The 144,179-nt window shown below is 39.6% G+C and overlaps 1 protein-coding gene across 2 annotated transcripts; it reads right to left on the minus strand.

The window, feature by feature from the left end:
• Positions 1 to 39,677: 39,677 nt before the first annotated feature.
• Positions 39,678 to 94,100, minus strand: LOC122799185. 2 transcript variants are annotated; one of them, XM_044068089.1, is made up of 2 exons: positions 93,993 to 94,100; positions 39,678 to 42,781 (listed from the first exon to the last, which is right to left on the minus strand). In XM_044068089.1, the coding sequence occupies exon 2, from the start codon at positions 42,752 to 42,754 to the stop codon at positions 42,005 to 42,007; it is 750 nt and encodes a 249-aa protein (XP_043924024.1). In that variant the 5' UTR covers positions 42,755 to 42,781; positions 93,993 to 94,100; the 3' UTR covers positions 39,678 to 42,004. The 2 variants fall into 2 exon arrangements, with proteins under 2 accessions (XP_043924024.1, XP_043924023.1); XM_044068088.1 differs by lacking the exon at positions 93,993 to 94,100 and adding an exon at positions 86,638 to 86,737.
• Between the last annotated feature and the right edge of the window lie 50,079 nt (positions 94,101 to 144,179).

The following is a 144,179-nucleotide window of genomic DNA, read 5'->3' on the forward strand; positions in this document are numbered from 1 at the left end:
TGCAAAGTCTTAAAGTCCTGCTGTGTTTATAGAAGTCTCCCAAACGAGAGTGTTTGTTTTATTTAAGGATGATTTTTTTTTTTTAAAGGAAGCTACACCCCAGCCAGCAAGGGCCCTATGCAGCTGCCTAGGTTGCCTAGTGCTGGATATGGCTCTGCAGATACAGGTAACTCTGATCATGTGGGTGTTGAATGAAAACTTAATTTGAGCTTACAGCAAGTCCCACAACAGAGCAACATGCGATTGAGGAAGTTTGCTCAGGCTAACAATAACCCACTAGGAGGTGAGATCATAAACCAAAAGTGGAAAGAGACAGTGAGTGGGAAAACATCTCTGATAAATGGAATATCTTGTATGATTTTATAGGTCCCTTAACAATAATAGCAAAAAGTATCCTTCTTCCCCATGATAACCTTATTCCCTCCATAGATGCTATAATAGTAAAATGACCTTTGGAGAATTGCCAAGAAGTTTCTCTCCCTGGGATACAAATAAAAACTTAAAAAGCAGCTCAGATTCTTAAAAAAAAATCTATCAGTAAACAGAAGGCATGTTAAGAAAAAAGATTAGCCTATCGTCCAAGAAACAACAACAAATTATTTTAAGCATGTGCATGAGTTTAAAGGAGGATATTCGGGAAATATTGAATTATATGAGAATAACATTATGGTGGTGGAACATCTTAGTATAGGTAACTCCCCTTTGTAAGTACATCGTTGACTGCTCTACAACCCATAGTAACAGTTTAGTTAAACATATGGTTGATAGCTCTATCTGCTGCCCTAGGATTCTAGTGAAAGCAGTTCGGCATTTATTTCTCAGATGTTAAAGCAAACATGGGAGGGCTGTGGCTGACAAAGTTCGCAGATGACTGCAAACTAGGCGCTATAGTCGATACACCAGCAGACACACACATCCTACAAAAAGGCCTCACTGAAACGGACAACTGGTGCCGTAGTCACGGCCTTAAACTAAATGCCAAAAAATGTATAGTCATCCCTTTTGGAAAAAACAAAGTACCCACAAATTATCACATAGACAGCAACCCACTGAGTATGGAAAAAGTAATCAGAGACCTAGGGACCCAAGTAGACAGCGACCTCTCATTTGACACCCACGTTGCCAAAGTGGTTAGAAAAACATTCTACCTCACACCTCATCATGAAGGGATTCACATCCAGATCCAAGGATGTCATTGTACCCCTATATTCCTCCCTCATCAGACCCATGATTGAGTACAATGCCCCATTTGGTATGTACCTCACCCGGCATTTGCAACAGCTGGAGAGACCACAAAAGTACCTCACCAAAAGGATCAAGGGTCTCCAACATATGTCTTATTCTGCCAGACTAAAGAAACTTCAGCTCTATTCAGTAGCATACCGCCTGCTCAGAGGTGATCTCTGCCTGACGTACAAGGCCATGTCCAATCAGGATCTGATGGACATGCTCCACCTCAAAAAATCCCAATCCATCAGGACCACGAGAGCTAAAGTCTTAAAACTCGGCACAAGTATGAATAGGACATGCTGGAGGGATAGATTCATAACCCAGAGGCTTCCCATGCTTTGGAACAGGATCCCAGTTCATATTAGGCAGAGCCCCTCACTGACTCTCTTCAAGAGAAATCTTGATGAGTGGATGGGAGATCGTAAGTTTACCCCAGGGGTCACATCTGTGTCATTGCTAGACAGGGGCACAGTAAACTAATTCTATTATATAAGGGGACCTTCATTGTGTCACTACTAGACAGAGGCACAGTATTCTAGATTTATTCTGTACATTTTTGTACCATTTCATGGGGTGGCAAAAGCCACATCACTATGGCTAGGCTTACAAATGCCCCAGGGCAGATAGCCTAGTACTATACTATGAAACTATGAAACTATGAGATGGTAGTGAAAGACATAAAATATATTTCTGCAACAAGTCCAGGTGGATATAATAGGTACTTTATCAAGGTGTTTAACTTATGTTTTTCAAGACACAGTGGGCAGTGGCTATGTACCTAACATCTGGAATAAAGCAATAATTGTACAAGTTCCCAAAGATGTGAAAAATAATGCTGCAAGCTATCACTCACACAGTCTTACAAACATTGTCAGCAAGGTGTATGAGCGAATTAGTGAAAACCAGTTCTGGCTAAAACAATAAGAACCAAAATAAAAAGCCAGAATACAATTTCACACAAAGACAGTGTTTAATGAAACATATAATAAGTGCTTACGTCCCAAACGTAAGGACTTCTTCCGAAACCCTTATTAAATATGTTATGACCCTGACCCTGAAGACATCATTTTATCACTGCTCCTAAAACATCGTAACTTGACCCATAATCAGCTTTAATATCAGAATATACCTCTCTCCTTTTGTAAGCAATTTTGTCCTATTGAACTTCTTATTTTTCTTAAAAGAGTAATACCACTCTTCTTATCTACCTTGTCAAAGATTTCAAAAAATTATGTGGAAAATTGATCAAATAATAAGTCTATACATATCTTATTATGGAATCGATTAAGATCAGCTTCCAATTTAGCTAAAAGTCAAACATTATTTTTTTACAGTGAGACTAACAAACTCTAACCCAGTATGATCAAAAAAATTCAATACTTCATGATGAAAAATGGATCTCAATCTTACACCATTGGGGTACTAAAATGGTGGTATCGTCCAAGCAGTGTCCATGGATATCTGATTAATATAAGTATTATTTATATGGAGTTTATTATATACATGAGTTTTTTGTGATTTTTTTTAGTATTTTGTGATATAGTATGGACATAATTTATATTTATTGATTTTATTTTATTTTTTTACATTCAGTTATATTACTTAGTAGTGTTCATTAGGGTAATATACTGATTGATCATGTTTTAACATGTGACTATTAATTATGATTTTATAAGGCTGCATTTACTTGGATATTTTATCTGAAGAAGTACTTACTTTTGGATAAAAATGCTTATTTATTATATGTTTCATTAAACACTGTCTGTGTGTGACATCATATTCTGGCAAGATGTGTGACAGAACTGTGCTGTCCCTAATTCCTATTAACAAAAGATAGTTGTTTGTTATTATGCAACATGGATTTTTTGTAGGAAAATTGTAATAAATACTCTTACTGAGTTCTCTTCCAATGTGGTAGACATCTTCGAGAATAGTTTCTCAGCAGATGTAATTTATTTAGATGTTTCTAAGGTCTTTGATTTTATGCCACGTTGTAGTATTATCAAGGTGATGGAAAGACTGAAAATGAACAACTTTATTACCATCTGGATTAATTAACGGCTGCATGATATAAGCTATAGGGTCAGGATAAGAGACAGACAATAAGGCCACCATAAAACCATCCCTAATTAATCCTAATCTACATCCACAGTTCAAATGACTTCTACCTTGTTTAATATTCCCGTCTCTTACAGTTGTTCATTTTCTCCTATCTACACACTATGATTGGTAATGCAGCTTAATTCTGCTATTTCTTCTGTAAGTACTGCCTTGTATTTTGCAATGCCAAGACTTAATAATATACTTGTACTGTACTGAATTTACATATGTGTGATTATATATGTACTTGATTACCAATTTTGAAGTTTTATAAATCTTTTAGAGCTTGTATATTACGTTTATCAATCTTGTTAAGCTTTTATATTTTATATTTTTTCGCCGTATTAATTGTGGAGCATTTCTCCTCGGGCCTCCACTGAAAATGGATTTCTGACCCAGTGGACTTTCCCAATCAACAAATATCAATAAATAAATAATAAATATTCAGATTAAGCAACTGTGACTGTTGAAGTGCCTCAAGGTTCCATTTTGGGTCCTTTTCTATGACATTTTTTTATGTCCACAATTTCTTTAGCTAAAGATGTTCAGATTTGTAAATACAAAGATGATATTAAGATCAGGTAAGTGGTTAGTAATATCAACGAACACTTCACTCTCCAAAAGTACATAGATAGTATATATAAATGGACAGTATACAATGCATTAGTATTTAATTCCAAGAAATGCTGGTTGATATAGGTTCATAGGTTCATAGGTAAGTACTAGGCTATCTACCCAAGGGCATTTATAAGCCTAGCCAGAATGTGTTGGCTTTCGCCACCCCCTTAGATTAGTTCCCTGTGCCCCAGTCCAGCAGAGCCATTAGTTCCCTGTGCCACTGTCTAGCAGAGCCACTGCAGTGATCCCCGGGGTAAATTTTCTGTTTCCCATCCACCATCAAGGTTTCTCTTGAAGAATGTTAGTGAGGGGCTCTGCCTGATATATATTGGAATCCTGTTACAAAGCATGGGGAGTCTGTGGGACAGGAATCTATCCCTCCAGCATGTCCTATTTATCATTGTGGTGAGGTTTATATCTCTAGAGCGTGTGGCTCTCCAGGATTTTTTTTTTTTTAGGTGGAGCATGTCCATCAATTCTGGGTTGGACATGGCCTTGTATGTCAGCAGAGATCACCTCTGAGTAAGTGGTATGCAACCGAGTACAGCTGGGGTTTCATGAGTTGGGCTGCATAGGGCAACTGTTTGAGGCCAGTAATCCTCTTGGTGAGGTACTTTTGTGGTCTTTCCAGCTGTTGCAGGTGTCTTGTAAGGTACATCATAAATGGGGCATTGTATTCTATGATGGGTCTAATGAGTGATGAGCAGAGAGGCACAATAACCTCTTTTGTTCTAGATGCGAACCCTTTTGTGATTAGGTGGGCCACATAGAAGGATTTTCTTACCACCTTGGTAATATGATTATCAAAGGAGAGATTACTATCTACTTGGGTCCCCAGATCCCTTATCACATTTTCTGTATTTAGGAGACTATCACCTATGTGGTAGTTCGTGGGTACTTTGTTTTTTCCAAAGGGGATGACTATGCACTTTTTGGCATTTAGTTTGAGGCCATGATTTTAACACCAGGTATCTGTCTCAGTGAGACCCTTCTGGAGGGTGTCTGTATCAGCCGGGGAATCAGTTATGGCCCCTAGTTTGCAGTTGTCTGCGAACTTGGTCAGCCATAGTCCTCCTATGCTTGCCTGTACCTCTGAGAAGTATATACCGAACAGGAGGGGTCCTAGGACTGGGCCCTGGGGGATGCCACTTGTAACCAGTTTAGAGTCGGACATAGAGCCTGCAACTCTCACCATGTGGGTTCTATCCATGAGCCAGTTGGCAACCCATCTCATGACATAGGGGTTTATGTTCAAGCTGGTGAGCTTGTCTATAATACTAGAATGGGGAATGGTGTTGAAAGACTTTGTGAGGTCTAGGTAGGCTGTGTGGACCTCCTTTCCTTCGTCTAATGCCTTGGTAACTGTCTCAAAGAAGTTCACCAGGTTTAGGAGGCATGATCTGCCCTTAACAAAGCCAAACTGGGTAGAGTCCAAGGTTTGGAGGTTCCCAAAGTCTCTGTTAATGACTTCCATGATGATGCGCTCCATAGCCTTGCAGACCAAGCTAGTCAGGCTTATAGGGCGATAGTTCCCAGGGTCCGTTGTGGCTCCACCTTTGTGGAGTGGGATAACTGTTGCTGTGCGCCATTCTGTGGGTACGTAGGCTGTAGAGAGGCTGAGTTTGAACAGTGTGTTTAGGTGAGGGGTTAGTTCATTTTGGAGCTCTTGTAAGACACAGCCTGGGACACTGTCCGGTCCCATTGAAGCTGTGTTTTTGGCATTGGATAGGGCTGTTTTAACCTGAGTGTCGGTGATTGATGGGGCCCTACATTCTTCTGGTATCGTTATCGGCCCTTTAGGGGGTGAGAGGGGGGTGAAGTTTGCACTAAACCTGTCTGCCAGAATGTTGGCAATATCAGTCAGTTCAGTGTATTTTGTGCCATTCTGCACTAACTCAGAGCAGATCTGAGAGTTTCCACTTCTTGATTCTTGACATAGCTAAAGAATGCCTTGTGGTTATCTTTGGAGTCCTTGGCAATTTTTCTTTCAAAGCTCGCCTTGGATGATTTAATGAGGGATCGTAGTTTCTTGCTGATACTGATCAGGGATGTCTTCCCTTCTTGGGATTTTACTCTTTTCTGTACTAGTTTCCTCCTTCTGTTGTATAGCTTGTTTATGGCAGGGGTCCACCAAACTGGTTTTCTTTTCTTGGAGGAGTGAGTCTTGGTTTTACTTGGGGTAGCACGATCCATGCATTCCTGCAGATGCTCATAGAGTGCCTTTGTAAAGGTTTCAGCAGCTTGGACAGCATTGTCCTTTAGCATGGGGGCTGTGAACCTTTCCACCTCGGTCTTAAGTAACGTGAAGTTTGCTTTTGAAATGTTTTTCATGGTGGTTTCCTTGATTGGGGGTGGGGGCAGAATGTGGACATCCAGAGTGATTAGTCTATGGTCTGATCTAACCACCAAGGGGTTGACCTCCAGTGTGGAACACCGGTCGCCCATGTTGGTGATGACCAGGTCCAGTATGTTGTTCCCTCTGGTGGGGGTGTTGACTAGTTGATCTAGAGCATTCAAGTTTATAAATTCTAGGAAGCATTGGACAAGGGAGTTAGTGCTTGAGTAGTTCTCCCAGTTTATGTTTTGGTAATTTAAATCAACCAGTATTAGGGTGTTTGGTAGGACCTTCATATTTCCCAGTGTCTCCAGAAATGCGGAATGGGGGTCCTGGGTCATGATGGGTGATCTGTAGCAAGCTACAATTTGGATTGCCATTTTGCCCATTGTTAGTTGCACATGGATGATCTCTGATGCATTGTGCTGCGCCACTAACCTGGAGGTGTGGGTATCCTTGATGAATATGGATACACCCCCGCCTTTTGTGTTTCAGTCCTGGTTTTGTGGCCGAAAGGTATGGTATGAGTTATAGCCTAGTAGTGCTGGGGTGCTCTCTGGAGCCTTAAACCAGGTTTTATTTTGGAGAAATTAACAATGGTTTCCATACACAATAAATCAGGATATTATTCTAGCTTTATCATTAGTCAAGGATGTAGGTGTGACTGTTAATGGAAAATTAAATTTTAGTAATCATGCTACTGGTGTTGTGCATAGATGTTATAGTAATATGAAGTATATCTTAAGAAAAAATTGTAACTGTCATTATTTACAGTCTACCATTCAAGATTCTGATTGCCTATTATGATAATTTCCTGTGGAATGTTTGAGGAAGCCCAGGAGAAGAATTCTTCTTCAGTATTTGTACTGTTACCTGAAGAAATGTAAATTCCTTTTATGCATAAATACTTGTGTTTATTTAGCTTTAAAAGGGACATCCAGTAGAGCCATGTATTTGTGCCATGTTAGGCCTGAAATCGTGTTATAAATTCTAGATAAAGTTGTAGTCTGATGCCAAAGTAGTTATGATTAAATATATATTTTCTATAATCCTTAATAAAGATGATAAAATACCTATGTAAAATAATTTTTTAATGAAGGTGAGATCCTCCTTTGTGTGGACGTGCAATAATTACCTTTATTCAGATATGAAAAACAAAGCCATCTTTCATAGATTGGTTAACTGACACTGACATGGAGTGAACAATAGCACTTGCTGAGAGTATTACGAAGATATGGCATAGGTTGTCAGCTGAAATGGATCCAAGTATAAGCCTACTGGGGAATGATACAATAGGTCTGATGAGATTGTTTTCAGGGTGAAGGTAGAACAGTCACACTATGGGTAATTAACAGTCACTCCTTTGGCTAGTATCCAGGGTCTTTTGTACTATCTGATTAAAACTTATCCAGAGTACCTGTCTCAATGTCTCTCAGCTGATGGAAAGCAGAAGTAGTAGACTTTTTTTCTAGGATTACGAATCATTTCTATACTATACCAGAATGTGTATAGATTGTTAAATTGCATTTATTGACATTCACAGTAGGTCCTTTTACTAGTGAAAATTAATATTTCCACTTGATTGCAGGCTTTATGAAATTTGAGAAAGTCAGGTTTTAGCTTGCAAAGCCTACAGATGGGTCACAGATGATTTCTAGGACCCATTTTAGTATTTATTTAGAGCATAGTTCAGGACAGGTTTTGAAGTCAAATATGCATTTTGTGCAAGAGTGTCATGTTGTTTAAAAATTAAAAAAAAAACAAAAACAAATTGAAGGTGAGATTTCATGATAATGTTGTGAAGACAAGCTAGTTCCCCTGATTACTCCTGAAGTGTATCAGTACAAATTAGTTGAAAAGGGATGTTAATCCTCTTAAAAATTACCCAAATGGTTATTAAGTGGTAGCTTATTTAACAGTCATCATGAAAAGTTCAAGAATCATAAACTAAGCAAATGGTGAGACTGAAAGCTGCTGATATGCTGGGACTGTTACTTGACCACATGGTAGATGGGGAGAAGGCAGCTGCTGCCATCAGTGGAAGTGCGGGAGTAAATGAAGCCAACAATTATACAAATGTTTCTTACAAGAAATCCTAGCCAAAACTCAAAAGATAAATACTGAGCTGGACAATGCCATAGAATATGTATACAAAAGGGACTTTGACTTTGATGAGATCTTGGCCCTATAGCAGCAGAATAAAAATAATGGTGGGGGGCATAAGTCATGGGGATAAAGATTTGGCATAATGGGTAGTGTTTCCCTTACAGCCTCACTGTGCAAGGTTTGATTCTCGGATGGGGTAATTGGTTAAGCTTAAAATGACCCACAAGAGTAGTTAACCTAGTATTAATCTATGAACCTAAAGGACAAATTTCATCTTCCCATCTGATATTCCAACCTAATAAGTACACTGTTTGCAACTCAGTTTGCACTGTGCTGTATTTATATATTTGCTGTATTGTTTCTGTCCTTTGTTGTTGTCTGCACTGTTTGTTTCTCAAGGTAGCTCAGAAGCTAGTTTCAGGTGGGGGGGTTGTTGAGCCAGCCCATCTTAGTTGTTAGTCATTGCCTGAGGTGTATTTTCTGTGTTGCACTTCTAGTACAAACCGCATTTCTGTGAATTTGTGCAGAGCTGATATAGCAGAGAGCTAAATTCTCCTGGCTTTGAGCAGAGTTAGAATCTTTTTCCATCTGATATTCCAAACTGATAAGTACACTTTTTACAACTCAGTTTGCATTGTGCTGTATATATTTGCTTTATTATTTATATATTTGCTGTATTGTTTCTGTCCTTTGTTGTTGTCTGCACTGTTTTTTTCCCCCACCCTTCCTCCCAAGTGTTCTTGTAGTCTTAAACTTGGTGGCTTTGGATTTGCCCGCACCTACTGTAAATCTGATTTTGGTCACTGCTCCCAGTCCAATCTCATCTGATCAATCAACACAGTGCAGTGAGATTATTTGGGAAGGACTACCCCCTTAGTTCCCTCGTCTTGAACTATCTTCTGTTTCCTCACTCTCCACTTAAAAAAAATGTAGACTTTATTCAGCTGCTTTTACTGTAATTGTGTTCTTCATACTTATTTTTGCTGTGTGCTTTTAAGTGTTCAAGTGCTTTTATTCTGCTGCATTTATTACTGATGGTTAGTAGCCTAATTAAATGTATCTGTTATTCTAAGTATTTTAAGCTTTGGTCTTAGCACTTGTGCTTCAGGTCATTTACTTTACATTTAAGAAGGTTCTTGTGGTCTACATTCTTGTGGACAAACCCTTAATAAAACCTTCTCTCCATAAGTCTGCCGAAGCATTCGGAACACTAATGTCTGGATTATTCCCATCACTTTCTCCTGCCAGCATGGTCGACATGGGCATACTGACACAGTGTAGCAACTGCCTCTGCCTCATGTTTACTGACAGCCTTCTCCTAGCATATAATTCTTCTACCTGCGAAAAATGCATGTTCATCAGTAACCTGGAGTCTAAGCTGTCTCGCACCACATTCAGTAATTCTGACAGAGGAGATTGCCAGCACAAATACCACACAACTCACATCACATAGCCAAGCACAACACACACACACACACACACACACACACACACACACACACACACACACACACACACACACACACACACACACACACACACACACACACACACCTATGCAAAGGTCCTCAATAAAAACTTACCTAAACAGCAGGGACCTCCAAAACACACTCACAAACATTCCACACACAACACCAAACACATCACACACAGCAGACAACACACCAGTGTCTCACAAACACAGCCCATAAGGCAAAACAATAAACCATCACAGCCCACAAGATATAACAATAAACCAAACACACTAGTCATTGGTGACTCAATTGTGAGACACACCGATGTCCCCCTACCAGACTCGACAAGGAGAAGGTCACTGGTGCCAGAATCCTCCACATCACGCATGCACTTATGACTCTGCACAACAAGTACAAGTACGACTCTGTCATTGTACATGTTGGTGTGAATGAATTAATTTGTGCCTCTCTGGACTATATGAAGAGAGACATGATTGAACTCTCAGAGCATGTGTTACAGGCAGGTTTGACCCCTAGCCCTAAGCAGCATCCTACCTTCCCCAAGAATGATACTACAATACCAACAAAAAATAATTGACTTCAACAATTGGCTTAGTTTCTGGTGTCATTCCAAAGGGATCCAGTATCTGTCTGCCTGGGATGACATGGTCGCTAGGCCTCGATGCTTTGCCAGAGATGGTCTTCACCTGTCACCACTGGGTTTACGGATCCTGGCCAAGGCTCTCTCCTCCCCCATTGTGACTTTTTTAGGCAATGTCCCAGAGACAAATCTTCCAACATAAAAGCTCTGTCAAAAAGCAAATTAAAGGTCATGCTGCTTAATGCTAGGAGCCTAAACCTGAAAATGGACTCACTGGAAGCCCTCCATGCACTGGAAGATGCTGATATCTGTGCGGTCATGGAAACTTGGTTCAGGGCTGTGGAGAGCAGCCCTGCTTTACCAGGCTATACCTCATTCCACACATTCGCACCCCAAAATGAGATCAGGAAGACTAAGGGTGGTGGAGTCTCTATCTTCATCAAGGACAGGCACACCTCCAGACTGGTTTGCCAGCATGACACACTGGAACTACTCCAGGTATATCTGACAGTTGGCAAGACACCCATCCAAGTTATAGCTAGCTATAGACCCCCCCCATGACTCAGAATACCCACTCCTCTTACTTGGATCTACTAGACTCCATCAAGGTACCCCCTAACACCCTGATCCTTGGTGACTTCAATTACCCCACCATAGACTGGGTGAACTATTCTTGCACTAATGCACTGTCTCAATGATTCCTCAACTTCATCAGTTATAATGCACTAGACCAGCTCGTCTCATCCCCCACAAGGGGAGATAACATTATGGACTTAGTTCTCATCAACATGGGTGACCACTGCATCACTCCCATAGTATGTCCTTCCCTGGTTAGATCAGATCATTGGACTATCTCATTCGAAGTTTATATCCCACCCCCCCAGTCAAAATCAAGCAAAAAAATTCTCAAAAGCTGACTACAACCTCCTAAGGGAGGGTATCTGTAGCTTCACACCACTGCCCCCCAGAGAATGCAGACAACTATGCTGAACAGTACACCAATGCAGTTTACAAGCACCTGTACAATTGCATGGACTCAGCCATACCCAGCAGAACAAAAACCTGCTCCTGAAGGAAACACAAAACTGGTGGACATCCCCTATCAACAGCCTTTACAACAAAAGGAAGAAACTGTTGTCCAAGGGTAAAAGGGAACAAATTCCAAATTGGAAAAACTCCCTCCTTAGCCTCAACAAGCAAATTAGATCACTAGTGAAAACCTCCAAGGTCAATTATGAATCGAAACTAGCCACCATAACAAAGGGAAACCATAAAGTCTTTTTCAGTTATGTCAAGAACCTCTGTAGCAAAGCCCAGGTTTGTTCCAAATTAGTACTTAGTATCACATACACTGTCCTGTTGACTTAGCCAACCTGCCGTCAGATAACAAAGTCCTAATGTTACATTGCAGTCATGCAGATGACAAAAATCAGGAAGGAAGGCTGGACCATTGAATAGTGGCACTATCTGATAGTTTGCAGTCGGCATTTTATTGTAGATGGGGTGAAACAGGTATGGACTGAAGAGATTAACAGAATAAATGGTCTGAAGTGAATAGAAGGAGGGTATGGAAAGGTTGCTTGTTATCCTATAAATTTAATTTCTGTAAATGATTGTATAGTTGCAGCTTCATATTACTTTGATGAATGTTTCTATGTTTGCTAGCTTTTAATGCTCTAATACAATTTCTGCATCTTGTAGTTTGAGTCTTGCCTGTTAATATCTATCAGCTATGTACATTTCTTAGTGAGGGTTGTATGATTGCCAGCTTGTTTAAAAGCTCTGATATGATTTTTCTGTCTGCAAACTGAGTTCTTCTTTTCAATTTCTTAGTTTATTTTGTGGGTGATCTTCATGGAGATTCTTGACTTGGCTATGAAATTTTGGGACATTTAGGGAAACTGTTGATTTGCTGATTAGGTTCATAGGTTCATAGGTAGGTACTAGGCTATCTGCCTGAAGGCATTTATAAGCCTAGCAGGAATGGGTTGGCTTTTGCCACCCCCTTAGATTAGTTCCCTGTGCCGCTGTCCAGCAGAGCCATTGAAGTGATCCCCGGGGTAAACTTTCTGTTTCCCATCCACTTGTCAAGGTTTCTCTTAAAGAGGGATAGCAAGGAGCTCTGCCTAATGTAGATTGGAATCTTGTTCCAGAGAGTGGGAAGTCTCTGGGACAGGAATCTATCCCTCCAGCACGTCCTATATATTGTATGTCAGGCATAGATCACCTCTGAGTAGGCGGTATGCAACCGAATACAACTGGAGTTTTTTCAGTTGAGCTGCATAGGGCATTTGTTTGAGGCCAGTGATCCTCTTTGTGAGGTACTTCTGTGGTCTTTCCAGCTGTTGCAGGTGTCTTGTAAGGTACATCCCAAGTGGGGCATTGTACTCTATGATGGGTCTAATGAGTGATGAGTAGAGAGGCACAATAACCTCTTTTGTTCTAGATGCGAACCCTTTTGTGATTAGGTGGGCCACATAGAAGGATTTTCTAACCACTTTGACAATGTGATTATCAAAGGAGAGGTTACTATCTACTTGAGTCCCCAGATCCCTTATTACGTATTCCTTATTTAGGGGGCTACCACCTATGTGGTAGTTTGTGGATACTTTGTTTTTTCCAAAGAAAATGACTATACACTTTTTGGCATTTAGCTTGAGGCCATGGTTTTGACACCAGGTATCTGTCTCAGTGAGACCCTTTTGGAGGATGTCTGTGTCAGCTAGAGAGTCAGTTATAGCCCCTAGTTTACAGTTGTCAGTGAACTTGGTCAGCCATAGTCCTCCGGTGCTTGCCTGTACCTCTGAGAAGTATATGTCGAACAGGTGGGGTCCTACGACTGGGCCCTGGAGAATGCCACTTGTAACTGGTTTAGAGTCAGACCTAGCTCCTGCTACTCTTACCATGGGGTTCTGTCCGTGGGCCAGTTGGCAATCCATCTCATGATGTAGGGGTTTATGTTCAGGCTGGTGAGCTTGCCTATAATACCTGAATGAGAAATGGTATTGAAGGCCTTTGCAAGGTCTAGATAGGCTATGTGGACCACCTTTCCCTCATCTATAGCCTTGGTAACTGTCTCAAAGAAGTCCAACAGGTTTAGGAGGTATGATCTGCCCTTAACAAAGCCAAACTGGGTAGGGTCCAGTGTTTGGAGGTTCCCAATGTCTCTGTTAATGAGATCCATGATGATGTGCTCCATAGCCTTGCAGACCAAGCTAGTCAGGCTTATAGGGCAATAGTTCCCGGGGTTTGTTGTGGCTCCACCTTTGTGGAGCGGAATAACCCTTGCTGTGCACCACTCTATGGGCACGTAGTTGTGGAGAGGCTGAGTTTGAACAGTGTGTTCAGGTGAGGGGTTAGTTCATCTTGGAGCTTGTGTAGGACACAACCTGGGACACTGTCCGGTCCCATTGATGCTGTGTTTTTGGCTTTGGAGAGGGCTGTTTTAACCTGAGTGTCTGTGATTTCAGGGGCACTACATTCTTCTGGTATGAATCTGAAAATCATACACGAGTGAAACCACCACGAAAAAATACTGCTGTATGAAAGTCCAACTGATTTATTAAAACAAATACAAATAAAAATAAAAAACAGATGAACGCTTTCGCGTACCAGCCAGTACACTTCTTCAGATCTTAACATCTAGAATTTTTAAAAACACTTTTATACAAAAGCTCATACTCAAGAATAATCAATTAATCAATCAATTTAACAATTATACAATTAAAAGATCAGTGCAATGCAATGGAAGTATACTAGCCTAGTATCTCTGTAAGCTCTGCAAGCAGAAAACACAAAGAAAGTAAAAACACAAAGAAAATAAAACATACCTAAAAATCCTATCACTCCAGGTAACTGCACGTTCCACAGAATAGTGGGATTAAATAAAATAAAATAAATAATGCAAAATAAATGATGAAATAATGTTTTAAAGCCACCAAATATTCATCACTTCTAACACATATTTTCCAAAAAATATATGATATAACACATATACATATAAGGAAAAATAAAAAATAAATATATGTATCTGTATATGTATAACATGAAGAAAAATATATAAAGAATAAAAATACCTTATATACTATATTAATTCATATACAAAATTTTCATTATTAAATACTTTATCATGAAATAATGTCTATTATACTATAAATACAAAATGACTGTAAACATATGAAATATATAAAAAAATATATATGTAAAAATGAATAAATAAATGAATAAATATGTGACAAAATGCCCATATTCAATGAAACCCTACGTTGTACTTGTTGGTAAAACAAATACTAATGCTATTGTGATTACAAATAAATATATTTATGTGAAGTATAAAAACTTTCATTTATTACTGCGTGGTTCAAGTATGGGCTTTATATTTATAGACTGATTAAGGCCAGATGATAAATGTGCTCTCAGTTTAAAAATCCATTGTAGCTCTAAAGTCTCCAAATAATTCATGTTACTACCCCCTCTTCTTCTAGGGGTTACTAGTTGTAACACTCTAAATCTGAAATCATGTCCCTCATTTAACATAGCATGTCTAGCTAAAGCATTCTGTTGGTTAGACTTTTTAATTTCATAAGAATGATTATACATCCTATCCTTAAGCCTTCTCTTTGTTAAACCAACATAGAATGCTTCACATTGTACGCATGTAGCTAAGTATATGAGATTGGTGCTATTACAAGAAGCAAAAAATCTGGGTTCAAAAACATAATCAATATCCGGATGCATAAATACTTGTGTATCAGTAATCAAACCACACATATTACACTTCTTACAAGGATATGTACCCATTCTCATCTTATCTGAACATTGTTTTTCTGAATTCTGTTCATGTTCAATACAAAGTAGCCGCTTCAGGTTTTTACTATTTCTATAAGTAAAACGAGGTGTTGTACCTACAATATCCACAATAGATGAATCTATTGTTAAAATATGCCAATTTTTTCTTATGATCCTTGTTATTTCTTTATTGTCGTTAGTGAATCTAGTAGTGAAAGTTAATCTCTTATCATTCATCTCCTTAGTAGCTAATGTAAGACTCTTAGAGCCAATGTATCCTTTTTATCTTTGTTAGTGTTATTATTATTATTAATATTTTTATGTTTATTTAATATCAAATTCCTAATATCTTTCACCATGTCTCTATCATAGCCTCTCTCAACAAAGAGGCATTCCATTATATCAGCCTGTTTCTCTAATTCGTGGCTCACTTTACATAGCCTGGTGAGTCTCATAAACTGACTCCTGACTATGTTGGGGAATATATGGCGGGGATGCATGCTGCTAAACTGAAGCAGGGTGTTTTTCCAACATGGTTTCCTGTATAAAGAAGTTAGAACCTTACCATGTCTATCTATACTTATGTTGATATCTAGAAAACTAATGACTTCACTAGAACAATCCATCGTGAATCTCAGAAAACTGGTAGTGGACTCTAAATAGGAGATGAAATCCTTTAGTTCATCTATAGTTCCATTCCAAAAAATAAGGATATCGTCCACAAACCTTCTATAAAGCAGGACTTTATCATAATATTCACTATTAAAAAGGTGGTTCTTTTCCCAGTAGTAGTATGGTATGGTATGGGCCCTTTTGAGGGTGAGAGGGAGGTCAAGTTTGCACTGAACCTGTCTGCCAGGATGTTGGCAATGTCGGTCGGTTCAATGTATTTTGTGTCATTCTGCACTAACTCCGAGCAGATCTGAGAATTGCCACTTAGATTCTTGACATAGCTAAAGAATGCCTTGTGGTTATCTTTGGAGTCCTTGGCAATTTTTCTTTCGAAGCTAGCCTTGGACGATTTTATGAGGGATCGTAGTTTCTTGCTGATTCTGACCAGGGATGTCTTCCCTTCTTGGGATTTTGCTCTTTTCTGTACTAGTTTCCTCCTTCTATTGTATAGCTTGTTTATGACAGGGGTCCACCAGACTGGTTTCCTTTTCTTGGAGGAGTGAGTCTTGGTTTTGCTTGGGATAGCACAATCCATGCATTCTTGTAGGTGCCCGTAGAGTGCATTAGTAAAGGATTTTGCAGCTTGGACAGCGTTCTCCTTTAGCATGGAGGCTTTGAAACTTCCCCCCTCAGTCTTAAGTAACATAAAGTTTGATTTTGAAAAGTTTTTCACGATGGTTTCTTTGATCAGGGGTGGGGGTGGAATGTGGATATCCAGAGTGATTAGTTTATGGTCATATCTAACCAGCGAGGGGTTGATCTCCAGTGTGGAACACCGGTCACCCATGTTGGTGATGACCAGGTCCAATATGTTGTCACCTCTGGTAGGGGTGTTAACCAGTTGATCCAGGGCATTTGAGTTTATAAATTCTAGGAAATGTTGGGCAAGGGAGTTTGTACTTGGTAGTTCTCCCAGTTAATGTTTGGGTAATTGAAATCACCCAATATCAGGGTGTTTGGTAGGACCTTTATTCTTCCCAGTGTTTCCAGAAATGTGGAATGAGGATCCTGGGACATGGTGGGTGATCTGGAGGGGTCTATGTTATAACATTGAAGTCTTAAAACTTCGAATGTTATAATATCGAACCCATTCGATCGAACCACCAGAAAACCTAACAGTCAAAATAGCAAATTTTTTCCCAGGGAAAAAAGTTGCTGTTTTCACAAATATACACACAACACAGACACCAAAATAAATAATCCTCACACATACACTTCACAAAACCCTACACTAAACCAGACATACACCACTAGCTATCCAGTTACCTTAACCCAACCCTAACCCTAAGGTCCCTAACTATCGCACACTCACCTTACCCACTCCCTAACCCTAAAGACCCTATCGCACACTCACCCTACCCGCTCCCTAACCCTAAAGTCCCTATCGCACACTTACCTTACGCGCTCCCTAACCCTAAAGTCCCTATCGCACACTCACCTTCCCCGCTCCCTAACGCTAAGGTCCCTATCGCACACTCACCTTCGTTCGCACACTTACCTTAATCTGGTCCATAACCTTCACTCCACAGTTGAGGAAATAGCAAAGCTGCAGAAACAGCCCACTGAATACTTTTCCTAGGAAAGTATTCGGTGTTTTGCAGCTTCGCTATTTCAAGCATTCGCTGAATAGGGTTCGATATTATAGCATTCAAAGTTTTAAGACTTCGATGTTATAATATTGACCCACTCTGTAGCAAGCTACAATTTGCATTGCAGTTTTTCCCATTGTTAGTTGCACGTGGATGATCTCTGAAGCATCGTGCTGTGCCACTAACCTGGAGGTGTGGGTACCATTGATAAATATGGATACGCCCCCGCCTTTTGTATTTCGGTCCGGGTTTTGTGGCCGAAATGTATGGTGTGAGTTGTAGTCTGGTAGTGCTGGGGTGCTTTCTGGAGCCTTAAACCAGGTTTCTGTTACTGCACATATATCGATTTTCTCCATACCGAGGAGAGCCTCTAGTGCATGCATTTTGACATTTAAACTACTGGCATTGAGTTGCATTACCCTCAGTTTTTTGTTACTTGTGCTATTTATGGCAGTGGGTTTGTCTTTTGAGCCTTGTCTAAAAAAGGTACTATGGGGGTGGTAAGAGCCTTGGTCAGTATTAGAAAGTCTAGGGGTGACAGGTGCAACCCATCTCTAGCGAAGCAGCGTGGCTTGTTGAGCATGTCATCCCAGGCTGACAGACACTGGATCCCCTTTGAATGACACCAGAAGCTTAGCCAATTGATGAAATTGATAATTTTTTCTTTATACCATGGTATCATTCTTGGTGAAGGCAGGATGCTACTCAGGGTCAGGGTCATACCAACCTGGGCTATGTGATCAGAGAGCTCCTCCATGTCTCTTTTCATGTAGTCCAGGGAGGTACAGCTCAGGTCATTCACACCAACATAGACAATGATAACATCATATTTGTACTTGTTCTGGAGTGACCTGAGTGCTTGTGTTATGTGGCAGATCTTGGCACCCGACAGGCAGCTAACAGTAACCTTCTCCTTGTTCAGCCTAGTGAGTGGGATGTCAGTATGCCTGACTATAGAGTCACCTATTACTAGTGTGTTGGGTATGTTATTTTGCTTAAGGGCTGTGATTGCGTGGCACACTGGCTTTGTGAAGTATGTGTTTTGTTGTTTGTGTTGGGGGCATGGAGGTTGCTTAGATGTGTGCTTTGGAGGTCTCTGTTGCTTTTGCAGATTTTTATTTAGAGCCTCCGAGTATGTATTTGTGTATTTATGTGTGTTTTTTGCTGGTGCTGATTTCATAGATCTATTTGAGACTGGTGGTGTAATGCAAGTAATTCCCTTCTCCTCTTGACTGTCTGGTCCAGTCTTGGGTTGAGAGAGCTTAGCTTCCAGTTTGGCTGTATAATTGCATCTCTCACATGTATTAGTGTTTGGTGGTAGGAGGAGAAGGTTGTCTGTGTACATGAGGCAGTTGTAACATTGCCTCAAAATGCCCAGATTCACCAGTTGGACCAGAGAGTACACCTGAAACTGCCCTTTGGACATGCCTGGATAGGTACAGTGAACTGTTTTATTGATTGGCTGGTAAGGTCGAATAGACAGCCTTGTCCTTCTCTACAGCATAGGGGGGGTCTAGTGCTAAGGTTTATTAGTGCTTGCTATGATTTTTGAGCAAGTGGGGGCTGAGAACTGAATGGTTTGAGTGCTTAAGTTGAAAGTTTTTCTAGTTCCAAGGGAAAAAGTGAAGAGTAGACTTTGTGGAGCCGGGAATAGTTATACCCTAGCTAACTGGCACTGCCTGGCACGCAAAACTGTGCAAATGTGGGTTTTATAGCAGGGGAAATGAAAGAGATAGAAATTAGCCCAAAATGGCCAATAAACTACTTATTTTTGGGCTGAAACCACTCTTCCAGGGACAGATAGGCTGCACAAAGCTCCCTCTCACAGGTGAACAGAGAAACTTTCTTCTATCCAAGTAAGGTATGGACAAACACAGAAATTTGTAACACAGCCCTGAATTCAGCATTAACCTGAAAACTGGACTATACTAGCTTAGAAAGGCAGGAAAGAAAGTATATATTTTTTTATTTTTTTCAGAAAATAAAGCAGATACAATCAAAAAATAATTTGAATGCACAGAAATGACTATCACACTTGAGTGTGTAGCCTACAACAGTTAAACAAGTAATTTAAACACAAAAACGACTTTGTTAAAGTGCAGGTAGTAAAATAAGTACAATATGTAGCTGAAACAAGCTTTTTAAATCATAGAAACTGTAAAAAATTGGCGTTTAGGTGAAATTAGCTAAAGGCAGCAAGAAAATGCAGAAAAATGATAATCACTCCAAAGTCTCTCTTTTTGTATCTCTGCTGCTGTAGAACTCTGCAGGGCACCAGGCAGGAGCTTGCTGAGCTGTATACAAGGGCAAAAACCTCGCAAGTGCAGGATTTATAGCAGGGAAATGAAAGAGATAGAAATTAATCTAAAATGGCCAATAAACTACTTATTTCTGGGCTGAAACCACTCCTCCAGGGCAGATAGGCTGCTCAAAGCTCCCCTCTCTCACAGGTGAACAGAGAAACTTCCTTCTATCCAAGTAAGGTATGGGCAAACACAGAAACTTATAACACAGCCCTGAATTCAGCACTAACCTGAAAACTGGACTATACTAGCTTAGAAAGGCAGGAAAACAAGTATATTTGTTTTTGTTTTTTTTTCCAGAAAATAAAGCAGATACAATCAAAAAAACACTTTAAATGCACAGAAATTACTATCACACTTGAATGTGTAGCCTACAACAGTTAAACAAGTAATCTAAACACAAAAATGACTTTGTTAAACTGCAGGCAGTAAAATAAGTGCAATATGTAGCTGAAACAAGCCTTTTAAATCACAGAAACTCTAAAAAATTGGCGTTTTAGGCGGAATTAGCTAAAGGCAGCAAGAAAATGCAGAAAAATGATAATCACTCCAAAGTCTCTCTTTTTTCTCACTGCTGCTGTAGAACTCTGCAGGGCACCAGGCAGGTGCTTGCTGAGCTGTATATGTCAGATGTTTGGACTTACACTGAGTATAATAACAGCAGTTTTTCTGTGCATGAGTAGTAAGTTAGTAACACATATTTTAATTGATTGTAACATTGTAACTGTTTTATTCAGTATTAAATTGTTATTTTACTAGTCACAGTTTAAGAATTATGTTGTTATTTGCAATGTAATTGCTAGTTTAAAGAAGAATTGTTTTAGAAAATCATATCATCTAACACAGTATATTTGGACCATATTTCTCATGTTACATTGTTTGTGTAATGGTTTGATGTAAATATGTAAAGTGCTTAGGAAATAAGCACTATAGTAAACATGAACCTGGAAATTGTATGGTTGGATTTAAAACACAGAATGCAATCATTACATCTTATACTGTCTTTAATGCTTTACATACAATTACCATTTTCTAGGGAATACCTTCGGCCATTTCTTAAAGTGAGTGAAATTATAATAAACTTTATTTGAGAGGACTGAAAATTGAGTGTGTCCTGGAAAGTTCTGAACCTATGTCTGTATCATGCTGCAGAACCCGTGATGCTTAAAGGAAATACTTGGGGGGAGACAGGTAAGGATATATTTGAAATGGTGTGCTTCTGGTTATATTAGGGTTGGGAGGGTGGCCTAATGGTTAAGGTGTTTGTCTTACAAACACAAGGTGCAGGGTTTGAGTCTCATAAGGGATAATTGGCTAGGCTTAAAATGGCTCGCAAGGGCAGTTAGCCTAGTACTAATCTATGTCTATGTCTATGTCTATTATGGAGAAAAGGAAAAGCCCTGGCATGTTTTGAAACTGGAACTGGGGAGATTGAAACAAATAATTTGTGCTAAGGAGATGTGGCCATGCACAAATTTGCTTATACCTGTGGGATATAATCATACACATATCCTGGGTGAAGGGGGCTAAAACTATGGAAGAAAAGACAGTAAATTAAGCTACTGGGAGCAGATACAGAGTGGACATGTATGGTCAAATTAAACATATATTTGACTTGAATACTTGCTTGAGGCTGGAAGTTGAGGTAATGGTTAACACTGCATGAGGATTAATCTTAATGCACCATTGTGAAGAGTTACACCTGGATTAATTTCATCATTAATGGAGACTGCATGTGGCTCACCAATGACTAAAAAGGTGGTAAGAAGGACATTTAGAATGCTGAGATGTAAGGTTGTGGTAAAAGGAGGTCGGTGTTGCATCAAAGAAATAGAGGTGGCAATAGATAATAAACACTGGGGATTTATATGTCAGCTGCCATAGTATGACTATATGTAGGGCATTTAGAATGCATGCCTAGAATTGCTAAGTTAGTCATTTGGTATAAAGGTTAAGGTCTTCACCTCTCATGCACAAGGCACAAGGTTCAATCCTGACATCTAGCCGATGCCTCATGGAGTTTGCATGTTCTCCCTGGATCTGTGTGGGGTTCATCCCACTTGTCAAAAGTATGCTGAGCGTTTCTGTCTCAAACTCACCCAAGAATGGAGCTGAGGGCAGCAGCATAAATTTTAGATGGTACCCTACAGGGGGAAGAATTGTATAGGCCAACCGCTTTGGGCATCATCTGTGGTGAACAGCATCCTCAAGATAGGAGAACACAGATCAGAGACTGCATGCTGTGTTGGAGATACTCAACAGTGTAAAATTGGTTCTAAGTGATTCGGACATGTTGACTAATGTCATCAAATGGCCATATCTATTTGTCAGTGTGGGTTGAGCACCCAGCATACTCCAACCTACATCAGGGACCCATGCTAATGGTGGGAGGGGGTGTATGTGTCCTTATTGCCTGCCATAAAACCCAGCAGCCCTGGGTCAATAAGCTACCATCTGGCTGGTGTCCAGTTGCTCAGCTTGGGCTACACGGGATAGCTCTGTTGTGGGAAAGCTGGACATAAAAGCAGTCAACCTGCCAAACATGTAATAAGAATTGCTACACTCTCTGTGGGTTCGCTGACAACATGCAGCTTGGAAGTGGATAACATGATGGTGAGGAATAGGTTGGACATGCTGTGTATCCAGAATCCAAGGTGGAAGGACAGTGCAGCAGAGCCAAGCCACTTGGATTGAGGTCCAAAGTCTACAAAACAGGAAGAGGACAAACTAAAAATAAAGCGAAGAAAAGAGTACATTCAGACATTAGCTGCAAGACCTACTAGATAAAGCAGAACAACATGAGTTGGTGTTGAGAATGGGTGACCTGAATGTATATATTAGAACAGACAGAACAGGATATGAGGACTTTCTGGGTCCACATGCATGAGGCAACAGGAATAAAGAAGGAGAGACCATTCTAGACTTCTCTATGGCAAATGGCTCGATGGTAGCCAATACATATTTCAGCAAGAGAGACAATCACACAATCACATGCAGGAGTGGCTAACATGCCCCTCAGGTAGACTTTCTCCTAATAATGAAAGGGCACTGGGGAGAAATCAATGATTGCAAAGTCATCCCTGTCCCCATTTTAACAGTTGGTCCACAACATAAACCACTGGTTTCCACAATCGTCTACAAGCAATGGTTAGAGAAGGCTCTATGGTCAATAGAGACTAGGTTGAAGAACTGGAAGTTGACTGGAGACAGGGCAGAGGAGTTCAAGGAATTACTCAGGGCACTAGCAACTCAACAAGAAGAGGAAATAGGTGGAACTGAATAAGAATGTCAGCTCCTCAAAACAGTATGTGTGAGGACTACAGAACAGATATGTGGCTGAGCCAGGTGTGGAAATAAGGTACATAAGGAAAGCTGGTTGTGGTGGAATATAGGCATCCAGGAAGTCATTAAAAGAAAGAAGTGCAGAAAAAGTGGGAGGCAGAAAAGACTGACCCGGCTAAGGAGTATTGGATGGCTAACAAACAGGAGTTGCAATAGCAAAGAACAAGGCATTAGAGGCACTCTAGCAGTTTCTGGAAAGTGACATGCTAAATGGCACAAAAAACTCTATCAGTTTGCAAGTCAGAGACAGAAATATAATGAAGATAGACACTATTTGCAAGGGATGTCAGCAACAACTTGCATAACAGCCCTCAGGAAATCAAAGACAGAAAAAGGAGTAGTTTCAGCAGGTTCTGAATGAAGAAACACCCATAGAAGCTATGATGCCCCAGAAGCAGCCTACGATGAGAGAACAAGAGGAGCCCACACTAGAAGTAAGAGCAACACTAAGGAAAATGAAGTCAGGAAAAGCAGCAGGTTAGATAAGATCACAGCAGAGATGATCAAGATGTTGGGTGAGATAGGGGAGAAATGACTCCTGAGGTTACTCACAGCAGTATGGAGAGTAAGGCATACCCCAGATAACTGGAGGATAAGCATACTAGTGCCAGTGTACAGCAGTATCAAACTCCTGTGACACTGCATGTAATTTCTGGAGAGGGTTGTAGATCATTGAGTGTATTGTTCCGTAACAACCACTGTAGCTTCATGGCACCGTGCATATATATAATTCTTAGCACATGCAAGAACAGTGCCATTTTGTATTGTCAGCTGGAGTGAAGGCAGCTATGAATAGAGATGCACATGCAAGTGTATTTGAAGTAACGAGTCAGTCAGATAGCTTAAATGCATGTTCCAGTTGCCAATCCTGATGTGTTTACAATAAATATCTTGAACTCATTCACTGCTTCATCGTCTCTTCTTGAACACGAGACAAGTGACATGGTCAGAAGTGGGATCTGAAGTTGAAGCAGCTTACAAACCATGAGGCACAAAGTTAGAAGTGGAGAAATATACAGCAGTGAACTCGCAAACAGCTTAGCAGTTAGTCAAAGATACTTAAATTTGTTTCAATGATTTTTCAGTTGCCGAATGCGTGGTGAAGCATTCAAAATGTTCAAAATAAATACCAAGTGAAACAAAATGCTCGAAATAGCAATATTATGATAAAAGTATTCAAAATAATTGCATAAATGTTCAAAATAATTTCTAGAGTGTTTAAAATGTACAGAAAACCTAAACGATCAAATTTCTTCGCAATGTACTTCTTCACATTAACTAAAGCTATTCGAGGTATAAGTGTCCAGAGTGTTTGCAGTGTTAAAGTAAAGCCTTTTCAGAGAGATTGTTCTGCATTTGCACATAATTATGATCACCTGGTCTATGCTTATATTTAAATGTATTTTATTATTATGGCAGAGGGATTTCACAGACCTGTACCTCTGGTGTTTGATAAAAATATTGCAGAGAATTGGCAAGTGTTTGAGTAAGAATATGATATTTTCATACAGGCGCCAATTTTTTATAAAGATGTATGTACCAAAGCCTTCATATTTCTTAATTTAGCAGGCTCAGAAGCCATTGAGAGGGCTCTTTCATTTGTGTATGCACCTGCTGTGTATGCAGGGGAGGGGGAAACCGCCATATTGTGTAACAGGCTGAAACGTGGGAAGACCCTGAGTGCTTCAAACATAAATTTAGAGAAATGTGTAACCCTCAAATGAATATTATAATGGAAATGCACATCTTTTACACAAGAAATCAAAAACCTGGTGAAGCTATAGCAACATATATTACTGACTTAAGAAATAATGCAGAAACGTGCAAATTTGGTGATTTACGAGATGAGTTGATAAAAGACAGGCATGTGCGTGGTGTTAACAATGATGTAGTGAAAAAGAGTTTGCTTCAAGACTTGTCAAATATATGAGCTTACAGAAAAGCACACAAATATGGTCACGAATGAGAAAAGCATGCATACAGTATCTGACAGTGCCAATGTTGATAGTGTACAACAGAAAGTTAAGATAAAAAAAAAGATATAAGCCCAAGGGAGTGGCAGTGTCTGATTTTAACCATAAACCAAATGGGACTGCTGCAAACAATCTTATTGTTAGTTGTTGCAGTTGTGGAGGCAGTCATGAGCCCAAACAAGAAAAATGCTTAGCTTTTGGTCAGCAATGTGATACATGTAAAAAGTGGAATCATTTCAAAAGGCTTTGCAAGTCTAAAGTGGCACATACTTTTATTAAAAGAGAGCTTCTGAAGAAGCAAGTAGATCGAATAGAGAGCTGTGAGCAAACTTTCTATGTTGATGGTGTCTCTGTGATCGATGAAACAGTTAATTCAGAAGACAATCAGTTAGCAGCAAAGAGTGAACTATTTTGTACTGTTCGGATTAATGGGAAACCTGTAGAGCTTAAAGTAGACACTGGGTCAAAGTGTAATGTTATATAGCACGAATGTTTATCTAAGTACAAGCTGGTGAAACACTTGATTCAACAAAGTGTGCAAAACCAATTGTTTAGGGTGGTGAAGAGATTCAAACTGATGGCACAGTACTTCTCACATGTCATTCTGTTGGGAACAGCTATGACTTGCAGTTTTACATAGTCAAAAGACATGTGCAGTCACTGTTAGGCCTCAAAGACAGTTTGAGAATGGGACTGATTTCACTTGACAAAGAAATTCATCATTTAAGTCTGACCAACCACAACAGTTTTACACAGAATATTTGTTGTAAATATGCTGATGTTTTCACAAACAAGCTTGGCAAACTCTCAGTCACATATTCCATGAAATTAAATCATGAAGTAAGCCCAGTGTTCAGACCAGCAAGGAAAGTTCTGGTAGCAATGCAGAGCAAAGTAAAAGCAGAACTTGACAAAATGGTGACTTTAGGGGTAATTACTTCAGTAAAAGAACCAACTGAATAGGTCTCCTCCATGGTTGTAGCGCATAAGAAAGGCTCACATGATATTCGAATATGTATTGATCTGAGAGCTTTAAAGAAAGCTCTTAAACGTCCTCATCATCCGATGTGCACAGTTGAAAAAGTAGCCGCTCTTATGCCAAATGCCACTATTTTTTCAATCTTAGATGCAAGAAGTTTAGTTTGGCAAATTTTGCTGGATAACAAGTCTTCCTTGTTAACCACCTTCAGTACACTATTTGGTAGATACAGATTCTTGAGAATGCAATTTGGGATAAATTCTACCAATGAAATCTTTCAGTGTGAAATGGAACACATTTTTTCAGGTTATCCAAGTGCTATCATAGTACACAACATTATTATAGGGGGCAATGGTGAAGTTGAACATGACAGAAACCTAACAAGGACCTCTGAAGCTGAAATGCAAAGAAACACCAATCACAGCCAAAGTGTCACAGAGCTCACAACACCAGTGTGCCACCCAACAACAGCTCCTAAAGCAAGACAGCATACCTAACACTTTAGTCATAGGTGAATCTATAGTCAGGCACACTGATGTCCCACTCACCAGGCTGAACAAGGAGAAAATTACAGTCAGCTACCTGTCGGGTGCCAGGATCCACCACATAATGCATGCATTCAAGTCACTCCACAACAAATAAAAATTTGACTTTGTCATTGTTCATGTTGGAGTGAATGACTTGAGAAGTACCCCCCTGGACTACATGAAAAGAAATATGGAAGAGCTCTCGGATCATGTGGCCCAGGCAGGTATGACCCTAGCCCTAAGTAGCATCCTGCCTTCGTCCAGAATGATACCACAGTATAAGGACAAAATGATTGACTTCAACAATTGGCTAAGCTTCTGGTGTCATTCAAAGGGGATTCAGTATTTGTCTGCCTGGGACAACATGATCGACAGACCACAATGTTTTGCCAGAGATGGTCTGCATCTGTCACCCCTGGGATTCAGGTTACCGGCTAAGGCTCTTGCCACCCCTATAGTGCCTTTTTTAGGCATAGTTCAAAGGACAAAACCACCACCGTAATAGGTACAAGCATGCAAAATCTGAAGGTAATGCTACTCAATGCTAGAAGTCTAAACCTCAAAATGCACTCTCTCAAGGCACTACTAAAAATGGAGAACATTGATATCTGTGCAGTAACTGAGACCTGGTTCAAGGCTCGAGAGAGCACCCCTGCAATACAAGGCTACAACTCTTACCATATATTTTGGCCACCAAACCAGGACCAAAACACTAAAGGTGGAGTGTCCATATTCACCAAGGATATTCACACCACCAGGTTAGTTGCCCAATACAACGCATCTGAAATCCTCCAGGTGCAACTAACACTAGGTAAGACTGCAATCAAAACTGTAGCTTGCTACAGATCCCCCACCATGCCTCAAGATTCTCACTACACCTTTCTAAACATGTTGAAAATATTAAGATACAACCAAACACCCTAATACTGGGTGATTTCAACTACCCTGCTATTAACTGGGAAAACTACTCATATACCAACACCTTTGTCGAACAGTTCTTAGAACTCATAAATTCCAATGACCTGGATAAACTAATCCATAGTCCCATCAGGGGCTCCAATATCCTAGACATGGTCATTATCAACATGGGAAATTGATGCTCCACACCTGTGGTTACCCCTTGTTGGTCAGGTCTGATGATAAGCTAATCACCCTTGACATCCACATCCCTCCCCACCCCCCAGTAAGGAAATTGCCGTAAAAAAATTATCCAAAGCCAACTTCATGCTACTTAAGTCAAAAGTGACAAACTTCATGACACCAAGTTTGACTGCTGAAACCTACACTAAGGCACTGTACAAGCAAATCCACTTGTGCATGAATCGTGCCATCCCAAATAGAACCAAGACGCTCTCCTCCAAAAAAGGAAGCTAATCTGGTGGTTCCTTGCCATAAACAAACTTTACAACAAAAGAAAGAAACTGTTGCAGAAAAGAGGAAAATCCCAGGATGCAAAAAACTCCCTTACCAGCTTCAGTAAGAAGCTGAGATCCCTCATAAAATACTCTAAAGCTAGTTACGAAAATAAAATTGCCAAAGATTCCAAAGACAACCACAAGGCATTCTATAGCTATGTCAAGAATCAAAATGGCAATGCTCAGATCTGTTCTGAGCGGCAACAGAATGGCATTAAATATACTGATACCAAGGATATTGCCAATATTCTGGCAGATCGATTCAGTGCCAACTTAACCCCTCCCTCACCCCCTAAAGAGCCCATCTCAATACCGAAAGGTTGCCAAATTCTGGTAATAATGGCCAAAGGTAAAAAACGCATTTTCCAAAGCTAAGAATACAGCATCCATGGGACCAGATGACATCCCGGGCTGTGTACTACATGAACTACAAAATTAACTGGCACCTCACCTAAGTGTCAGGTTTAATCATAGCCTCACCTTAGGCTTCGTGCCCACTGAATGGTGCACAGCTACAGTTATCGCACTCCACAAGGGGTGATCCACCTTGGATCCTGAGAACTACTGCCCCATCAATCTGATGAGCCTGACTTACAAGGCCATGGAACGTATTATCATGGAACTTATAAACAAAGACATCGGCAACCTTCATACACTGGACCCCACCCAGTTTGGGTTTGTGAAGGGCCAATCTTGTCTCCTGAACCTGGTTGACTTCTTCAAATCAGTCTCCAGAGCTGTGGATGAAGATAAGGCGGTCCACACAGCCTATCTGGACCTCGCCAAGGCCTTCAACACCATCCCCCACTCTGGAATCATAGATAAACTTACTAACCTAGCATTAATCCCTATATCACTCGATGGGTTGCCAATTGGCTTACTGACAGAACCCACACTGTAAAAGTAGCCGACTCCAAATCCAGCTCCAGACAAGTGACAAGAGGAGTACCTCAAGGTTCAGTCCTGGGACCGCTCTTGTTTGGCATCTACTTCTCTGAAGTACAGGCCAACATTAAGGGACTCTGGCTAACAAAGTTCACAGATGACTGCAAACTGGGAGCCATTATTGAATCCCCAAATGATGTGGATGTTCTACAAAAGGGCCTTACAGAAACAGATGCTTGTTGCCAGAGCCATGGGCTCAAGCTCAGTGCCAAAAATGTATAGTTATCCCCTTTGGGAAAAAACATGTACCCATGAATTACCACATAGGTGGCAGTACACTAAACACTGAAAGTCTGATAAGAGACTTAGGGACACAGATGGACAGTGGTCTCACCTTCGATAACCACATCGCCACAACAGTCAGGAAATCCTTCTATGTGGCACACCCATCACTAAGGGCTTTTCATCCAGAAAAAAGGAGGTCATTGTCCCACTTTACTCATCCCTCATTAGACCCATTATAGAATACAACACCCCATTTGGTATGTACCTCTCAAGACATCTGCAACTACTGGAAAGGCTGCAGAAATACCTCACTAAAAGAATCACAGGCCTAAAGCAGATGCCCTATGCTGGCTATCTAAAAAAACTCCAGCTATACTCTGTTGCATATCGTCTACTCAGAGGCGATCTCTGCTTAATATACGAGGCCATGTCAAACCCAGAGCTGTTGGACAAGCTACACTTAAAGAAATCCCAATCCCTCAGAGCCACATACTCCAGGGATCTAAACCTTGTCATGACAATGAGCAAAACATGCTGGAGGGATAGGGTCCTGACCCAGAGACTCCCCAGACTCTGGAATAGACTGCCCATACATGTCAAGCAGAGCACCTCTTTGGCCCTCTTCAAAAGGAACCTTGATGATTGGATGGGAGATAGGAAATTCACCCCATGGATCATGTCAGTTGCTCTGCTAGACAGGGATCCAGGGAAGTAAATAATGTGGGAAGAAATAGCCAGAGAATTGTTATGGCTAGGCTTGTATAGGCCTTAGGGCCAATAGCCTAGTACTAACCTATGAACCTATAAGAAAGTTCTAGACAATGCTTGTGAAGTCAATCTTAAACTGAATCCTCAGAAATATAAATTCAAGCAGAGAGTAATTACTTATGTGGGTCATTTGTTTACCAGTTCTGGCTTACAACCAGATCCGTCTAAACAAGTAGCATTTCTTGAGATGCCAGTTCCAGAAAATGGCACATCTTTACAACGTTTTCTTGGTATGGTCAACTATTTAGGAAAGTTCATCCCAGACCTAAGTGAGCTTTCAGCACCCTTACATGAGTTGACACAGAAAAATGTAAACTGGTCATGACTGGAACAACATCAAAGAGCATTTGATATTCTGAAACAGAAAATTGCCAGTCCAGCCCACAATGAGATATTATGATGCTCACAAAGCAGTAACTCTTTCATGTGATGCTTCTAAGTATGGTCTTGGTACAGCATGTCTTCAAGAAGCTATTCCAGTAGCCTGTGCATCCCGAACTTTAACCCAAACTGAAATGAGGTATGCTCAAATTGAAAAAGAGCTCTTGGCAGTTGTGTTCACATGTTTGAAGTTCAATGATTATATTTATGGCAAACCTTTTCAAATAGAGACTGATCACCAACCTCTAGTGACAATTCTGAAAAAGCCAATACATACCACTCCAGCATGCCTGCAATGCATGATTTTAAAATTGCAAAAGTACAATTTCAGTATAGTCTATACAAAAGGCAAATATCTATACCTTGCTGATGCTTTGTCATGAGCTCCCAGACAAACCACAGAATAGCATGAAAACGAGAAAGCAGATTTTGAAGCCATGGGAGTCAGAAATTTTTCCTCAACACATCTTGATGAATGCAGAAATCACAACACTTCAGACCTAATTCTCCAGAAGCTGAAAAATGTTATCAGTCAAGGATGGCCAGCATGACAAACCAGTTTACCGCTTAACATACAGCAGTATTTTTCTTACAGAGACAAACTTATGATGGAAGATGGAATCATCATGAAAGGTCCTAAAGTGTTAATTACTAAAGTATTAAAACAAGAATTTATCAAAATTTTGCATCGTGGTCACCCATGAACAGATTCAGCAAAAAGAAGGGCAAGAGGCATAGTATTCTGGCCTTCTGTGTCAAAAGATATAGAGAAGGAAGCACTAGCATGTTCTATTTGTAATGGTACCAAACTGCATTAACAAAAAGAACCACTTCAGTTAAACCAGATTCCTGAATTACCACAGTCGACAGATGCTACTGATATTTTCAAATGGAATGGTCAGAATTACTTAGTGTTAGTAGACTCATTTGAATTGGCTTGAAACTGACCTTCTTCCTAACTTAACGTCCAGTGCTGTCATTACGAAATTGAAGAGACATTTTTCTGTCCGTGGTAGACCGCACAAAGTTATTTCTGACAATGCACAGTTTACAGTTCAGAAGCTCAAGGAATTTGCTTAGTCTTGGGACTTTGTCCATGTTGCTAGTAGTCCTGATTATCCACAGTCCAATGAGTTAGCTGAACGTGCAGTACAAAGTGCGAAACAGTTGTTGGAGAAATCCAAGAGAGATGGTACCGATGTTTTTCTTAACCTACTCAATCTCAGAAACATTCCATAAGATAATTTGCTTGGTTCACCTGCTCAGAGATTAATGTCCAGACAGAGTAGAACAACTTTACTGATCTGTAAAAAGTTGTTAGTACCAAGTGTAAAGAACAACAAAGTAGTCAAAACTCAACTTTTGAAAAAGCGCCAGTCACAAAAGTTGTACTACAATAAATCCAGCAAACTCTTAGACCATTGAAACGAGGAGAAACTGTGAGAATGCAAACAACTAAAGGATATGACCAAGTGGGTATTATCAGAAATCTTTGTCAAGAACCGAGATCTTACATTGTACAATCTGATGGAATGGATTTCAGACGTAATCAAAGACTTATTCTTCCAGTCTCCGAACCAGTGACGCAGGACATTGCCTGTGCCAGGGACTCTAGTTCTCAGAGCAAATCAAACACATGTCCCAGTTCCAGCAGACAATGTACTTCCTTTAAACAATGCCATTGTACTCCCTGAAGTTCAAGTTGAAGAAGATTCCCCAGAGACTATCCCTATTGCTAAACCCAGTTCAAACTTCTATATTACTAGGTGAGGTTGAGTACTAAGACTGAATCGAAAATATACAGCGACTTGAATGTTACTTGTCAATATGTTCTGCCTATTGTTCTCTATTGCATGTCGAACAAATTAAAATGGAGGATGTAGATCACTGAGTTCCTTAACAGCCACTGTAGCTTGATGGCACGTGCATATATAAATTTGAGCACATGCAAGGACAGTGCCATTTTGTTTAGTCAGTCGCAGTGAAAGCAGCTATGAATGGAGGTGCGCATGCGAGGGTGTTTAAAGTAATGAGTCAGTTAGCTTAAATGCATGCTCCAGTTGCCAATCTTGATGTGTTTATGTACAATAAATATCTTGAACCCATACATCACTTCATCTTCTCTTCTTGAATACATGAGACAAGCAACAAGGGTGACTGAAATCTGCAGATTAGTAGAAAGCAAGATAGGAGATGAGCAGTTCAGATTCAGATCAGTATGAAGCACAACTAATCCAATGTTTGTAGTAAGGTATATAGTTGAGAAGAAGCTGGAGATGAAGAAAGAGTCCAACTGGGAATTTCTAGACATAGAGAGAGCATATGACAAAGTCCCAAGAAAGCTGATTTGGGCAGTCCTGCAGTGGTTTGAAGTCCCAAAACATTAGTAGAATTCCTGCAGGCTATGTACAAGGACTGGGTTCCCATCAGAAGAGTGAATGCTTAAAATAGTGAACACTCTTTTGTCAAACTGAAAACCATGAAAGCTGACAACATCAAAGACACAGAACAGTAATTTATTTCCCAGGGAAAAAAATCTCTGGCCATTCTCGGGACTTTGCTGTTTTCTCCACTGTGGTGTGATCTCGGAGTTGGTATATTTAAGTTGGGCATGTGTGGGGGGCACAGCTCCTCACATTGGGGGTGTGGGGGTGAAGCCCCCCACTTTATTTTGTTTGTACATTTTTTTTTTGGATCAGTGAATTTTTTCCCTGGGAAAAATTTGCTGATCCTTGGCTTTGACATTGTTAGCTTTCGTGTTTTTCAGTTTGACAGAAGAGTGTTCACTATTTTAAGCATTTCATCTTCTGATATAGACCAACAAGGGTCCAATGACTTAAGAAGGAACAGTGCTCAGTCTCACAGAGGGGTTTCCAGGGGAGTGGGTGTGCACCAAGGTTCAGCTCTGAGGCCACTGCTATTCATATTGGTGATGGACTACATCAGCAAACAAGCTGGAAGGGAAAGATCAACAACGATGCTGCATGTAGACAACGTGACATTTTAGGCAGAATCTTAGCAAGAACTTCAGCAAAGTACCAGGGAATGAAATTCAAAATTGAAGGTGCATGGAATGCAACTGAGTACAGATAAGACAGTTGTAATGGCAACAAAAGGGAAAATCAGAAGAAGCTGAGAATTGAGATAAAAGGGAATATAATGGAACCGGTTAACATCTTCAAATATCCAGGAAGGATGGTTAAGGAGAACTGAAGTCTGAGGAGGTCAAAGCTAGAATCAAAGGGGCTGCAACCAGCTGGCACAGAGTGTCAGGGGTCATATATGACAGAAGAATGCCAAAGAAGCTGAAAAATAAGGTGTACAAAACAGTGATGTGACAAGTACTACAGTATGGTACAGAAACCTGGGCAGTAAAGGCAGAGCAGTAGAGGTGATTGGATTGCCTGAAGAGCAAAAGAGGTCATAACATCCCTGTACTTGACCCTCATCAGGCCAATAATCGAGTACAATGCTCCCTTTGTTATGTACTTTACCAGGCACCTGCAGCAAATTGATTGACCTCAGAGATTTCTAACCAAGAAAATACAGGGTCTCCAGCACATGACATACATGGACGGAATGAAGTCACTGTCACTGTACTTAGTAGAGTACAGACTACTTAGAGGAGACGTGTGCCTGACCTACTGAGCTCTTGGATCCAAACCTAATGAAAATGCTGCACATCCACAAGTCAAATGGGACAAGGGTCATCCAGTCCAGGGACCCTAAGCTGGACTGTGACATAAATAGGATCTGCTGGAGAGACAGATATGTCTCTCAGATGTTGCCACTCCTCTGGAATAGGCTACCAACTCATATCAAACAATGCCCCTCTATGACCCTGTTTAAGTGTAACCTGGATGACTGGATAGGATGCTGTAATGTCCTGCCGGGGATTTCACCTGTGACCCTCCTAGATATAGGCAGTTGTTGCTAACTAAGATCTCGAGTTTCGGCAAGATCCTTTATATTGGGTTTCTCTAGTATTATATTGAGTACACATGGCTAGGCATATAAAGAACTTCAGGTCAGTAGCCCAGTAACCACCTATGAAGCTATGAACCTGCTTGAGATGGGTGGTAGGGTGCACATTGTGGAACAGACAAGGAAATGAGGACAGAAGAACAGAAGCTGAAGTAGCTCCAATTGCAGAAAAGGTAAAAGAGAATAGATTACAGTGGTTTATGTACATGTGCAGAAAAGCAGAAGACAATCTGGTGAAAAAGATTTGGGATAGACAGGAAGAAGACAAGAAGAAACAAGAGCATCCAGGAAAGTGATGGATGGATTGTGTGAGAGAAGACCTGCAACAGTCAGGCAGGACTGTCAAAGAAGGTAGGAGAGTGGCACTGAATCAAGAGAGATGATGACAGTAGTGTTGTTGTTGTTATTGTTGTTGTAAGACCTTATTTAAATTTAATAGCTCTAATAGCAATGCTCAGCCAGATAGTATACAATCAAACCATGCAAGTTTAAGATATATTACAACTTATAATTTGAGAATTAATAAAGTGACAGATATAATTAGAAGTAATTCGACTATTTTGAGTGCTCATCCTGAAATAAAAGATATTGTTGGTAGCATTCCAAATTTTTACTACAAGAAAAGGAGAAACCTACAACAACAATTATGTTATAATGAAGTCAATAATACTGTTTTGTCAGTGTTCCTAAGAAAGGAACGTATCCATGTTTAAATTGTGTAAATTGTAAATGTATTATGAAGGACAATATTTTTATACATCCAACTACTGGCAAGAAATTTACACTCAATTGTTTTACAACATGTACCACTGAGAATGTGGTTTATCTTGCTACCTACTTAGCTTATAACAGTTTTTTATGTAGGGTAATGCACTAGAAGGCTGAAAGAGAGAATAACTGAACATATTTCTGAGATTAGGAGAAATGTGTTAACAAATGCTCTAGAAAAACATATTATGGAAAATACTACTGAGCATAGATTTGCTTTTAGAGTGTTAAAAGTTATTTGTTTAAATAACAGGGGAGGTGACAAAAATAATAAACTGGAACTTGCTGAGTATAAATGGATTCTTAAGTTAAATGCATATCAAAAAATCCAGGTTTTAATGCTGCTGTCAGCATAAAACCTGTTTTAAAAGAGAAGCAAATGAAATTGTGAATTTTGTTCATTGGTTTTAAGGGTGTTTGAGTATGTGCCTTTAAATGTTTTTTTTTTCACTTTTTATTGGCTTAATGAATGTTTAGGATTGGTGTCTTTGAGTTTGTATATTATATGCTTCAATGTATCTGTTTTCTCACACTGAAGAAGAGTTTTTAACCTGAAAGCTCTGTGGAATTAAAATTTTCTTCCTGATGTTAGTGGTCTGTTTTTTTTTTTTTTTTTTTTTGCTTTGATAGACTGTTTTGCATCTTTGACCAGTTTTTGTATGGTGTACTTACTTGGTTTGTGTTTTCTCCCATAATAACTGTGCAACATCATAACTATATTTATTTTACCACACATTTTTCCTTAAAATATTTTTCATGCAAGCTGCATACCACTTTTATTCTACTATATGCTAACACAAAATGTTGTGCTGTAAAGTTTCCTCAACCTTGCATATATTACACATTCAGTCTTTCACTTGTTTATATTTCATTGCTGCCTTAATAGGTAGCCTTTCTAACATCAACCTTCACAAACATGTCTTTCAGTTCTAAAATATTTTTAAACCCTTCTAGCTTTTCTTTTATAGATTTTTTAATGTCCCTTCTTTCATTCCCCTGTGGTTTAATATAATAATACATTTCTATACTTTATTTATTGATTGATTAACATTTGATTACTGGGAAAGTCTGACTGGGTAGAAGCCCATTTTCAGAAGAGGCCCAGGGAAAAAGCTCCAACATAATACAAAACATTTTAAGAAAAATAATTATATAATCTTCAAAAATAAAACAAAAACATCTACAGTTTAAATAATTATAACAAATTAGACATAACATAAAAACATTGGTTAAGAATTGATACAAGGTATATGACAATCATTTAATATTTAGAGAAATTTTTAGATAATTTATAGACAAATTATAGGTAAGTTAGTTCAATAAAAACAGGAATTAAAATATGAAGTGAGAGAAAAACAGGCTTATGGTATATTTAGAGCAGTCAGGGCAGAGAATTAGCAGTAAGGAAGTAAGTGAAGAAGGGAGAGTAAGGGGTTATAAGGAATGAAAAAGGTACTTGTTCACATTTAGGCATATAGTTTATCCTGCTTTTGAGCAAGAACAGAGCCAGGCATATAGTTTATCCTGGTTTTGAGCAACAACAGAGCTGGATTTTAGCTAGGAAGTCTTACAGAGTGGTTTTGAAAGATGGCAGGGAGGGTATAGACCTGATGTATATAGGTAAGGAGTTCTATGCCTTAACAATCTTGTGGGAGTACAGACAATGCCCAGCAGATTTGCTGGGTCTGTAGACAGACAGTAGTTGTTGGTCACTAGATCATAGTGATGACTGGAAACCTAGTTGTGTAATACTCTTACACCATTCTTTTCTTTCAGTTTTTGCTATCATCTCTTCATATTATAACAATTCTGCATATTTCTGGTTTTTCATTATCTAAATTTTTTACCTAATCTTATATAAACCTACATACATTTCTTTTTAATACAATCCAGCTGTCTGGCATTTTATAGATATCTATCAGATAAAGGTTATTTGCGCAAATCTTCCATCTCAGACTTAAACCATCCTTTCTAAACCACCTCCCCATTAATCTGTTATTTCCTCTCTTCTCTTTTATAATTTCCTCACACTTACACAATTCAGGTGATATAGCACAATGATCAGAAAATATAACGTCACATGTTTTTAATCCAATTTCTGTAATCCCTCTGAAAAAAGTGGATTCTCAATTTCGGTCCTAATTTTACTTCTCCTGTAAGTATAATTCCTTTCCCTCGACAGTTAACATCCCATCCTTCATCATTTATCTACAACTGAAAATATCCTTATTTATTTTCCCTATTGCCTTTCTTAAATTACAAGTAAAGGCACCTATAACCATATGTCTTTGTTAATCATTATACATTTCCTACTCTCTTCAAATAATGCTTCCCTCATTTTCTTGTGTGTAGAAGTACATAATGCAATCACCATCCAAATATTATTACTGCTTGTAAGATAATATGCTACACATCAGCCTGATTGAATAACAAAAAAAAAAAAAAACAAACAAAACCAAAAAAAAAAAAACTAGCACCTTTTTATCATCACAGCAGTGCCTGAACACGTCTTCACCAAAACTGAAAAAAAAAACTTTCTTCCCCATGTAGCTTCTACTTGAACTTTGTTTCTTATTTAATAATTTAATATCTAACAAATTATAACATCACAAAATTCCTTATTCACCCATGAAATAGTACCCAATCTAGGATTCCCATTAAAAATATTAGTAATATTTAATGATATAATATTTCATTGAATCCTTACCTTTATTTGCAGCTTTTTTTCTACAATATTTTATTTTACCTTTTCTAAACTTTTTCTGTACTACCCTTTTCTATGTCAACATCCTGTTCCACCTCCCCTTCTTCATGACAAACTGATTTACTACTTACATTATCCTCATCATCCATTTTACCCATAATCACTGTCTTCATTTCATCATTAGTCCTCAACTCACTTCCTTCCGTCTCACTTAAGGAAAGTATGTCAGCATCTGTTTCACATAATTCTTCTGTTCTTTATTGTACTTTCCTACTTCAAGCCCAAAATGGCCCCCCTCATATTTACATTTCATCCCTCATTCTCTTATTTCATGCCCTACCTACTCACACTGATAATATCTATGTTTTGGACATTCAATAATTAAATAATCTCCCCAAACCACACTGAAAACCTGCCTTGGGTTGTTCCCAGTTTTATATCATTTCCTTCTTTCCTTTGATAATTTCAAACCTTTGTAAATGCATCACCTTTCCTTCCTTATAGTCCAAACATACCATGGTTTCCCATTCTCCATTCCATAATTTATGATCAACATGAAGTTTCTTATTTTCATGTACAGCTTTACATTTTTCTGAAACAAATCTTATTTCATTATCATTAACATCAGTAGTCCAAAATTGCAAATGTAATTTTCTTTTAAACATTCTATCAGTCCTAACAACATAATTGTTCCATGGAAAACAAAATGATTTGCTATAAAATAAGACCACAAACATTTCTGCACTTTCAAAATTCTCAAAAGCTATTTCACAAGAAAGTCTCAGTTTTGGTGTGAACAAAAGAAAGAAATTACTACAAGACTGATCATCACATATATGTCAGTACCTTGCAATGATGAGCTGTATGATTTACTCATGACAATAGTATAATAAGAAATAACCCCCTCCCTTCGGTACTCGTCCCTATGAGAAACTAGTTGAAGAAAAGAGATTGGCAAGTTTCTATAGAGCAGTATCTATTCAGAGTGTTCAGATTAAGCAGAGATGGGCAGCATAAAATTGGCTGTTCCATACATCTAGCAATCCATCTGTATATATAAATACTAATACTAAAGTATAGCATACTGCTCAGTGAAGCAAATGCGAATCTTTTCTGGCCAACACTTATACTGAAATTATTCAGTCAAAACTGATATTTGAAAAAAAAATTGGAAGGGAGTTCTCCATCCCTGCAAAACCCTATAACCCTGCTCTGTAAATGGGAGTAATTCTGTATCTCTGGGAAAGGAGATGTTCCCATGAAACTCTGATCTCAAGCTTTAAATGCAAAACACTGGGATCACATATTAGTGATTCCACACTGGATTGTTAATCCCCAATATGCCACATTTAAGCCTGGCATCCAAATGATACATCATTGTGTACATGCACCCGTTTTTATCTTCATACTGTAACTCCCTTGTTCTTTCTCTGAAACATGCTCTGCAACCATATTCTGTTGTATTTCTTTTCCTCTGCCTCTTCATCTGGGATGTATCTGTAAAGTGGCTGGACTGATATTTCACTTTTCTGCTACTTTATATTTATTTTGTAACATCAGTACACGCATCACCTGTGCAAACAGACAGGTCTTTCTATACATACATTATATTGTCATATATGTACCAGCAGAAATTCAAATTTCAAATACAACTTCTGCTCACCTGGGGTTATGATATAAACTAAGCCAAAAGATCTCAAATTACAAATCAAATACCAATGACTTGTATGACTCAGCCTGAAATTAAAGTGTGACATTTTTCTCATTGTTAAGTGAGATGAGCTCAGTTTGGAAAAAACATCCTATTTACATACTATGAAGCTGTTACTGGTCAATGGTGACACACTGTTTATGAAAGTACACTCAGACATTAAGAGAACATTTTATTTATGACAGAAGGTTTGGCAGATGAAGGCATTTTTATTACACAGTAAGAAGCATATATCTGCCTGCAGGTGGCTGTGGCATTTCAGTACTTGTACAGACCTTAGAAACATCTAAACAGAATAAAACGAACCAGAAACAGCTGATGAACTCCATAACATGAATTGTCTTTATGCTCATGCTAAATGGTACAAACTGCCTTAAATGCTGTGGTTATTAGTAGGCAAAGATCTGTATCATTTGTCATAATTCAAGATGGATGATTCCACCACTTTCCCTTTCTGGGCTACCACTGCAGACTGAGATAGCAGCTCATTTGTTTCATCTATCAAAGCATCTAGGGTTGTGTTGGTCAATTTTCTTTCTGCATAACTGCTTTGTCTAAATCAGCTCTTGTTTTAAAACTTCTGATAGGTCTTTTTGGTCTTGTTACCACTTCTTTGCAGTCAAAACTGTCGGTTTGACAAAAGACTCTCTTTGCCCCCATGTATGCAAATTTATTTGTGGGAATGCATGAATATTTATTTATAACAATTTTTTAATCAATTTGTTGTTAAATTTTTTAGGTTTATAGATTATTTAGTTTTTATTTGTGAAGGTGACATGGTAGCTTAGGGGAATGTAATCAAAGTTTGTATAGGAATAAATTTGGTATTTGTTTTGATGGTGTACAGGTGGGGATGAAAGTTAAGCTTTAGATATTACAATGGACGGTATAATTGATGGTTATGTAAATACTAAAATTTATAGGAAATTTGAACAGTGTAATTATATTTTGCATGGTCAAAGTTGTCACCTCCCACATACCCTGAAATATATACCCTATGGGGAGTTTTTAAGAATAAAAAGGTTATGTAGTGATGAAGGGGATTGCAAACAAGAATTGCAGAAAGCTATGCAAATGTTTTATAAGAAAGAATATGAAAAAGAAGTAATATGGGATTGTTTTGAAAGATAAGCAGCACAATATACAAAAGGAGTATATAAGGGAAGGAACAAAAAGGATAGATAAAAGGAAAGGCGTACAGGAACAAATATTTTGTTACAAAATATACCCTATTCTCTGAGAGATTAATTAGCTTGGTAAAATATTTTTGGGGTGTCTTAGAGAAATGTAAAAATTTAGATTTTATCAGTAAAGGTCAACCTTGGATTTCTTACATGAGAGGTAGAATTATTAAAGATATTTTTGTACATGGTAGATTTAGTATGCCCTTGGTAGGGAGAAATGAAGAGATTGTGTTAAAAGGAGCACTTCCTTTTGGGAAGTGAGCGTGTTGTGGTTTTATAGTCAATAGTTTTTTGAAAATGAATGGAAAAAGATTTCAGGTTAAAGGCAGTTATGAGTGCAGTAGTGAGGGGGTGATATATGGTTTGAGATGTCCATGTTATAAATTTTATATTGGAGAAAGCAAAATAAGCTTTTCTGCTAGATTAAAGGAACACATTAGGGACATTAGAAAGGGTAGGGTGGAAAGGCCTACAGTCCTGCATTTTCAAAAGTTTCAGAATGGTAATCCACAGGGCTTGCAAGCAACAATTTTAGAACAGATTAATAGAGAATGTATGAATGTATCTGATATAAAAAGAAAACTTTTAAAAAAAGAGTCAATTTTTATTTTGAAATTCAATACTTTATCCCCCAGAGGTCTTAATATGGAATGTAATTGGAAATGTCTGTAATAATTTAATTACAATTATTTTAATTATTTAATTAAGTAATTGGAAGTTGGGCTGTTTATTAATGAAAATATACTCTGAAAAGGCTTGAGAGCTGAGGCGCTAGACAATAAATTTTATTTCTGTGTGTTATTTGTATTTTGAGTGTTTGGAGGTTACTGGTCATCTGTTTTTGTGTTTTTTGGTGTTTCCTGCATTTGCTAGTTGTGTATAATCCCTGAGTACTGCTGACTTGGATAATTCTCTTGAAATTATGTGGAACAACATATTTTTATTTTTACTGGAGTGACCTCGGGGAAGTCATGCTAGGTACTCAGGAGTACCGTTTTATTTAATTTTCCTAATTCCTTTTTAAAGTCCAGATTCTGCTAAATAGTTTGTTTAGAAATCACTTTATCACTTGCCTTTATTTACTTTCCTCAATATATACAGTGACTGTTTCATTCTCCATTAGTCAGGGTATTATCTTATAAGTAAATTGTTTTATAATTAAAAGCAACATGCCATCCATATTACTTTATCTCAACTTGAGATAAATACTTCAACACTGCAGTTTCACAATTTATACTTTATACAGTTTTCATCGCAGGAAGATGCCCTGGCTGTCTGTTGTCTCCTGAATTATTGTAATGCTCACATTTTGCTTGTGTCAATAGGTATCAGATGGTGCAAAGGTGAGGAAACATTTTGATTTTCAGATGTTTCATTGCTGGAATGGCAACTTACATGTTTCTTCTTCTTCTTCTTCCTGTGACGTTTTTTCATTTGAGTGGTTTGACCATCATTTGCCAGTGGGACTGATGCTTCTCTGTGTATTTCCCATCCGTTGTAGGAAGGGCTGAAGATTTCTCTTTCTAGTATCATAAGTTTGCATTTCATCTGTGTAACTTCATCTTCCAGTGTTCTGTTCCTGTCCTTGTGTAAGCTCAATGATTTTTGTAGCTCTGTTTTTTCTTTTTGCAGCCAGCTATTCTCCTGCAGAAGCTTGTCGAGTCTGCTTTCCATTTTGGCAGTTTGTAGGAAATTTGTAGATTCTGTAGCCATGTTTTCCTTTTTCAGGTCATCTATAGTATTTTGCAAATTACTCCTTTGCTTTTTAAATGATGCTTTGCTTTTCTGTGCTTTATAAAAGAAGATAAAATGGCTGAAGGCAATGTAAACACCAATAGCACCTAGCACCATGGGTAAAGTCACATCCTTCAAATTCCTGTACTGATCTTTTGCTTCGGACAGTCTTTCAACACATCTTTCATTTTCTTTTCTTAGATATTTATTTTCATTCACTATTGAATGTATACTGTCTTGCAGTACTTCTAGCTGCCGATTTTCAAAGGAACATGATCCTCCAAATAAGTTGCGAACAGCATCGATAATCCAGGCCATATGTGTGCTATTTCTATCTTGCAGAACCTGAAAGTAAACATTTGTATGTTATTATTTTTTGACAGCTGGTTGTATAGTAGTACAGTATTGACTGCAAATTTTTTCTGCAGTCAGTACTGTGTATGAATTAAATGAGTCAGTAAGAATTGTTTATAATAAATTATTTTCATTTATACTTATCCCCTTATTCTCATTAGTATCACTTACCTACATTTTCTGTATGGTTAGATGTCCCATTGAAGGCTAGTTTCTTGCCTAGTTCACCTTGCCATTTCCTCATCCTACCAGGGATCATTCTCTGTGACAGGGAACAAGGGCGAGGCTTCTTTACACATTTTCCAATTTTCTACTTAATTTTATACTCTCAAATCCAGTGACCCAGTGGGAGTACACATCACCTTCCAGGAACTTGGCACCTCAGATGTACAGACAGCATAATTTTAAGATGGCACAGTGATGTAAACCTTGACTTTAGATGACTGTCACTGTTGAACTGATACACCTACACGTACAAAAATGGGAAAAGGGGTGATGGATGGATGGATGGATATAATGATGTACATGCATGCCTGTATATAAACCTGCCAAGTGTTCTGACACAGTCAGCAAGATGGAAGGTTAGAGGAGAACTGAACTCCCACTTAATATGTGGGAATGGCAGCTTGATGGTGTCCATCTTTGTGTTGCATTCTGGTGGGAAGATTCCCATAGGATGTTTAATCCTTCTTATCCTGTCTCACTCATAGTTGCTTTAGTTCTTTTGTCAGATTTTTGGATTCTGGCTTTGTGGATAAATACCACATGTTAGTATCATCAGGGCATGAAATTCTGCCCTTTAAGGCAAAGCAGATCAACTTTTCATTTTTTAAAAAGATATATAATACCAATATTTTAACTTGATTTCAGATTTTGAAAGGTATTCTCAGCATCCTTGGTAGCACAGTTCTGAGAATTATAATGACATTACAGATATCTGCAGTTTTCTGTTCCCTGCTGTGTTTGCAGTAAATTTATAACATATTTGCTTCCAGCAAGCAGTAAAAAGACAAGACATGGAGACATTATTGTCTGTTTTAAGTTGTGGCTCCAATCTACACTGCTGTGTCATATAATTTCACTGTCTCATTTTGTAACTGGGAAAAATCCTTAATGGAGGCAGAAAGTGATACAAATGTAACCTGTTATATTATAGCAATAACCCACGCCTGGGTGTGGGTAATGCTGGATTTACCCATGGTTGGCGTGGTTTGGTCCCGAGGGTGAAGCCCGAGGGACCAAACAAAGCCAACCGTGAATACATTACCCACACCCAGAAGTGGGTTATTGCTATTATACCATGACATTATTTAAGAAAAGAAACTATTACTTTTCTTAAATAATGGCATAGTATAATGCCTGTTTACTGCCCTTCCGCAGATGTCTGGCATCCGGCAGTTCTGATGTACTGCGGCGCCTGCGCGGTACATCAGAGCGTAAAGCAAATGAGCAAGATCTCGAAAGCAAGATCTCCGTTGCTTTTTACTGTTTCGCTATGTTAAATGGGTTTAACATAGCGAGACACTTTAAAATAAGCAGCGGAGATGTCCGTTGCTTATTTTAAAACTGTCTCACTATGTTAAACCCATTTAACATAGCGAAACAGTAAAAAGCAATGGAAATCTTGCGATCTCCGTTGCTTTTTTTAAAACTGTCTCGCTATGTTAAATCGGTTTAGCATGGCGAGACAGCTAAAATAAGCAGCGGAGATCTCCGTTGCTTATTTTAAAGCTGTCTCGCTATGTTAAACCCATTTAACATAGCGAGACAGTGTTAAAAAAATGAGTTATACTAATGGAAAAAGTCCGGGTGACCGGACCTTTTTCCATTAGTATAACTCGATTTACAATGTGCACGCTGGCCAATCAGCGTGCACGTTTTGGGGGGGTCATGGTATAATCAGCTGTAGTCTACAGGGTGGGTGGGTCAGGAAAGGAGTGAACCAATCCTGGGCTGGCATTGCAGGAATCAGTTGGCATTAGCAAAAGTAATCAAGGAAATATAGTGCTCTGCTGGTAACTAAGGCACAGCACCTGATGACTTCAGATGTTGTAAGATGTCAGTATTCCATGATATAAGGAACAAGCCATGCAGGTCCAGTGCTGTATACAGGTTAGGTCTTCAGCAGGAAGGAAAAAGACCAGAACAAAAATAACTATAAACATTATGCCTGGGATGTAGGAAGAGTAAAAGATCTGAAAAACACGATGAAACATCTGCAAACATCATGCATGGGAGGTTTAAAAAAATGAAACGTCTCTGCATACGTATGGCATATAGGAAGATTAAAACATTGTAAACATCATGTCCAGAGTCATTGATTTACTGTTCTTAAAAACAAAATCACATTTCTGTGTGACAAATTTCAAGAATTACATGTGATTTTTAAGTTTAGTTTCCAGTTAAAATGTTTTATAATTTGTGTATGTGTGTGTGTGTGTCTGTGTATGTGGAACTGAAACAGATTCTAAGTGCTGATCATTCAGCAATCAGACTATCAGACTGATGGTATTATTAGCAAATGATGTAAAAAGAAATGCATATTATGGTCAATAAGTGGTCTGCCTAAAATACAAATTTCATAAAAATCTGTTTGCAATACTTGCACAGTCCATATTCATGAGTTATCACTATTTATCTAAAGAAATAATATAAAATAAATGTTTGTGATAATATCTGGAATGCACAAAGGATAAAACAACCACAAATCTCATGTCTGAAACCAATTAGTGACATGGATGCAGGGAGGTGACTGAACTGGGAAAATGGAAATGAGCATCTATTGTAGGATTGCCCATCCTTTGGGGTGGGGGGGGGATTAGGAAAGCGACTCTGGCTTGCTGCTTGAGTGTCACCTACTGGAAGCACTAGGCATTCCAAGAGTAATCATGTGTACCAGATGCATGCTTTCTGAGTGAACTGATGGGAGCCAGAAATGGGGTCTCATTTCATGTGGTTGTTTTTGTGAGTTGTTTCACTGCAACTGAAAGATGAGCCATTTCTTACCACCTGGCTCTTATCAGAGGGAAAAAGAATGAGATAATAGGGCTTTGTGGGCAGGAATGAATGGAACCATAAGATTCTCACTCCCAGAAAGTGAGATTGTCACTGTCAGGGATGCCTTGACTCATGGGATTGTCACGCCCAGGGTGCCTGTACCTATGGGATTGTCACTGTCAGGGATGCCTGACCCCATGGGATTGCCACTCCCAGGGATGTCTGGTGTCTGGGACTCACATTTGTGGCAGATCTGTGTACTGTGAGATTTTGAGCCTTAGTCATTTATTATTGCATTTTTCCAGATAGTTACTGGTAGATTTCTGCTTAGTCTGATGCCATTGACTGTAGTGTAAGGTCAATAGTAAGAAAACTGATTCTGCTACAGTTTGTGCTTCAGTGCTTTCATATTCTGCTTATCTGTTACCTGCTTAAAGTTGCATTGTGTGTCTGCCCCATCCCCCACTAACACATTTAGCTAAAGTTTCTGAAAGAGCTACAGTAATGCCTTTACTACTGAGTGCTTACCTGATTGGGCTGTGGGCATACTTAGTTTAAAACTTGCTTTTTCTGTTTGTATATAAGCCTCATGTTTCAGTGACAACACCAGAGAGTTTGAGATTTTGCTTGCATCTTATGCCATTCATGCGACAAAAAATGAAATTAAGTATTTTTTGCATTTGTATTTCTTGTTTTCATTACATTCTCAAAGATTTCTGTGCTAATTATTGTTTTTTGCTTAGAGTTTAAAGTTGCATTTCTCCACTGTGTAAGGGCTGCTGTTTGCATTTGTAGTACCGTATATAATATGTACTGTTTTCCGTGCTTTTAAGCATCTATTTTTGTGGTTCCCTAACACGAACTCCAAGCCAGTAATTTTCCATTTAGAAGATCAAAGTCTTCACTCTTGTGGCAGGAGAGGACTGATCACACCTATCTGAGCTAGGAATTGCTGGTGGAAAGCTTATTGCATGCTTACTTAATTGGCCCACGTGCTTATCTAGTTAAATTTTTTTTTCTGCTTCTATATAAGGCTTGCATTTGCTTCACACAGTGGTAGTTAGTGGTGCCCTGTATATACGCAATCACTCGAAGTTATATTTTTCCTATAAAAACTACCCCTGAGATTTTCCACATTCCTGAGCTACTCAAGTAGCAATTAGTGTGTGCCACATTTGATGCTCAAAGAACAACTGGTTTGCATGCTGAGCAGCATCACTGGATAGGTCAGCTGTAGATTACACTAAGTAAGCACCCATCTCTCATCTGGTTGCAAACACCCCCCCCCCCATTCTTTCCCTTGTAAAGCACATATTAAGGATCTGCAACCATGGATATAGGGACGCACAGGCAAGTCTGAGCCTAGCATTGAACAGTATTCTTCCATCTCTAAGGATGATGCCACAATACCAACAGATAATGATTGACTTTAATAATTTGCTTAGCTACTGGTGTCATTCCAAAGGGGTCCAATATTTGTCAACCTGGGAGAACATGATTGACAGGCCATGCTGCTTTGCCAGGGATGGTCTTCACCTGTCAACACTGGGCTTTAGGATATTGGCCAAAACACTGTCCACCCCTATAGTACTTTTTTAGGCATTGCCAAACAGACAAACCTTCCAACATAGCAAAATCTAATCAGGATAAGCTAAAGGTACTACTGCTCAATGGTAAAAGTCTCAAAAAGGAACTGCACTCCCTGGAAGCTCTCCTCACCCTAGAGAATGCTGACATCTATGCAGTTACTTAAACTTGGTTCAAAGCTACTGAAAGCACCCTGACAGTGCATGGCTATAATGCCTTTCACATGTTTCAATCACCCACTGCATATGAAAGGGCAAAGGGTGGAGGTGTATTCATTTGTATAAAAGATAAGCACACCTCAAGACTGGTAAAGCAATATGACAAGCTCGAGCTACGAGTCCAAATAACCATAGCAAAAATCCATTACCATATCTTGCCAGCTATAGGTCCCCCACCATGAACCATCATACCTGAATTTACTCGAATAATTTGCCATTCAGCCCAATAACATACTTTTGGGTGATTTCAACTACCTCTCCATTAATTGGGTAGCATACACTACCACTAACATGCAGGCTGAAAGATTTCTAGACTTTGTCAATGCAAATGCCCTGGACCAGCTAGAATGCACTCCCACTAGTGGTACACATATCCTAGACCTGGTATTCACAAAAATGGGAGAGTGTTGCACCCCCCCCCCCCGAGTGTGATGTCCACACTGGTTAGATAAAATCACAAAGCAGTATCCCTTGTAATAAATATAAAACTAGAACCCCCACCTAACCCCAAAACCTTTAAGAACTTTTCTAAGGGAAACTACCTGCTATTAAGGCATGTCATAGCTAGTTTACAACCTCACCAACCCAGAAAACACAGAAGCCTATGCAGAGATGTACACAAAAGCCCTGTATGACCATATAAACAACTGCATAGAAATGGCAGTACCAGACTGAAATAAGCCTAGGAAAAAAGCAAAAGCAAAAAAAAAAACACCCTAGTGGACCCCTTGTATAAATGTGTTGCCCAACAAAAAAAAGAAAATCCTGTCAAATAGTAAGAGACATTGTGCACAACAGAGCAATAACTCCCTAGTTAGTCTAAACAAGCAAATCAATGACTAGTCAAGTCTTCAAAAGCAAATTTTGAGGCAAAATAGCCTCTCAAGCTAAGGATAACCATAAGGCATGTTTCAGTTACGTTCACAATTTTAAGGGCAACACCCAACAATGTGCGGAATTAGTTGTAGATGGCATCATGTATACTCAGCCAGATGATATAGCAAATCTACTGGGCAATTAATTCAGTTCCAATTTCACCTCCAGTTACTCCCAAGAAATACCCTCCACCATTCCTCTACCAGTTATCACTAAACAGGTCACCACTGCACTTTAAAGCTAAAAACATATCTTTGATGGGACCTGACAATATTTCAGGATGCCTCTTAAATTGCTTGAAACATGACCTATCAGGCCTACTAGGATCTATATTTAACCACAGCCTCCAGACTGGCTTTGTCCTGGTGTAGTGCAGGACAACAACAGTCATCCCTCTGCATAAAGGTGGGCCATCAATATACTCAGGAAATTACAGGCCCATAAGTTTGACTGGTCTTACATGCAAGGTTATGGAAAGAATAATCATGGACCTGATAAACAACAACATAGGAAACCTCCAAACACTGGACCCAACCCAGTTCAGCTTTATAAAGGGCAGGTCATACCTGCTCAATCTGGTGGACTTCTTTGAGAAAGTCACTAGGACCATGGATGAAGGTAAAACAATGCACACTGCCTACCTTGACCTGGCTAAGGCATGTGACACAATTCCCCACTTGGGCATTATAGATAAACTCACAAAACTGGGCATAAATCACTACATCACCAGATGGATAGCCAAATGGCTCACATACAGGACACATGTTATTAGAGAGGGCAAATCCAGATCCAGCAAGAAGCCAGTTACTAGTGGGGTGCCACAGGGCTCAGTGCTGGGACATCTCCTGTTCAGAATATACTTCTCTGAAGTCAAGGCTAGTGTATATGGCCTTTGGCTAACTACGTTTGCTGATGACTGCAAGTTGAAGGCAATCAGTGAATCTCTCAATGATGTAGATATCCCTCAGAAGGGTCTGACTCAGACATATAATGTTGTCAGAGACAACACATAAAACTAAATGCAAAAATGCATAATCACACTCATTAGGAAGTCAAATACTCTTGCAAATTACAACATTAATAGCACACCCATAACAATGGACTCAGAGGTAAGAAATTTAGGTACACAGATAGATAGGAACCTGAACTTTGACCATGTGTCCACAGTGGTGAGGAAGTTCTTCTATTTGGCACAGCTTATAAATAAAGGCATGGCATCCAGATACAAGAAAATTATAGTCCCACTGTACTTAGTTGATGAACAACTGAGTACAATGCACCTTTTGATGTGTACTTGAACAGACACACGCAACAGCTGGAGTGACATTATAGGTTCCTTATAATAAAAATACAGGGTGTAAACAGTATGTCCTATGTAGATAGACTAAAAGCCCTATCCCTGTACTCTGTCTCCTATCAACTTTTAAGGGGTGGTCTATGCCTTACCTATAAGGCACTCTCAAAGCCAGCCCTGATGGAACTGCAACACATTCACAAGACAAACTGCCTGAGGGCCACCTGATCTAGGGATCTAAACCTGATGTGTGATGTGAACAAAACATGCTGGAAAGAGAGATATGCATCTCAGATACTACAATATTACACCTTCTCCGGAACATGCTTCCTATTCACATAAAGCAGAGTCCTTCACTGACCTTCTGCAAATGCAGTTTAGATTTATGGATGAGGAATCATAAATTCACATCTGGGGTTGTGCCCATGTCCCTTATAGACATGGGCAGTCTGTAAAATACTCAAAGGGATAGGCACAAATCTAAGCCATCCTCTAGCCAGCCATTAGGGATCAAAAATCAGGTAACATATGGGTAATAATGGCTAGGCTTCTAAGGGATGTTATACTGTTAGCTTAGTAATCTTCTATGAACATATGAACTTATGAGGTTGGCAGAGACCTGTATGTTGATGGACATCCAGAGAGTAATCTTTAGGTAATGATTCTTCTTGCCTAAGAGCTACACATTTTAACAGCAGCACCAAAGAGGGTAAGGTATGCTGAGTGTTTGTGGACTTTGTATTTTTAAAAATGTTGGATCACAAAGTATGTTCTTGAACAGCTGTTGCTACAAAAAAATTACTGTGTTCTCTAAGTGGAAAGAATTGTTACAAGAAAGTGTATATTATATCTATATCTATCTATACACAGACACAGACACACACATAGTGGTATAATTATATATACATGATTCCATCACTCCACAACCCTTTTGCACATGAGGTTGGGATGTCACATCAACAGTGACAATCCAGAGCCAATGTTTTATATATAATATCTCAATGTCTTACTTACAAATTTCAACCTTACAAAATAATTTGAAAAAAAGCTTTCTTTTTATTACAAGCAGGCAATTCCCCCTCCCTTTACTTATACATGTCAACTCCCATACCACACGACAGTGAGGAAAAGGGAGAGGTCCCTAAACCCCACTGTGCACCAATCTCACAGTATGTCCAATCCTATATAGTTCAGAAGTTAACAATTTGTGAAATGAGCAAATTTGTAACTCAGTTCGCAATATGACCAAAGAAACAGCTGCTCAAAATCCAGGAACTTGCAGCCAGGGTCCCAAGCTGCAGTTTCTCCATCTGCCCACCTGGCCGAGCAGCTGCTCAAATTAAAATATGAGTTGAGGACTGCAGCTGCCACAAAGCAGTCAGATGCCATGAAGATCTCAATATGGAAAAGGTAAATGGTGAAGGGAAACAGGGAGGGTGGCTTTAGGATTAGGAAGGGAGGAGGTCTTTAGGTTTAGGGAGTGACCAGGAGTTGACACTAGGTTAGGATTAGAGAGGTAAGGGAAATTTTAGGTTTAGGAAGTGATCAGGAGTTGGCAAAAAATTAGGGTTAGGGAGGGGAAGGGATTTTTAGGTTTAGAGAAAGAAAGGGTAGTTATTTTTAGGGTTATGGTCAATGGTTCTGAGAGGGATAGTTAATTTAATGGTAGTGCATGAGAATCTGTGTAGTGGGAGTTAGGGCGCTTGCCAACACGAGTGAGTGGCAGCAGGAAAGTGTGTTGCAAGCTAATATTATGTGAGCACTTGTAATAAGCCCTTCTACTATATACATATATATGGTTACATGCTATGTTGATGGGTAGCATGGATGAATGTTGCAATGTGCAACTGTCATGTATGTCCAGGTGTGAATTTGCCAAATGGAGCAGTGTTGTGCATGGAGATAAGTGGGGTTTGGTATTAGAGGTTAGGAGTGTGTGTGTGGGTTAGGGTAAGTATTAGTTAGAGGATAAATTTAGTAGTGTATTGATACATGTGGTGTTTGCCTGAGCCTATCTTGTTTAGTGACAGTGTTATAGAAAGGGTTTTCTAAGGAAAGATATGGTACAGTACTGGATTAGGATTAGGGCGGGGTAGGGTTATAGTTACGGTTAGCAGTTATGAGTAACACTATAATGCATGATACAATAACAGGGAACTATTTCCCCACTTTTAAGATTTATGGTCATAATGGCAATAAGGTATTCCTTTTGGTAGGCTACTTTATCAGTGCGGGGAGGGCACCCTGCAAGAAGATAAGCATACAGTTTCACCTCTACCTAACCTGGGAAAGGGGAAATAATCACCAAATACATGCATATGAGTCTAACAAAGATCAGGGAATAGTAGCAGAAGGTCGCAAGGACTGAAAAATGGTTATGGGTACAGATGGAAAAAGGACCTACACAATTTAAAAAAAAAAAGACATGTCAACACATACCTATGGCAGAGCAGCTTGTAAGTACAGAGCCAGTAGAAGTAAATGTGTTGCAAAGTAGGGAGTAGAAGTAACTAGTAAAACTAAAGAAGCCATTCATAGACAGGAAGTATGACAAGGGAATGAAGAAAGGAAGTATGGAAAGTGCACAACCTGAGCAGATTTCTAAACCGTCATCCAAGCTAAAATAGAATGCCTAGAACAGGTGAGTTGAAAAGGAAGCAACAGTAACTGGAAGAGTTCTAATCCCACTGATATCAATGTAGACAGAAAACTTTAGTAAAAGAATACTCTAGGCAACAGACATCTGTAGGTTTGCAAAAAAGTAAAAAAGTGAAGATAAATGTTCTGGGATATCCCTTGTTGAGAAAAAGGAAAAGGAGATGATGGTGCTCACTCATTCCGAGTCCGAAGGAGAGTAAGCTAAAGAAGAAAAGACAGAGGAGAGGGTAGTGTATATTGCTAGCATAGAGAACCTTCAACAACAGAGCTCTGATATTCCTGGAGAAACCAAAATACAAGAATCCTAAACAGCACAAAAAGGGTTCCGTCCATCAGATCTGTAATGGAAACAAGGAAACAAATGAGCCTGATATAGATAGCAACTGACAATAAACAGCATTGGCATAAGCAGCCTATCTTACGAGAAAAGTTAGACACTGAAATTCAGTGCTTGCACTGGTGGGAGAGGATGCATTCCCTATAATCTCATGATGGGCAGACCCTGAAGAAGCTTCAGAGCTGGCTGACCACCATGTACACTAGATAAACTTTAAAAAGGCAGAGTGGGAAGATGACACATTGAACAAAGCAAGGGAAAATGTATGTAGACTTGTAGGGGAAGAAGTTTATTAAAATGTTTCCATTTCTTAATTCTCAGTCATAAAATAAAATTATGCAGAACAATTAAGGACAGAGATGAAATAGTACCTCAACTATTAGTGCCCTAATCTTTAGCAAACTTGCTGATGAGGTCAGCACAGTCATGAACTAAGAGGACATCTAGGAATGATCAAGACAAAAGCACAGATCCCAGCAATGTTTTACTGGCCAGGAATAATGAAGGAAATTGATATTTTATGTAATGCATTCCCTGAATACTAGAAAATGACCCCCCTCTATCCAGGTACAAAAATCCCTTGATTCAATGGCAGTCGTAGAGGTGCCATTTGAATGTATTGCTACAAACAATGTTAAAATATTGTAAAATCCAGCAATGAGATTCAGTACATATTGGCTATTTTGGATTATGTATCTAAATATTCTGAGGCTATTTTTCTTTGTAAGGCTAAGTTCAAAGTAGGGGAATTAGTCTTATTATTTTTCACAGTGGTTATGCCTAAGTAAACACTCACCAACCAGTGGACTCCATCATTAGGCACTTTGAAATTGCCTTAAAGTGTATGCGATTTCCTTATTGCTGGCTTGTCTGCCTTTGAATCACCTTGAAATTACTTGCAGCTAGTTGTTAGACTTGTTTCTGGTACCTTTCCACTTGTGGCTAACTAAAGCGTGTTTTTACATTAAAAAGACTGGGAATGCAATTCCAGAGGGAGTAGAAAGGTAGTCTGGACTGTCCAAGTTGGAAAATGTACTAGAATGCTTAAAGGATTGTTTTATCAGCCAAAAGGGTTTTTAGGGACTTAACTGGGTGTTAATCTGCATTTGAGAGATACTTCTGCTGTGCTTTTGCATTAAGAATGTCGGGATCATCCATCTCGTGGCAGAAGGTATCTATCTAGTCTTTCTGAGTTGAGAGTTACTCCAGGGAGCTAAAAATGTTGTTGTTTATTGGCCAGATGGTATGGGAGTTAGTTTTCAGCTTTTTTTTCTGTCTGCTATAAATCAAGTGTGGTTTCACAGAGCTGTTCACTGCTCAGTGGAGATTAGCAGTACCCTGTATAATAGCAAACTTCTAAAGCTAGTGTATATACTAAGACTTTAACCCATAACAGAGAAATGCTTTGCATGGAACTAAGTTTATAGCAGCTAGTTAGAGCATCAAACAGCACTAGGATCATAGCACTATCTGACATCTAGCCTTCACCCTAGGCACCACTCAGGTGACCACTGCAAAACCAAGAACCAAAACCATAATAGCTCAACCCTAATACAGGTCCTGACAACATGGATTTGCAATTTCCTAATGTTTCTGTAGCCTTTTTGGCAGATATGGACATCCTAAGATAATGTAGTAGGTAAAAAAATAGAACAGTTGCATTCAGCTATTTCTATATACAACCGAAATATAATGATCCTTACAGAAACATGGCTTAAGCCCCATATCAAAGACAACTCTATAACCCCACCTGGCTATAACATACTAAGAGTAGATAGAGCACACACAAGAAGTGGAGGTATCGCCCTTCTTCAAAAGACCAACTTAAAAGTCCAACTCCTACAAGAAGAACCCCCAAATTTCAACAATGCTGAAACTATTTGCCAAAGTCCTTCTAAACCAGCACAAACAACTAAACTTACCACCAGGAGAAAACCTTAACACCCTAGAATCAATATTTCACTTGGCTTCCCACTCCCTCCCCCAAGAAACTATAGCTCTAGGTGATGTCAATATTGACTGAACAGTATACACTCACCAACAGCCACCAACCACATAAATCTATATAATTACACCCAACTCATACACTCACCCACAAGTATAGACAAGTCCACCAAAAGAGAATCCACCTTGGACTGGATCCTCACTAACCAACCCAACACTGCCCACTAATGTGGAACACTTCCTAACTCTCTCAGTAACCACAAGCCATTTTTCTCCTTTGGCACAAACTTAAATGTACCAACCCACCCTCCCTGCTACAAACCCGTTCCCGAAAAGACTTCCCCCTAAAAGAAGAGTTTCACAAGAAACCCTAAAATCCTGTAACTGGGCTCCCTTCAAAACACCCCCCTGGATAAAGCAGTAGAGTACTTTAACTCCACATTCCTAGAGATTCTAAACCAATTAGCCCCACTCAAAATAATCAGGGTATGCAGTAACCCTGCCCCCTGGCTACAAAAAAAAAAAACACAAAAACCTTACTAAAAGACAGAGATAAAGCCTGGAAAATCTGACAAAAATACAAAACACCCATAACCATGCAAACCTTTTCTGAACTTAGAAACAAAGCAAAAAAGCAGGTCAAGATGGATAAACAAAATCACTATATTTCCTTACAAAGAAAACACAGTAACAACCCAGAGAAATTCTGGGCTGCAGTGAACAACATCCTCCAGCCTGGAAAAGCCACTACACCACCACTAAACATTGAAGGAACAGATCTTGACATAGTCTCAAACTTCAACAACTATTTTACCTCTTTCATATTTAAACTCATAAATGATATAACATCCGCAACCCAACCACAACCCCCCAAAATGCCAAACTAACTCTACCCCCTTCTCACTCAAACCAGTACCAACATCAACCATTCAAAAACTCTTTGCAAAACTCAAACCAACCACTCTTGAAGCCGACAATCTACCAGCCGAATACCTCCAAACTGCATCTAAGGCCATTGCCTACCCCATCTCCCTACTAATTAATAGATCTGTTACTAAACACACCATTCCATCCTTGTGGAATACCTCATATATCATCCCCCTCCACAAGGGCGACCAACCTCTCCAACTACCATCCCATTGCAATCCTACCACCCCTATCAAAGATTCTAGAAAGATGTATCCACCACCAACTCCTCACACACCTACTATCTAATAAAATACTATCTAAAACCCAGCACAGATTTAAACCATCCCACAGCACCGCCACTGCTCTAATTAACTTCTCCAACACCATAAACTCATACAGGAACCAAGGGAAACATGTCTCTGCCACTTTCCTAGACTTATCCAAGGCATTTGACACAGTTTCTCACAATAAACTCTTAGCCTGCCTCTCTGAACTCAGCCTCAATAATCCCATCCTGCACTGGTTCAACAGTTACCTATACAACTGCTCACAGTCTGATAAATGGATCAGCTCCCTATCCCCCACTCCCTGTCATATATGGCATACCCCAAGGCTCAATCCTAGGCCCCATTCTCTTTAAAATATTTACAAACAAACTCCACTTAGCAACCACAAACGCTGATATTGTCCAATACGCTGACTATACCACCCTAATCTGCTCGGCACCCAACATCCATCTTCTACAAAAGTAAAGCCCAAGAATCCTTCACTGAGATAGAGAACTGGCTAAACAATCACCAGCTGATACTAAACCCAAAGAAAAGACAACTAATGCTATTCCACCCAACTAAGCCCAACAACCCACCTTCTCCATTCTCTCAGGCAATAACACCCCCATTATGCCAGTACCAGAGGCCAAAGTACTAGGCGTCACAGTTGACCAACAACTTAAAACAGTAAACACATATCCCAAACTATCTCTAAAGTCCACAAAAAGCTAGGATGCCTGTATTGCAGCAAACAGTTCCTCACCTCTACATATAAAACTGCCATAGCCAGAACTCCCCTCATCAACATTACTGTGTGCCTCCCCAGTTCTAACTAACATTAATAAAACTGACCTGAACAAACTCTCCACATGCTACAACAAGATAGCTAGGTTTGCAGCCAGTGATAAATCACACTTCCACCACTGCCAATCCCTACATAAACTACAATGGTTAGAATTTCCAAACTTACTAAGCTACCACCAACTCAACATAGCTCATCAAACTCTATACCATCCTGAGAAAACACCTGCCCTGACTGGCATGTTAAAGTTTCACAACTCCAGCAGATAACTACAATCCAGTGATAAAGCCCTGATCAAAGTCAATCCATGCAAGAACAGTTCTGGAGAAGCCCTATTCTCCCATGAGGTTGCAAAAGCATGGAATACCCTCTCTCCTGACCTCAGGTTACAAAATCACACATCCACATTTAAAGACCTCCTCAGATCATGCCTTTTCGCTAACCCCCCTTTGCAACTACAATGATACCACCCCAAATCCCCCCCACTGTAGGCAGGTTACCCCCTGAGGCCTCTGATGCATACCTGGTCCACCCATGTGCATTGTATATTTGGTAAATATTGTAAATATGTACTTACTCTCAATACCTTATGTACACATATTGTACTAGCACTGCCAGATTTCTGATCACATAGCTGTACTATGAGAGTGTATTGCATACAATTGTTTTTGCCTTTTATATGTTAGCATTCTACCACTTGTTATCCTGCTACTATTATTGCATTAACTGTCTTGCCTTCTAAAAATATGTCGGCACATTCTACTAATTGTTACTTTTTAACTACCACGTATTCACACTGTGACTTCGTGGAGCTTTTCTCCCCAGGACTCTGCTGAAAATGGACACTAGCTGTCCAGTCAGATTATCCTGGTAAAACAAATATTAAATAAATAAATAAATCAATAGATGTACCAATTGTCTCACTTACTAGGGACAACCTTTTAATCCTAAAGAAACTAAAACAGTATGTGAGATACGTACACATCTAACTTCCTTGGAGGCAACAGAAATCTCGCTTACAAACAACGCTAAGAACACACACATTACATCCTTCACACATACCGCTCATCACACACATAGACTTTCTTATGCTGAGGCACTTTAAGGAAACCATCCCAAACCTCAAAGACCTCCTAAGCCATCAAACTGCAACACTTACCCTCAGAAATCACAAAAGCACATACCCAAAAAACACATAACATCACACATAAGCCTAAACCCAATGAACCCTCAAGAATAAAGCCCATAAGGAATTCTATCGTATGACACAAAGATACTCCTCTCTTCAGGCTGGACAAGGAGAGGATAACAGTTAGTTGCCTATCTGGGGCTAGGATCAGAAATATCACACACTCACTCAAGTCTCTGCATTGCAGGTACCAATATGATTGCATCATAGTCCATGTGGGTGTAAATGACCTGAGGTGTACCTCACTGGACTATATGAAAAGAGACATTATAGATCTCTCTGAATATGTTTCAACCCAGAGGTCATTTTACGTCTAGCTGTTTCAACCCAATGTAATACCGTAGAGGTACTAGTCAATATCCAAGATTGCATTTAGTGATGACTTTCCATGTCCAGGAGGGTTGTGGGTACTATCCTTGATAAAAATTTACGGTGCCTCATCCATTCATCCAGATTCCTATTGAACAGTGTCATAGAGGTGCTCTGTTTCACATGAATTGGTAGCCTGTTCCAAAGACGTGGCAGTCACTGGGACATAAATCCATCCCTTCAGCATGTCCTATTTACATCAAAGACCATATTTAATTCCCTGGAATGGGTTGCCCTAGACCCATTTGATTTACGGATATGCAGTAAGTTATTTAGGTTTGGGTCTTGGGTTGCTCTGTAGGCCAAGCATAAGTCTATACAATACAGAATATAGTGACAGGGATTTTAGTCAGTCCATGTAAGGCACATGCTGGAGGCCCTTGATATTCTTTGTTAGAAACCTCTGAGGTCTCTGTAATTGCTGTAGATGCTTAGTATGGTATATACTGAATGGAGCATTATACTGAATTATAGGCCAGATAAATGCCCAGTATGGGGGGGGGGGGGTTAAAACTTCTTTTGCTCTCAAGGTGATGCCTTTACTAATCAAGTGAACTATGTGAAAGCTCTCCTTGCAGTGGTATATACATGGTGGTCGAAGTTAAGGTTGCGGACAACCTGTGATCCCAGGTCCCTTACCACTTCATCGGTACTTAGGGTATTGTCATTGATTTGATAGTGTAAAAGGACATTGTTTGTGCTGAAGGGAATGATGATGCATTTCTTTGCATTCAGTTTGAGACCTGACTAATACACTAGTCGTTGGTCTGTGTGAGACCATCCAGGAGTATACTGACATAATTCGGGGATTCAATGATTAGACCTAGTTTGCAGTCATTAACTTTTGAAAATTATACACCAAACAGTAGGTGACCCAGCACTGACTCCTGTGGCACCCTGCTGGTAACAGGTCTGCTAGCAAATGTGGAGTCACCCACTTTGATAGTGTGTGTCTGGTTTGTGAGCCAGTTGGCAATCCATCTTAGAATGAAGGGGTTTACATTCAGTTTGTAAGTTTATCAGTAACGCCTGAATGCTGGATTGTGTTCAAAACCTTTGCGAAGTCAAAGTATGCTGTGTGCACAAATTTGCCCTCATCAATGGCCTTGGTCACATTTTCAGAGAAACCCACCAGATTTAAAAGGCAGGATCTGCCCTTCACAAAGCCAAACTGGGTAGGATCCAGGGTTTGGAGGTCACATATGTCTTTATTTATGAGGTCCATAATGATACGTTCCATGCCTTACAGATGAGGCTGGTCAGGCTTATGGGTCTGTAATTCCCCGAGTCTGTTACTAGGCCACCTTTGTGGAGGGGAATAACTGTAGCTGTTCTCCATCCAAAGGAACAACGCCTGTGTTTAGGCTATGATTGAAAAGAGTGCTTAGTGATCATGCTAATTCATGTTTTGGCCTGTTTAGAAGACAGCCTGGGATGTCATCTGGTCCCACAGAGGCCGTGTTCTTTGCCTTGGACAGGGCTTTGAGGACCTGCTCTTCAGGTATGCAAGGTGGGGGAGAGTTTGGGGGAGGGTTTGTTGTAAGTTAGGAGAGGATAAGGGAGTGAAATTTTTACCTAACCTATCCACTAGCAGGTTTTCTATCTCTGTGGGGTCAGTGTGTGCAATACCAGTTTTGCACATGCTTGGATCCTACCCTTTAGGTTATGTACGTAGCTGTAAAAGGCCTTATGGTTATCCTTGGCAGTACTTGCTAGGTTTCTCTCAAATTAGCTCTTGGAGGATTTGACAAGTTGTCTTATTTGCCTGTTAAGGCTGAGGAAGGTGCTTTTCCATTGTTGGGTCCTTTTGTATTTATTGTAGAGTTTGTTGATGGTGGATGTCCACTATGGCAGCTTGATTGTACTTTGGGCTCTGGCTTTGATTCTATTTGGTACAGCTGAATTTATACACTTATGAAAATGATTGTACAGGGCTTTGGTGTAAGCTTCGGTGTAGTTACCACTTTCAGATTTGGGGTGTGGCTTGGAATGCATTTATATCTTCACCTAGGAGGGTATAGTTTGCATTGGTGAAGTTTTTTAGTCTGATTTCACCCTTTGTGGGTTCTGGTGTTACTGTCAGCTTGAAGTTCGAAGGTGACGGATTTGTGGTCTGTTTTAGCTAATGAGGGACCAACAGTTCCAGCAGTGGACCTGTTTGACATGTTGGTGAGGACCAGATCTAGAATGTTTGTTCCTCTTGTCAGGGTATGAACAATTTTCTCCAGGGCATTTGAACTCACAAAGTCAAGGAACTTTTGTGCTAGTGAGTTTGGGCTAGAATAGGTTTCCCAGTTGATGGTGAGATAATTGAAATCCCCCATTACCAGTGTGTTCGGTAAAATTTGGATTGTCTTCAGTTTGGCTAAGTAGGCTTCGTGGGTATTGTGACCTATGAAAGGGAATCTATAACTGGCTAGGATCATAACCTGGACCTGGAGTAACTCCATGAAGTTGTCCAGTCTAACTAGATATGAGATGCGTTTATCTCCAATATAGATAAAAACACTGCTGCCTTTGGTTTTCACACATTTGTTTTGCTGTCTAAAAGTGTGGAAGGCAATGTAGCCTTGCAGGGCCGGGGTACTCTCTGAAGCCTTAAACCAGGTTTCTGTGACTGCACAGACATCTACATGTTCTAGTGATAGAATTGTTTCCAGGGAGTGCAGTTTTTGTTTAAGCTCCTAGCATTTAGCAGCATGCCCCTTATTTTGTTCTGATTGGTTAATTTCATGTTGGTAATGTTGTTTTCAAGACCTTGCCTAGAAAAGGCACTATGGGGGAGGCAAGAGCCTTTGCCAGTAGCCGAAAACCTAGGGGTGCCAGATGCAAACCATCTCTGGCTATGCAGCAAGGTTTGTCAACCATGACTTCCCAGGAAGACAGGAACTGGATCCCCTTGGAATGACACCAAAAACTAAGCCAATTATTGAAATGAATGATTTTTTGTTTATTCTGTGGCATCATTCCAGGTAAAGGTAGTATGCTGCTCAAGGCTAGGGACATACCTGCCTGGGACACATACTCAGAGAGCTCAATCATGTCTCTCTTCATATAGTCCAGTGAGGTAGATCTCAAGTCATTTACACCAACATGAACTATGACAGAGTCATAATGGTACTTGTTGCTGAGAAGGCTGAGTGCATGCGTGATTTGGTGAATTCTGGTACTGGACAGGCAGCTGACCATTACTTTCTCTAGTCCAGCCTGGTGAGAGAGACATCTGTGTGTCTCTCTAGTCTCCAGTGACAAGAAAACTTGTTTTTTGAGTGATATGCCTTATGGGCTTGGTCGGTGAGACACTGGTGTTGCTATATGTCATGGGTGCTGTGGAGAATGTGTTAGCTGTAGCAGACTTGTGTTTTGGAGGTCTGTAGTGTTTCAGTAAGTTTTTCGAGTGAACCTCCGTGTATGTGGATTTACATGTTTGATGCATATTATGTGTGTGAGTATTGGTACTATGTGAATATGTAGTGGTGGTGAACTGACAACCTTCTCCGTGTCACTGTTTTGAGTAAGAAAGAGCACAGATTCTAGATTCTTGGTATATACATCTCTCGCACTTTGTACTAGACTGTGCTAATAGTAGAGGGTTGTCTGTGTACGAGACAATTGCTACACTGCCTTGCTTTTTTCCCCACTTTTCTGAGATTTAAAAAAGTTCAGTTACAGGCTTGCTGTTCCTGAACTGTTTGTAAGTTTCTGTGAGGCCATTTTTGCTTGGGCTAAAGGAAAGTCTCTCTGTTGATCAGTGGCAGTGAAAAACATTGAGCAGCTCCCCTGCCCCTGTGGGAGTGGTTACTGACTTGAAACTGTAGTTTTATTGACCAGTAGAGGTCATTTCCAAAACTCCTTCATCTTCCTCTCTTAAAACTTAGTTGCCTCATGGGTTTGGCATCTTTTCAGGCTTGTTGGCTGTTGGTGAAGCACCCACCAAGAGGAGAAAATGCTGAGAGAAGAAGGGAGCCACTTTTGAGATTTTAAGTATTTTTTCTCTGTTTATTTGCTAAGTTTTTCTGCATAGTTGCCTAGTTTGAGCATTTTCTGGATTGTTAAACTTGATTTCTGCATTAGTAGCTGTATTTAGAGCACAACCAAAAGCTGTTTACTGAATTTCCTGTTTGCACTTAATTTTAAAATCTTTTTTTCTCAAAACTTGCGTATTTTCTGTCTTTGACCTAGCACTCTTGTGTGGGGTCATTTACTGCACTGTTATAACTTGATATTACTTGTGAACCTCTGCTATCTCTGAAAAACAAAACAAAAAAAAAATCTTGCTTTTTTCCCACTTTTCTGAGATTTAAAAAAGTTCAGTTACAGGCTTGCTGTTCTTGAACTGTTTGTAAGTTTCTGTGAGGCCATTTTTGCTTGGGCTAAAGGAAAGTCTCTCTGTTGATCAGTGGCAGTGAAAAACATTGAGCAGCTTCCCTGCCCCCCGTGGGAGTGGTTACTGACTTGAAATGTAGTTTTATTGGCCGTATTGGGTCAATTACTGGCTCTTTCCAGCCCCTGCTATCAAGCACGCTTTAGCGTGCTTTAGCGCGATTTAGCACGGAGTTGCCACTAGAGCAGCATCGGGCAGCGCCAGTTTAACAAGGTTAACTTTTTCTGGCTCCATAAAGTCTGTTCTTCATTTTTTCCCTTAGAACTGCTCTACTAGTAATCTAAACAGTATATCCCTTAACTAAAAAGCGCAGCACTTGTTCCTGAAAAGCTTTTTTTTTTTTCTCCAAAAAAAAAAAAAATGCTCAGCACTTGTCTTAAAAGCATCTTCTTTTCAGGCTTAGCACTTCTGTATTATACAAAGTCCCTCACTAGCGAAAGCCCCCCCAGGAGTACCCACTTCCTTACTAAGTCCTCTCTTATTCAGTTACACCCCTAACTTCTTAATTTCTCTAGCATGTTGAAGGGCCAGATGCTGGCATCCTCTCCTGTCCAGTTGGTGAATCTGGGAATATTGAGGCAATGTTACAATTGCCTCATGTACACAGACAACCCTCTCCTCCTCCCACATAACACAAATACTTGCGAGAGATGCAGCTATTTAGCCAAACTGGAGGCTGAGCTCTCTCAACTCAGGACTGGCAAGACCAGACAGGAGGAGAAGGCAACTACACACACCACAAAACCAGTCTCACATAAAGCTATCACAACAATGAATCAAACACATAAACACACAAAGACATACTCGGAGGCTCTGAGCAAAAATTTACCTAAACAGCAGAGGCCTCCAAAGCAGACACCCAAGCAACCGCCACCTCATGACACACCACAGGCAACACATAAACCACAAAATCAGTGTGCAAAGCAGTCACAGCCCTTAAGGCCAAATGCAACACCAAACATACTTGTCATAGGTGACTCCATAGTCAGACACACTGATGTCCCACTCACCAGGCTGAACAAGGAGAGGGTCACAGTAAGCTGCCTATCGGGCGCTAGAATCCGCCACATAACACAAGCACTCGGGTCACTCCACTGCAAGTACAAATATGACACAGTCATTGTCCATGCTGGTGTGAACGACCTGAGACGTACCTCCCTGGACTACATGAAAAGAGACATAGAGGAGCTCTCTGATTATGTAGCCCAGGCAGGTATGACCCTGACCCTGAGCAGCATCCTTCCTTCACCAAAAATGATGCCACAACATAGAGACAAGATGATCGGCTTTAACAATTGGCTTAATTTCTGGTGTCATTCAAAGGGGATCCAGTGTCTGTCTGCCTGGGATGACATGCTTGACAAACCACGCTGCTTCGCAAGGGACGGCTTGCACCTGTCACCCCTGGGATTCCGGATATTGGCTAAGGCTCTTGCCACCCCCATAGTGCCTTTTTTAGGCAAGGCTCAAATTCTAAACCTACCACCCTAGAAAACAAAAATGGGAAGAAACTAAGGGTAATGCTGCTCAGTGCCAGAAGTCTAAATCTCAAAATGCACACACTTGAGGCCCTTCTCAGTATGGAGAACATTGATGTCTGTGCTGTGACTGAAACCTGGTTCAAGGCTCCTGAGAGCACCCCGGCACTATCAGGTTTTACCTCATATCATGCGTTCCGGCCCCAAAACCCGGACCACACCACAAAAGGAGGGGGTGTATCCATATTCATCAAGGATACCCACACCTCCAGGTTGGTGGCAACGCACGAAGCATCGGAAACCATCCAGGTGCAATTAACCATAGGCAAAACTGCTCTACAATTTGTAGCATGCTACAGGCCACCCTCTCAAACTACGGAACCCCACACAGCCTTCCTGCAGACACTGGGGGGTATAAATGTATCTCCAAACACCATTCTATTGGGTGACTTCAACTACCCGAATATAGACTGGGAACATTACTCAAGCCCAAACTTTCTAGCCCAAAGGTTCCTGGAGTTCATAAATTCAAATGCCATGGAACAACTAGTCACCATTCCCACAAGAGGAGAAAATATACTAGATCTCATCATCACAAACATGGGGACAAAATGCTCAACACCGGAAGTATATCCCTCATTGGTGAGATCAGATCATAAACTAATCTCACTGGATATCCACATGGGGCGCCGACCCCAAACAAAAAAGACCACAGTGAAGAACTTCTCTAAAGCAAACTTCACACTACTCAAGACTAGTGTGGTATCCTTCAAGGCCCCCGAGCCAGTGGAAACCACAACCCAAGCTGCGGAAGCCCTTACAAATGCCTTCTACGAACACCTCCAGGACTGCATGGATCAGGCAATCCCTAATAAAACCAAGACTCTTTCCACCAAGGGCAAACGTCCAGTCTGATGGACCCCAGCCATAAACAAACTTTACAATAAGAGGAGAAAGCTGTTACATGATAGAGCAAAATCCATAAAAGAGAAGACACCTTTGATCATTATTAGTAAAAAAATACGAGCACTCATAAAATCATCCAAGGACAACTTTGAGAGGAAAATTGCCATAGATTCAAAAGACAATCATAAGGCCTTCTTCAGCTATGTTAGAAACCTGGGTGGAAACTCCCAGATATGCTCAGAATTAGTCCAAAATGATACAAAAAATCACTGAACCCACAGACATTGCCAACATACTGGCAGACAGGTTCAGTGCAAACTTCACCCCCCTCTCCACCCCAAAAGGAGAGATAACTATCCCAGCGGAGTGCAGCCTCCCAGACATCTCCAATGCGCAGGTGAAAGCTGCTCTCTCTAAAGCTAAAAACACAGCATCAATGGGACCGGATGGTGTCCCCGGCTGTGTGCTACACGAACTCAATGAGGAACTAAACCCACACATAAGGCAGCTGTTTAATCTTAGCCTTACCACAGGATACGTGCCCAAGGAGTGGCGTACGGCAACTGTGGTCCCACTCCACAAAGGTGGTGCCTCTACGGACCCTGGTAATTACCGCCCCATAAGCTTAACAAGCCTGGTCTGCAAAGCTATGGAGAGGATCATAATGGAACTCATAAACAAAGACATAGGGGACTTGCAGACATTGGACCCGACCCAGTTTGGCTTTGTCAAGGGCAGATCATGCCTTTTGAACTTGGTCGACTTCTTCGAAACAGTCACCAAGGCCATTGATGAGGGAAAGGCAGTCCATACAGCCTACCTTGACCTTGCAAAAGCTTTCGACACAATACCAAACTCGGGTATTATAGAGAAACTTACCAGCTTAAATGTAAACCCATATGTCACAAGATGGGTTGCAAACTGGCTAAAGGACAGAACCCACAGGGTTAGAGTAGCTGGTGCCATGTCAGACTCCAAGCCGGTCACAAGTGGTGTCCCACAGGGCTCAGTCCTTGGCCCCCTGTTGTTCGGCATCTACTTCTCAGAAGTACAGGCAAACATAGGATGACTATGGCTGACAAAGTTTGCAGATGACTGCAAACTGGGAGCCATAGTGGAAAATACATCGGACACAGATATCCTTCAGAGGGGTCTCACAGAAACTGATAGCTGGTGCCAGAGCCATGGCCTGAAGTTAAATGCCAAAAAATGTATAGTCATACCCTTCGGGAAAAACAAGGTAACCCCAAGCTACCATATAGGTGGCAATCCACTAAGCACAGAAGAGGTTATCAGGGACCTGGGGACCCAGGTTGACAGTGGCCTTTCTTTTGACACTCACATTGCTAAAGTGGTTAGAAAAACCTTCTACATTGCCCACCTGATCATGAAGGGATTCACATCCAGATCAAGTGAGGTCATTGTTCCCCTGTACTCTTCACTTATCAGACCAATGATCGAGTACAATGCCCCATTCGGGATGTATCTCACCCGACACCTGCAGCAATTGGAGAGACCCCAAAAGTTCCTCACCAAAAGGATAAAGGGACTCCCAAAATCTGTCATATGCTGCCAGACTGAAGAAACTCCAGCTCTATTCAGTCGCATACCATCTGCTCAGAGGTGACCTGTGCCTGACATACAAGGCCATGTCCAACCCGGAATTAATGGACATGCTCCACCTCAAAACATCCAAATCTACCAGATCCACTAGAGCAAGCGACTTAAACCTTAGCACGGATATAAATAGGACATGCTGGAGGGATAGATTTGTCACCCAGAGACTCCCTATGTTGTGGAATAAAATCCCGGTCCATGTGAGGCAGAGCACCTCGCTGGCTCTGTTCAAGAGAAATCTTGACCGGTGGATGGGAGATTGTAGGTTTACCCCCGGAATCATCTCTGTGTCACTGCTGGACAGAGGCACAACAAACTAATGGGCACAGTATTTTTTAACATAAGGGGTGGCGTAAGCCACAAAACTCTGGGCTAGGCTTATAAATGCCTTAGGGCAGATAGCCTAGTATAAACCTATGAACCTATGAACCTATAAGAGACTCAAGTCAACAAGGTTGGCAGGAGAAACAAGGGTGGTCCCACTGTCCGTAATGCTAGGTTGAAGACTGTTGTTACTAGCGGTGGCTTTACAGAAATGATCATGGTGGAGCTTGGCGAATGGATATTTTTGCCTGGGTTTTAAGGGAAAATTTGTTGAATTTAATTATCCGGCTTTGATGCACAGTTGTGCAGCAGTGCGGGGTGTTGCAAGATGCACAAACAAGTAGAAACCTGCTCAGATGCAGGGCCTAAATACCAGAGGCTAAAATTTGAAAAAACTCTAACAAAATTCAAGAGGGCCAATGAGGATTCTTATTCCAAGTCCTCCCTTTATCAGTCAGGTGCCAGTCAAATACAATTCACTCACAAAAGTACAGATAGACCCCTTCCAATCCAAGATGGCCTGGAAAACGTGCTCAGAACAAACAAACCACTACAAACAGTTCTAGAAGTAGCAGTCCTGGATCTGGACTATGATACAGCTACTAGCTACCCAAGTTTCAGTGGGAAACACTAGAGAATATTTAACACAGCAGAAAAATAGCAGTGAGACACTGAAAAAAAATATTTAAAACAGCAGAAAATCAGCCAGGAGGCTCTAAAGAATGATTTAAACAGTTAACATAGTTAATTAAGTACTGCTTGGTGGGAAAATCAGAGCAGGCAGAACAGATAGCTTTAAAACAGTGAATAAATACCAGTAAATACTTAACAAACAGTGGAAACAACAAAAAAGCTTTCTAAACATTGTAAACAGCAATGAAATGTGATTTTACAGGCACAGAGTAGCAGGCAATTGCAGTATAACAGTGTAGTTTAGTATACAGTAAAGAAATACAGTATAAAAGTAAGTGGCAGGCAATAAAAAAGTGCAGTAAATAGTATAAATAAGCAAAAAATAAATAAATAAATAAATAAATAAATAAATAAAACAGGCAACTTATGTTTTTTGGAAGCTCAGAAGCCTCTAGTTGTCTGGTATCTCAGCTCATAGTTGTGGTTGGTAGCTCACCTCAGAACAAACAAGCAGAAACCTGTTCAGATGCAGGGCTTAAATATCAGAAGCTAAAACCTGAAAACTCTTAACAAAATTCAAAAATAACTAATGAGGATGCTTATTCCAAGCCCTAAACCAACCCCTCTTTACCAATCTGGTGCCAATCAAACACAATTCTCTCACAGAAGTGTAGATAGGCCCCTTCCAGTCCAAGATGACCTGGAGAATGTGCTCAGAACTAACTTCTACAAACAGTTCTAGAAGCAGTAGGAATGGATCTGAACTATGATACAGCTACTAGTTACCCTAGTTTCAGCGGGAAACACTAAAGAATATTTAACACAGTAGAAAAATAGTGAGACACTGAAAAAATGTTTAAAACAGCAGAAAATCAGCCAGGAGGCTCTTAAGAATGATTTAGAGAGGAAACAGATCAGTTAATTAAGTACTCCTTGGTGTGAAAACCAGAACAGGTGGGACAGATAGCTTTAAAACAGTGAAAAAATACCAGTTAATACTTAAACAGTGGAAACAACAAAAAAGCTTTCTAAACAGTGTAAACAGCAATACAATCTGATTTTACATGCACAGCGTAGCAGGCAATTGCAGTATAACAGTGTAGTTTAGTACATAGTAAATAAATACAGTATAAAAGTAGGCAGCAGGCAATAAAAAGTGGACTAAATTGTATAAATAAACAAAAAAAAAAACAGGCAACTTTTTTTTGGAAGCTGAGAAGCTTCTAATTGTCTGTTATCTCAGCTCAGAGTTGTGGCTGGTAGCCCACCTCAATTCAGCTCCCTACCTCTTTACTATCATACACCACTATATAGGCATCCAAGGAACTCTGGGACAAAACTGGGTTGGGATGCATGGGTAATCATTTAAATATCCTTGTGGCCATTAGCTTAGTATATGAACCAAATTCATATCATAAAACATTATGGGAAACTTCAGTGAAAAAGGTCATGTCAGGATAACTGCTCCTCACCATACCATATCAAGGTAGAAAATATTATATAATATTATATACAGAGACGCAGAACATAAATACTGTATAGATTATTAATATATGATAACAAACCCAGGTTTTTATGTTCAATTTGTACATAATGCAAACAATATGTTGCTTCACCACCAGGTGGCGATCATATATGATGGATAGTAGGGCCCACTGAGCAGTGTATTTCAGCAGTTTGCACTGTGACAAGCTTGACTAACATGGGTAAAAAGACCGGCTGATAAACTGCATTTAAGAGAATGAGCAAAATGATGCTACCATTGATAATGTTGATTTAAAATTCAGCCTAATCTTAAAGACTTTTTTTTCCAGCCAGTCACTGCTTCATTTTTTTTTTTTTTTTTGGTTTATCTAATTCAGGGCTGGCCTTACTCACAGTCAGAATCTTTTTATCTAGGGCTCCAGTTTATCTAAGGCTGGGTATGATCAAATTACATAGTGCTACTGGTTATGCCTTTAAGTCATTGATAAGAAAGTGACAATGTAACTGTAATGTCCATCACAGTATATTTGCACATTTCTTTATGAAATCTTAAGCTATTCTTTTTATCCTTTTGTCCCCAAAAGTGGACCAGTACTGGAAAACGGAAATAGCTAGTTGGTGGTTTTGTGTTATCTACTTCATTTTAATTTAAGTCTCACATTGTGCTATGAAATAGTTTACAACTGATTGCTATAAACCAAAGCAGAGATGAAAGTAAGCTGCTAACATTTTAAAGTGGACCTTCTTTTAACTAGTTTAGTAGATTGTCCCTCACAGTAAGACACTTTCCGGTTCGATTCTCAGCTAGGGAGTCTTCTGCGTGGAGACATGCGTGAATAGGCGTACCTTCGTTGAAGGTTGTGCATCAGGGCTGGTAACTCGGTACATAAAAATTAACTACCAATCATTAGCGGACCGGAGTTCCTCTGTGGCGACCCCTAACCGGGAAAAGCCGAAAGACACAACAAGTAGATTGTCACAGAAGGACAGCACTATGTGCTATTAGACCTAGTCTCTGTAGAATCTTGTGTTTGATTCTCACAGCCTTCATTTACAAACTGTTGAACTTTGAGCAAACTGACAGACACTGCTTATGGATCACTGCAGAAAAGGGACTGTATGGCTAGCGTAACTTCCAGTTTAACAAATACTTATTTTTCTTTTTTTCTATAGGGAAAATTAAATCATGCATGGTGAATTTAAACTAAAATTCAACATTAAATGCCATAGAAGTTCATTTAGTACCATCTATTATTTTAGTCAGACAATGAAAAGTGGAAAGTATATTTTGTGTGTTTCTCCTTAGTATGATTGCTGTGCTGAATGTTGTACTTTACTGTGATGTCTACAGGTAAAACTGCCCTGGTATAACCACTTAGCTGTTCAACTGTGCAAAAGTATTGCAAGCAGGAAGCACTCTCTGACCATATTTCATGGGCACCTTGTTACCCATTTCTTCTATGGGTTTGTTTTGAAGCATTCCAGATGTTGCAAAAATAAAATGGAGACAGAACACGAGAGACAACAGAAACCAGTAAGTAAATGGTGTGATAAGAAATATGCACTTCAAAATGTATATGTAGCGTTGGTGCACACAGCTGGTATTTTTCTAACAGCAAAAAAAGCAGTTATAGAAAGAGGGTGAGTAATAGATTTAGACATGGTCTGAGACAGGGACTAACAAACCATTCATAAAAGAAAAATGCTTTACTTTTAATGGTTTTAGCAGCACCAAGAAATAAACTGTGCAGTAATGTTGTCCTTGCAATCATATATGTTTTAATATGTGTACTTGACAATATATTGGTTATAGCAGGCGAAATGAGGAAAAATAGATGCACAAAATATGGAGAACAGAAAGGAAAGGCTTTACGTGTGAGTAGGTAGAAAGGAGAACAGAAGGTATAGGCAAGGGGAGTGAGAGAAGGGAGAATGCACTTTGGGTCTTAGGGGACAGTGGGTTATGATGCTTGGAAAATATGCATGTAAGAAAACAGCTGAGGAAACCGGCAGCAGGATGAGGGGAATACCTAAACAGGAATGGGAAGGGAAATCTCAACTGTTGATTCCAAGTACTTAAACTCATCCGCCTTCGCCACCTCTACTCCCTGCATCATCACCATTCCTCTATCCTCCCTCTCATTCACACACATATATTTTGTCTTAGTCCTGCTAACCTTCATTCCTCTCCTCTCTAGAGCATATCTCCACCTCTCCATGGTCTCCTCAACCTGGTCCCTACTCTCACTACAGATCACAACATCATCTGCAAACATCAAATTCCACAGGGCTTCCTGTCTGATCTAGTCTGTCAACCTGTTCATCACCACTGCAAATAAGAAAGGGCTCATATCTGATCCTTGATGTAATCCCACCTCCACCTTAAACTTATCCATCACTCCCACTGCAGACCTCACCACTGTCACACTACCCTCGTACATATCCTGTACCACTCTTACATACTTCTCTGCCACTTCCAACTTCCTCAAAAATTACCACAACTCCTCTCTAGGCACCCTGTCATATGCTTTCTCTAAGTCCACAAAGACACAATGCAACTCCTTCTGACCTTTTCTGTACTTCTCCAGCAACACTCTCAGAGCAAACAATGCATCTGTAGTGCTCTTTCCTGGCATGAAACCATACTGCTGATCACTAAACATCACCTCCCTTCTTAACCTAACTTTCACTATTTTTTCCCATAACTTCATGCTGTGACTGATCAATTTAATCCCTCTGTAGTTACTACAGCTATGCACATCACACATTCTTAAAAATTGGTAACAAAACACTTTTTCTCCATTCCTCAGGCATCCTCTCATTTTCCAAGATTTCATTAAAGAATCTAGTTAAAAACTCCACTGCCATTTCACCTAAACACCTCCATGCTTCTACAAGTAAGTCATCTGGACCAACAGCCTTTCCATTCTTCATCCTCTTCATAGCTGTCATTATAATTGCTCAACAGCTACCATAAAATAATTTTGTGAGAACAGTTATTGAGAAAAACTGAGTGAACAGTGAAACAAAAAATCAAACAGCATACCATGATCTTAATTTTATGCAAATCCACTCAGGTGGGAGATTTGCCCCTCACACTCCACAATATGAGGGGATTCACCCCCCACACTCCCCCATCTATATATACCAACTCTGAGATTGCACTTCAGTGGGGAAAAGGCCTTTGAAATACTGCGGTGTGTGAGATGGGGAACTGTTGGCCAACTAGTTACTTTCCCCATCTCACACGTTCACTGAAATGAACGTTTGATGAATGAACATTCAGTGAAAAGGGTTTAGTGTTTAGCCATTCAATGAAAGTTTCATTTGACGGGTAAACATAGACCCGATCACTGCCTTGCTGAATAATAGTCTGCTTTTTGTTATGTACTTGGCCTGTAATGAGATAAAAAAGTACCAAAATGTTTTAATATAGTTAATATAAACACAATAGCCCATTGTCACTTCTGGTTGGCATCTGCCAATTTTGGTGCAGTTATGCATTCATAACTGAATCAGCTGGAATGTTTGTGAAACAGCATAAAACAAAAAGAATGATTGAAGGACGCAGTGGATCACAAAGCAAAAACCTAACTTCCGAAATAAATAAATAAAATACCACTACGTTTTGTGGGTGGCGAGACATTATATTACTGGAAAGCTTAGTAGTTCTTCACCTCTTTGCATTTTGTTGACAAATCTGATAGCAGAATGTGAGATGAACACATCATGTTTGGATAGTATTTCGCCTAGGGGGTACTGTACTGCCATTTCAAATTAATTATTACAAAAACAGGTGGTAATTAGTGCAAGAGAATTACAATTTGTTTTCCCATTTGTCTGAGATATTTAAGACACTGCAATTGTTTGTTGAGTCCTATAAAAAAATTGCTATACTAGAGGAACTAATAAAATGGAGCTCTTCTTTGCAGCATGGTATATTCAGAGCCAGGAATTTTGCAATATCACTACAAAAGGTCCGGGTTTGGACCCAGGTATGTGCAAACATGTACACACACACACACACACACACACACACACACACACACACACCTATCTACGTGTATATATATATATATATATATATATATATATATATATATATATATATATATATATCTATACCTATATGTTTGTATATACAGGCATTTGAGTGAACGGCTGATGTCCGAACGCAAACATGTCGAAAGCAGAATCCGAAGATCGCAAAATGTAGAATCTGCAGATGCCCTCTTGATCCATGGTAGCGCATGTTGTGGCAGTTGTGTGATTGGGAATTTTGAATTCGATGTTTTATTTATTTATTTATTTACATTTGTAGCATTGCGTGTAACATTAAGAGCGTTCGCGCCTACGAGTTTCGACATTATGGTTCGGAATTATGACGGATCGACATTTGGTCGCGTGACCAAATCATGTATTCTTATATTTATATATATATATATATATATATACACATATGTATATACACACACACATTATATATATAATATACATATATATAATATATATATATATATATATATATATATATATATATATATATATATATATATATATGTGTGTGTGTGTGTGTGTGTGTGTGTGTGTGTGTATGTGTGCATTATATGTGATTTTGGAATGCCGTGATATCTGAGGAGGCAAGAGGTAGAATGAATACAGACTGTTTGGTTTAGTTTTATTGTTCTTTTTTATCATATTAAAAGAAATATGAGGGTTATATAAATAATATTTAAAAAGTAGTGCTGAGCCTGAAGGTGAGTCTATATAAAAACTGATGACATATGCAAATACATGGAATTAAACTGTGATACAGCAGTGAAGCAGTAGAATAAGATGGTCTAGTTACCAGGACACTTTCGTTGCAGAATGTCCCAAGTAGGGGAATATCATGACAGATGGAATTCCTTGATGGGTCAAGTGAATTCACTATTGGAAGACATGGCCAAGACTGAAGACCCAGGCGAGGGAACAAGCAGACAGCCCAGAGTGAGGAGTGGTCATAAAGAACCAAGGTCTTTGCAAGGCTGTAGGAGAAGCAGAGCAAATCAAAGTAGGCAAGCATGTTGTAGTGAAGGTGCTGGAAACTGGGTAGTGGAAGAGACTTTGTAAGTGCGGTAGCAGCTAATCTGGCAGAGTAGCAAACAGGAGAGATTAGCTAACCACATCAGCAGAGTAAGGACTGGATAGTGTATGTGAAGGGTGTACTAACAGTCTTGCCTGGAGAGGGATGGAATGCATTATTGACTATACTATCTCAGTGCACTTGAGGGCCATATTAGGTGAAGGGGATGACCCGTTTCAAGGTCTCCCAGGTATCAATAGAGAACGCATTCATTTAACAGCTCATATCCCAGTATCAGTAAAAGAAAACATTTAGCAAGGTGAGTACATTGATGAGTTTTATTTGATCAGCACGAAAGAAGTTCAGAAAAGTTTGTACTCAGATGCCCAGGGAAAAAGGATTTATTGGCTGCAGTAGTGGATCTTAGAAAGAGTAGACTTCCTAAAAGAAGACAAAAGAAATGAGATAACTGGATCATGGGGTTCATGTACTTCATGGTAGTGACACTAGAGAAAGAATCAAAACTACAGCTACTTATAATAACTTACTTTATGATCATAAAGGAGTTGCAGAAGAGGCATGTCCTGCTACTGGTATGACCAGAAATTTCACAAGACAAGAAGCAGAGGTGGAACATGGAGAGGCCACAGCCCCTACAACAAGAAGGGAGGCAAGATGTCAGGTGTTGCTGGGCATTTAATGCAGGCAAATGCCAGTGGACTGCTTGTCGCATCACTTACCAATGTCTGCTTTATGGTAGGTTCCATCAAAGCCTATATTGTAGGGCATGGCAAGAAAATGTCTCTTTGGATACGAGTCAGGTAGGGCTCAGAACCCCTTCATGTAATGAACTTAGGGAGCTAGGTAGGGGCATAATAAGAGGAGTAGTCAGTTTGGGGAAGTCAGGCCAAACCAACATTCTCAAAAGGGGCCACTCCCCTATTAAAGCTGAACTGGTTTGGTGCCTGATGGCTAGCTACCCAAACAAAGAAGTGGCTGGTTATCTTATTGAGGGTTTTAACTGCAGCTTTAGGATTAAGCCCAAGGTAACTTCTAGCAAAAGCACATGTAAGAACCTGGCTTCAGTAAGGGGAAGGAAAAGATTGTTAAAACACTGCACAAATTGGTACTTCTAGGTCCATTTGTGGACCTGTACAGGAGCCCCCCTGTCTGATCACTTCAAAGTCTGAGCACTGGGCCTTGTGCCCAAAAAGAAGATGGGTGAATTTGGAATGATATGTCACCAATCCCATCCGGATGATTCCATCCACAGACAAGAGAGAAGTAAGGGCACTGTACTCTTCAAATGATGATGCAACTGGCATACCGACAGGCAGTGGGTTTACCTGGATGGTCAGGATGGACACCGAGTCAGCCTTCTAGCTGTTAGCAGTGCACCTGGTTGACTGGCATTTACTAGGAAAGAAGGTCAGAAATAAGTATAACTTTGACAAGACAATGTCGATGGGGCATGCAGTAGCTTGCACATTACATTGGATTTGGCTGATCAGAGAAACAGTGTTTGCCTGTTTGTTACCTGGATGATTTGCTAATTTTGGGCCAGGGTAGATAAAGCATTGAGGCAGCCATGGCAAGACTGAAAAAGTTGTGTGAAGTCCTCAGTGTGCCATTAGTATTAGACAAGGAAGGACCACCTAGGGCTATTACATTCCAGGGTTTGCAGATTGATACACATCATGCATGGCGTGCCTACCAGAAGACAAGGTACACCATCTAAACGAGTAGATAAAAGGAGGTCCATGGGTAAAGGAAGGCAAGGGCATGGGAGGGCATGGAGTTTTTGGGACACATCACATTTGCTTGCAAGGAGATCACACTGGACCCACATTGTGCCTGCCATTATCTAAGTTGCTGCAGAGAGGAAGACAGAAACAACACTGGATGAGGCTCACAGAAGAGCTGAGAGCAGATAATCAGGCTTGCTGGGAATTAATTTTTTGTCGGGGGGGGTAATGGCATCAATGGCACTGTATACTGGCAAGGTGAGGAGGCCATCAGTAGGGAGCTGAGGTTGTACAGGGATGCTGCAGAATGAATTAGCAAGGGCAGAGTTTTTTTGCAGGGAGATGGTTCTCCATGCCTTGGATAAAGGCCTGGAGTACAGAAGTGAGGATGGACATAATGTTCCTAAAAATAATGTCCATCTGAACAAAGATATTGGCTTGGGAGAAGGAACTTAAGAACTGCAGGATGAGGTTCCACACAGACAGCCAGTAGGTGGTCGTGGTCTGACTGGGAGATATTCAAAGACAGAGAGTGTCCACAGGGCTATTAGGAGAATGGTCTTGTATGCAATACATATTACCATGTCTTTTGTTGTGCAGTATTTAGCAGGTATGGGTAATTTCTTGCCAACAGTTTCACAGGATCAGAGCCCTGGTTCCAGAGGTGGCAAGTATAGGAGAATGCATTCAAGGCATGATGTGAATCACTGGGAAACAACTATAAGGAAGCAGGAGAAGCAGTCTTGGGTGCCCAGCATCAGGGCATCGTGCCCCAGAGCAATACGTTGATTATGGTCTTCAGATGAAGTCTACCAAGACATGTGCATGTATGGATGCTGGGATGTGGTGGTGGCAGTATGATGGCACTTGGTAGCCATCAACAGCACTGCAAAAGGAACTGCTCTCCCTGACCAACAAAAGATTGGGCAGGATGATAAAAAGCTGGTGACGGATAGAGGGGGAAAAGGACAGATATGAGAATAACTCTGGCAAAAAGCTACTGCTTATTTTCCTGAGATGGTTAAGGACAACTGAATAGTTACTGCAATTTGGCAGCATGGGCAAGCCTTTTTCTTACACTGTATTATGGAGCATTTAGGATTGGTGAGCTACTCCAATGGAAAGCTGCAGTCACAAGGAATAAGGGCTTAAAATGGAAAGACATAATGGAAGTCAAAACTGCACTCCTCAAAGACCAATCAGGAGGCATGCGGGCAACAGGTCTTCCTCAAAGCCACCAGGGTTCAGGGGCTTTGCACAGTACTATGGCTAGGTACTCTGTGCCAGCTAGATGCCAGTGCAAATCTGGATGGGCTTGTGTTTATGATGGAGAATGGTAAGCCTGTTTCTGGAAAATAAGCAGATGCGATGATAAAACAAGTGGCAACTTGCCAAAGAGATGGATGCTGAATGTTTTTCATGGCACTCCTTCAGAATAGGCAGAGCTGTGGACTTAGGTGTAGGCCTCAGTGGAAACCATCAAAAAGGCTAGAAGGTATAAGTCCAGTGATTTTTTTTGTTTTGCCTTCAATAAAAAAAATACATTTAACATTATGATGCAAAAGAAGTTTGCATGACAAGTTTTTTTCACTTAATTAAAAAATGAAAAATTATAATAAAAAAAAAAAAAACACAAAAAAATAATAAAATAAGAAGAAGAAAGGGGAGAGGAGAGGAACTGTTGGAGTTAATATGCGTGTTTCTAATGTATGTTTTTCTGTCAGAAGTCTACATCACATCTTTGTCATTGAGAACTCCCACATGTATTAGGCAGAGAAAAGAGCAGCGATATATTACTGTGGGGATGAGACAGGCTTAAACAGAGCCTCGTGGAAACGTAATTGGAATGGACTGAGGGGAATGCCCTGGGAGCATCTCCTGGCAATGGTGTGAAATGATTTATGTGTGGTTATCAAGGGGTCTATATCAGTTCACCAAACTGGCTGAAGTTTGAACATCATATGTTTGAACTTCTAACCACGAAGTACAAAAACATCGAAGTCTTAGAACAGCGATTTTCTTCCCGCTGATCCAGGAAACACACACACAACACAAGCACACCAAAAAAAACAGCAATCCACACACAAACACTTAAAATCCTACATCTAACCCTATACTAAACTGTACATACACTACTATCTATCCACTTACCTTAACCCAAACCCTAACCCTAAGGTCCGTCACTATCGCACACTCACCTCACCTGTGCCCTAACCCTAACTCACCTATCCCACCCTAACCCTAAAGTCTGTCACTATCGCACACCCACCTCACCTGCACCCTAACCCTAACTCACCTAACCTGTGCCCTAACCCTAATGTCCACACAATCGCACACTTACCTGAACCCGACCCGTAACTTCCCACCACAGTCCTGATAATCGCAAAGCCACAGAAACGGCCCACTGAATTCTTTCCCTGGGGAAAGAATTTGGTGTTTCACGGCTTCACAATAATCAGTGTTCGAACTTTACAGTTCAAACATCTGGTGTTCGATCATCAGCCGTTTCAACGGACTGATATAGACCCATTATCAAGCATAGGGTGATAAACATGACACTACAGGACCTAAACATATCTCTCTATATATATATATATAGGTTCATAGGTTCATAGTCTGATACTAGGCTATCTGCCCTAGGACATTTATAAGCCTAGCCAGAGTGTGTTTGGCTTTCGTCTCCCTTTTAGATTAGTTAACTGTGCCTCTGTATAGTAGGTCACAGAAGATAGCCCTTTTAAGGTTAGTTTAATGTGCCTCTGTCTAGCACAGACATAGAAGAGATCCCAGGGGTAAACTTACGATCTCCCATCCACTCGTCAAGATTTCTCTTGAAGAAGGTCAGTGAGGGGCTCTGCCTAACATGAATTGGGATTCTGTTCCAGAGTGAGGGGAGCCTCTGGGATGTGAATCTGTCACTCCAGCATGTCCTATTTATTGCTGTGCTGAGGTTTAAGTCCCTGGAGCATGTAGCTCTGAGGGATTTGGATTTCCTGAGGTGGAGCATGTCCATTAATTCTGGGTTAGACATGGCTTTGTACGTCAGGCATAGATCGTCTCTGAGTAGGCAGTAAGCAACTGAGTAGAGCTGGAGTTTCTTTAGTCGAACTGCATAGGGCATCTGTTTGAGGCCCTTGATCCTCTTGGTGAGATACTTTTGGGGTCTCTCCAGTTGCTGCAGGTGTCAGGTAAGGTACATCCAAAATGGGGCATTGTATTCAATTATGGGCCTGATGAGTGATGAGTAGAGGGGCACAATGACCTCTCTTGATCTAGATGTGAACCCTTTCGTGATAAGGTGGGCTATATAGAAGGTCTTTCTAACCACTTTGGCAACGTGATTGTCAAAGGCGAGATTACTATCTACTTGGGTCCCCAAATCTCTAATTACTTCTTCCGTACTTAATGGATTACCACCTGTGTGGTAATTTGTGGGCACTTTGTTTTTCCCAAAGGGGATGACCATGCACTTTTTGGCATTTAGCTTGAGGCTGTGGCTCTGGCACTAGGTATCCATCTCTGTGAGACCCTGTTGGAGGATGCTTGTGTCAGCCGGAGAGTCAATTATGGCTCCCAGTTTGCAGTCATCTGCGAACTTGGTCAGCCATAGTCCTCCCATGTTAGCCTGTACCTCAGAGAAGTATATACTGAACAAGAGAGGTCTCAAGACTGAGCCTTGTGGGATGCCACTTGTAACTGGTTTAGAGTCTGACATGGCACCTGCAATTCTGACCATGTGGGTTCTATCCCTGAGCCAGTTTGCAACCCATCTTGTGACATAGGGGTTGATATTTAAGCTGGTGAGCTTATTTATGATGCCCGAGTGGGGTATTGTATTGTGTTGAAGGCTTTTGCGAGGTCCAGGTAGGCTGTGTGGACTACCTTCCCCTTATCTATGGCCTTGGTAACTGTTTCAAAGAAGTCAACTAGGTTTAAGAGGCAAGATCTGCCCTTAACAAAGCTGAATTGGGTAGGATCCAGTGTCTGGAGGTTCCCAATGTCTTTGTTTATGAGTTCCATGATGATACGCTCCATAGCTTTGTAGACCAGACTAGTCAGGCTTATAGGGCGATAGTTTCCGGGGTCCACTGTGGCACCACCTTTGTGGAGCGGGACCACTGTTGCTGTACGCCATTCTTTGGGTACATATCCTGTAGTAAGGCTGAGACTGAACAGTGACTTTATGTGAGGGTTCAGTTCTTCTTGGAGCTCGTGTAAGACACAGCCCGGGACACCGTCCGGTCCCATTGATGCTGTGTTTTTTGCTTTGGAGAGGGCAGCTTTCACCTGTGCATCTGTGATGTCAGGGAGGCTACATTCTGTTGGGATAAACATTTGCTCTTTTCGGTGGGGGGGGTGGGGGAGAAGTTTGCACTGAACCTGTCAGCCAGGATGTTGGCAATGTCTGTGGGTTCAATGTATTTTTTGTCATTTTGCACGATCTCAGAGCATATCTGGGAGTTTCCACCCAGATTCCTGACATAACTAAAGAAGACCTTGTGATTATCTTTAGCGTCTTGGGCAATTTTTCTTTCGAAGCTGGCCTTAGATGATTTTATGAGGGATCGTAGTTTCTTGCTAGCACTGATCAAAGATGCCTTCCCTTTTTGGGATTTTGCTCTATCATGTAGTAGCTTCCTCCTTCTGTTGTATAGCTTATTTATGGCCGGGGTCCACCAGACAGGTCTCCTGCCTTTGGAATAGTGAGTCTTGGTTTTATTTGGGATAGCACAATCCATGCATTCCTGTAGGTGGCCATAGAATGCTTTGTAAAGGATTCTGTGGTTTAGGCAGTATTTTCCACTGGCCCGGGGGCTTTGAAGAATTCCACCTTGGTTTTGAGAAGTGTGAAGTTTGCTTTTGAGACATTTTTCACCGTGGCTTCCTTGGCTGGGGGTGGGGACGGGATATGGATGTCCAGTGAGATTAATTTATGGTCTGATCTGACCAATGAGGGGTTTACCTCTGGTGTGGAACATAGAGTCTCCATGTTGGTGATGACCAGGTCCAATATTTTCTCCCCTCTTGCGGGAGTGGTGACCAGTTGTTCCATAGAGTTTGAGTTTATAAATTCTAGGAACCATTGGGCAAGGGTGTTGAGGCTTGAGTAGTTTTCCCAATCAATGTTTGGGTAGTTAAAGTCACCAAATATTATGGTGTTTGGAGAGACCTTCATATTCTCTAGTGTTCTCAGGAAAGCTGAGTGGGGTTCCTGAGTTTGGGAGGGTGATCTGTAGCAGGCTACAAACTGAAAGGAAGTTTTGCCCACTGTTAGTTGCACATGGATGGTCTCCGATGCTTCGTGCAGTGCCACTAACCTGGAGGTGTGGGTATCTTTGATGAATATGGATACTCCCCCTCCTTTTGTGATTCGGTCCGAATTTTGGGGCCGAAAAGCATGGTATGTTATAACCTGGTAGTGCTGGGGTGCTCTCGGGAGCCTTGAACCAGGTTTCTGTTACTGCACAGATATCGATATTCTTCATACTAAGGAGAGCCTCGAGTGCGTGCATCTTGAGGTTTAGACTTCTGGCGTTGAGCAGCATTACCCTTAGTTTTTTTCTCTTTGTGTTGTCTATGGAGGTGGGTTGGTCTTTTGAGCCTTGCCTAAAAAAGGCACTATGGGGGTGGCAAGAGCCTTAGCCAGTATTCGAAAGCCCAGGGGTGACAGGTGCAAGCCATCCCTAGCGAAGCAACGTGGCTTGTCGAGCATGTCATCCCAGGCTGACAGACACTGGATCCCCTTTGAATGGCATCAATACTTTTGCCAATTGTTAAAATTGATCATTTTGTCTTTATATTGTGGCATCATTCTTGGTGAGGGCAAGATGCTACTCAAGGTCAGGGTCATACCGGCCTGGGCTACATGATCAGAGAGCTCCTCTATGTCTCTTTTCATATAGTCCAGGGAGGTACGTCTCAGGTCATTCACACCAGCATGGATGATAACGGAATCATATTTGTACTTACTTTGGAGTGACCTGAGTGCTTGTGTTATGTGGCGGATCCTGGCACCTGACAGGCAGCTTACAGTGACCTTCTCCTTGTTCAGTCTGGTGAGTGGGACGTCAGTGTGTCTGACAATAGAGTTGCCTATTACACGTGTATTAGGTGTGTTGTTTAGCCTTAAGGGCTGTGACTGTGTGGCATTTAACTTGGTTAAATAGCATTTATGTTAACGTGCATAATGTAGGTACAAACTGATTGACATTACACACTTCAACACACAACTATGCATATGCCAAGCATTAATCTTGATGCATGCAAAAATTTAAAGAAGAAAAACATTAAGAAAACAATGTTTTTTTTTTCAGGAGTGCAAGCCACCCTGCACTCACCATGTGGACCCCCTGCTAATTATATATTCCAACTCCAAGATCTCATAGTCCCTGGGACAAGGGGTTATTCACCTACCTGGGGATTGTCTGTCTCACACATCTGTAGACTAAACACATGTTGACCACAGTACAGATCGAAAAATGCTGGGATACCATATCTGTCTCTCTCTCGCTCTATATATATATATATATATATATATATATATATATATATATATATATGTGTGTGTGTGTGTGTGTGTGTGTGTGTGTGTGTGTGTCTGAATGTATGTATATCATTATGACAGATCACCAAAGTGTACAAGCATTGAAAAACAAAGTACAAAGTAAAAAAAACTCTGAAACAATAAAGAACAAAAAAGGAAGCACATAACTTTCCTTTTTTGGAATAGTTAACTCTAGCTCTAATCATCATTTCAGACCAAATTAGGGTTTTGGGAGTGACAGAGTTAGGGTTAGCACCCATGAGAGACTTGGTCATGGTGGCTAATCCCTGACTCATTTTACTTACGTGTGCTAACCCTGTCCTTAATTATAACTCTAAACATGAATTTACATAAACCTTTCCATAACAGTAGCCCTAAAGAAAATGCTCCGACACACACAAACACACACTCCATCAAAAATGAACAGTACATCTATCCCCTAACTTAACCCTTACTCTAACCCTAACCTGCAAGCACTCACATTTACACTAAGCAACATTCATAAACATTCTCAAATAAACTGCCATTCAATCAATTCACTCAAACACTACCAAACATTCATGCATGCACCAAAAAATCTATACCATTATCTAATTATTTGTTGCACATTTGTAAATCAAACGGGACGAGAGCTACCTGTTCCAGGGACCTAAATATGGCCTGGAACTTGAGTAGGATATGCTGGAGGGGCAAATTTGTCTCCCAGCAACTGCTGCATCTTTGGAATAGGCTGCCAATTCATGTGAAGCAGAGCACCTCTATGACCCTGTTCAAAAGGAACCTGGACGAGTAGATGGGGAACCATAAATTCTTATCGGGGATAGTGCCCACAACCTTCCTGGACATGGGCAGTCATTACTAAATACAATCCTGGGTATTGACTACAGTATCTATGGTATTACATTAGTATGAAACGGCTAGGCTTGAAATGACCTCCTGGTCGATAGCCTAGTAACCTGCTGTGATCCTATGATCCTATGAACATTACTCTAGCCATAAGCTGCAAAGACTTACAAACACAACACTAAACCTATATATTTACTAAACCCTTACTGTAACCCAAATCAACAAGCACTCATCTAAGCATGCGTGCGCGCACACACACACACACACACACACACACACACACACACACACACACACACACACACACACACACACACACGCGCGTGCGCACACCACTAAATCTAACCATTTATGTAGCACTAATTCTAAACCAAATCCTAAACTACACATGCTTGTACACACCAAACCCACTTACCTCACATGCAATTCGAAATCTCTTCTTCCGATAAAAGCAGCATTTGAAAAACACATCATTAGATATGATTCCACACATACACACACTTGTATTATCACCAGTAAGTATCAACAAGAAGCTTGACATATTTCAGCAGAGGTGCCTACTCTGAATTCTCAAGATCCAATACCATACCTCTCAACTGTACAGATTTTCACAGAATGTCCAGATTTTTGCCTCATATTTCTGGTGTGTTTCTCCTAAAATCTGTACTTTTCTGGCAAATAGATGAGGAATGAAGTCATTAAATAATGATAAATATTTGAGTTTAAGACTCCACATCCTTCAGAAAATTCATGCTAATGCAAAACCTACTATTTAATCAACTAAGTTTGTAAGAGCAATATTTAAAATCTGTCCCTATTTTTCCCCCCATCATTTAAGGCTTTGTCCAGATTTTATGCTCTAAGAGGTTGAGAGGTATGTCCAATACTACAATGAAGAGGTTCTATGAAAATGTGGCTCATGCAAACTCCACACCATCATTGCTCACAGAAGACTTTGACTGGCCAGGCACGTCCTTCCAATGAAGAAACATCAGATCTTGAAGACGACACTGACAACCTCCAGATGCCAAACGACCAAAAGGATGCCCATGGAACACTAGAAGAACGTTCATACAAGATCTGATGTCACTGAACATCAGTTGAGATGAAGCCAAGACCTCTGCCAAAGACCAGAAATGTTGGAGAACGCTTGTTGCCTGAAATGCTATGTAGAGTGGGAGGATCTAAGTCTATGTAAGTAAGTATATATTTACAGTTGTATACTTTTAGGTTCCATTTACATAATTTAGGACAAAGCCAGTTGAAAGTGTTCAGCTGTGTCCTGATCTATATAACAGTGTAATGTTCAAAAGTGTGGATATCTAAACTTATCATATGTGGAAAACTGTCAGCAGTGCTAGTATGCATATAGGATGACTGCACAGCTTGTTGTTGTGAGATTGTGGCATAATTTCTCCACTGTTTTGCAATCTCAGAGTTAGAAAATGTAATTAGCAGTGTGTGTTTGGGGTGCAGAAGTGCAAAAACACTTAGTTTGGAGTTATTTTGTTTGTTGGTGTATGGGGTGTTTCAGTGTGATTCTGTATTTTGCTGTTACATTGTGTGCTGTGTGTTGGGCAACACATAGTGGTATTTTAGTGTTTGAATGTTTGAGCCCATTAGTTGCAGTCATTGCTGTAGAAGATATAGCAACACAGATTCATTTACACACACACTCACTCACACTCACACACTCATTTAGCCACATTCATGTCATTACAGACGTGCACACACTCACACACTCATTTAGCCACATTCATGTCATTACAGACGTGCACACAGATGTCCACACACAAACAAATGCTCACACACACACACACACACTCACACACTCATTCAGCCACATTCATGTCACTACAGATGTGTATTTTGAGTGCTCCCATAGGAGTGAATAGCTGAATGTTGTTAAAAGAAGACATTCACTTTTTCTTCCTAGTGTGCAATTTTACTAGACCAGTTGATTCTCACACAACCAAGTTAATTGATTGGGAGTACGAACATTTCTGGGGGAAAGCACATAGCCAATTAGCAATAGCAACTCTCTGGACTGCTGAATTAGCAAAGGGTTTCACCAACAATACTAGTCACCTCGCCATGGTCCAAGTGAAGGGAAAAACCAGAGTGATACAGTGGTCTGAGATTTGGAAAGGCTTATTGTGACGTGTAAACTTTCGGAAATAAGGCTTCTGCATTGGACTAAGTCTTTTTGAATCCCAAGGATGATTTACTGCTGCTGCATGAATTAGCAATCTTACAAAGATGCATTTAAATAATTTAATGCAGACTCTATTGTAGTACATTTAAGCATTAATACACTACCACCTCCCCTTAAAAAAATGTTTGCTTTAATACAAGAGTTTCACTCTTAACATACTCAAAATTCAATTTGCCCTTTAATTACCAAAGCATAGAATGTTTTCTTTATTTATTTTGATTAAAAAATACAAATAAGTGAAAATTTTCAAACACAGATTGAACATTAATGTTCAAAAGATAATATTAAAAAAAAGTATTAATGATGAAAATGAATATTAACAGAAATCTTTAAAGAAAGAAAGCTATATATAGTATATTGATTGTGTTCTATAAATCCATGTTATTAATAATAAATATTTATTAATAATTAATTCTGTTATATAAGATTATAATGTAATGATTCCTTTTTCATATTTCTGAATCAAGTGTAAAACAGAAGGCCAGTACATAAAAGTAATAGTTTTTGACAGTTCAATCTTACCGAAACATAAAATGTTATAAAACAGAGAGAAATATTTTGAAAAGGAACAAAATTACAAATACACTTATTATGTATAATTCAAACTGCATGTGCATGTTACAGATGCCAGATGTTTATTTCTAATAGAGGATTGGATAGTCTTTCTTAACTAGAACTTTGCAAACACAGAGGTCTTTATTGTTTCCCTTATTCTTTGTGTATGTGTCTGTGTACACAAACACACACACACACACACACACACACACACACACACACACACACACACACACACACACACACACACACACACACACACACACACACAAAACTGTAGAACTAGATATAACCATACAGCCCACATATTCTTTTTAAATACTATTGCTTTGATAACTGAAACAGAAATACAGCATGACAGGCTAGATTTATTTTTCATTTTGGAATTTGTTTTAAGGTGTTCATTAACAATAATGCACGATAGGAAAAAGGAAAAATATCAGTCTTTAAATTAAACTGAAATGTACAGGTGCACAGTCCTACAAAACTGACATTTTTTTGTGAAATTCTGTTAAATACAATAACTGTGCCCTGAAGAAGTCAGAGTTACATAAAACATTCTTGCAAAAACCAAGAATAATACAATTAAAGCAGTACTGACCTGAAAAAATCGTGCAGAGCAGTCATGTAATGTCCAAGCCTAACAGAAGCGAAATTGAAACTTAAGTAATTTTTCCAACTCATTTCCCAAGCCCGAGTGCACATCTTAATATAGTTATCTTGGTCACTAAACTAGTTTAGCCAGTTTTTACCTGTTTACGTATTCATAAAGTTCTGCTGATGCACAGTGCAGCTTCACATATTTAAATGTGAGCTATTTAGATGGTTTTGTCCCTGTTAGAAAGAACTTATGTGACCATATAATCATTTTAGGTAGAAGCAAAGCTTGTTCATACACATTTTATTTTAATTTTGAGGATGTCAGACCCACTGACACAAACTGTTTTGTAGGTATGGGTGGGACAACAGAGGAATATTATTCACAAGATGCATTTCAGCAGTTAGTTCTCAACTAGAGACATAACAAAGGGCACATCAGACCACGTTGTTCTTTTTTAGTTTGATTTTGATAGGTAGGTTGTCTCAAGGAACACTTATTCTCCTATAAGACCTGTTACAAAAGGGGTGTGAGATCAGTTGAAAGTGCAACAGTAACATGGTAAGGTTCACTTGTTCCAGGGTATGATTTTTATAGGGCTGTCAGGAATTCACTGGTTTAACAACTTGGTCACAATATATATGTGGAGAGTTAATGTTTTCCAGCTTGACACTGTAGTAATACATCTGATCACAAATATTTATATTTTGTAAAATAATCTTAGTTTATAGTGTTAAAACTTTCTGCTGTACATTTTTGATATAGTTTCCTTCTACTTTGTGATTTTTCTGGGCATCTACAGCAATCTGCTTCTAGTCCATGTTGATGGCTGGTCTCAAGATGGGTGTAGTGAGTCAGTGAGAGACCTCAACTTCCTCATGTACATGGTTCTGCTGCAGTCATGAAATTTAAAGGGCACAAAACTATCTGCACCTCCCACGCAGCAGTCTGTTTCATAGAACATTAATGCCATGTGGTAGGAGATCCATCCCAGTGAAGCTGTGGAAGAAGAGCTTGGCCAAGCAACTGCGGCTTTGTCTTTTTAGGCTATGCCATTTTGCAGTGATGTCATAGTGGTATGTGTGTACCATGCACTTAACCCTAGTTAACCTTGGTACATCTGACATAATAGGGGCACTATTGTGGGCACTGCAAGAGGTTAAGCACAGACCCGGATTCTCACAGGTCTCCCTCATTCCTTCCCCAGGGTGAACAGCTTATCCCTGACTGCTTTGCTCCCCTCAGCTTTGTTGACCACGCAGTGTTGCAGAACCACATCTATGGCATCTTTGTCTACATCTACACAAGTTGCCCGATCCTGTTCTACTGACAGTTACTGTTATTTATTTTTTCATTTTTATTAATTTTCTAACCAATTTACTGTAATTGACACAAATGTCTATTTTAGGGGCAGTTCAGATGCAGTGACTTATTCAGAGTAGCAGAGACTGTGGGACTCAAACCCAGGACTGCAGGATGCAGCTTTTTAACAGGTATGTACTAGCCTAACAGATAATTTGTATAAATATCACTTACAACTCAAAAATATTAAAAAATAAATATAAACATGGAAGCAGCCATGACCATTTTTTTACAACAAAATACTTTTTTTTTCAAAAATGACAGCGTTTAACTTAATACGGAATGAGTAGACTACATCAAGAATGGGTTTAACTTAATACGGAATGAGTAGAATACATCAAGAATGGGTTTAACTTAATACGGAATGAGTAGAATACATCAAGAATGGGTTTAACTTAATACGGAATGAGTAGAATACATCAAGAATGGGTTTAACTTAATACGGAATGAGTAGAATACATCAAGAATGGGTTTAACTTAATACGGAATGAGTAGAATACATCAAGAATGGGTTTAACTTAATAATGGAATGAGTAGAATACATCAAGAATGGGTTTAACTTAATACGGAATGAGTAGACTATATCAAGAATGGGTTTAACTTAATACGGAATGAGTAGAATACATCAAGAATGGGTTTAACTTAATACGGAATGAGTAGACTACATCAAGAATGGGTTTAACTTAATACGGAATGAGTAGAATACATCAAGAATGGGTTTAACTTAATACAGAATGAGTAGAATACATCAAGAATGGGTTTAACTTAATACGGAATGAGTAGAATACATCAAGAATGGGTTTAACTTAATACGGAATGAGTAGAATACATCAAGAATGGGTTTAACTTAATACGGAATGAAAAGAATACATCAAGAATGGGTTTAACTTAATACGGAATGAGTAGAATACATCAAGAATGGGTTTAACTTAATACGGAATGAGAAGAATACATCAAGAATGGGTTTAACTTAATACGGAATGAGTAGAATACATCAAGAATGGGTTTAACTTAATACGGAATGAGTAGAATACATCAAGAATGGGTTTAACTTAATACGGAATGAGTAGAATACATCAAGAATGGGTTTAACTTAATACGGAATGAGTAGAATACATCAAGAATGGACAAAAGTATGACTTCCCACCCTAACAAAGTGATTCAGCACCAAATCTAGCTCTATGGGACACCAAAACGGGTACAGGATGTTTGGTCCCCGCCGATTCGCCCCCAACCAGTTTGACCCTGGACAGTTGGACCTGAATAAAAAAAATAATGTAAGTGAAGCTGAAGCACATCAAAGCATAAATAGAAAAGAAAGACTGTTTAAACATTCTTAAAATTGGTTAAGACAGACTTTTTCTTTTCTATTTATGTGCTTCGACTACACTTACTTTACAAAAATGGAACTAATTAGTTGAATTATATAGAAAAAAACAATAACTGCAAAAACAAGAAGGAAATAAGCAGTAGCAATAACATACGGAAGTTTCCAGCACTAACTAGGCCGGAGTTACCGTAGAACGGTAAAATTAGCATTATATAAAAATATGTAAAATTAACAATAAAAATACAATTAAGGCATTAAAAAATAAAGTATCCCTACAAATATAACCACACATTTAAATAATAATTGCATAAATCAGTACTACAACTGTGTCCATAGCTATTCCATATCGGTCTTTGAACAAAAAAAAAAATTGTGAGGTACAAGATCCATAATTACACATACACTGCCAATCATTTTTCTATTAAAATCATATATATATATATATATATATATATATATATATATATATATATATATATATAATGTGTGTGTGTGCAAAATCTTTCTTAAAATATCCAACCCATCATATTGATTTCATTTAATTTTAAACAAATTTATAATACATAATAGAGTGATTAAAATATGAACATAATATAAAATAAAAACATGCGTTTAATTTATTATAAAAAAAATTTATAAAGTATGTTATAAAGTAACACTAGTCATAATATGTTAAAACATAACACCAGTTATTATATGTTAAAAGTTTATGTGTTATATTTATACTAACCAATGTAATAATTAAATTAAATTAAATAAATATATTAAAGTAAAATATATATATATATATATATATATATATATATATATATATATATATATATATATATATATTTACAATGAAAAATTAACAGTGTTATTATTGAATAATTGATTAAATAATAACATAATGATAAAGTACTTACTAGAATATATTTGGGGTCAAACAGTCTGGGGTCAAATAGTCCGGGGTCGAACTGTCCACTAAAAAATTGCATATACAATAAATATAAATTTATACATGAAATTGTGTAGAAATGCATTGGGGTCGAACCATCCGGGGGCGAACAGTCCTGCTTCCACCAAAACTGGTAGATGAGCTTTTGCTGAGGACCTGTTTGTGAAACTTCATCTTCATATGATATGTTTGTTCTACTTTATACCCACTCCCCATATTTCTCAGTTGTCCCTGACTTGGCAGAACATACTAAAGTAGTAATACTTAAAACTTGTCCGTGATTTTGTATCTTTTCCCCTCATTTATTTTTGACAATGTCCAGAATTCTAGAACAAAGATTTTGAGAGCTATGCCACTGCTTGTTATCCATCCACCCTTCTGTGACCTGCCTGGTCCCTATACTCTTCTTCTTCAGGTGAGAGCTGCTCATGAGAAGCTGTAATCTAAGCAGCCATGAAGGTTTCATACTAAACCCTAATATTACTGGCACCCAAAGCAAACCTTCACATTACTACACTTGTCCAACTCCAGCCACATTGTCTGTGTGTGTGTGTGTGTGTGTGTGTGTGTGTGTGTGTGTGTGTGTGTGTGTGTGTGTGTGTGTATATATACATACACACCCTACACAGCCCAGTGCTGTTAGTGAAACACGTGGAACATCCAGCTCCTGTCAGTACTTCAGACAGCCTACCTGCACCCCCCCCCGCCCCCCAAATTGGCATGCCCACACCGACTAGTCACTCCCTCCATCTCTCCTGATCTTCTCCATGGCCCAGGTTACTAGTTATTGCTGGGTCACTTAGATGGTAGTTAAGGCTTTAACCACAGCATCATGGAGCAGACACTATTTTACTTGTTTTTAATTACTTACTTTTTAAGGTAAGTTTGTTGATGTTTTATTACCAGCTACTTATTTCTTTACAGTTCATAGTTTCATAGGTTCATAGGTAGTTACTAGGCATGCAGTCCAGAAAACCGCTGAGGAGCCTAATCCGATTCCCCGACTGCCCGAAACCACTGTCTAGTAAAGTGACTTGCTTAAGATTACACAGCAGGCAAGTGAAGGCAGAGGTAATGAAACCTTGTACCACATGATGCTGCTTGTTAATAGCTCATAGCTTTAATCTTTGTTGCTAGCTGTCAAACTATTGCCAGGCAATTAGATTTGCTGTTTTCCAACAGTTTAGAACTGTTACGTTTCAGTTCAGATTTTGCCATCACAGTGACTAGTTAGTGATAGAGTGTTTCATGTTTGTAGTGCTAAGTCCAAGGAGGCATTGGTGTCACAAACATATAAAAGACAAAGGTTTATTTCTCCAACTGGGACAAAAAAAAATCCAAACAATAAAGAAACAGCATACCCTGACTTCTCAGAATTATATACAATTTTTCCTCAATAACTTTTTTCTCTCTCTCACAAGTAGGTTGTATTTATTAGTCCTTGGCTGCAGGCCACAACCATATTTCAATTCAAAATTTGCAATTAAGTTATTTCATCAGATATAATTCCACATCTTGATCCCTTCAGGTCTTCCTTTTTGCTGCTCCTCAGACAAGGAACTGACATTGATTACAGTCTTTCGGGCTACTTCTTTTTATACACCCTTAACAGGCAATCAGTACCGTATTAACTAACTAGTACAAAGTATTGCCAAACTGTTTGTGAGACTGGTCCCATGTTGCACACATTTTAAAGATGCACTATGTATTTACAGACCCTGTATGTTACAACTACCCCCCTCCAGCACCAAACCACGGAATTTGGGGTCATAATAATGAGCTGCAAGCTCTTGACAATGTATCAGTATTTTGAATGACTAAGCTGGGCTTGTGGGTCACTATGTACTGAAAGGACTAGATGCATAGAGACCACTGGCATAAATTAATATTAACATCACTGCCTACTTAAGTTTTGCGATTGAGCATAATCAGAAATAATCAGGTTGCAGCTGTGTTGGCCAGTGCAATTAGCTGTTGCTTTAACTGCACCAACTTTTGTTCATTTCCTGTCTGTGATTCCACAAGTCTTTGTAGTAATTCCTCACTGGTTGGCTTACAAGGAATTACACCAAAACATAACAGCTATGTAAGCAGTAATGCCCTCCAGGGTGTGTGTTAATGTGTAATTAATGCCCACCCAGGGGTGTTATAAGGCCCAACGCTGAAAGCAGAGGGTCTCTACACTCTTGGAAGGGCATTAATTGCACATTAACACACACCCTGGAGGACACTATTGTGCTTAGAGAATGAGCGGTCTGTAAAATTGTTGTGTTTTACTTACTTTTTTTTTCAAGTACTATATTATTTTTTTTTTATATATTTTTGATGTAAAATAGTTCCTCTGCCTAATGTTTCAAACTTGCTGTAGTATATGTTCATGGTGTTGGAGGAAGCATTTACATCAAAAAAATATAAAGACATGTTGATGTAAGAGGTTGAGAGGCATACCTCTCAACTTCTTAGAACAAGAAATCTGGACAAAGACATAAATAATTGTGGAACAAAGGCAAAATGGTTTTGCATTAGCATGAAGGGAATGAAGTCTGAAATTCAAATGCCTGCCATTATTTTCTGACTTCAGTTCTCAATGGTTTGCCAGTGATTTACCAGAAAACCAAAATTTTATGAGGACCAAACCAAAAATATGAGGCAAACATCTGAATATTCTGGAAAAATCTGTACAGTTGAGAGGTGCTCTTTGCTGCTGCTGCCAGGTATCGCTCTCACTCTTCAATGTCTCTCTCTCTCTCACACACACACACATACATGCACACACGCACACACACACACGCACACACACACGCACACACACGCACACGCACGCACACGCACACACACGCACATGCACACACACGCACACACACACGCACATACACACGCACACACGCACATGCACACACACATGCACATGCACACACACACTCCAGTTTCTTCTGCTTTCATACACACAAACTCATACTCACATAGACACACACACTTTATTTTAAGTTTCTTTTCTTTTTTACTATACACTTACTAAACAGCAAAAGCGGTGCTTAGCAAGTGTAAAATAATGGTTCGATTGTTCTCACTGTTCATTCTCTCTCATATACACATACACAGTCTCTTCTCTTTTCATGCATGCCTTCACTCACATACGCGGACAAAAACATAAACACACTCGTACAGGTACATACACTTTTTTTCTGTTTATTTATTTTTTACATTCACTAAACCACAAAAGGTTGCTTAGTGAGTGTAAAATAATGGCACAATTGATCTCGCTTTCACTCACATGCACACATGCAATTAACATACACGCACTTTTTTAATTTCTTTTTTTTACATTTTACACTTGCTAAACAGCAGAAGTCCTGCTTAGCGAGTGTAAAATAATGGCAGTTGTCAGTTTTTTTCTGTCTGAGCTCCATGGCAGCCGTGAAGCGGTGGACTCGTTTTTCATAGGTCATTACTTATACATTAATACCCTGCTAGAGAACGTTCGTTCTCCAATCAGGCTGCTGATGTACAGTTTGCCCATTCTCTAAAGTGCTGTAAAAGATTAGTAGCCCAATATATGTATTGCATTTGGCTGCAAAAGATCTTGTGGGAATTGGAAACAACTGTCTGTGCACATACCACCAGTATAAGTTCAGGGAGACACTGGCACCACATACATATAAAACCATTTGTTTATTTCTCCAGGTGGAATAAAAAAATCTTAATAGAATGAAAACAGCACACACTGACCTCATAATTATATGCAGCAGTTTTTCTTCAGTACATTTTCAATCTGTCAGAACTTTCCACCCAGCAGGCTTTATTTAAAAGTCTAAAACTGCAGGCCTCAGGTAAACCTTAATTCCAGCTCTGCATTGACGTTACTACACCAGATAAAGCTCCACATCTTACTCCAAATCTGTTCACTTCAGGGCTCTTCCTCAGATGAAGAACTGAACTAGTGATCCCAGTCTTCCAGCTTACTTCACTTTATACAGCTTTAACTGAAAACAGGAACCTTGTTTACAAATTATCTAGTGAATACAATGTGCTGCTAGTTGCGTGTTCCTGAGAATGTTCCCACATTAAACACTGCAACACACTGTTTAAAAATTCACTATACATTTTCTAGTCCTGTCATGCTACAGTGGGGATAGTTTAGTTTCTAGGTTCAATACTTCTCTTTTGAAACTTAAACTATTACGAAAATAATCTATTTTTATATTAAAGTATGAAACTTTAGTCCCTAAGGGACTTAATACAGAATGTAATTGGAGGGTCTTAATTGGGTAAATGTTTAGTAATGATATAATTACTTTAGTTATTTTATTAAATAATTAGGGAAAATTCTTTTGTATATAAATAATGTATGTTATTTGTGTTTTTTGTACTCTGAAAAGGCTTTTTAGCTGAAACGTTGAGAGATTTTTATCTGAATAAAATACTACTGTCTAAAAAACTGCTCGGTGGATTCCTGGTCATGTGTGATGTGTTGTTGCTGCATCTGATATTTGGTTCTACTGTGGTCTCTAAAAGTTTAGATTCTCACTTATTGTACAATATTTGAAAAAAAAAAATAGTTTAAGGTAAAAACAAACTTATTTGCTACTTATTCTTCTTGCTTGCTGAATATACTGATTGCATTGTTATTGCTACATCACTTTAACCTACACTGTGGAGTTTAAGACAATAGACAACAGTATTTGTTGAGTCTAATATTAAAAGGTGGAAACATGTTTTTCTTCACACTGATGCCAGATTGACAACAGCATGATGGCATTATTGCTGAAAGTCACTTTCAACAAGCAGGTGGTGTCACCCTTTCTCCCCTATTGTGCGACAGTAGAGTTGGTATATAAAATTTAGAGTGTACCCTCCACGTCTGGGTGCAGGGGGCATGCCCCTTACAAAAAAATTAAAATATTGTTCACTGAAAATATCTTTCAGCAATTTTTCTGTCGTTTTGTCTGTCAGTCAAAAAGTGTTCTACCAATAATCATGAATACTTAACAGTGTAGACTATGTGATGTTTGCTTGCCTGTTTCTTTAAGATGTGTACATTTGCAAACTGTATATGTAGGGTGTCTCACTTTAGACTATTGGACTACTGTTATTTTTATTTTTGAGTCAGGATTCTCTTAAAGGAGTTTAAGTGTCAAGTGCTTGATAGCTATTGAAGTATGTGTTAATTTAGCTGAGATATGTTAAACCAGGTTAGTGGAAGCACTTGAGGTGGGAAGGCCTAGTTAGGTGCCAAAATATCTAGGTAAAGCGAAGTCATCACAAATAAGATAGGCCTTATTTGCCAGGTACTGAATACAAACTTTGTTTACCATGGAGCTGTGCCAAAGGAAGGGAAGTATAGATTGAGACGACAAAAAGTAAGTGAAAGCACAGAAGGATCTTGTATGATACAAGACAAGAATTTTATAAGTGGCAGAATAGGACAGTGTAAGGAAGGTTGATTGAAGGTGCTGGCCAGACAGGCAGAAGCAAGAGAAGATTAAGAATCGGTTAAAAAATTGTAGAAAGTTAGCAAGATGAAGCAGGAGGAAAGGAGTAAGAGAGGTAGGAGGAGATTTGTAAGGGGGGGTAGATGACATGTTTGGGATGTGGGGCAGACACTACCGCAGGGAGTTTTGTAGTGGATGGGGACTGTGATTTGTAGGAAACCGAGAAAGTTCAAAAACGGATTTGAGAGCTGAGAGGGCAGTTGGCTGGCTAGTCAGTCAAATAGTAATCAAGGTGGACTAGAGATTAGATGAGAGTGGGGGCATTGCAGACATTTTAGGGCAAGGAATGGTAGGAGGTGGCCAGACAGTGAATGGTAGAACAAAGAGGAAGTAGGAAGAATATAGGCACATGATACAGTTGTCAAAAAATTGAAGGAAAACAGGGATGGAGATTGTCATGAGGTAAGGATGGAGGAGAAGGTAAAAGGAATAAGATGTGCTCAGAAGAGAGAATATGAGGAACAAGGTGTTTGGGCAGGAAACAGCATTAGGGGGAGGGCATGAAGGAAGGAATGAAGGGGCAGGGAGAAAAGAAAGGGTAATTAGCCAGAAGGGAAGCAGTCAGTAGAATTATTGTAAACTTGTGATTAGGAGAAGGAGTATACAGTGCAGGGGGACATGGAGCAGTTAGGTACGAGCCAGGAAGTGCAGAGATGGTGCTGGTTAGGGTGGTGTGATCACTAGAGTCAGTAGAGGAGGGGGGAAGGAGGAGGAGTTTATCAAAAGAGCAAAGCATAGTGATGAAGCGGAGCACAAAAGGAGAGGGATGCACTTGTATAGTAGTCCATGTCAAAATTAATTATATGAAGAATGGATCACGGAAGAATTAATGGCATGGACCAAGTAGTTAGTTGCAGCATGCATGGATTTAAGTGCAGTACCATTCCCAGAAGTGTACCTATACAAAGGGTCAGCATTATAAGGAAGGAGGGCATTACACAGTGCAAATTTTGGCTCAGGGAGTGGGGAGGAGACCACAGGTTTGTGAAAGGAGGGAGGTGGCAAGAGCCCAGAAGAATGAAGAACTGTTCTGCAGGGATAAGGTTCATGTCAATCCCCATGGATGTGCATTACTAAAACACAGGCTAGAAAATTGATTTCAGACAACTGTGTCTTTAAACTAAGGTGGACATGGGGACAAGATTGTGAAGGCTTAAGGTACAAGGTAATAAACGAGAATGGCTGCCAGAGGGCAAAAAGTGAGATAAAGGATGATGGCAGATTTCTGTGGAAAGAAAGAGGAAGGAGTAGAGCAGGAGAGCTCAAACAATAGCACCATGGGATATACACAGAAATAAGGATGACAGGGAAGGCATGAACATGCAGGAGATGATTATTTTTTATTTATCTGCATTTGTTTACTGGGATAGTCATCCTGGGCATAAAAGTTCATTTTCAGTGGCGGTCCAGTGAGAAAAGCTCTGTTTATGGCAATAATACAATATAGACAGAAGTATGTATTTTCTACAGTTGGAGCATCAAGGCATTGATGAGAAAGCCCAGCATGGGAAGAAAAAAATGTCAGTCAGGAGGAATAAGGTAAGAAACTGGTAAGAGGAATTTTACAGAGCAGATAAAGGGTGATTGGGAAGCTATGGAGGAGCTGTAGGGTGAATCCCGGAACAGAGAATGCAAAGTACATAATGTAGGACATTAGAAAAAGGATTAGGGGGCAGCAGAAATTCAAGACTACCCCGTGAAAGCAAGAATGAAGGAGATAAGGGAATGAGAGAGCAGAGAAGGGAGCTGAGGTAAAATAAAGTTTGACGGATTTTTATTAATGCCAAACTAAGCAAGGAAATGGTACAACTGAAAGCACCAATGATGGAAAGTGAGGCTGACATGGTGGGATAATGGAAATATTGACTGATAATACTAGAATGTCCCTATTTTGAAGGAACAGACCTATTTTCAGGCCTGATTTAACCTTGCACATGATTTTTTTTTTATTTTTGGAGGAATGTTCCTATTTTCAGGCTCGATTTACCTTTTGATGCAATTTTTTGAATCCCACCCCAAAGACACATGATATTTGAAGCTGTCTAGTACAAAGAAAACTACACTACATCACCAATCTTACATATTTCTTTTCTGAAGTAAAAATAAATAATTGTGTGTGATAGAATTTTGCAATTGAGTTCATTAGTTTTTAACACTGTTTCTTTGATAATGTGCTTATATATCTCCATAATTTTTTTGTCTCTCTCTATTTATTAAATGTGTTTCTAAGTTGTATTCCACATTTCTACTGCATTCCTACTAGAAGTAGGAAGAGTCATGTGCTATTTGTTATACAAATTTGATGCTAATTAGACTCCAGATTTTGGGCTGGATGTATCTTCATTTTAAGAGCCTTTATACCTATTTTCAATTTCTGCAGGTTGAGATGTATGCACTAAAGATGGGAAATTGTGACAAACAGGAAAGCAAGCCTGAAAAGGGATATGATGAGACTGGTGACACATGGTCTAAATGGTGTTAGCTTCACTTCGACCCATGTAAGTGTATGGTGCTACCCTGGAAATGACAGTCCAAGCAGAGAGTGTTCAGCTGGATGAGTCTGTTTAAAGCATCTAGAGCAGAAAAAGGGCCCTGGGGGTTATTAATTCAGAAAATTAAAAAAATCAAGCTCAATGTGAAATTGTCACAACAGCAAGTAAGAGGTCATTCATATATATATATATATATATATATATATATATATATATATATATATATATATATATATGGGTTCACTATAGAATCCTGAAATACTGAAATCCCGAATTTCAGTATTTTGAAATTCTATAGCCGAACGCTCAAAATCCCGAAACCCCATAACCGTGAAACTACACTACAAATACACCACGCACATACACATACACACAATGTCCCAACACAATCAAACATGCAATCCTATACTACAGACAAAATGACGGGCAAGTCCCCCTGCACCCCCCACACCCCCCTTCTTATATATACTAACTCTGAGATCGCACAGTCACACACACAAGGGTAACTCACACCTACACATATCACAGCCCCTTGCACACACACATCACAGCCAAAACACACACTAACATATACTAAAGCCCCTAACTAACATATTCATACATACTTACCTGAACTTACACCCATCCATTCACATACACCGCAACATCCGAAACTCCGAACTTCGGGATTTTGAATTTCGCGCTTCTGGTGTTTCGCGATTTTAAGCTTTCAGCTATAGAATTTCAAAATACCGAAATTCGGGATTTCAGTATTTTGGGATTCTATATTGAATCCATATATATATATATATATATATATATATATATATATATATATATATATATATATATATATATATATATATATATATATATATATATATATATATATATATATATGCACATATATGAAAACACAGACAAAACCATACTTTTTGTAAGTTTTTTATTGAGGCATTGAAGCCAATAAAGCCAAACTCCACCAGCTATAGACATGACGTGTTTCCCTCTGTGGGGGCTCATCAGAACAGCATAAGTGGATAGATTGGCCGTTTTCTCAAAACACTTAGCTTTTAAATAAACCTTATATCCATGATATTAGGGTGAATGCAAAATTTCTCAAATAAGGACCAAAACAATAACTAAAAAAGCCACTTAGAAAAATCACATACCAATGAAGGCAAAGGCAAATCATATGTAAGTGTGTGTGTATTAAAAAAAAATATATATATATCATGTTATACAGTCCATCCAAGAAATACAGAGTTGGGGGATCAGCTGTGATTGAAATCAGTCTCCTTCCATGATGCAAATCAAAAAAGAAAAAGAAGGGCATTATTAGCTAAGTACTGTCTTGTTCATAGGGTCATAGGTATATAGATATATACTAGGCTAACGACGACCAGGGCCTTTACAAACCTGGCTGCGCAACCCAACCCAAATATGTCCCTATGTATCATGGGTGTTTATTAGGAGAGAGTATGTTAGTTAGGAAGTTTCTAAATGTTGTGTGTGTGTGTGTGTGTGTGTGTGTGTGTGTGTGTGTGTGTGTGTGTGTGTGTGTGGGGGGGGGGTAATGCTAGTTTGAGATAGTTACTGTCTGCCTCTGTCTGTCAGAGACATGGGGCCCAGATCTGGGGTGAATTTCTGATTTTCCATCCATTGGTCAAAGTTATACTTAAATAGGGTTAGGGATAGACACTGCTTCACATGGATGGGGAGCCTGTTCCAGTGCATGGGAATCCTCTGAGATACGTATCTGTCCTGCTAACATGTCCTATTTATGTCAGAAGCAAAATTTCAATCCTTGGATCTTGTGGTTCTGATGCTGTTCATTTTGCGGGTGTTCGAAGATGTCTTGTATGCAGGCATAGATAGCTTTGCAGTAACCTATAGGAGTCTTAGTATAAATATAGGGCTTTAAGGAAATCCATATAGGACAATGTGTTTATACCCTGGATTCTCCTGGTAAGGAACCTTCATGGGTATCAAACTGTTACATATATTTTTTATTTTATATTTGTTTACCGAGGAGGTCTGACTGGATAGAGCTGTCTGTTTTCAGTGGATGCCCCGGGAGAAAAGCTCCAGAACAATTGCTAACATACTATACATAAGATATTTACATAAGCATTGTGGTTTAAACATACAGTTATAAAATATAGCAGATAATAAATGATTGCATAAGATATTTACATAAGCATAGTGGTTTAGACATACAAATAAAAGTATAGCAGGTAGTAACATATGATTGTTGTTCATACAGTTATGTTTTGTAGAGATAATTTTGAAGATGTACTGAACATAAGACAAGAAAGGAAAAACTAAAAAAATACTAGCCAGATAATGTTGAAGATGTAATGAAGATAACAGAAGAAAGGGGAAAACTAAAAATACTAGTCAGTTTGTCAAGGGAGGAGAATACAGACAAGTTAATATGAGGTTCATTGACATTTTAAGGGAAAGCTTTTTAACTTAGTCTAGGGGAGAGTTAGGGGGTATAGATGGGACAATGGGGAGTAGACGGCAGTCAGTTGGTAAGTAATGTGTGATAATATATAGTGTATCTGTGAGAGTTTTAAAGAAGAAGTTGGATAGTGGGTAGGGGAAAGGTGTTAGAATATGTCAGCCATCTGCTAGGCAGTTGCATGTCCAGGAGTTGTTTAGGTGGGAAATAAGCTGTCTTTTGAAGATGGTTTTGTTAGGTTGCACCCTGATTTGCAGTGGTAGGGAGTTCCATGTCTTGGCAATGTTGCTAGAATACAGGGAGTCACCAGAACTGTAATGGCTTTTGGAGATACCAATTAGTGCCTTTTTAGTGGATCTAAGTTCTCAGTTATTGGAGTAGCGGATGATCAGGTCTTGTAAGGCTGGAGGTTTTGTCAGGTTGGTACAGTATTTGGTGAGCTAGAAGAAGCTAGTTTAGAGCTAAGGTGTTAGGGAGTTCCAGCCAGGAAACCTGTTTTAGGGCTTGACAGTGATGGGTGTGGTAGGAGGGGATTGTGGCGCATTTTGCTATTTATATATATATATATATATATATATATATATATATATATATATATATATATATATATATATATATATATATATATATATATATATATATATATCTATATATATATATATATATATATATATATATATATATATATATATATATATATGGTTAGGTGCATCCTGAAGGGGGCACTATACTCAATGATGGGTATGAGAATGGCTGAATAAAGTGCACTGTGACTTCCTTGGACCTGGATGCCATGCTTTTACTTAAAAGGTGGGAGACATAGAATAATTTTCTTACTACCTTGACCACATGTTGGTCAAAGGCCAGATTACTGTATACATATGTTCCCAGATCATTGACTATCAGATCAGCTCTTAAGGGTGTCTTACCGATGGAATAATTAGCCTGGGTGGTTGTTTTCCCAAAAAGGCATCATAATGCTTTTCTTGGCATTGAATTGTAATTCGTAACGTCAGCATCAGTCATTTGCCTTTGTTAGACCCTCTTATAAGATGTTTGTGTTGTTGTGGGAATCTATGATAGCTCCTAATTTGCAGTCATCTGCAAACTTGGTCAGCCAAAGGCACTTTACATTAGTCTTTACCTTCAAGAGTTTGACGCCAAATAGGAGTGGTCCCAGCATGGAGCCCTGAGGTACCTCACTAATGACTGGTCTCTTAGTGGAAGTGGTTTCACTCGTCCTGACTTCCTGGGTCCTGCCTGTGAGCCAGTTGGCAAGCCAGTGAGTTATTTTGGGGTTTATGCCCAGTTTGGTGAGTTTATCAACTATACCAATGTGGGGTATTGTATCAAACAACTTAGACAGTTCTAGATAGGTGGTATGCACCAATTTTCCTTCATTCATTGCCTAGGTGATCTTGTCAAAGAAGTCATTAGGTTTAGTAGGCATGACCTTCCCTTGACAAAGCCAAACTGGGTTGGTCCAATGTCAGATGTCCACCTATGTCCTTGTTGATCATTTCCTTGATAATTCCTTCTATGGCTTTGCATATTAGATGAGTCAGATTAATGGGTGTGTAGTTGCTGTAGTTGGTTGATGGTCTACCCTTATGAAGTGGGATAACTGTTGCAGTCCTCCATTCTCATGGCAAAAATCCTGTTTTGAGGGTATAGTTGAAAAGTTACCCAAGTGGTCTTGATTGGTTATGCTTCAAGCTATTTAGGAGGCATCCTGGGATATTGTCCAGGCCTGCTGAGGCTGTGTTGTTGATTTTAGTGAGCGCCACAAGGGCCTGCTCCCTCCTAATATTTGGAGGCATTATCCTAGTAGGTATTTCATGGAAGGGGTCGGGGGGATTTGAGGGTGAAGTTTGAGTTGAATTTGTAAGTCAGCAGATTTGTTATGTTGCTGTGCTCATTGAAGATGGCACATTAACCACCACTTCAGAACACTGCTGCATACTACCTTTGAGGTAACCGACAAAGCTGTAGAAGGCTTTGTTGTTGTCTTCAGCCTATGAGGGTATCTTGACCTTGTAATTGGTCTTGGACTTAATTAGTCCTCTTAGTATTCTGTTTAGTTTAATTAGAGTGCTCTTATGATTATGGGAGTTGCTTTTCCTACTTTTAGCAATGACTTTTTTTTCCCTTTTATTATATATCCTACTAATCCAAACCACCAATGTGGTTTGTTTTGGGCTTACTTCTGTTCTGTACAGCAGCCTCTGTACAGCCATTTTATGGTTGTACATGGTCTCTGTGAACAATTCTGTATAGATTGCTGTGAGAATTGTGATAGAGATTATATAAATGCTTGAATAAGTGTGCAGATGAGGGGCATTGAATTTTGACAAGCTTTGGAATAATTCCCAACTATTACAGGGTTTGCTGGGGTTACCAAATTGATTTTTATTTTGAATAAGACAACTTTGTGGTCTGACCTCACCAGTGAGGATGTGACATGGGGGTGTTGCACGCTCTCCCATATTGATGAGTACCAGGACTAGTATATTCGCACTTCTGGTAGCTGTGCACATGGTCTGGTCAAGGATATTTGTGTTAATAAAATCCAGGAATCACTGTGCCTGCAAGTATGAGACAGTGTATGTTTCCAAGTCTACAAAGGAGGAGCTAAAGTCTCCCAAGAACAAGGTATTTGGTTTAATGGTTACTGTCTCCAGTAGGTCTAGGTACGAGATATGGGATTCTTGGGACATACAGGGTCACCCATAGCCTGCTAGGATATGGTATGGGACTCTGTCTATGGTAATTTGCACATGGATAAACTGCAGGGCATTATCTTGTTTAACCAACCTAGAGGTACACTTGTTCCCAATATAGAGCAAGACTCTTCCAGCTTTTGTCACCATCTGTGCAGCTGCTGGTTTAAATGTGTAGAAGGCACTGAAGCCTTTAACTGCTAGGGTACTTTTTGTAGATTTAAACCACGCCTCAGTCACTGCACTGATGTCTATGTTCTCCACAGTGAGGAGAACCTGTAAGGTGTAGAGTTCTTGTTTAGGCTCCTAGCACTGAGCAATAACACCTTCAGGTTTCTTTGGATTTTATTTGCCATGTCAGTAGGTTTGTCAATTTGGCATTGCCTAACAAAGGGTCTAAGGGGGTGGATAAAGTTTTAGCCAATATTTGGAAGCCCAGGGAGGACAGATGCAGACTGTCCTGTACAAAGCAACATGGTTTGTTAACCATGTCCTCACATGCTGACAAATATTGAATACCCTTAGAAGGACACGAGAAACTAAGTCAATTATTGAAGTAGATCAACTTTTGTTTGCATTTTGGTGTCATTCTCGGTGAAGGTAGAATACTGCTCATTGCAAGGCACATACCTGCCTGAGACACACATTCAGAAGATCAACAATGTCTCTCCATGTAGTCCAGATAAATATTTCTCAGGTCATTAATGCCCACATGGATTTATGATAGACTCATACTGATACCTGTGGTGTAGTGGCTTGAATGCACAGTTAACTTGGTGGATCCTGGCTCCACATGAGCAACTAATCATTATCTTCTCCTTGTTCAGTCTGGTGAGTAGGGCTTCTGTGTGTCATACAGTGGAGTCCCCTATGACCAGAGTCCTGGGTAATGTGTTTGTTTGCCTTATAGGTTTTGTGATTTGGGCTCCACTGGGTGTAGGTGTATGTGTGGCGTTTGATTATGCTTTTGGTGAGTGCTTTAGAGATTTCTGAGGATAAGCATTGCCATTTATAGGCTTAGGAGGTCTTTGAAATTTGGTAAGATTGTTTTTTTAGTGCCTCGGTACAAGTTGGTCTATGCGTGTGGTGAATATTACTTGTGGTGGATGTAGTGTGTGTGTTCTTGAAAGCCTTGTTTGTATGCAATAATTTAACCTCCAGTGAAATTGTGTATGTGATTCTGTTATATACTGTGTTTGTTTCTTTAAGGATTAAATGGTCATCTATGAACATGAGACAATTGTACATTGTCTCAGTAATCCCTTATCTACCAAGATGGCTAAGAGACATTGGGAAATTGCATATCCATGTTGTCCGGACCTGTATTTGGGTGGGTTGCTGTAGGTCGTGGACTGGGTTATACAGAGGGCTTCTTGGATGGTCTCTGGTGTTTGGCACTAGAATAGGTTAGATTATACTAAGATTTGTTGGTAATGCTGTTTAACATGCAAACTAACGGCTCTAAGCTTGTCTCTGCACAGTGACATTGTTTAAGCCACACAAGTTACAGGTTTCAGTTCTAATGGTAGTTTTATAGAAAAAATTACTCAAGAGGAATTCTGGTTTGTTTACTATATTATAATCATGTTTCCTACTTTTTGCTGTTACATCTGCAGAGTGTTCTCTAAATGTAAAGAAAACTCCCACTTACAGATATGCTCACTACTCTTCCTTCTTTAACCTCTCTATACTTAAAACTCTTGTTACCTGGTGCCATGAATTAATGTGTAAATCTTTTGAAACAATTGGAGAGAAATTCAGGACTTCTACAACGAACCTATATATACCTCACATGCACCAATTGGGTGTTTGAGCTGTTTTCCCAATAAATAAAGCCTTTGATCTATGCGATCATTTGGAGTAGGCAAGACAAATGCTCCTACAGCAATATTCTAGAAAGTCTCAGGAGAATTTCATAATTTCCACATCGCTTGTTATGGTGCATCTCATTACGTTCCAGAAAAGTAAGCTGCTATATTATATTATGATGAAATTATTGCATACATGTAAAATAAGGTGTGCTTTCACGTTTATATTACAACACTTCTTCATGAAGGCATGTGTTTGTAGTGTCTGTCCATTTCTAAAAAGTTAAACACTTTTTTTTCTAAAATAAAAATTATAGCTGCGAAATCTCAATGAAATTCTTTGTTTTCCTTTTGGACACTTAATAGACTAGGATTCATGAATTTCTTTCATATTGTGCTAGTAATATTTGCTTTGCAAACAAGACAAAGCAGTTGTTTGCACTCCTTGGATATTATGACTGAACAGTGTGAGATGGAGTTCTACAGCACAACTATCAGAATAACGAGGCTCATCAATGAAGGGGCAAGCAAATTACACACTTCACTGAGATTCTGTGTGACTTATGCAGCCAGTGGTAAGGGTAGTTAGCTATACACCCCATATTTTGGTATGCCAATTGCACATCTAGTCTCTGCAATGCTGTAGGTACAAGATTAGGAACTAGGGACACCTATGTACCCAGGGCAGTATGGGAAGATGGACTGGAAGAAACTGTTATGATAATGACAGTGTGGACTTATGGCTAGCACAGAACCTCAGTGTTGTCCACCATGCCGGGCTCATTATATGTCAGGAGTACCATGGCCTAATTTAGGATTTACATACAGTAGCATCCTTATGCTGTCAAGGGAACAGCATAATGTACTTTGTTCATGAACTATGATATACGCAGACTGTCGCATTGTGCAAATGAGCAGTCGCCATAGTGCTACACCCTTTGGTCTGAGAAGATGAGCAGCAAAGAAAAGATATACCGTATCCAACACTGTCATAGGGAATCAACAAATATTGTTTGATTTGCAAGGGGTAAGACTACAACTGAGTGGGTGGGGGGGTATGAAAATTGTTTATTCTATGGATGGGACTTCGGGGAGAGAGGGGATTGGTGACTTTTGAATTATATAAATGATTGAATAAGTGTACAATGAGGAAAGGTGCATCAATAAATGTATGTGTCTGCCTGGAGCAGGAGAGCAGTGAGAGAAAAGTGGAACTAAAATGGTGTAAGGTTCTTTTAGAAACTATGTGTATTAATGGCTGGGATGCATTTTTATAGGGGCATCTAAGTTTACATATGTGCTGGGAAAGGTGTGCTAGTAGGTGGCTGCAAATAAACTATGCATATTCAGGGTACAGAAACACAGTAGGGAGGTGGTTGTTAAAAAACATTTATGTACTAATGCTTAAAGTACATTGGTAAGATGGATATAACTGAGTGAATGCCTACATTGGGATCTGTGGTACATTAGGTGGGGGATATGGTATAAAAATTGTATGTGCCAAGAATGACTGCAAACTAGGAGCTATAGTCAAGTCCCCAAATGATGTGAACATCCTACAAAAGGGCCTCACTGAGACAGATGCCTGGTGTCAGAGCCATGGCCTCAAGCTCAATGCCAAAAAGTGCAGTGTCATCCCCTTTGGTAAAAACTCTGTACCCATGAACTACCACATAGGCAGCAATCTACTTAACACTGAATGCGTGATAAGAGACCTTGGGACCCAGGTGGACAGTAGTCTCTCCTTTGATAGTCACATCACCACAGTAGTCAGGAAGTCCTTCTATGTGACACACCTCATTATAAAAGGGTTCTCATCCAGGAAAAAAGAGGTCATTGTTCCCCTCTACTCCTCACTCATTAGACCCATTATAGAGTACAACGCCCCTTTTGGAATGTACCTCAAAAGACATCTGCAGCAGCTGGAAAGGCCACAGAAGTACCTCACAAAGAGGATTACTGGCCTCAAACAAATGCCCTACACTGACCGCCTCAAAAAACTCCAGCTTTACTCTGTAGCATATCGCCTACTCCGAGGTGATCTCTGCCTAACATATAAAGCTATGTCAAACCCAGAGCTGCTACACCTAAAGAAATCCCAATCCCTCCGAGCTACATGCTCTAGGGACCTAAACCTTGTCACCACAATAAACAGGATATGATGGAGGAATAGATTCCTATCCCAGAGACTTCCTATACTCTGGAACAAGCTACCCATCTATGTCAAGCAAAGTTCTTCATTAGCACTCTTCAAGAAAAATCTTGATGAGTAGATGGGAAATAGGAAATACACCCCGGGGATCACTTCTGTGTCTCTGCTCGACAGAGGCATAGGAAAATAACTTTCTTGGGTGGCATAAGCTATGGAACCTTGCTGGATAGGCTTATGTAGGCCCTTGGGCCGATAGCCTAGTACCTATCAATGAACCTATGAACCTATGAATGTACAGTGGGATCAGGCTGTATTATATATTATGTTGCTCTGGACACATCATTGCTATCAGGAGGTGTTAGCATTTAATATGAGAATGGGCTAGGCATGAAATATTTATGGGTGAGGGGTAATATTTATTTAATTATTTTGTTTTATTTTTACATTTGCTTACCGGGAAGGTCTGACTGGGACAGACCCCATTTTCAGCAGAGACCTGGAGAGAAATGCTCCAGACGCATGTCTTTGGAACTTGGGAGGAAATTGGAGCACCCAGAGGAAATCCACATGAATGGATTGAGGACATGCAGACTCCACACAGAAGGCATCCCAGCTGAGAATCAAACCGGAGAACCTTTTGTTGGGAGGTGACAATGCTGACCACTGCACCACTGCATCACCTAATAAAATATTGCATAGCTGGGTCTTGGTGGTGACATGGATTGTGTATGGGGGACATACTTTTGGCCGCAGAGACACAGAAGGGGGCAGGGATGTTATACACTGTGCTGAGGACAGAACATGAATTAATATGTTATAAAAAGTGTTGAAAACAAGATATGCAAGGAGGATATTGTATATTAAGCTGGTAAAAGAACACGGGGGAGAGGATTTTATATACTGTGCTTGGAAGAGGACATGAAAGGAGGATTTTATATACTGTGCTGGGAACAAGACATGTAGGGAGGATGGTATATACTGTGCTGGTATCAGGACATGGAGGGAGGATGTTATATACTGTGCTGGGAACAAGTCATGAGAGGGGGGCATACCTGTGAACCACTTAGAGCAAGAAATGTGGACAAAACTATCAATAATAGGGGAACAAAAGTCCAAAAATAGGGGCACGTTTTAAACATTGCTCTTACAATCTTAGAAAATTGGTAGAATAACAGGTTTTGCATTAGCATGAATTTTCTGAAGGGTATGAAGTCTGAAACTCAAATGTACGCCATTATTTTCTGATTTCATTTCTCAATAATTTGCCAATTATTTGTCAGAAAACCACAATTTTATGAGAAATGGACCAAAACTATGAGGCAAAAATCTGGACATTCTGCGAAAATCTGTACAGTTGAGAGATACAGATGGGGTGTTATATACTGAGCTAGCAACAGGACATGAAAGACGAATGTTATATATGGTGCTGGAAACAAGATATGGAGGAAGAATTTTAAATACTGTACTGGGAACACAACATGGAGGGAGGATGTTATACACTGTGCTGGGAGCAGTATATGGAGGAAGAATTTTATATACTGTACTGGGAGCAGGATATGAGAGGGGTATGTTATATACTAAGCTAGTATCAAGACTTGGAAGTAGGATGTTATATACTGTACTGGGAACAGGTCATGAAAGGGGGATGTTATATACTGTGCTGGGAACAGGACATGAGAAAGATGCTATATACGGTACTGGGAACAGGATATGGAAGGATGAATTTATCTACTGTACAGGGAACAGGACATGGAGGTAAGGTGTTATATACTGTACCGAGAAAAGGGCATGAAGGGATGAGGTCATGCACTATGCTGGGAACAGAACATAAGAGGGAGATCTGTAATACTGTGCTGGGAGCATGGCATGAGAGGGGGGAATGTTATATATTGTGCTGGAAACAGGACATGAAGGTAGGATGATATACACTGTACTGGAACAGGATATGAGAGGGGGATGTTGTACAGTGTGCTGGGAATAGGACATGAAGGGAGAATATTATACACTGGGCTGGTAAGAAGACATGGAGTTAGGATGTTATGTACTGTGCTGGAAACAGGTTATGAAAGGGGGTGTTATATACTGTGCTGGCATTGGAATTTGGACAGGATGGGGGATGTTATACAATGTGCTAAGAACAGCACATGACTAGGGAGAGATGCTATAAACTATACTAATAACACATTCGATTAATTTCCAAGTGCAGAGTCAGTTGGTTATCTAGATTATTTTAGATCTCATTCAAGAGAAAACATTTGTCTCATACTTTGCATCCTACTAAACTATCCTTTGCATGAAAAGTAAGCATTTCTTACTCTCATAAACTGAAAATGGTGACACAGGGTTATTGCCCAGTATAGATAATAGCTTACAAAATGCAATGACATATTTCTGGACATGGGTCTAATATGATGATGTGCATTGTACTGTACACTCTGTGTGATGATAGTGTATCATAATGGGAATTCTAATGATTTATCAGGATTACTGTTGTGTGAGAGCAGAAAAGCATCATGTCACACAGTGAGCATGACCTTATCAAACCCATGTTGTCTATGTTATAAATAAAGCAGTTGTTTTAAAGCAAAAGAACTCTGACAGAAGATATAACAGCTGTCCTTTTATATGTGTGTGTGTGCACGCATGCACTGAGAGGGCAAAACCCCTTATACCTTCATGCAGGTATTTGTGTTCCTTAAACCTTCCTGTTTATGATTGTGAACTCCAAAGTTACTGTGGCTGTGGGCCAACAATGGCTTCAGTAAAGTACACACTAGTGTAAATGGTGGTGAACTTTCAACAAAATGCATTCTGTGAAAAACATCTTACTGAGAAGCAGTTTCTATAATAAGTCTACAATGAAACAAATTCTAAGCCTGCCGTCCAAAATAATGATGTCCCCTCTGGTAGTAGATGTTTGATTATTATTTGTATGTTATTTTTTTATTTTATATATTACTGTTCTTGTGATTATGTGAGGTAGTGCTGTCTGTGCTAAGGTGAGTAGGGCAGTGCATGTGTAACATATGCCAGCATAGCTAGCTGGAATTTTGTAAAGAATTATATGTCATTTGAATATCAAACTGATTTGTACAGATGCTTGTGTTAAAATATATTTGTAAAGCTCTTTGTGTTAAAAATGCATCCACAGTGGGTCTTGCTGGACAGAAAAGAAATATAGATGTATGTCTGGCTGTATTGTTGTAACTGCTGAAATGTATATATTTTAACAGAGGATACTAGAAGGGAAAGGGTTAGGCTCAGCCCAGCTAACCTTAAGAAAAATAACCTGAAATTAAATGACTTGGTTTGGGCCATACATATTTTATCTCACAGGCCTCAATGCAGCTAGACACATAATGTCTTTGAAAAGCCTTTCTGCAGAAAGGGTGGAAGTGCTGGAATTGTTTTATAGCTTCCAGTTGCTGTATTAAGCCTTAGCAAAGTTATTTGTGTGTATTCTGGTACAACTGTGCCAGATCCTGGCTCAGTTTCTAGTGAGGGGGTGGTGTGTGAACCACAGAGTCAGGTGACTAGATGTGATGTAATTCTGTAGCCAGCACTGAAATGGTATTTGATATTAGTGGTAGATGTAAAAGATGCACTCAGCACTCTGTATTGGACCTGACAACAAAGACACTCATCCACCTTCATCTTGCCTTGCTCTGGCAAGTATGTATGGAAAAGTAATTCTTCAGTCTGTTAGGAAAATAAACTGAGATTAATTAAATGTTGTTTTTCTTTATCTGTCTGAGTCTTTCCATTGGTGTTGTTTTTTAATATTTCCTGAGATTTAAACTGTGATGTTTATTGTAAATAGATGTTCAGTATTTTCATGTTTTTTTTAAATATTTATTATTAAATATTTCTAAACTTTTCATTGTGGCTTGTCTTTTAGAAAATATTTTAACCTTTGAGAGTACTTGCATTTATTTATTGGCAGTTAGGCTGCACATTTCTGAAAGTCTTGCTGTTTGGTTGAATGTTACTGTTTGTATAAGTATTAATTTTACTAAGAGTAATTGAGTACCCTGGTAAGAGCCTTAGAGTAGCTGACTTTGGGGTGTTCTGGTGGCATGGTATCTACCTTATAGTCTGGGTGGAGGTGGCAAAGCGGGTAAACTGTGCCAGCCTTTCCCAAGTGTGTGTGTGTGTGTGTGTGTGTGTGTGTGTGTGTGAAAATCAAATTTCACTGAGCTGCATTTTTCCTTCTCCAAGGATGATGCTGTAATATGAGCAAAAAATAATTGACTTCAGTAATTGGCTTAGTTTTGGGTGTCATTTGAAGGAGGTCCAGCATTTGTTTGCCTTGGAGGATATGACTGACAGACCATGCTGCTTCACCAGGGATGGCCTGCATCTGTCCCCTCTAGAGTTTTGATTATTGGCGAGTACATTGTCCACACCCCATAGTATGTTCTTCAGGCAATACAAACCTGATAATCCTATGAACATAACAAAGCATGCAAAGGAAAACATGAAGGTGTTGCTGATCAATATTAGGAGCCTAAACAAGAACCTTCACTCCCTATAAGCCCTTCTCACCCTGGAGGATGTAGACATCTGTGTAGTGACTGAGACATGATTTAAAATGGCTGATAAGACTTCAGTTGTGCAGAGCTATAGTATCTTCCCCATGTTTAGACCAGCCTCTGCGCAGGAGGGGAAAAAGGTGGAGGCATCTCAGTCTTCAGCTAGAAGGATGGTAAAGCAGCATGATGCAACAGAACTTTTTCAAGTCTAAATAACCATCAAAAAAGGTTCTGTATCATATATTAGCTAGCTATAGAACTCACTCTATGATCCAAGTAAGCTACAATGCCTATCTATAGGAACTAGAATTACTCAGTAGTAAACCCTACACCATTTTTCTATGTGATCTAAACTATCCAGCTATAGACTGGGAAACCTACACCACCACTAGTGCACAAGCATGGAGATGCCTGGACTTCATTAATACAAATGCCCTGTAACAAATTAGTCGAGTACCCACTGGGGCGAACAACATCTTGGATCTAGTCCTTATTAATATCTATCTATCTATCTATCTATCTATCTATCTATCTATCTATCTATCTATCTATCTATCTATCTATATCTGTCTCTATCTCTTTATCTAGCTGTCTAGCTATTTATACATCTATTTATTTATTTTTACCTACAGCCTGGGTCATGGCTTAAAAGAGTCTAAGAACCAATTCACTTACCTTCTTAACACAAAAATAAGTAAAATAAATGAAATTATACAATAACAACTTAGTACTATTCAAAAATGAGTATGCTTATTAGACAGCCCAACCAGCGTGCCCATTTTAAATTGAGCATATACCAATTAAAAAAATCACCCAGCCACTATTCTTCCCAACCTGACTTTCTACTGGCGTATGCTCTAATAGTACAAAAAAAATAATAATAAAACTCTGTAATGGAAAGATCTTTGAAGCTAACAAGTTTTAGTACATGCTTCCCTGACACAGACAGATCAAACAAGTTAACAGACCAACTACAAATCGAAGCAAACAAAAAGTCACATAATATGTGGAAAATGCCTCTTCCCCAAATAAAACTGATACAAGAACAAGGAGCAAATGACAACTTCCAAATAAGTCCAGAACAATCTCTCTTAAAGTGACTTGCTCAACATCACACCGCTAACAACTAAAGGCTGAGAAAATCAAATGACTAACCACACAAAGCAGCGTACTAACTTTTTGCAGCATTATCGATACTGACTGCTGGCAACTCCATCTAAAAGAATCACTGCTTATAGCTTATCACTTAACTGTTTCTTTGAAATCATAACTCTACCCCAACATAATATTCAAAAAAAAAAAAAAAAAAAAAAAAAAACAGACACTCAGAGGGACATAGGACTACAGAGATGCCTTCTTTTTTAGTGTACTGATGTACTGTGCAAGAACTGGGATGTGTGTACTATATACATGTAATACATCAGTTTTCAGCACAGAAGGTAGAAGGAGACTCCAGTCCTATCCTTCTTGTTCTTGTGATCAAACCACACCAATTATGAAAAATCTTGATACACCAATGCACAGTCATGGATTATTGCTTAATTATTACCTAATAACAAATACCAGAATAACAAATGCAAATACCATATAGAATCACAACATTTTTTTGACTAAAATCCTACCTGAAAAGAAAACAACTCCTGTCTGGAGCTGAGAAATGAGCTGGAGAAATGAGCTGGAGATATAGACCCTATTTTTGTATTGTTTATTATTAAGGTTTGTGATAAATGCTGTGATGCTAATGGAATTAAACAAAAAAAAGGTAAGTAGGACAGACATGTGCTCCTTACACAAAGGTGTCCATTCACTGAGCACTAGAGGCAACAATATTTCTAAATATCGTAAGGTCCCTCAGTCCTTCTGAACTGACCTGCTTAAGGAACTCCTCCATATCATTATAACTGAAGTTCTCAATCTCATCTATTTTAATTTCTTTTTGGAGGATGTCTTAATTGTCATCTTTTAGCTCCATTTCTCTGTCTGGCTACATATTTTATATACTTTCTTAACGATCCGGATTTCTTTAGTACATTATGCTCCACTGTTTTCTAAGGGCATGGATTCTGTCTGAAAAAGGAACCTTGTCTTCTTTTGTACAAATATGAGGAAGAGGAATCATGCTATCTTTGAGAAAATGCTGAACTGAAAGGAATAATGCCTAACAGCATTTCTTTTATCCAGTACAATTCACATTTCCAGATAAATTACTAGTCCAGTAAAACATGCATTAATTGTTTGTTATTGATAAGTAATTGCCCTTTTGATGTCTGAAATAGAGTTATAAGGAGCTCTTTAACTGCTTCTATTACCTGATGATTGGCACTTTCATCCGTTATGAAATATCTAAAAATAAAATAATTCACGTATGAAAATGTCATTGAGTTGGGTGATTTGCTCAAAGTAAGACTTCTCCAATAGTTTGTCAGTGTGTCAAAACAAGTACATAGTTAACTTGAGTAAAAAAAGAACATGTATATTATGCTTTTTATCTCAGATTGTTATGATCGTTAGCATATGGAAGATAAGTTTAAAGAAAAAATATTTATGTTTTGAGAAACTTGTTTTCATTATTGCATTCTGTTAAAAACTAGTAAAAAACATTATGAATGAAGAATGGAAGAACAAAAAAAGAAATAGTTAATGCACATGGAGCTCATTTATTACACGGAAGGGCAGAGCTTATAGGTTCTAACTCCAAAAACGGTTGACTTAAGAATGTAACATCTCTGTTTTATAATAGCATTGACATTATTGACATGAAGTTGCCAAGGTCAGTGTTGTATTTTAAAACTGTGGTCTTGCAGTAATGGGGGTCAGTGGCTGAACTTCCTAACTGGTTTCTTAATTTTAAAGAACCAGTGGGTAGACAAATGACCTGGGAGAGTTGTGAAATACAGGAGCAAAGGCAACAGGCACATCTAGCATTCTACTCTCGTGTCGTTTTCCTTAACAGATTAAAGGACCGGTGACATAAAAAGCTACTGTTATGTTTTATCTTTAGTTTGATAACGCAGCATCCTTTTAAAAAGACCTTGCATTTGTATATATTTGAATAGGTATTCAGAAAAAAAATGCAAATGTGGTTTTACTTTGGATAAGCTAGTAATGGAAAGGAAACACACATTTATTCAGTATTTTCAATGCCCATTTTATATTCCCATGTACAGTCAGAATGCATCTGTTTGGTGTAAATACTGTGGCAGCAAAGTTTTCATAAATGAACATACATTTTTCTAGAATAGTCAGACAAGTTCAGGAAAGCTCAAAAGTGCATAGGTTTTTTGTAGTGTTTTATCAGAGAGCTTTTTGGGTCAGACCACATACTTTATGTCCTGGCTAGTGGCTGCACACACTCTAGCTGATTGTATAGATAAGACAGTACTTCTCTCAGTAAAGTTTGGGCTTGAGCATGATATGTAGATTGTTATCCGATACCTTGAAGTTACCCCTGGAAATGCCTTCCAAAGAAACTGACACAGTCAAGGTGACATAGGAAGGACTTCAAGTCAGGCCATAAATGATGGCTTCCATTATGTGGCTGGACAGTTTTGAAGTCTGAGAGGTAACCATTTAAACTGTAAAAGTCCTGAATGACAGTGCCTGGCTGTGTGTGTGTGTGTGTGTGTGTGTGTGTGTGTGTGTGTGTGTGTGTGTGTGTGTGTGTGTGTGTGTGTGTGTGTGTGTGTGTGTGTGTGCGTGTGCGTGTGTGTGCGTGAAGGTATAATGTGGGTATCATGAGAAGCTTTAAATTACTGTCTCCAAAACACACATGCTGCTTGTGAATTATCTTAGGCACTCCACACTGGGGGGGGGGGGGGTATGCAAACACATATTTAAGCTCTATGTTTATATAACATATTCCAGGAAAAAAAGCATAGTCCTCAGAAACATCTTGTCAGCTGCATGAATGATACTACAATATGAACAAAAATGAATTGTGTTCTGTAACTGGCTTTATAATTGGTGTCATGTCAGGAGAAACAAACATGTGTTAGTATGTCAGGAGGTGGTAGATGTCCCTGCCTGTTTTCCTAGAGATGGCTTACACCTCTTTCTATGGGTTTTTTGTTTCTTGGGTAAAACATTTTCTATCCCACAGCACTCTTTTTAGGCAAAGTCAGACTTCTACCCATTCCATTCATACTTAAATTCGGATCAGACCAATATGCAAGAGACCTCTATTCCCACCCAAATACCTGCATAAACTCATCTGTAGCTACCTTCCACAAATATGGCAACAAATCTAAGAATAAACAGTGGAATCCTTCTATAAATACATTATACAAAAAAACAGAAATTGTTATACCTCTGAGGGAAAAAAAAAATAATTGGCCTCTTTCTCTACTTAAAATCTTACAAGTTTGAAAAGAGCTCAGAAGAAAGACAATATTGCAAAACAAACTGCAAACTAAATATTGGAACCTCTTCCAAAGATAACCATAAAGCTTTCTTTATTCATGTTAGGAATCTCTGCAATGATACCTAACTGCACTGAGCTGATCTCTAATGGAACTGTATATAATACCCAAAGGACATTTCCAGTATACTCACAGATAAATTAAATCTGATTGCAGCACCCCACTCTCCACTCTCTGCTTACACCATTGCAAACACACCTCTAACATCCTCAAAATTACCCTGGAATTGACTTTAATTGACCTCACCTAGAAAATAAATGCTCAGTCTAGCCTGACAACATACTTGGCTTTTAATTAGTCAGTATTAAACTCAGCTTAACTGATCTTCTCATAAACCTATTTAGCCTGAGCATCTCCACTGTATACATGCCTAAACAAAGGTGGCCTTACCACCAACCCTGGAAACTAAAGACCTCTTAATCTTACTGTTGTTTAAAAAATAATGCAGAACAATGTAATCATAAATAATGACTTAAGTAGCCAACAATCGCTTAATCCCAACCAGTTCAGCTTTGGGCAGAATAGGTCCTGTTTACTAAATGTTGTGAGCTTTCTCAAAAAGGTAACCGAATCATTGGATAATGGTAAATCAGTGCACATGACCTAGCCTAATCTGGCAAAGGTTTTTGACATTGTCACACACTCTGGTGGTATCATAAAAAAACTGACTAGTTGGCATGCTTTCCTCCAGAAAGGCTTATAACAATTGGTGTGCCACAGAGTTCCCTTCTGGGTCCACTCCCATTTAGGTTATACTTTTTTTTTATATCCAAGGTAATGTCTAGGGGCTTTGGCTGACAATGTACATCTATGACTGCAAACTGTGTGGTTCATTATCTCCTCCGCTGACACTTATATCCTGCAGAACAGTATTGGAAAAGTATTTTTTGTGTAAATGCCATGCTATAAAGCTTAACATAAAAATACAACATTGTATGCTTTGGGAAGCAAGAACACCTCTGCACCTACTAAATTGATAACACTCTCCCCAAAGCTGATACCATGATCAGAGCTCTAGACATATTTGTAGATTATGAGTTTTCATTTGACCACCATGTGTCAGTTACCATTATAAAAACTTTCCACTTGGTGCAACTAATCACTAAAGGTATATTCTCCAAATCAAAAGAAATAATTTTCCCTTTCTACTTCTCCCAGGCCCATAATACAATATAATATTTCCTTTGTTATGTACATATCTGAGCATACAACCCAACATGAGAGGGTTCAGTATATTCTAACAAATAAGATCTTGGGTGTGTCCCCTCAAGTTGCACTCAGTGACTAGAAGCCCTATCACAGTTCTTTGTCTTTTCCAGAATCCTGCACGGTGATCTCTTCTTGGATTATAGTGCAATGAATAGCGCCATCTTGTGTACTGTATTACATATCCATAAAATTGATAATGTTACTGGCACTCATTCATGGGAATCTAAATCTAAATCAAAATATAAATAAAACCCAATTGACACACTAGATATTTTTCCAAAGGATCACCCTGATATGGTATGGGTTCCCACTCCATGTTAAGCAAATCAGCATTTTTTAACTCTCTTCAAAAACAGACTTTGATGAGTAAGGGAAAATAATTAGTTTACCCCAGAGCTGTTCTCTATGACTGTTTTCAACAGTGGAAAGAAATAATGGGAATTCTGTGGCTAGGAACCTTATAATTTACTGGATTTTTGTTTTGCCTAGTGAGAACCTATAAACATGTACATGACATTTTTCAAGTTTCAGGTTTTGTCTTAGTCGATCTAGTAGTGTTTTCTGACTTATGACTTTCTATTCCTTGGATTCCTTTCAAACTAATTTCACCTCAGTGATGATTAGAACGCCCTTCAGACTTTCAATAATCGGTGCCACTGCTTTGTGAAATGCCACTGGTTCCACTGTAATTCCAAATATGGCTTTCTTAGGATTTTCTATTCTCCAACTGGAGTATTAACTGTCAATAACTTTGAACAGTCTGAGTCTGGATCAAATTTAATATGCCAGAAGACTTTATTATCATCAAGCACTGAAAAATACTTAGCTCTAGATATCATGAAAACACCTTCCTCCATCATCTTTAAGGGTAGTGTTTCCTCAAGATTGTGTTGTTTGGGTTCTGTGGATTGATTTATATTCTGTTTTTTATCTGGTTAGGCAACTGTTATCATACTGCTCAGTCATGGAGTTGTTCTAGGTTGCTTTGCAAATGCACCCATTTCTCCTCCACTTGTCTCATTTCCTTTCTATTTTTTTGTCTTAGTGCTACCAGAACAGCACTACTGGTGCATGAACAGTTACTTTTGGACTAATGTTTATAAATTATTCACTTGGAATACAGCCAGGACCTGTAAATGTAGGCAGCATACTGCCCAAAATATCAAATGTAACATCAGAGTCAGTGTGCACTGCTTCTTTGGTTTAATGGATTATTCTGACTAAACTGCATGAATGTGAGAATAGTCTAGAATCATCTCCTTTATGAATTTTTAAACTGGTTTCTTCATGATTCTGTGAATCGTGTCCTCCATAAATGCATGAATTGTTGCTTTATAAACATGTCTTTGAAATTCTCTGGCTCATTTACTGCTTGAATGTGAGCAGTTTTATTTTTAGTCCCAGTACCAATCATTAGCAGACCGGAGTTCCGCTGTGGCGACCCCTAACCAGGAAAAGCCGAAAGACACAACAACTTGTCTGAACATTTAGTTCACCCTTCCAGATGCTGAACATTCCCCAGAGTGACTAAGGTTTTTCCCTTGGGGCAAGGGTTAAGTGTAGTAACAGCAGTGGTGTCATTCTTAGGAGGGTAAGAGGTTTTCTTTGTACCCTTGTCTCCCCACACATAATCATTAATGTCCAAAGGGTTGGCATGCAGTGGGCCTTTGGGATGTATGCCTGACCATGCCTCTGAGTGACAAACAGATTTGCACATTCTACGTGCACTTCATTTATAGAGATATTGGTTCACTCAGCTATTTTAATTTTCATGAATTTGGCACATGCTCTCTCTCTCTGCCTCTCTCTTTCTCTCTAAACCAGGGGTGTCCAACCTTTTCAGTTGCAAGGGCCGCATTGAGTCAACAGAAATGGTCTCGGGGCCGCATGTAAAATATATCATTGCAAACGGCAAGTGAGGACAAAAAAAAGGGTCTCTCACGTGACTGAAGAGCAAAACCCCAGACTAATACAAACTAAACTAAAGGATTCTGTGATAGGCTAGCTGTCTGCACACACAAACTCCATACACTTTCTATTGTCAGTCACATAGCAGCTTTATATTTAACTAATGTTATAATAATATGAGTTCACATACAACAACATATCTCATTAGTTTCTTTCTTCCTTCAGACATACAAAAAGGGTGTGTAGTTAGAATAGTGACCATTCACTCATCCAGTCACATAGCAGACTAATAGTCATATGATTTCACTGACAACACAGTGTGTATGAACAGAGTTTGTAACATCACCACAGTAGAAGTCTGCTTATTGCTATAATTATAATAAATACATTTGCAACATTAATAAAGGAACGTCTGAAAATCAAATGATGCTGGTGATACTCTGCTATATGCAACAGCTTTTGTAACATTAGCAACTGCAATACACACACACACACACACACACACACACACACACACACACACACACACACACACACACACACACACACAATTCATACCAGTAATTCTTACATATTGCAGTCATTAAAACACAAGCTGAAGACACTGAAGTTGTATTTGCAGATTAAATATTGTGCCAAACACAAGTACTGCAGCCAGTACTTGCTTTTTTCTTCTTTCTAGCACTGCATGCCATTATATTTACTTTTAATGTTGCACAAACATTGTTGGCAGTTTCTCCGTATTTGGGCATGTGTTGTAAATATTTTTTCTCAGAAGTAATTGTGATAACTGTAAATGCCTATCTACAGGAAACAGCAATGTATTTGAGTGGTTCACTCAGGAACACAGCAGTATTCTGAAGGACTTTAAAAGAAAAAAGCACACAGTAGAATAGCATTCAAAATGTATGTACTTTTATTGAGCTTTACCATTCATGCTTCATTGTTGCAAAGTAGACATTTATAAGCAGGGTGGTAGGTGCTTGGTTTATTTTAAAGCTCGTGAGAGACTCTTGAACCCCCCCATACACACACACACACACACACACACACACACCAAAGCAAATCTTGATTATTTATTGTTCTTGTGCTTCTGTTATTTAGTAAAATACACATTTCTTGATTGGTATCCTTCCACATTATCCTGACTCCATATAAAATTAACACAAGTTTGTAGGTACATAACATTTGATCCTTCCGTGAAACAGGTCTAGGCATCCTTGTAGATTAGAGCAGTGTTGTGCCTTACAGTTACTAGTTATCACTAAGACTAATCTAACGAACTTTACTGTTTTACTGCAGGAGATGTAGTGTAGTCATGTATATATATAAAAATAAATATTACAATCCTCCTCGCTTCTAGTTCTTTCTACGTATCACAATCACAATCCCACCTCCTCCTGATCATGAATATATCATATAACGCAAAAAAAACAAACACGCATATTGACCCATACCCAGCGGGCGGAAAAAAAAAAAAAAAAAAAAAGTAATGTGGCGAGTAATGAGGCGCGCGAAGGACAACAAAAAAGTTTAATTTCTACTATAAGGGATACTTAACGGGTCACGGGTCAAGAGAGAAGAGGAGGGAGGGGCGCACCCGCCCCTCGGCCACGTTGGACATGCTCTAAACAATCTCAGTAAAACACTGGTTCGTATACCCTACACGATCTTCTAAATCTTGGCCCTTCAGCTCCAGGGCTTCTTTTGAAGCCTTCATTTCTGTAACTCTCTATTGCAAGTTCTGAACATTTACTTCTCACTCCTGAATCTGATTTCATACACAAATAGATCATTCTTGATTGCATTTATTTTAACTACATTCTGCTTTGTAAACTCTGTAAGTTGCTGACATATTTTATTTACCTCTTCCATTGCTACCTGAAATTTATCCTCTGAAGTCAAGAGTTGCTCTGTTTTGGGTGGGTTGGTGAGAGCAAATTTCCTTTTATGCTGAATTTCTACAGTGTCTTCTTCATATGAAAAGCCCCACATGAACTAAAGCTTAACATTTTAGTCAGGAGCTATCAAAACTCCTTAGAGACCTGCCAGAATTTCAAATCATTAATACAGTTCAGCTCTGATCTGATGTGCATGTTTTCAGCTCTCCATCCCAACCAGATGTCTACAGTAAGGATACATTTTTAATCATTTTGTATACAACTGTCATTATCATGAAGGAATAGACAATAAGCTTATAACAATCGGTTTATATTTCTACACTTTCTCCTCTTCCCTCCCCTTAGTTTAGTTTTTGCTTCAGAAATGTAATATAGTGCTTTAAAATGGAGTACCCTGACTGATTTAACTTTCACTACATTTATTTAACATTTTCAGTCTAGAGGATGTCCCCTCACAGTATTCCTAATGATGTCACAGGAATCCTTCAAACAGAAGATAGTTTGTACCATAGTTTACTGATAGTTATTGAGGTAAGTCAGTAATCCTGTAGTGGACCCAAATATCCATTCACAAAAATAGGTTCATAGGTTCATAGGTTGGTACTGGGCTATCTGCCCGAAGGCATATATTAGCCCAGCCATATTGTGCAGTATTCACCGCCCCTTTAGTAGTTCCCTAGACCCTTGTACTAGCAGCTAGTACCCTTGGCCCCTATCTAGTCATGCTGTTGGTGTGATCCCCGGTGTGAACTTTCTGTTACCCATCCACTCATCAAGGTTCCTCTTGAAGAGTGATAGTGAGGGGCTCTGTCTTATGTAGATCGGGACCCTGTTCCATAGTAAGGGAAGTCTCTGCGAAGGGAATCTATCCCTCCAGCATGTTCTATTCATTGTTGTGTTGAGGTTTATATCCCTAGAGCGTGTAGCTCGAGTAGATTTGGTATTGCTAAGATGGAGCATGTTCAACAATTCTGGGTTGGACATGGCTCTGTATGTTAGACAGAGATCGCCTCTGAGAAAGTGGTATGCAACAGAGAACAGTCTTAGCTTTTTCAATCGTGCTGCATAGGGCAACTGTTTGAGGCCAGTAATCCTCTTGGTTAGGTACCTTTGTAGTCTCTCCAGCTGCTGGAGATGTCTAGCCAGGTACATTCTAATTGGTGCATTGTACTCAATAATGGGTCTGATGAGGGAAGAGTAGAGGGGCACCATTATATCCTTAGATCTTGATGCGAACCCTTTCGTGATCAGATGGGTCACATAGAAGGATTTTATAACCACTTTGGCAACATGGTTATCAAAGGAAAGCTGACTATCTACTTGGGTCCCTAGATCCCTTATTTCTTCTTCATATTTCAGGGGATTACCTCCTATGTTGTAGTTTGCGGGTACTCTGTTTTTTCCAAAGGGGATTACTACGCATTTTTTTGCATTTAGCTTGAGACCATGGCTTTGACACCATGCATCAGTCTCATTTAGGCCCTTCTGGAGGATCTCCATGTTGGCCGTAGACTCTATTATAGCACCCAGTTTGCAGTCATCCGCAAACTTAGTCAGCCACAGCTCTTCAGTGCTTGCCTGTACTTCTGAGAAGTATATGCCAAAGAGGAGGGGCCCCAGGACAGAGCCCTGAGGCACACCACTCGTTACTGGTCTGGATTCAGACATAGATCCTGCTACTCTTACTTTATGGGATCTGTCTGAGAGCCAGTTTGCGATCCATCTTGTGACGTAAGGGTTTATGCCCAGGCTGGTGAGCTTATCACTAATACCTGAATGGGGAATGGTGTCAAATGCTTTAGCAAGGTCAAGTTAAGCTGTGTGTACCTCCTTTCCCTTATCTATAGCCTGAGTAACTGTCTCAAAGAAATCCACCAGGTTCAGGAGGCATGATCTGCCCTTGACGAAGCCGAACTGTGTGGGGTCCAGAGACTGGAGGTTCCCAATCTCTCCATTTATGAGTTCCATAATGATTCATTCCATAGCCTTATAGATCAGACTGGTCAGGCTTATTGGTCAGTAGTTCCCAGGGTCAGTTGTGGCCCCACCCTTGTATAGCAGGACCACCATTGCCGTGCGCCATTCTATGGGCACATATCCTGTGGAGAGGCTGAGACTGAACAGGGTATTAAGATGCGGAGTTAATTCCTTTTGGAGCTCGCATATGACACAGCCTTGGACACCATGTGGTCCCATGGAGGCAGTGTTTTTAGCTTTAGATAGAGCCTTGTTAACCAACGTATCAGTAAAAATTGGACTTACACAATCCCCTGGAATGGTAATAGGCCCTGTAGGTGGTGAGGGGGAGAAATTTGCACTGAAACTGTCAGCCAAGATGTTGGCAATGTCAGAAGGGTCAGTGTGTTTTGTTCCATTTTGTACTAGCTCAGAACAGACCTGAGCGTTGCCATTTAGGTTTTTGACGTAGCCATAGAAGGCCTTATGGTTATCCTTGGCATCCTTGGCAACTTTCTTTTCAAAATTAGCTTTAGTTGACTTGATGAGGGCCCTCAATTTCTTACTAATGCTGATCAGGGATGATTTTTCTACTTGAGATTTGGCCTTTTTTTGTATAAGTCTCCTGATTTTTCTACTTGAGATTTGGCCTTTTTTTGTATAAGTCTCCTCCTTTAATTGTAAAGTTTGCTTATGGCCGGGGTCCACCAGACTGGTTTCTTCTTGCTTGAGGAAGGAGTCTTGGTTTTATTTGGGATAGCATGCTCCATGCAATCCTGAAGATGCATATGGAGTGCCTTGGTGTAGGATTCCACATCCTGGATATCATTATCCTTCTGCAAGGGAATAGTGAAGCTTTCCACTTCGGATGCAAGTAGTTTGAAGTTTGCTTTAGAAAGGTTTTTGACTATGTTTTTTTTTGACTGGGGGAGGTGGAGGGGTGAGGATGTCCAGGGTTATCAGTTTGTGGTCGGATCTGACCAAGGAGGGGGTGATAACAGGTGTGGTACAATGGGCGCCCATGTTTGTGATGATTAAATCCAATATTTTGTCCCCTCTAGTGGGGGAACATACTAGTTTTTCAAGGGCATTTGAATTTATAAATTCTATGAATCGCTGAGCATAGGAGTTGGAACATTGGTAATTCATCCAGTCTATACCAGGGTAGTTGAAATCACCCAAGATTATGGTGTTGGGTAGGACCTTTATATTTTCCAATGTCTCAAGGAATGCAGAGTGAGCATCTTGGGACATGGTGGGCGATCTATAACCGGCTACGACTTGAAATGTGGTTTTGCTTGCTGATAGTTGCGCATGGATGATCTCTGGGGCATCATGCTGTGCTACTAACCTGGAGATATGGGTATCCTTGATGACTATGGATACACCTTCACCCTTTGTACTGTGATCCGGTAACTGAGGCCAGAAAGTATGATATGAATTGCAACCTGACAGTGCTGGGGTGCTCTCTTGAGCCTTGAACCAGGTTTCTGTCACTGCACAAACATCGATTTTCTCCATGCTGAGGAGCGCCTCGAGTGTGTGCATTTTGAGGTTGAGACTTCTGGCGTTGAGTAGCATTACCCTTAGTTTTTGGTTACCTGTGCTGGTTACGGTGGTTGGTTTGTCCTTTGAGCCTTGCCTAAAAAAGGCACTATGGGAACGGCAAGAGCCTTGGCCAGTATTCGAAAACCTAGGGGTGACAGGTGCAACCCATCTCTGGCAAAACAGCGAGGCTTGTCTATCATGTCATCCCAGGCAGACAGACACTGGATCCCCTTAGAATGACACCAGAAGCTTAGCCAATTGTTGAAATTGATCATTTTGTCTTTGTATTGTGGTATCATTCAAGGTGAAGGTAGTATGCTACTGAAGGTCAGGGTCATACCAGCTTGGGCTACATGATCAGGGAGCTCCTCAATGTCTCTTTTCATGTAGTCCAGGGAGGTACGTCTTAGATCATTCACTCAGAACACCAGGAAAATGTCAGATGTTTCTATGTGGGAGGGCTGCCTGTTGGTTGTCAGAGTCAGTTTCCTTATAGCACTTTTTATTTCTTTTTTTTTAAGCACAGACATCTTCTTTAAAGCAGGTTGCCACTTGATGGAGGCTGAAATGTCAACGAGGTCTGTTGATGGCCAGTGTTCTTCACTTTGTGATGTCTATAATGGTTTCTTGATGCATACTTTTGGTTGTCTGTAATATGCCTTTCAACATCTGATGGAACCAGGTTTGGGGGTCATGACTTGGCTGTCATAATAGTTTTTCAGTCTAGTGCAATTATGACTGAAGTAGTGAGGCTCGGATATTAGGCTGCAATAATTATTATGGTACTTTTTTCAGGGGGTAACTACTGACTCATCATTATATGTATTTTCCAACTTTCTTTGCCTCAGGGTTATGAGAAATGCATTGTGATGTACAGTATCAAAGCCCTTTAACAGGTGTTTATTTATTTATTTAACATTTGTTTACCGGGAAAGTCCGAGTTGGAACAAAACCAATTTTCAGCGGAGGCCCGGGGAGAAACGCTCCAGATGCATGTCTTTGAAATGTGGGAGGAAACTGGAGTACACTGAGGAAACTCACACGAATGCAGGGAGGACATGCAGACTCCACATATTAGGCACTCCAGCCAAGAACTGAACCAGAGAACTCTTGCTGCGAGACAACAACACTACCGCTGCACCACTGAGCCGTCCAACGGCGTGTTGGAAGATAAGTGTCCAGTCATGTGATCAGTGATTACCATAGGAGTTGTTTAAGCTCATTTGTGTGTTGTAGCCCATGCCATTAATTAGAGAACAATCTCTGAATCCAACAGATGGTAAAATCTACCCGTGTGATAGTTTTCATATACCTTTACTAGACAAGTGAGAGAAATGATACATTGCTGTAGTCCTTTCTTGAGCTGCTCTTCTGAATATAGAATGTCACTGAATGCTTCTATAAAAAGGAGATAGTTCTTCTTGAATGAGTTCTTAACATTCCAACTGCTAGAAAGAACAATGTTACTTTTGGATAGCATTTAGGCATGAGGAGAGGAGAACATGTTATCTTAACCTTTAGGAGGAGGCCTCCAAGCTTCGACCTTACAGAGAATCTGAATACATTTTTTTTTACTTCCTGAGAAGAGAAAATTCTGGTAAGCAGAACTGCAGTGCAGAAAATGTTAAATTTTACTATATATATATATATATATATATATATATATATATATATATATATATATATATATATATATATATATACATTGTCTTTTTTTATTGCCTCAAATGTATGCACTATCCTTTTTCCACTATTTTAATCAAGTCCCAGGAGCACTATTTGCTTAAGGTCACACAGCAGGCAAACGGAGGTGGCAAGAATCAAACTTTGTATCCATAACTGCAGGCAGCAGCTCATTAAGTGCCTCTTAATCCTTTGTACTGACAGTCCCTTGGCCATCTGGCACTGAGAAGGTTGTCAACACAATCACTACACCTCAAACACCACCCACAACTACACAAGACACACCCACATATGGGGAGGTTCTCAACAAAAACAAAACCAAACAAAGGAGTCCTCATAGGCAAAAACACATGAGAACTTCACATCCTTGCATAACACATACCATGGATAGTCCACACACCAGTGTCTCACAACCACTAGGGCCTAACCCTAAACACGACATATTAGTCATAGGAGACTCCATTGTGAAACACACAGATGTGCCTCTCACCAGGCTGGATAAGGAGAAAGTCACAGTTAGTTGTTTGTCAAGTGCCAGAATCTGCCATATCACACATGCACTCAAGTCTCTCAACAGCAGGTACTATTATGACTCTATCATAGTCCATGTTGGTGTGAACGACTTGAGGCGTACCTCCGTGGACTATATATCAAGAGAGACATGATTGAGCTTGCTGAATATGTGTCCCAGGCAGGTATGTCCCTAGCCTTAAGCAGCATTCTACCATCACCCAGCATGATGCCTCAATACAAACAGAAAATGATTGACTTTAACAATTGGCTTAGTTTCTGGTGTCATTCCAGGGGGGATCCAGTACCTGACAGCCTGGGAAGATATGATCGACAGACCACAATGCTTTGCTAGAGATGTCCTGCATCTGTCTCACTTGGACTTCAGGCTTCTGGCAAAGGCCCTTGCCTCCCCCATAGTGCTTTTTTTAGGAAAAATCATGAGGTCAATACTACCAACATAAAAATCTCAACAAAATAGGAGTCTAAACATGAAACTGCACTCATTGCAAGCATTTTTAACTCTGGAAGATGCTGACATTTTTTTCAGTCAAAGAAACCTGGTTCAAAGCTGTGGAGAGCACCCCAGCCTTACCTAGTTACTCATCCTATCACACATTCAGACCACAAACTGTGGGCAGCAAAGCCAAAGGAGGTGGAGTTTCAATATATATATTAAAGACACACACACCTCCAAGCTGGTCAAACAGTATGACGCACAGGAGACACTCCAGGTGCAGTTAACCATTGACAAGACCCCTATTCAAATTATAGCTAGCTACAGGCCCCCACATTTGACTCAAGATGCCCACTCCACCTCTCTGCACCTCTTCAAATCTATCAAGATTCAACCCTTTACCCTGATCCTGCGTGGCTTTAATTACCTAACCATAGATTGGAAAAACTACTCATTACAGAACACAAATGACCAGAGATTCCTCAATTTGATCAATGCAAATTCCTTGGGACAGGTAGTCAATACCTTCACAAGAGGTGATAATGTCTTGGACTTGGTATTAACTAACATGAGTAACCACTGCAACACCCCTATGGTATCATCCTCCTTGGTAAGATCCAACCATAAAGCTGTCACTTTCAAAGTCACCATCTCCCCTGACCACCCTCTAGCGAGGGTCAAACAAAAAAACTTCACCAAAGCTGATTACAGCCTCCTGAGGGATGGTATAAACAGCTTCCCAGCCCCCTCCCCACTGTAGGGACTGACATCAATGTCCAAATCTACACCAAAGTACTATGCAAGCATTTATATAGATGCATTGAATCAAGAATACCCAACAGGACAAAAATCATCCTCCACAAGGAAGAGTAAACCTGTCTGGTGCACATCTGCAATAAATAAACTATATAACAAAAGGAAAAAATTACCATCCAGGACCAAGAAGGAGCAGGTGCCCAATTGGAAGCAATCTCTCCTTACCATGAACAAGCAAATAACAGCACTAGTGAAATCCTCTAAAGCCAGCTTCGAGTTCAGATTGGCCACATCTACTAGAGACAATCATAAGGCCTTCTTCACATATGTCTGTAATCTCAAAGGAAGCACCCAGATCTATTCAGAAATGGTGGTCAAGGACACCACATATACAAATGCTGTAGATATAGCCAATCTACTGGCTGACAGATTTAGCAAAAACTTCTCCCCTCCGTCCCCCCCTCCCATCAGTAAACCAGGACATCCCCAGTACCCCCCCCACCCCTTATCTCTAGGGAACAGATCATCGCTGCCCTCTCAAAGGCAAAAATACAGCCTCCATGGGACCCAAAAACATCCCTGGCTGCATCCTACATGAATTCAGGCATGAACTTGCAGCACCATTAAGCACCCTGTTCAACCAAAGCCCGAGTACCAGCTTCATCCCAGCTGAGTTGGGGACAGCCACTGTCATCCCTTTACACAAAGGTGGAGCATCCACCAATCCAGGAAATTATAGACCCATCAGCCTAACTAGCCTGATCTGCAAGGCCATGGAATGGATTATCATGGACCTCATTAACAGGGACATTGGCAACCTCCAAACACTCAACCCTATACAGTTTGGTTTTGCCAAGGGGAGGTCATGTCTGTTAAATCTGGTTGACTTCTTTGAGACAGTCACCAAAGCCATGGACAAGGGGAAGACAGTGCACACTGCCTACGTTGACCTGGCCAAAGCCTTTGTCACTATCCCCACTCACGCATAGTAGATAAACTCTCTCAACTAAGCATCAATCCATATGTTACCAGATGGGTAGAAAAATGGCTCACTGATAGAACCCACCTAATCAAAATACGGGAAGCCACCTCAAGCAGTCAACCTGTAATGAGTGGCTTACCCCAGGGATTAGTCTTGTGGCCTCTGTTATTCAGGATATACTTCTCTGAGGTACAGGCCAAAACCAGTGGACTATGGCTGACTAAGTTTGCAGATGACTGCAAGTTGGGTGCAGTCATCAATTCCACAAGTGAGGTAGACGTCCTCCAAGAGGGTCTCACCCAAACAAATGACTGGTGCCAGAAACATGGGCCCAAGCTGAATGCCAAAAAATGCATCATCATCATCCCCTTTGGGGAGAATAACATCCCCACATATTATCACATTAATAACAATGTCCTAAGTGCACAGTCAGTAGTGAGGGATTTGGGCACCCAGGTTGATAGCAACCTGACTTTTGACCACCATGTTGCTTCCGTTGTATGGAAAGTTTTCTACATGGCCCACCTCATAAGTAAGGGTATCTCATCCAGGGACAAAACGGTCATAACATCCCTGTAGTCTTCCTGTATAAGGCCAATTATTGAGTACAATGTCCCCTTCTGCATGTACCTCGCAAAGCACATGCAGCAGCTGGAAAACCACAGCGGTTCCTCACCAGGAGAATCCAGGTCCTGAAGCACCTACCCTACACTGATAGGCTAAAAGCCCTATACCTCTACTCAGTTTCATACAGACTCCTCACAAGTGACCTCTTTTTGGCATATAAAGCAATATCAGCCTCTGTCTTGATGGGACTGCTGCATATCCACAAGTCAAGCTCCTCTCAAGCAACCCATACACGCAACCTCAACCTGGTCTGTGATATCAATAGGACTTGTTGCTGGGACAGATATGTGTTCCAGAGACTCCCCCATCTGTGGAAAAAATTCCCTTTTCACGTCAAGCAGAGTACCTCATTATCCCTTTTTAAGCACAACCTGGATAACTGGATGTGAAACAGAAAATACACCCCTGGGATTCCACCTGTGTCCCTGCTGGACAGGGGCTTTGGGTGCTGACTTGTCTAAACATGGACTAAACTCTTGGCTAGGCTTATAAGGGCCTCAGGGCCAATAGCCTAGTAACCTCCTATGATCCTATGGTTCACTAATGTCTTCATTAGTTGAAAAATCACTGAGGATAACAGCCAGTAAGTAATGGTAGTCATTAGAGTTTCATAGATTATGTTCAGAAAATGCATGCTAATGCAACACCTGCTGTTTTGCTAACGTTTCACGTGACTTAGAGTCACCTGGCAGTTAAGGCTGTGAGTTGTTAAAAAAATTCTTCTTGTAGTCAAAAGTACATGATTTGAATCCTTCCACTTCCATTTCCCCACTATGTGACTTTGAGCAAGTCACTCAGATAGTACTCCTGGGTCACCCCTGAAAAGGGACACTTTGTCTAATGGCTTTACCTGGTTAACAATAGATAAAAGAAAATACTATTTAAAATGTATCCCCCATTATATTTTGCTTATCCAGATGTTTTGAGCATAGACAATGAGAGCTATGATAGTCTGTTGTAAACTTTGTAGTTATCCGTGAAACTGTTGCTGATGTAGTCGTTAACTTAGGACATATGAGTTTTAGATTTTATATCCTTCAGAAAATTATTGCTAATGTAAAGCTTGTTATTCTAGCAATGTTTTAAAAGAAATATTTAAAATATGTTCCAGACTTTTTGTTTCCAATTCTTGAGCTAAGAAGCTAAGGGCAGAGGGGAGTTGCAATGCATTCCATTGCATGATTCTAAGAGCAGTGAACTGAGATAAATGCCTGGCTCATTATTTATGAATTAATTCATTCAGTTGAACTCAAGCTGATATTTGATGTGTACAGTTAAACAAGTCACTGTAACTGATGGGTTTGAGTGTGTGTGTGTGTGTGTGTGTGTGTGTGTGTGTGTGTGTGTGTGTGTGTGTGTACTCGCGTGCATGATAATGTATATGTGTGATGCTCCACCACTGCACCAGTAATCAAGGAGCTTCAATTCTCACCACTTCTCAACAGTGGGGGACATAGACTGAGAGAATGACAAGTACACGCACAGTATTTCCAGATGCAGCTCTTTGCATCAAGTGCAAATTTCCTTAAGAGCACACAGAGACCACAGTCAGTCCAGAGCTGGTTTCTTCCTCTCTCTCCAGATCCCCAGTAAGACTCCCCACTGGCACAGCTATAGAGCTGAGACCTCAGCTGAGTGACCAAGCCAAGACCTCCATCACTCTCTCTGTCCAACCAGTGCTTTGTGTCCCTGGCCAAGTATCTGACACATACACTCTTTGAGGTTTGATTTACACACACACACACACACACACACACACACACACACACACACACACACACACACACACACACACACACACACACACCTGGGAAAGGCTGGCACAGGATTACTAGCTATGCTCCCTTCTGCCCAGACTATCATGCCACCAGTCACTCCTTAGCAGCTGCTTTAAGGCCTTTGACAACGGGTGTCCAATCTTACTGTGTAATGTTACTATTAATACAAATGGTAGTTGGGCCAAGAGCAAGGCTATTAGGAGTGGCCTACACAGTGTCACCAAATAAATATGCAAATACTCTCAAAACTTAAATAACTCTACATAGATCAGTCACAATGAAAGGTTTAAATATATTTAATAATAAATATTAAAAGAACAAGAAAATACTTAGTATATATTTACACTGACATCGGAGTTCAAAATCACAGGAAATATTTTAAAACAACATCGCAGGACAGTCTCAAATAAACAAAGAAAACCATTTAAGCTAAGCTTTGATATATTCTTGACTATATCTAAAATAATTACTATACCCTAGTTAACTTACTTAATAGCAGGGCAGATGTGTGGTAAATGGGTGTTCTTGTCAGTCCAAGACAGAATAACTTACTTAATAGCAAGGCAGATGTGTGGTAAATGGGTGTTCTTGTCAGTCCAAGACAGAATACAGAATGCTATCTCTCTCAGAGACCTATCAACTTAATATCTCAAATATTACTGCTGGTATAACTTGCAGAATGACATAATTGCTTGTCATCTGACTTCTAGTCCCCAGGCCCCAAAACAACCATTGATGGCAGTTGGTAGCATTTAGCATCTACCTGTGAAAATACATAGACAAGGGCTTTTCCTCAGATCTTTGGCAGATGTTGGAAGTCATAAAACAATAAAACACTTCCAAGGCAATACAGAAAGCTCCCTAGTTTTAGACATCATGTCTCATTGCTGCACTGAAACTGAAGTATATTATCTTTTATTGAGTAGCCATAAAGTAATTTAATTTCAGCTATTTTTCTAAAATTTACTACACTGGGGTTACCCTCCTGTATCCCAGTTTTGACTGTTAAGATATATACTTTTAAACAGTTACAATAGTGAATGCACATTTCTGTTCTTTTCCAGTAGGGTACATTGTGGTTACATTTCAAACAGCACTTTGCAAATACCTTCAAGCAGTTTGATATACACATAACATACAGTTCTAATACATTTGTAACACAAGCATCTTGTATACATCATGTTGATATTCACAAATGACATATAATTATTTACAAAATTCCAGATAGCTATGCTGGCAGTATCTCCCTTTGTCACACTATGTGCTTGTATAACTACTTGTTCCTACATCCCACAATATCTATAGTGTAAAAGGAAGGAATTTATTGTTGTAAACAGGAACATCACCATATGAGCTATGTTCTTTGAGTACGATCCTTGTTTTTTTGTTTTATTAACTGTTTACTGTGTTTTTATTATATGTATGTGAATTAATTGCAGAATATAAAGTCAACAAGTTTAATGTTGATATTTTTAACTGTGAATACATTTTTAATTTAGCTTGTTTTACTGCAGACGTGGGTGTGAAATTGGTGTGATTTTGGGTGAGATAAGGGAAAAATGGCTCCTGTGGGTACTCATAGCAGTATGGAGAGAAATATGCATCCCAGATGACTGGAGAATAAGCATGCTAGTGCCTGCCAGTGTTCAAGAACAAAGGGGAAGTTCATAACTGTGGGCAGTATAGAGGTATCAGACTCCAATCACACTGCATGAAAATTCTGGGGATGGTGACTGATAAATGAATGTGCAGAGCAGTAGAAAGTAAGATGGGAGATGAATAGTTTGGATTCAGATCAGGATGAAACACAACCGACCTGATGTTTGCAGTGAGACAGATGCTTGAGAAGGAGCTAGAAATAAGGACAGTGTCCAACTGTACATTCCTAGACTTGGAGAAAGCATATGACAAGGTCCCAAAAAAGCTGATTTGTGCAATTCAGCAGTGGTTCAGAGTCCTAGAAACATTGGTAGAATTAGTGTTACTGTGTACAAGGACCCAATGACTCAAATATGAATAGTGTTTGTTCTTACAGAGGGGTTCCCAGTAGGAGTGGGTGTACATCAGGGTTCAACTCTGAGCTCGCTGCTGTTCATACTGGTGATGGACTACATTAGAAAATGGGTTGGAAGTGGAAGGTGAACAAATTTACTGTTTGCAGATAATGTGCATTATAGGCAGACTCTGAGCAAGAACTTCATCAAAGGGTAGGGGAATAGAATACAAAACTGAATGCACATAGGATGAAACTGTGTACAAATAAAACAGCTGTAATAACAGCAAATGGGGGAATTCATAAGAATCTGAGAACTGAGATAGAAAGGAAAACAGTAGAACAGGTTAAGACCTTCATGTATCTGGGAGGAGTGGTTGAGGAGAAAGTAAGTCTGAATGAGATCGAAGCTAGAATCAGAGGGGCTGCAGCCAACTGGCACAGAGTGTCATGGATACTGTACGACAGAAGAATTCCAAAGAAGGTGAAAAGTAAGGTGTATGAAACAGTAGTGCATCCAGTACTACTGCATGGTACAGAAACCTAGGCAGTAAAGGCAGAGCAGTTGGGGAAGCTAGAGGTGATGGAGATGAAGTGCTTGAGATGGGTAGTAGGATGCACACTGTGGGACAGATGAGGAAATGATGATGTGAGAGCAGAAACCAAAGTAGATCCAATTAAAGAAAAGGTCAAAGAGAACAGATTATGGTGGTTTTGGGCACATGTGCAGGAAAGCAGAAGACAATTTGATGAAGAACATTCAGGACAGACAGGAAGAAGGCAAAAGGAAACAAGGGCATTCAGCATAGAGGTGGATGGATTGTATGAAAGAAGACGTACGACAGACAGGCATGAGTGTCGAAGAAGGTAAGAGAGTGACATTGAATAGGGAGAGCTAGTGACAAGTGACACAACACCCCGACCCCATGAAGAAAATGAGAAAAAGATGGTTGATGATGATGATGATGATGATGTGGGTGTGAAATGCACTGTGCTGGGATGCAGCCATTTATCTGGTACTTAGTGCAGATGAATAAGGCTATGAGCTGTAAATGAGCTGCTTCTATAGTACAGGGTTTGATTCCTTCAGCCTTTGTTTGTCTCCTGTGTGACTTTGGCCAAGTCATTTTATTAGTAATTGCTACCTAGCCTGCCCCTGAAAAGAGACACTTCTAGTTGGCTCTCTCAAGCTAACAAATGTGTTATACATTTGTCTTTTGAATTCCAGTACCCTTCACATTGCTGCTGATTAGTGCTTCACTTTATTTTGTCAGGCTGTGAATCCCAGCAAGTATCTTCTAGTTTAATAGACTGGCAATGTCGATAATCATTTGAAATATCAGGACCCGTTAGAGTGAGTCCATAAATATGGAGACTAAATGGCTGAAAGAACAGACTGAAATATACTAAGTCTGAGATGACTATTTTTTCAGAATATTCCCTTTTCTATGAGGTATGGCGATCTTGGAGTTGGTTGTCTTTTTTTTCAGCTTTCTGGTACTCAGTATTTTAATTGCTAACATTTCAATAGGGGGCTGGCAGCGTAATTTTTAAAGTAATCGAAGTTTACTTTTTATCATACTATGTCTGTTTTCAACGTGAGACTGTTTTGTTTAGCAAATGGCTGTCAGTGTTTTTTGCTGTAAAATTTGAAATAAAAATTAAATCCAAATCTCTGTGATCATTGTAAAACTCAATAAAAAATGGTATGCATGTTGACAGGTTTGAACACTGTATTGTGGTAAGTGGAGAGAGGCAGCCAAATAATTGGATACTGGTATAGCTGCCGGGGAGGTGGGGCTCTGGTCCATTATCCTGACTAGGGCCCCATTTCACCATGATCCAACTCTGTCTGTATGTAATGTTTATCAGTAAGTGCATATATTAAATTAGTTGGATTTCCCTCAGAGGTGGTGTATGAATTGTAACTGGTAAGCAGCTGTACTGCAGACACATACCTCCCACTTATTGTTTAAAAAAACGGCAGTGGTGATTCTTCATGCATACTTGGGATTTAGATATTCTCCTTCTATCCAGTCATGCACTGAAAGAATGTTAAGTCATTAGCCTGTGTTTTCCTGCTTCTGTTCCTTGCAGTATCCCAGTTGGTGTTTTATAGCTCCCCTTTCTTGTGGTAGTGTATATATATATATATATATATATATATATATATATATATATATATATATATATATATATATATATATATATATGTGCTTCTGTATAGGAATGCATTACTACCTGCCTGCACCTGTCAGTAACATTTGTTCTGCTGCCTAAAGTACAACTCCCCTCTCCCACTTTCCAGGGAATAGGAAGCCCTGACATATACAGGAATACTATGAGTATTGTAACCACAGTTTTGATGCCATTCCTGAGCACTCAGTTGGCAATCCTCATATCATGTTTCAACCATGCATGCACTACCCATACCATCCCACTCGCAGCAATCCCCTCTAGATACCCGAGTATGTCAGCCTTGTGCAATACAGAACAAAGAAACAGAGACCATGACAGCTGGCAGTGCTGACTTATTTACAAAGTGTACCATATTTATTTTCTAATTGTATGCTGTACATCATTGTAATGAGTAGTTCATATAACCACAAAAGCATCAATATAACTACACCATTCATCAATCCAATATCAAAGGCATTTGGTGTTTGGGGGTACCTATGCTCTCCCTTCTCAGTGAAACTGTATGACAACTTAAGTAATATTCTAGCACAGCATACTCAGTAGCATCTCATGACACACTAATGTTAAGTAGTATTCTAGCACAGAATACTCAGTAACATCTTATGGCACACTACTATTAACTAGTATTCTAGATCAGCATACTCAGTAACATCTCATTGCACACTAAAGTAGTATTCTAGCAAAGAATACTCAGTAACATCTCATGGCACACTACTATTAACTAGTATTCTAGCACAGTATACTCAGTAGCATCACATGACACACTAATGTTTAGTATTCTAGCACAGAATACTCTGTAACATCTCATGGCACACTACTATTAACTAGTATTATAGCACAGAATGCTCTATAACATCTCATGGCATGCTACTGTTAAGTAGTATTTAGCACCACATACTCAATAACATCTCATGGCACACTACTGTTAAGTAGTATTTTAGCACAGCATACTCAGTAACATTTCAAGGCACACTACTGGAGCTGTGAATGTCAGAAAAGCAGACCTTCATGTAGCACAAAGATTTATACATTTACTAAATTCCAAACAGTACTTGCTTCTTGCTTAATTCTTGTACTATGTTAATAGCAGATTTAGTCATATGTCCTCTGTTTATTAAAAACTAGACCACTTCTTCTCATTCCAGTCACCACCATGATCCATGTTGCAATTTGGAGACGCAGCTGCTTTGTGCAATATGTTTTCTTCAGGAGCACACAGCTGCTATATGTCATGAGCAACAGAACTGAGCTCAGTCATAGCACACATGCTAGCTCGACATTACAACAGGAGTATTTTAAAGAAAGTGTTTAGATGAATGTGTTCATGTATGAATGTGCAGGCATGTACACGCACACACGCAGGGAGTGCCAATGGCAGAGCTTACAGTTCATTTGGGAAGACTGTTTTGGGTTAATTTATCCATCTAGCATGGTCTGAGATCTCAAACAGAAGATATGTAAACTAAGAATAAATATTTGTTTCACTGAATATTGTGGTCTCTGTCTTGCTGCAGTTAGTTTCCCACCCCCCTTCATGGTTCCTGTTGTGGTGTTAATCCTCGCGGCTTTGGAATTGCCCACCCTTGTAAATTTGTTTTTGGACACTCCTCCTTGGCCTATCTCATTTACCCACTCAGCTGAGTACAGTGAGATCATATTTTGATTTCAGGCACTCCAACCAGCCCCAGCTCCTCTGCTGTGTACAGAGAGCACTTGGGAAGGACATCCCCTATAGTATCTTAATCTACTCTGTTCCCTCCCTCTACACTAAAAAAAAAGCAAAAAAAAAAAAAAACAAAAAAAACCAAAAAAAAATATTTATACTATCTTCAGCTGCTCTTACTTAACTGTCTTCTACCTTATTGGTTTAGTTTGCTGTTCTGTTTGCTCTTAAGTGTTCAAGTGCTCTTATTCTGCACTTAGTGCCTCCATTTTTTCATAACTCACTGCTCTCTGCACTTGTTTTTTGTTGTTTTTAAATTATCTGCATTTATTTAAACTGTATTTGCCTTAATATTGCTACACACTCAAGTGTGCTAGCTTGTACTGCATTTAAAGTGTTTTTGCTATGCAAAAAAAAAAAAAAAAAGTTCTAAGCTTGTTTACCACCTTTCCTGAAACTAGCCTAGTCCAGATACAGATTTGCTGTATCCCAGACTGTTTTGCAAGTTTCTGAGCTCCCCAGACTTTTCTGTGTTGGAAGGAAGCCTTCTAGCTTATCAGTGGGAGCGGTAAGCACTAGGTAGCCTATCTACCACAAGATAAGTGGTTTCTGGCCCAGAAATTGTAGTTCATTTGGCCATTTGGTCTGACTTTCCATCTCTTTCAACTTTCTGGTTTAAAAGCTCGTGTTTACATGGGTTTAAGTGCCTCGGATCCAGTTTTGGCATCCTGCAGACTACAAGAGCAGCAGGAAGGAGAAAAGAGATACTCTAAGTGCTTCCATTTTAATTTTTTCATAATTTACTGAACCATTTGGGCATTTTTTCCATCCCTTTCAACTTTCTGGTCTAATAGCCTGTGTTTGTGCACCGCATTCTAAGGGAGATCCAGTATCTGTCTGACTGGGACAACATGATCAACAGACCTCGATGCTTTGCCAGAGACGGCCTGCATCTGTCACCCCCAGGGATTCCGGGTACTGGCTAAGGCACTTGCCACCCCTATAGTGCTTTTTTTAGGAAGTGTTCCAAAGACCAAAATTCCACCATAACAGTTACAAACAAGTGCAATCTGAGGGTCATGCTGCTCAGTGCTAGAAGTCTAAATCTCAAGATGCACTCGCTCAAAGCTCTCCTCAGAATGTCAACATCTGTGCTGTAATGGAGACCTGGTTTAAAGAGGCAGAAAGCACCCCTGTGCTCCCAGGCTACAACTCATTCCATACCTTTTGGCTCCAGAATACGGCCGGAAGCTCCAAAGGTGGTGGTGTCTCCATATTCTTAAAGGATACGCACACCTCTAGACTGGTAGCCCAGCATAATGCATCCAAGATACTTGAGGTGCAACTAATACTGGGTAAGATGGTGATACAAGTCATGGCATGCTACAGAACCCCAAACATCCCCAGACCCTCACTCCAACTTCCTAAGCACCCTGGAATCTATCAAAGTCCAACCCAATACTCTCATACTGGGTGACTTCAACTACCCTTCCATCAACAGGGAAAACATTTAAGTACCCATGTACAGGCCCAATGCTTTCTGGAATTTATGAATTCCAATGCCCTGAACCAGCTCATTCTGACCCCCACTAGAGAAAGCAACATCCTTGACCTGGTTATCACCAACATGGGAGACCGTTGCTCCACACCTATAGTCAATTCCTCCCTGGTTAAATCTGACCACAAACTGATCACCATGGAAATCTCCATCTCACCTACACCCCCCAGCTAAGGTGACCACCCTGAAAAACTTCTCTAAAGCTGACTTTGGGCTCTTAAAAACAGAGGTGGCTAACTTCTCGGCACCCATGCCAATGGAAAATGTACACAAATGCATGGACCTTGCCATACCAAATAGAACTAAGATGGTCTCCTCCAAAAAAAGGAAGGCAATCTGGTGGTCCACAGCCATCAATAAATTCTACAATAGAAGGAAGAAACTGTTGCAGAACAAAATGAAATCACAAGACTGGTAAACCTCCCTTATCAGTCTCAACAAAAAGCTGAGATTCCTTATAAAATCCTCTAAAGCCAGCTATGAAGGCAGAATTGCGGCTGACACCAAAAACGACCTCAAAGCCTTCTATAGCTATATCAAAAACCTTAAAGTCAATACTCAGATTTGCTCTGAGTTATTGCACAATGACACATCCTATACTGAGCCAACAGATATAGCCAACATACTGGCTAACAGATTCAGTGCCAACTTTACCCCCCCAAGGGCCCTATCACAATACCAGAAGAAAGCCTGGTACCCACCATTTCTGAGGCACAAGTAAAAGCTGCATTGTCCAAAGCCAAGAATACAGCATCCTTGGGACTTGATAATATCCTTGGCTGTATCCTACATGAGCTACAAAATGAACTGGCACCACATCTGTGTGCCCTGTTCAATCACAGCCTTACCTCAGGCTATGTCCCTAATGAATGGCGCACTGCTACAGTCAACCTGCTTCATAAAGGAGGCCAACTACAAACCCTGGGAACTTCCGCCCCATTAGCCTGACAAGTTTGGTATGCAACTCCATGGAGAGCATCATCATGGACCTGCTTAACAAAGATATAGGCAATCTCCAGACTCTTGACCCCACACAGTTTGGCTCTGTCAAGGGGAGGTCCTACCTGCTGAACCTGGTTGACTTCTTCGAGGCAGTCACCTAGGCTGTGGATGAGGGTAAGGCAGTGCATACAGCCTATCTCGACCTGGCCAAGGCCTTTGATACCATTCCCCACTCAGGTATCATTGATAAACTTACCAAACTAGGCATCAATCCTTACATCACTAGGTGGGTTGCAAACTGGCTCACAGACAGGACCCACAGAGTGAAAGTTGCAGATTCCAAGTCAGACTGTCGATCAGTCACAAGTGGAGTCCCACAGGGCTCTCCTGTTTGGCATCTACTTTTTGAAAGTCCAGGCCAACACAGAAGGACTCTGGCTGACCAAGTATGCTGATAACTGCAAGGCAGGAGTCATTATCAACTCCCCAAGTGAATCAGATATCCTACAAAAGGTCCTCTCTGAGACCAATGACTGGTGTCAAAACCATGGCCTGAAGCTTAATGCCAAAAAAAGCATTATCATCCCCTTTGGAAAAAACTCAATTCCCATGAATTACCACGTTGATGGGAATCCACTGAACACTGAAGGGGCCATAAGTGATCTGGGCACCAAGGTCGAAAGCCACCTCACTTTCGACCACCACATTGCCACTGTGGTCAAAAAGTCCTTCTACGTGGTACATCCTATTCTTCTTTGTTACCAATGTTCCTTTTCTCTCTTTTCCCCATTATAAGTACTTTACATACTTTTCCCTTTTAAATAACTACTAATAAGTATAATTTGACTTAATACCAAAGTGCATTTTTTCTAGTGGGTCAGTGGTGGGGTAACAAGGTGTTTCTGATTAGTGTTTCTAACTAGATGTTTTCGACTCTTTGTTTAGATACATTTAAACATTAATACAGTACATTAATGGTGTTTTATAGATAGCTAAATATAAGTCTGATATATATATATATATATATATATATATATATATATATATATACACACACACACACATATATATATATATATATATATATATATATATATATATATATATATATATATATATATATATATATATATATATATATATATATATATACTAGTTTTTTTTTCTCTCTCTCTGGCCTGGTTAACTGGTGGGTATATGATTGAAATGTTATAATATGATTTCTGATTTGAGGCAGCTGTTGTTACTTCTAAATAACTGCTTTTATATGAAAGGGTTAATTTTTTCATGATGTTGATGTTTTGTGAGAAAACTGGTGGTCTGTGTGACCATAGCTGGTGTTAGGCACACGCAAAACCCATGGCTGTGGGGAGCCCCCGATTACCTCCCCATGAATGAGGGCCCCCATCCAGCAGCCACAGGTTGCTCTGACCATTACTGTTCTTTGGCTCTGCTCCTCGTGGACGTCCGCATAGATCCCTGCCATCACCGTGAAAATCTGAACTGTGTTTACGTTTTTTTTGATTTGCTGGCAAACTGCACTCAATCAGGTCCGCTCACTGAAACAAGGGATCTGATTGGCTGCAGCAGCCTGCGAACTACGTTCTTGTTTTTTTTTCATTTTTTTTAAAGTAGGAAGTGATGAAGCAAGGACCTGATTGGTCCTTGCAAAATCACCTCCTGCACAAACTGCCTTTAAAAAGGCACCTGCAGCTAATAAAGATCACTTCTCTTGTTTTTAAACAGAGAAATGTTTCTTAGCAGCAGAGTGTGGAGATCAAGCCGGGTTTGGACCAGCGTGAGGACGGACTACATCTGACAACGGATCAGCAGTGGATTCAAGCCTTTGGAGCAGTTGTGGTCATTGGATTATACCCCTTTCAACTGTCCTTATAAGGGCAATTTCTCAAAAGGTTTGAAAAACTGTCCTTTTAAGGGCAAGTTCAACAGGACTGAGTGGTCTGAGGAAGGCAAGCAGAGCAGGTGAGCCTTCAGTCATGAAGAGGGAGCAGAGTATTGGAAGCAGCCTTCTGTAGAAAGCATAAAAGGTAAGTTTTGGGGTTTAATTTTAACTTTATTTTTTTATGGGGGGGTGATTGTATTTTGTTTTTTGTGCATATTTTGTGTGCAAAGAGATTTGGGGGGGTGAGGGTTGTGGTTGTACCAGTTTTATTTTGGGGCTGTAGTTGTAATAGTTTTATTTTGGTTTTGTGTAGAGTTTTTGTGCTAAGAGGATGGGAGGGTTGTGGTTGTACCAGTTTTATTTTGGTTTTGTGTAGAGTTTTTGTGCGAAAAGGATGGGAGGGTTGTGGTTGTACCAGTTTTATTTTGGTTTTGTGTAGAGTTTTTGTGCTAAGAGGGTGGGGGTGAGGTTGTGGTTCTACTCATTTTATTTTATGTTTGTGTAGTGCTCTGGTGGTAAGAGGATGGGGGGTGAGGGGCTGTGGTTTTACCAGTTTTATTTCACTTGTGTGGTGTTCTTGTGCTATGAGGATTGCGGAGGTAAGGACTGGTTTTATCAGTTTAATTTGCTTTTATGTAGAGTTCTTGTGCTAAGAGGATGGGGGGTGAGGGGCTGTGGTTGTACCAGTTTTATTTTACTTTTTTGTAGTGATGTATTGTGCTAAGAGGATTTGTGGGTGAGGGGCTGTGGTTGTACCACTTTTACAAATAAAAGGGGCATTCTTATTCTATGGAAAATACTTATACTATGCCAAGGATTATAGATACAATTTCAGATAAAGATGGGATGGTAAGCATGGTTATTTTGGAATACATACTGGATACTAGGACTGAGTACTAAATATGATGACAAATATCTGGACCTGATTACTTTAAATGCAAAAGGGGAACTTATGGCAACAGGTGATTTTAACTGCCCATCAGGCAATGATACTTCTAAAAATGGTAAAATAAAACTAACATCTCAAGCCAAGAAGTTAAATGACTTTACAAACCAGATAAACCTTAAAGATAAATATGGCCTAAGAGAACATTATTCCTTATTCTATACTCACTATTCATATCTGTTTGGTACACAAACATTGATAAGATCTTTGTATCAAATAATATATACTCTAAAATAAGTGACATATATATATAATGACTTGTCCACTTTCAGACCATAATGCTATCAAATTTACATTAATTACACATACAGATGATTTAAGACTTTTACAGAGAATTCCTGCTTACATAACTAAGTTAAATGACTTTAGGGAATGGATAATGAAAGAAATAGACATGTTTATGGAAACAAATGATAATGGTGACATGACTGATACTATACTATGGGACACCTTTAAAGTTTATATATGGTAGAATAAAATCTTGGTACCTTAAAAAAAGGAGAGAGTGGGACAAAGAACGTTTAGACTTGCAAAAATAGACAAGATAAAAATGGATGCAAAACCAAATAACAAAGTAGCACATAATGAAATTACTAAATGAAATCAAAAATACTTAGAAGTTCTGAATCATAAGGTAGCCATAAATCAGGAAAAATTGAAATTGCAATCTTATGCTGTAAATCCTAAATATCTACATAAAATAGTGGTATGATCCAAAAAAAAATAAACAATCAAAATCTTATTAATGAGAAGTGATGGTTCAGTTAAGAGTACATCTAACTTAATGGACATATTAGAAGTGTTCAAAAACTACTATAATTATATAAATAATAACACACCACTTTTGGAGACAGATAATGTAATAAATACTTTTATTCAAGAAAATATAACTACTAAGGTGTCAATGCAACAAAATAACATATTAAATAAACAACACTAACAGAAGTGAAAGAGCAAATAAAAAAAAAAATAAAAGATAATAAAGCTCCAGGACTGGATGGAATAATTCCTGAACTATATACGATTTTCCTGAATATATAATAAAGAAAATGATTAGTGCCTTTACTATGATTAAGCAAAAATGTATAACACCCCCATCATGGAAATACTCAATTATCTCCCCCATATTAAAACAAGGTAAGGACCCCAAATCTTGTGATTCATATAGGCCAATTTCATTACTAAACACTGATTATAAAATGTTCATGACAATATTAGCTAATAGGATAAAGAAAAATATTACCTAAGCTAAAACATAATGATCAGACAGGGTTCAGTCTTCATAGAAAATTGCAAGATAACATTATTAAATTATTATCATTAATAGACATAGCATG

Source organism: Protopterus annectens, chromosome 4.part0 (genome assembly GCF_019279795.1).
Source record: "Protopterus annectens isolate FY-2018-M chromosome 4.part0, PAN1.0, whole genome shotgun sequence".
NCBI lineage: Eukaryota > Metazoa > Chordata > Ceratodontiformes > Protopteridae > Protopterus > Protopterus annectens.

Coding starts and splice junctions, on each gene's coding strand:
- LOC122799185 (XM_044068089.1), bottom strand. CDS start 42,754: ATGGCCTGGATTATCGATGCTGTTCGCAACTTATTTGGAGGATCATGT.